Genomic DNA, 135,018 nt, shown 5'->3' with positions numbered 1-135,018 from the left:
ACACTGTGCTTGGAATCAGGAAAACTTATCTACAGGAGTGCAAATCCAGCCTCAAGCATTTAATAGGTATATGACCATAGGCAAGTCACTTAACCGTTTGCTTCAGTTCCTTATCTGAAAAAATGAGCTACAGAAGGAAATGGTAAACCATTCTAGTACCTTTGCCTCCCCCCCGAAAAAAAGTGCCAAATAGGTTCACAAAGAGTTAAACACAACTGAAATGACAAAAACAAAAAATAAATGAAGAATAAATTAGAAGAGAAATTGTAGAGTGCAGAATATATCAACTATTGCCTGGAAAGTGATCAAAAAAAGTCATTTATATCCAAGATATAGAGAGAACCAACATCCATGTGTACCAGGAGCCATTGTCAATAGATGAGAATAAAAAGGATAGGAAGTTTTCCAAAACCATGACAACCATAAATGACAACTGAAAACATATTCCAAAGCATTGATAAAAAGAGAAAGTCATATTAAGAGAATTTTGCCATCTTGTCATGCCTTCACAATTGGTGAAAAAGGAAACCATCAATATTTACATTTTTATTTTGAAATTCACAAACATAAAATAAAGTGAACATTTTATATACACCATAAAACAGATAAAGAGGATTGCACATAAAACAAGTTCTAATATGCATAATAGCTTGATTTTCCTTTTCGGTAATAAAAAAAATTTAACATGGCACTTTCAAAGCTATTCTTATTCTTTCTGAACTTCTTTCTGTTCTATTACATATATTATTAAAATCCATCAATTCCCTTTATTATTTTTTGGTGGATGGAGACTGTGGGGAGAAAAATCTTCTTCCTAGTTCCTCTCACATTACTATTCTCTCCTACCCAAAACTGGAAAAAAAAAAAAAAGGTAATGAAAGCACAGTCAAGCAAAATCAATTTCCACACTGTCCATTTCCCAAAATGTGCTTTTTAATGTACATCACATCCATCAGCTCTGGATCACAAAGTAGGCTGCACAGATCTTTGTAACTCCCCTGCTATAGTGGTTGATCATTACAGTAATCTGAGGTGTGACATCTTCCAAAGCTGTTAGCTTTCACAATATTGTGATTATCATCAATGTTGTGATATCCTGCAGTCTGCAGGAGTTCATCTAATTTTTCCAAGGTTTCACTGAAGTTTCCATGTGTCTTTTCATGGCATATTCATGTTTTATCACTCACATGCCAAAATTTGTTCAACCATTCATTACATAGCTGTATGTAATCAGAATTTCTTCTTTATATACGTTGGACACGAGGCCTTTATGATGGAAGTTTGCTTCTAATCTTTTCTCAGTTAATTGCTTCCCTTTAAATTTTAGATACATTGGGTTTTTTGTGTCACTTTCTTTTCTGTGATCCTTTTCGTCCCTTGTTTGGTGATGAATTCATCCACCATTCAGAAATGTCTCTTCTTCTTGGCTCCTTTAATTTACTTGAGGTAACCTTTTATATCTAAGTAATGAATTCATTAGGAGCTAATCTTGGTCTACAGAGTAAGATGATGGTCTATACCTATTTTTTGCCAGACTACTTTTCAGTATTTCTAGCACTTTGTAGTGATTAGTAAGTCCTGGCTCCATAGTGGAGGTCTTTGGATTGACTGAACATTTAGTTACTGTATGCATTTTCTTTTGTATATTACACACCTGATCCCTTCAACATCTCAAGATCTTTATTTTTAAGTAGGACAAAACAGTTTGGATGACTACTGATTTCTAGTGTGGTTTCAAGATTTGGTCTTGCTACGCCTCTTTCCTAGAATATTGGAAGAGGCTGTGAAAAGAAATAAATGAAAGTACTTGTGAGGAGAACATATCTTTAGATTTGGAAGGATCTATAGAAGCTGGAGCCAATTTCATTTTAGGTGAGTAAAGTAAGACACAGAAGGGTTGTTCCTTGTCCAGAATTACAGAGCTAGAGAGTAACTTAGTCAGGATTTGAACCCCCAAATCCCTGATTCCAAATCCAGAGCTCTTTGCTTTGCAAGTATTATCTTTATCTACACTGTTCTGAATATCAATTTGAGTTAAAAGTGTCTAAATTGTCCAGATGTTTAAGACTACTGACTTCACTACAACACTTATGACCCAAGGACTAATAAGCATTTTAAAAAATCTGGCATTTCCATAGTGATTTAAGTCTAGGAGAGTGTTTTAGAAATATGGTCTCATTTGATGCTCACATCAACCTTGGGAGGTAGGTACTCTTATTATCCTGATTCTAAAGATGTGAAACTAAGGCAGTAATAGGTGTAGTGGACGGCCTGCATCCCCACACGGCTCGGTGATGTGGTGAAGAAGAAAGACACGGGAGACAGGAGAAGATAGACCAACTCCGTTTATTGGTCCAAGGGTCAGGGTATTTATAGACAGAAACTGCAAACCTACATGACATTCTGGTCGTTTCCTGTCCTAGAGATTTGGCCAGTCCTATTGTCTTTAAAGACTGTTAGCCTAGAGGGCATCTATTTTACATATCCCTTGTATTCTGTAGTTCTCTAGTTTGTCCCACAGAGACAGCAACATCCGGGGGGCGTGGAGAGCCATTCTGGATGATAATGAGCACAGTCTTAAAGAAGTGTCCCTGAAGGTCTATCCTGAACTTGTCAACTGCACTCCATCCTGGCCCTCAACAAATAGGATAGATGATTTGCCTAGGATAATACATATGTATGTATGTATATATGTATGTATGTATATAGTAAGTTTCAGATGCCAAATCTGAACTCAGGTCTCATGGTTCCAAGTACAGCACTCAATCCACTGAGTCACCTAACTGCTTACAGAAAGCATGGCAGAAATAGATGTCCAACAGATAACAAAGTATTTATATGAGGACTTTTTGTGCCAACAAACAAGAAACAAAGTGAGTACCAATTAATTGGGGGATGACTGAAGAAGATACAAGATATTAAATAATAAGGAGTAATGACAAACACCAGGATTTAAGAGAAAAAATTCATTACATTTATAGGACTTTATACACAGTATGAAATCTGGGATGTCTAATAAAATCTCTCATATTGGGTGGTCTAATGATATTTGTCCTGCAGCAAAAGACATTCTCTTATTAATTAGATCCAAGAGTTTTATCTCTAGTATGATTTTTTCCAAACTATAGTCAAGTATGAGCTGTAGCCTTTCCCCAACCCTTATTTCTATAAGCATAATATAGGAATATTGTTGTCTATTGATCTCCCTCTTCCAGAGAAAAGTATGTCCCCTTTGAGAATATCCATAAGTCTTCTCTCCATCTTGAATCCTCTGATGTAAAGAGATGATCTCAGGCTAAAGGCCTTCTGACATAGAGTCCATATAGAGTTTCTCCTCAGAATGATTTTTCTGATGTTGAACAAGCTCTGTACTTCATTTCAATGTCTTTCCTCATTCATTATAGTGATAAGATTTCTATCTGGCATGAATTCTCTGATGGTCAAAAAGGGATGAATGTTGCCTGAAAGTTTTACCACATTGATTATATTTGGCAGGTTTCTTTCCAGTGAGGATTCTATCATATTTAATAAACTTAGAGTGGTAACTAAAAGCTCCACCACATGCATGACACCCACGAAGCTTTCCTGGACTGTGGATAATCAGATATTCACCAAGACTAGAGCCTTCCCATGCTGATTACATTCAAAAGGTTTCTTAGCAGTATGAATTCTCTGATGTTCAGCTAGATTGTAATTAAATCACAAAAACCTTTCAACATTGATTACGTTCATAAGGGTCCTCTCCAGTGTGAATTCTCTGACTGATGTGAATTCTCTGATTGGAGTTCCACAGGAGAGTCTTTCCACATTGATTATGTTCATAAGGATTCTCTTTTGTATGGATTCTCTGATGTACAGAAAGATTGGAGCTTTGAGTGAAAGCCTTACCACACTGATTACATTCAAAGGGTTTCTCTCCAGTGTGAATTCTCTGATGTGCAGCAAGACTGGACCTCCTTGTAAAAGCCTTTCCACATTGATTACATTCATAAGGTTTCTTTTCATTGTAGACCCTCTGATAAGCAGCAATATTGAAGTCCCATTGGAAAGTCTTTTGACACTGATCATGCTCATAAGGATTCTCTTTTGTATGGATTCTCTGATGTACAGAAAGATTGGAGCGCTGAGTGAAAGCCTTTCCACATTGACTACATTCATAAGGTTTCTCTCCAGTGTGTGTTCTCTGATGTGTAATGAGACTAGAATTCCTGGTAAAAGCCTTTCCACATTGATTACATTCATAAGGTTTCTCTCCAGTGTGGATTGTCTGATGGGCAGCAAGATGGGACTTCTTTCGGAAAGTCTTTCCACATTCGTTACATTTATAAGGCTTCTTTCCAGTGTGGGTTCTCTGATGTGCAATAAGATTGGAGCTCTGTCGGAAAGTCTTTCCACATTGATTACATTCATAAGGCTTCTCTGCAGTATGAGTTCTCTGATGTGTAGAAAGACTTGAGTGGTTTGTGAAAGCCATTTCACATTGATTACATTCATAAAGTTTCTCTCCAGTATGAATTCTCTTATGTTTAGCAAGACTGGAGAGGTATCTGAAAGCCTTTCCACATTGATTACATTCATAAGGTTTCTCTCCAGTGTGAATTCTCTGATGTGCAGCAAGGTCAGAGTTACGCTGGAAAGCTTTCCCACATTGTTTACATTCATAAGGTTTCTCTCCAGTGTGAATTTTCTGATGGTGTAAAAAGCTTGATCTAGAGCAAAAGGCCTTCCCACATTGATTGCATTTGTAAGGTTTCTCTCCAGTGTGAATTCTCAGGTGGGCAGTAAGACTGCAGTTTTGTTGGAAAGTCTTTCCACACTGATTACATTCATAAGGTTTCTCACCAGTGTGAATTCTCTGATGGTGCAAAAAGCTTGATCTGGAGCAGAAGGCCTTCCCACATTGATTACATTCGTAAGGTTTCTTTCCAGTATGAATTCTCTGATGTACAGCAAGATTACAGTTCTGGTGGAAAGTCTTTCCACATTGATTACACTCATAAGGTTTCTCTCCAGTGTGAATTCTCTCATGTATAGCAAGACTGATGCTCCATCGGAAAGTATTTCCACATTTTTTACATTCATAAGGTTTCTCTCCACTGTGAATTCTCTGATGGCCAATAAGGACTGATTTGTAGCAGAAGGCTTTCCCACATTCATTACATTTATAAGGTTTTTCTCCAGTGTGAATTCTTTGATGGCCAATAAGACGTGATTTATAGCCAAAGGCCTTCCCACATTCATTACATTTATAAGGCTTCTCTCCAGTATGAATCTTCTGATGTCTAACAAGATCTGAGTTCAAATGAAAGGCCTTCCCACACTGATTACATTCATATGTTTTCATTCCAGTATGAAATGTAGGATGGTAAGGAAGAGCTGAGTGATGTGGTAAAGCTGCTTCACATTCATTATATTCATAAGGCTCCTTTGTAATATGGATTTTCTGATGAGTAATAAGCTTAGAGTTCTGGCTGAAGACCTTTTTTCCTTCATTACATATGGAAAGCTTTTTGCCAGTATAACTTTTCTGATGTCCAGTGAGGTCTGAACTCAAGCTGAAGGCCATTTTCTCTTGATTACCTTGATACATTTGCATTTCAGGAGGCTTCTCATGGGACTGAATAAGCTCTGCCTTTTCAGTAAAGCATTTGTACTGAAAACAGTCATTCCTTGGGGTCATTGTCTTACAGTGATTTAGGACTGAATGATGTATTAAGTTCTTTCCAACTTCATCAGATTCATAAGGATTTTGTGGATTTTTATCTACCTTGATATCAGAATCTGAGATTTCTCTCACATTAAAGTCACTGCTCATGAATCTTAGCTGGCCAGCTCCTTCCACAGAAATGTTCAGATTGGTAGTAGTCTCATTCACTTTAAACCTGGTCACTGAATCTGAAAAAGCAAACACACATATGTGTAAATATATAATTTTCCCTTCGATGTCAGAAAGGAAACTAAATTTTATCCTATTTCCCCAGGCAAAAAGAAGATTGCTGATCAGGTTAAAAAATTGAAAGAATTTTTGGCACCTTGTCAGAAGGGCACAGTTTGATATAATCATTGCATGAACACCAAAATCATTATAGGTCTGATTATGACATTTTTGATCAATGAAGATAATTTTAGAAAATCTGTGGATAATGGCTGTCCTAAAGAGGTGATGGGCTGAAACAGAATGTATTATATCTTGGGGAAATTTTTAAAAAATGTTTGGTAGTCGTGTTGTGGTCTGAGACATGAAAATAGAAAAAAAGATTTAAAAGGGTACACCAGGGAAATTATTATACTTAGTGATTTAATAAATAATGAAATCATGTGAATGTTTAATATATGCTCAGCAAATAGCAAAATACCTATTAGTCTTAATAGAATATTAAAAAGGTGGATATAACACTGATTATTACATGACAGTGAAAAAGAAGAAATCTATTTCTTAACAGTATATGAAATTGAGAAACAATGACTATGCGGTAGTACATTAAATCTTATCAGTACAAAAACCCAGGAAGATTACTCAAGACTGACAGAATAAAAAGTAAAAATTTTTAAAAGGGATTTGAAATGGAGAAAGACCATCTAGTGCTGTGGAAGGAGTATAAATAATCACAATCCTTGAGTTTGATTCTCAGTTTCAGGGACTGCAGGATATAAGCTAATGGCATGTTTAAATGATACATTCTGTCTGTTCAGGTTTGAAAATTCTTCAACTAGCCATTTATTTTGTGGACTATTTGGAGCCAAAAACAAAATATGAATTTCCATCTCTCAACAAGAGAACTTATAAAACTCTTTCCCATTTTCTACCTCATCCATGTGTGAGGGAGAATTTTCACTGTATTCTGCTTATAATCAAAAGACAGCAGGGAGCACATTGGATAGAGCCTTGGATTTAACATTCAGGAAGACCTGAGTTCAAGTTCCAACGCAGACACTTGATAACATGGTGACCCTGAGTGAGTCATAACCTGTGTCTTTTTTTTTTCAGTTGTAAAATTGAGAAATATTAGTATCTACCTTTAAGCACCACTGTGAAGATCAAATTAGATAATGTTTATAAACTTAATAACAGAGACATGGTTTTGTTATTGTTAAATCAACTTGAAAAAAGTCCAACTTTGAAATGAATTTCATACATTATATTTTGTTGCACATATTCCAAATTATAACTGCTTTGATTAAAAATGTTATTCCTACTCAACAAAATCTATAAAAATAAGTTTACATTGAAGTATTGCAGGTAAACATGAGTTCTTATTGGATTTAAAAAAATATTCTAGAAAGCGCCATATTAATTATTTGTTATTTAGTGAGTTCTTCTCCCAAATTCTGGGGACTGTGGGCAAACACTAGATGACTATGGTCATTTACTACTGTCTTGTGTAACTAATCTATTACACTGATCCACCAATCTATTCTTGGCCAGGACCAGATTGCTTTGATGATTACTGATTTAAATTACAGTTTGGCTAGACTACCTTCCTTCACTTTTGTTTTCATTAGCTCCTTTGATATTCTTGACTTTTTGTTCCTCCAGAGGAATTTTGTTAGGATTTTTTTAGTCCTATAAGTTTTTGTTAGTTTGTTATGGCACCGAATAAATTAATAAATTTAGGTGGAATTGACTTTTTAATATGTTAGTCCAGCCTACCCATGAGCAATTGATATTTTTCCAATTGTTTAGATCTGACTTTATTTGTACTTAAAGAGTTTTGTAATTATGTTTATATAGTTCCTGGTTTTCTCTTGGCAGGTAGTCTCCCAAGTATTTTCATACTGTTTATAGTTATTTAAAAGGAATTTTATTTTCTATCTCTTGCTGATGGACTCTATTCATATATAAATATATATATTATATTTATGAATATATAAATATATTCATATATAAATATTATATATAAATATATAAAAATACTGATGACTCATGTGGGTTTATTTTATATTCTGCAACTCTGCTAAAATTGTTCACTGTTTCAACTAGATTTTTAGTTGATTCTTTAAGATTCTCTCAGTATACCACCATATCTTCTGCAAAGAGTAATAATTTTATTTCCTCTGCCTATTATAATTACTTCAATATATTTTTCTCCTCTTATTGCTCTTATACATTTCTAGTATAATATTGAGTAATAGTGGTGATAATGGGCATCTTTCCTTCACCTCTAACCTTATTGCTTGCTGATAGTTTTAGATAGATAGATAGATATTTTTAGATAGACAGATAGTTTTAGATAGATGTTACTTATTTTAAAGAAAGCTCCATTTATTCCTATGCTCACTAAGGTTTTTAATAAGAATTGGGTGCTGTATTTTGTCAAAAGCTTTTTCTGCATCTACTGAGATAATTATATAATTTCTGTCAGTTTTCTTATTGCTATGGTCAATTATGCTGATAGTTGTCCTAATATTGAACTAGCCCTGCATTCCTGCTATAATTCCCACCTGCTTATATTATATGATCCTTATAATACATTGCTATAATCTTTTCAATTTTCTCCAGAGGTCTATCATATATAACATTTCTAGCAAGCTACTTCCTTAATTTCTTTCTTGTTTATTTTGTGATTAGATTTATCTAGTTTTTAGAGGGGAAAGTTGAAGTCCCCCATTAGTATCATTTTGCTCTTTATTTCCTCCTGTACCTCCTATAATTCATCTAACTTTTCCTTTAAAAATTTGGATGCTATGCAATTTGGTACATATAGGTAGATAGATAGATGGACAGAAGGATAGATGGATAGATAGATAGATAGATAGATAGATAGATAGATAGATAGATAGATAGATAGACAGACAGACAGACAGACAGATAGATACAGAGACATATAGTACTGAAATTACTTCATTGTCTGTGGTACCTTTTAGCAAGATGTAGTTTCTTTTCTTATCTCTTTCAATTAGATCTATTTTTGCTTTTACTTTGTCCAAGAGAAAAAAATTACTATCCCTGCTTTTTTCCCTTTTTTAAAAAAACTGTAACTGAAGCATAACAGATTCCGCTACAGCTTTTTATCTTTATGTTTTATGTGTCTCTCTGCTTCAAATGTGTTTCTTGTAAACAACATATTGTTGGGTTCTGGTTTTTAATCCATCTGCCATCTGTTTCCATTTTATGGGTGAGTTTATCCCATGCACATTCACAGTTATGATTACTGTGTTTTTTCCTTTATCCTATTTTCCCCTATTTATACTTCTCTCTCTCCTTTTACCCTGTCCCTCCTCAGCAGTGTTTTCCTTCTGACCACTATCTCTCTCAATCTGCCCACTCCTCCTACTTCCCTATAGGGTAAGATAGATTTCTATGCCTAACTGGATGTGTATATTATTCCCTCTTTGAGTCAATTCCAATAAGAGTAAGGTTTAAGAAATTCCCTCATCTTTCCCTCCACTGTAATGTCTTTTGAACTTCTTCATGTGAGAAAATTTACCCCATTCTACCTCCTCCTTCCTTCTTCTCTCAATGCAATCTTCTTTCTCATTCCTTAATTCTATTTTGTTTCTTTTAATATCATCCAATCAGCCAATTTATATATCTATATTGTATATATATATATTATTTATATAGATATATATGTCTATATATACTCTTTTTAACTACCCTAATAGTGATACAGTTCTTTAGAGTTATAAATATCACCTTCCTGTGTAGGGATATAAACAATTTAATTTTACTGAATCCTTTAGTAATAGTAATTTAGTGTTTGATAAACAAAAAAGATCAAAACTTTGGGGACAAAAACTCACAATTTGACAAAAACTGCTGGGAAAACTGGAATACAGTATGGCAAAAACTAGGTATAGATCAACATCTTACACTGTATTCAAAGACAAGATCAAAATGAGTACATGATTGAGATATAAAGAGTAATACCATAAGCAAATAAAGAGAGCATTTATTAGTTTACCTGTCAGTTGTATGAAGAAGGGAAGAATTTATGACCAAGCAATAGATAGAGTCTTATGAGATGTAAAATGGATAAATTTTGATCATATTAAATTTAAAAGGTTTTGCACAAACAATATCAATGAAACCAAGATTAGAAGGAAAGCCAAGAGTTGTGAAACAATTTTTATAGCAAATATCTCTGATGAGAGCCTCATTTCTCAACCACATAGATAATTGTGTCAAATTTATAAGAATACAAGTCATTCCCCAATTGGTAAATGGTCAAAAAATATAAAGAGGCAGTTTTCAAAAGAAGAAATCAAAACTTTTTATACTCATATGAAAAAATGCTTTAAATCATTAATGATTAGAGAAATACAAATTAAAACAACCACTTCACATCTATCAGCTTAGCTAAAATGACAGAAAAGGAAAATGATTAATGTTGGAGGGGATATGGGAAAATTTGGGCACTAATACACTGTGAACAGAGTTGTGAACTGATTCAACCATTCTGGCAAACAATTTGTAACTATGCTCAAAGGGCTATAAAATTGTGCATACCCTTTGATCCAGCAATATCACCACCATATCTATATCTTAAAGATATTTTAAAAAGAAAGGGGGAAAAGAACCTAATTGTACAAAAATATCTTTGCCAAAAAATTCAAAATTGAGAAGATATCCATTAAATGGGGAATGGCTGAATAATTTGTATTATGATTGTAATAGAATACCATTGTGCTATAGGAAATGATGGTCACACTGCATTCAGAAAAATTTGGAAAGACTTACACAAATGGATAGAAACTGAACTGAGCAGAACCAGGAGAATATAGTACATAGTAACAGCAATATTGTATGATGATCAACTGTGAATGACTTAGCTATTTTCAGAAATACAATGATCCAAGACAATTCCAAAGGATTCAGGAAAAACACAATCCATATCCAGAGAAAGAACTAATGGAGTCTAAATGCAGATTGAAGGATACTATTTTCACTTTCTTGATTTTTGTGTGGTTTTGTTTTTATCTTTTCATCTGTCTTTTTTCATAACATGACTAATATGGAAATATGTTTTCAACGATTATACATGTATAACCTATATCAAATTGCTTACTGTCTCAGAGAAAGGGAGTTGAAGGAGAGAAGTAGAAAATTAAGAACTCAATTTTTTTAAAAAGAATGTTAAAAATTATCTTTACATGCAACTGGGAAAAATGTTTTTAAAATTAATTTTAGAATTTCAATTTGAAGTTGAATAAAATTTTATATTTTATAATTATACAGTGAAATAAAGTATTAATTTAGAATTTTGGATGTAAAAGTTTTCTAGATCATTCTCATTAAGTAACAAATGCATAAAATAAAAATGCATAAATATAAAGGAATATTAAAAGTAGTAGATTAAATTACTAGGGAGTTTCACAACACAGTTTACATTTGTTCCTGAAAGAAGTTCTAAAAACCAAAGATTCGAGGAACTACAACTCTGGAGTTATAGCTTTTCATTGCATTGATCAGTAATGCTACAGAATAAACTTTCCTAGGTCTGCTCTCTTCTCTCTGCATCAGTTCAGACAATTTTTTGCAGGTTTCTCTGACATTGTGCCTTCCATCATTTCTTATGGCTCAATAAACTTTCATTATATTCTTAGACCATCATTTCTTCAGTTATTTCCCAGTACATGGGTATTGTCTTTGTATTCAGAGCTTTGCAACAGCAAAAACCAGCCAATGTAATTTTGTGTTGAAATGGATCTTTTTCACCTTTCTCTGATTCTTTTAGTGTATAGGACTAGTGGTTCTTATGGTGTCAAAGAGCACATAGTGGGGTGAGTTTAGATGCATAGTTGGAAAAAGTATTACAGAATGTTTTCCTTTCATTTTAAGACTTTGTGAATGTTTGTGTCAAAGGTATTTGTTATACACAACATGCCGTCTGGTTCTGCTTTCTAATGCATTCTGCTACTTTCAGTTTTTTTAAAGGTGGATCCATCTCATGCACATGCACATTGTATTATGAGAATTAATAAGGTTTTCTCCATAATACCCTCTGATCTTTCCCCTTTACCTGTTTCAATCCTTACAAAGAAAAACTACATGGGAAGATGGGAAAGGGATATTTGTAAATTGTTTGGAATATAGTAGGCACTGTACGAATATTAGCTATTATTATTATTAAGATTTTCTTCACCAACTGTACTCTCTTTAAACTATTCTCCTCTCTCCTAGTTACTTATTTTTTTCTTGAACTCAATATATTTCAATAATAAAACACTCTTTTGTCTGGCTCAGCTAAGAGTGAGGCTCATGATCTGTTGCTTCTTTCTAAAACATCTCCATGTCTGTATACTAGATGGTGAGCTCTGGACAGCACAATCTTTTACCTTCCCTTGTATCTCCAGGCTTCTACAGTGCCTAGAACATACTAGGCATTTATCAGTTCTATTGACTGCCTGACTGAGCTCAGGGCTACACCAGGCCCCAGCCTCTATCTCAGTCCCTGGATTCTAGTCTCTCTCCTAATTTTAAAAGGCAGATTCTGGCCTCAGTCTGTTTCTGTCGCTTTCTTATACCTTATCAACTACAAGGAGTTACCTTTGCCCAGTTCCAAACCCAATGAGGTCTGACCAAACTAAAGATTGGAGATTACAAAGGCTTCTAGGCTTCTAAATGGTCTGGTTCTATGGAATGCCCAGGAGTCTTTACCTCCCAATTCCCTAAGCTTAGGGTGGTCACCTATAGGAATATGGCCAGCAATTTTCTGCGAGAGAAAGATTGAGCCAGAGAAATCAGGAGAGGGTCCTTGGGCTGATGACTTGTGAAAGTCTCAGCCTTGCATTACTGCTTCAAAGTAAGGCAGTAACCTTCATTCCTACCTACATGGTGCTGAATGGATGCAGAGAAAGTCATGAAATTGAGTTGTCTGGGCCCATTACAAATTTAGATTATATGATCTCCTCTGGGACCTCTCTGTAAGAACAAAATCCTTTAACATCTCCTCGACTCCCTATCCCACTCACCCAGAGCAGCTTTTCCAGATCTTTTCATTCCTTCTCAATTCTCATATTTGATTTGCTTTATCCCAGTCACTCAGCTGAATATTTGGACTCATATTGTTCTAAGACTAATTGGACATTTACCAAGAGTTCTCTCATCTCATATAAAGCAGATGCCTTCTTTTCCTCCTTTGCTCTGATCACATACGAACATGTGGCCTTTCTGATTGCCAAGACAAAACCCTTTACATGCAGAAGTGATCCCAATCCATCCCATCTTCTCCTCCAGATTCTTCCTCCTGTCACCCCCATTTTTCTCTGATTTTCAATCTCTCCCTGTTTATTGGCTCCTTCTCTACTGCTATAAAAAAATAATGTCTCTGTGATCCTGATAAAAGGTTCATGTAGTCTTTTCAAACCCACTAGATAAAGTCTTCTATCTTTCCTTCCATTCATGGCTAAAGACCTAGGGCTATCTATAAGTGGTGTTTCCAAGTCTCCCCCAAACTCTGTATTCCAGCTTCCAGTTTCATTGTTCAGCTTAAACTGCTCTCTGCAAAGTTACCAATAATTTCCCAATTGCTACATGTAGTGTTTTTTTCTCTGTCTTCATCCTTTTTGACCTGTCTGCAGCCTATAACACAATCACCCTTTTTTCCTTGATGTTCTCTCCTATCTAGGTTTTTGTGGTACTATTTCTCCTGGTTCTCCTAGGATGTCCAAAATTAAATGCATTATCCATTCCCCCACTTTCCCCTCTTTTTATTTTTCTATTGCTACCCAGGGCACCACCCTCCCAATTGTCTGGCCTCATAACCTAAATCATCTCTTACTCACTCATACCCCATACCCCCAATTAAATCTTCTGAAAAGCCGTGTTGATTCTATCTTGTAACATCTCTCACATACATCCCCTTATCTCTCAATTTTGCCACTTTCTTGGTTCAGTCCCCAGTCACCTCACACCTGAGATATTGCTGCAAGTCTTTTGGTTGGCTTAACTGTATCAATTTTCTCCCCTTTCCACTCAATCCTCCACCCAGGTGTTAAATTCATCTTCCCAAAATGCTTTTCTCTTCCTGTCACTTCCTACTCCATAAACTTCCTTGGTTCTCTATCCCTAGGATCAAATACAGAATCCTCTGCTTGGCTGTTAAAGTCCTCCATCTTCTGCCCTTCTCCCACCTCCCCAGTCTGCTTTCACCTTACCCCCCTCCACATGTGCAATAACCAGTGGTTTAGACCTCCTCCTTGTTCTTTGACCAGGACACTCCATCTCCCAACTCCATGTTTTCTCTGGCTGCCCCTCATGCTTGCTCTGGCTTCCCCAAAGTCCCACCTAAAACCTCTCATTCTACAGTAAGTCTTCTCCAATCCTCTTTAGTCTTAGTGTCTTCCTTCTCTGGATTAGCTCCAGTTTATCCTGGATGTAGTGGGTCTGTATGTAGTTGTTTGCATGTTGTCTTTCTCACGAGACTGGGAAGTCCTTAAGAGCAGGGCTTGTCTCCTGCCTTTATTTGTATCCCTGGTGCTTAGCACAGGGTCTGGAATGTAAGTAGGTGTTTAATAAATGCTTGCTGACTGGAAATAAATCTAGGAAAGTGTTCATATTGGACAGCCTCAGCCTTTTTTGGATGCTTTCAAGAGAGTTCTATGCTTCAAAGCTCCAAACAGTGACTTCCATTTGGATCATAGATTTGTCACTGAAAGCAAACTGAAAAGCCATGGAGTTCAACCACATAACAGATGGGGAAACTGAGGTTCAGAGGTTCATTCACTTGCCCAGGATCATTTTGTTAAAAAGTATCTAAAAAGGAATTCCGAGTCAGGTCTTCCTGTCCCCAAGGCTAGCACTCCCTTCGTTACAATACATAAATGCATCATGATAATAGCCCTCATTCATCTGCTTTCATCTCACTCACCTGGATAAAGGTTCCTTAGGCCTTTTGGTTCCAGAATCCATGGTGCTTCCCCTTTCTGAAAATAGGAGATCAAATCTTCTCTGGCAACTGGAAGCCCTGGGAAATACAGAAGAGATGAGGATGGAGATTTATAATTTGGTCCTTTTTAGAGAAAGAAGATATGTAATCAAGGACCACAGAATGATTTTCAGGACTCTTCAAGGATGGTTTCCATGGTATTGATTGTTGGGACTTTGGAGAAGAGATTATGGGATGATGCAACCAATTGGGAATCAGAAAATGTCATCTTTGTTCACCCCTTTCACAGAAGGATGGTGTAATGTTAAGGAAATTTGAAGATCTTCCCTGCCCCTTAATAGGCCCATGTGACCTGCTTTGAGCTCTGGCCCAGCCCACAGTTTGAGTCACATGAAGCCCATGTGGGAGGAGTTTGCTGAATGGGTGGAGCAGGAAGTGAGAGTGAGGTGCAGCTGGGAGAGAGAGGAGGCAGAGAGAGCAAAGCTGGACTTTGAGAGTAAGAGGAGTGATTTTCCCTAGAGGAGCTTGTTTGTGGGAAGGCCTAACTGAGGGAAGGCTTGGGGATGGCTGTGCTCTCTTTATTGGTAATGTGTGCAAACTGTGTTGTTACCATGGTAGAACTGACTTTCTGGTTTCTGAATAAATATTTTGGTTTTGTCTTTGAGGAAGAGAGTTTATATTTTGTGAATTTACCCTGGAAATACACTTGCATATCCATAGTGGCTGTTGTGGATATTGCATTGGCACTACAGATGGGCACACTCCATAACTTCAATTATTTAGAAATTGGAGGCAGTTGGTAGTGCAGTGGTAAGAGCCCTGAGACTCGAGTCAGAAAGGCCTGATTGAAAATCGAGCCTCAGACACTTAGTAGCTGTGTGCTCCTGGGCAAATGACTTCACTTGTGTGTACCTCAGTTTCCTCAACCATAAAATAAGGACAATGACAGTACTAAACTCACAGAGGTGTTGTGAGGATCAAATGAGAAAATATTTCTATATTACTTAGTACAGTGCCTGACATATAGTAGGTACATACAAAAGTTTATTGCCTTCCCTTTTTTTGCTAACACCTGCGCTGGAATTCGAGGGAACTGAAAAGGAACTGTTGGGCCTTACCCAGGAACAGCAGGTTCTGGACATTCTCCAATATGACCTCTTTGTACAGCTTCTTCTGAGAATGATCCAAGAGGCCCCACTCTTCCAGGGTGAAATCCACAGCCACATCCTGGAATGTCACCAATGCCTATAGCATCAAAAGTCACAAGATTTAGAGCTGAAACTCCAGAATTCATCTAGCCCAACTCTCATCAATTTAGAGGAAAATATTGAAGCATAGAAGGGATGTACCCAAAACTCATAACTTTTATGAGTATCAGAGCCAAAACTTGAAAGTGTAGTCATTGAGAGACCAATGGAATGTTGAGAAAAGCATTTTATATTTGAAGTGAGAATCATGTTGGATCAACAAAAGCTGAAGAAATATCATATAAAATGCTTCTTCTATGGAAGCAGGGAGAAGTCATGTGCTCTACTGGTGAGATATGAGAATCTACAGAGGAGAAAGAGAAGAATATATTATGAAATTCCTCCTCATCAGAAGCGTCATAAGTGAAATGTTAAGAAACTTCTATGAAGAGTCTGAGAGAAGCTGGCAAGTTAGGTATATTATAGGGAGAAAATCTTATCTGTGATCACTGAAGAGAAAGCAAAGGAAAAGCAATTATCTGGTTAATTTCCTAAAAAGTGGAAATAAAGTCTCAATGAGATGAAAGTATGAAGAGGGCTCAAAAAAGATAATACTCACAATCTGGGCTGAATTAAGTGGCATGGAACTGTTTCCAGTCCAAAGTGAAGAAGTTATCTATTGTTTTAGTGAAGGCTTGAAGTGACACTAGGTATGATGAGTCATTGCCAAACTAGCTTCTGTCTTTGCTTTATGATTGCTTTTACTTGTTAATAGCATCTATTTCTTAGTTTTCATTATTAGTTACAAAGAAATGGGTAACTATGATGGGCTAACTATGATGAGCTATTTCCAAATAAGACATTGACAAAATATTTATGAGAAATAAATTATTTAAGTAGACCCCTAGAATTACAGAATGTTGGGGATCAAGGGTCAAGAGAATGAGTTAAGAAGCAGACTGATGGACACAAGAGGGAAGCACATCTACAAATCCTGTGATACTTGGGAGGGGTCATCGAATTTTCCAACCTGCTACATGTAGATTATGTATTTGGCCATTGTACTTGGTCTCTGATGCTCTTCCATTTAATTTTCTTCCATTTTTAGTAGAATTATATGACTCACTTTTTGAGAGGTTCGATTATTTTGGAATCCCTCCAACTTATATGGTAAGTATCATCTTTGACTCCTGTATATCCCCCTCCCTTTATGCAATAATTCTGTTATTTGGTTCTATTATTAATATTCTCTGTCATGTGGATAAAACTGTTTTTTTCATTTTTTCATCATTTGGGTTTCGTCTTTAAGGTATCTGATTTATACTTCTATTGTAATCCTTATTTTACCTTTAACTTCCTTTATTACTATTATTAAATTTTGAAAAATCAAAGAATTTATTGGGTTTTTCTTCTACTTCTTGAGATTCCTGAGAATTTACAAACCTTTCGTTTTCTTTAGGTTTTTGTAAGTCATGATTCTTCATTGTATAGCATTTACTGTTTGGTGTGAGCAACCATTATAGGAAGGCAGTCCTTTTATTAATAAATAACTGATAGCTCATTGATGCTCTAACTTAGTCCCTCTAGAAGCTCTTTCAAACTTCTTTCCTTCTCCATCCTCCCACACCCATTCTTCACCACCATGGGGTGATACCATGAACTCTCAACCTCCATTTAAGCAAAGAGCTCAGCTCACACATCTGCTTATTTCTCACCTGGCTCTACTATCTTGGAACTTCTCTGTCAGATTTCTCCATCATTCCCCAAGAAGCTTATGACCAGGATGAGCTTATAACCTCATCATTTTGTAACATCTCATCAGTCTTGGTATTCTATCTATGCCATGCAGGGTTACCCAAGATGGACAGGTCATAGTGGAGAGTTCTTTCAAAAGGTGACCCGTGAGGGAAGGAAATGATGAACCACTTCAGGATCTTTGCTCAGAAAACCCAAGGACAATATTAAAATGTTAAAAGAGTTGACACTGGAAGATGAGCCTCTCAAGCCAGAAGGTGCCCACCATGCTACTGGAGAAAAGCAAAGGACAAGGACAAGCAGCTCCAGAAAGAATGAAGCAGTTAGACCAAAACCAAAGGGAAGCTCAGCTATGGATGTGTTGGGTAATGAAAGCAAAGTCCCATGCTGTAAAATTCAGTATTGCACAGGAGCCTGGAATGTGAGATCTAGGCAAGCTGGATGAGGTCAGGTAGGAGATAGAGAGGTTAAAGGTCAACATCTGAGATGTCAGTTACTTAAATGGGTGGGAATGGGTGAATTTAATTCAGATCATTAGAGTAGGCCTCATAGTCAATACATGGGAGAGAAAAGCAATACTGGGGTAGAATCTCTAAAATGACAGAATGCTATCTGCTCCAGCCCAAGGCACACTGTCCAAACATCAGAGCCATACAAGATTATGCTCCAACCACTAATGTTGAAGAGGACACAGCTGATCAGTTTTATGAAGACCTACACCATCTTCTAGAAATAACACCAGGAGGGCCCCAGACAGGGCATGAGGTCACAGCACAGGCATTCTGGGAAATAGCTGCCTCCCTTCCCAGTCTCCTTTCAGTCTGGGATTAGAGCACTAAATGGGGACTTATGATGGAATTCTCCACCAGGCCTCAAGTTCTAGGGTATTCTCCTCACCCCCTTTTCAGCTTCCTTTTCTGTGCTATGTCCCTCATTTGGAGTGCAAGTTACTGGAGGGCAGGGACTGTCTTTTGTATTTGGCTCCCCAGTGTTCAGGAGAACCCTTGGTACACAGTAGGCACTTAATAAGTGTTGACTGACCATTGACTACCTAAACACTCTCCTCTAAGTGTCTTGCCTCTTATTTTTCTTTGAAAATTGAGGCCATTCAAAGTGAGCTACCTCTCCTCCCAATTGCCATTCAGACATTTTGAACAGGTATCTTCAACTCAAGATATCCAGAATGGAACTCATTATCTTTCCCCTGAATCCTCCCAAGCCTCCACCTTCCTTATTACTGTCAAGGGCAACACCATCCTCTCAGTCCCTCAAACCCATAACAGAGGTGACCTGCTTGACTCCCATTTCTCATCCCCCTTTATCCAACCTCTTGTCAATACTGTCAGTGTCACTTTCACAATATCTCTCCAATACATCCCCTTCTCTGCTGATACTGCAGGCCCTTATCTCCTCACCCCTGGACTTTTGCAGCCTGCTCTGTTGCAAGATACTCTCTACTCCAATGAAACTTCCACTTAGCTAACAGAGTGAAGTGCCCAAATCACTGGGCCTACCATGTTACTACCCTCCACTACAAACTCCTGTGGCTCCCTATCACCTCCAGGAGCAAATACTTTTAAAACCTTCCTGATTCAACACCCATCATGACCTGCACATCTGCTTTTTCAGTCTTCTTACACCTTATTTCTCACCACTGAGTCTCTTTGATTCAATAACACTGACTTCTTGGTTATGCCAACAAAGATACTACTCATGACATTTTCTCTGGAAAAGACCTACATGTTAAAGGCCTTTGAACAGGGGAAATGTCATTTTTCTTAAGCAAGATATATGTGTGTGTGTGTGCATGTGTATACATACACATAAATACATACATACATAATATTTGATCTCTGGGATTGAAGGAACCAAGTGTCCATCAGTCTTGAGTGGAGAAAAAAACTGCCAAGTACCGTTCTGGCTTCATGCTGCACTCCTTTATTTTGGCCCTACCTAGCAAGGACCCTGACAATTCTCCCAACAGAATCAAATTATTTAATATTTCTAAAGCTCATGGCACACAGCAGATACCGTATGACCAGTCCCAACCCCCTTTTCGGTCTTCTCACACCTTCTTCCCCTTCCCCTCCTCTCTGACCCAGGCACACTGGCCTTCTGGCTGATGCTTGACTAAGACCCTCCATCCCCTGCCCCTTGATAGCCTCCCCCAAATCTGGGCCTCCTGGTTTCCTTCACATCTCAGCTAAAATCTCACCTACTGAAAACAAGCTTTTCCTGGTCCCCAAATAGCCAGAGCCTTCCCTCTCAGGTTGCCCACCCACCCACACTGTACAGAGTTTGTTTGGACCCAGCTGGTGGCATGTTCTCTCTCCATTGGGCTGTGAACTCATGGAGGGCAGGCACTATCATGTCTTCAACCTTCCTTTGCATTCCCAGGTGGCACAATGCTTGGCACAGAGGAGCCACTTTCTAAATGCTTGTTGATTTGACCTAAGAAAAATGGGCAATGGGAGGGATTCAGAAAGACCTGGGGAGGTTCCTGTGGCCTCAGGCAGGAGGACATGAGCAGAACCAGGAGGACAGTTTCTGCTCTGCTGACAGCACTGCCAAGGATAACCTACGTCTAACAGGATAAAACTTCCTTGGTTCTCTTGGATTCCACCTTTGCTGATGCTGCTCAGGTCTGTGGAAGGACTGTACTCACCTGGGATGAGGGTCTCTGGGTGCCAGGGGCCATTCCCTCTGCCTCCAGGCTTTGGTCCTCTGCAAGCTGACCTGGGGAGGGACAAGGATGACAGAGCGGGGAGACTTTGCCTTCTCTTCTGAGGTAGGATGCTGACCTACATGGAATTAGAGGGTGAGCTCTCAAAGGAGTTACCTAGCCCTGTCCTCAGGGGAGACAGTCCACCACCAGAGGAGGGAACTGGGAGGGTGAGGCTTGGAAATGAAATTGATCTGGACAGGATCTCTCTCTAACTCCTCCTCTATGGCCTCATGCCCTTCCCCCATCCTCCTGCAGAGACTCCACAGACAGAAGCGGCTTAGGACCCCAGACAGGAGGACACCGGGCAGAGCCTCAGTGACTCCTGAGGGAGCGCTCTCCCTCCCACTGACACTATGAGTGCCACATTAAAGTGGGGCAGCTGCCCGATGATGAAGCTGGGGATGGCACTCCAAAACCTTTGGGATATGAAGGGAATCTCAACTTGGAGCAGGGGCAGGAAGCACCTCCGGGAACTAGGCTTGTGAGAGAGAGCTGCTGGACGCTGTCCAAGAGGTCAGATGGGGACAATGTGGCCCAAGGGAATGGGGCAGCCAGCAGAAGCAAGGTGCAGGGAGAGGTCCTTGCTCAGACCTACCTGGGACCTGCACGTGCAGAGATGGTTTTCAGAAGGCAGAGAGATCTCTGCTCCGAGAGGGGAAAGCAGAGAGATCTCGGTTCTGAAAGAAGGCAGGGAGATCTCAGCCCCAAAGGACGAAGTCAGGGCAGAAAACAGAAAGCTTTCAGCTCAAAGGGGAAGGCAGAGGGATCTCAGTTTCAAGTTCCTGTTTTCAGGCGGCCACTCTGGGAGGGTCCTCCTAGTGCCCAAAGCCCCACCCTGCCCAGCCCCTGAGGCCCCCCAGGATGGGCCCTTTCCTCCAATCACACCCAGGCTCAGGAGCTCAGGCCCCTGCCTGCATCTCCTCCCCCAGCCCTGCCCTCAGTCACGTGGAATGCTTTGGCCACTGGAACGGCCCCCTTCTTCCCTTCTCGCCTCCTCCCGGGCCCCCAGACTCCACCCCGGGACTCGGATTCCACCTGGGCGCCTCCCACCGGCCTGGTCATGTCTGACAGCTCGGCCCTCTCCCTCCCTCCCCCTGCTCTGGGACTCAGACCCTCCTCCTCCTCAGCAGACTCGCCTGGCCTTCCTCCAGCTCTGCCCCTGCTACACCCATCTTCTTCCTCACAAAGATATGCCCACCTTCCATCCCTCCTGCGGCTCCCGGACAATCCCCTCCCCCAATGCCCTCACCCCCCAGCCCTCCCTGCAGCTTGGAGCCCCGACTTACCCAACCCAACCTAACTCCCCCCCGATCTGGATACATTTACCACCTTGACCCGTCTCAATTCTTGACCTGCCATACCCCTAACCCCACACTAAGGGGTCCTTTCCCTTTATCTCATTATTCTTCACTAAGGGACATTCTCTCAACGGAAGACAGCTGGATCTTACAGGGGAGCTGAGGCAGGAAGTCAGGACACCTGGGTCCCAGGGCACATGTTATCAATCTTCTCTCATTTCCTATTCATTGACACAGATCTCTACATCTCCCTCTAAGAGCAGGGTCTTGGCTGCTACCAGATGGAGCAATTGAAGTCCTTCCCCTGGGAGGTGCCACGATTTCCCTCTTCACCCCTCAGTACCTGCCTCCTACTGGGAAGGGGAGAAGTGTAGCTGGGTATCTTGGTCCTGGGGCACAAAGATGGCAGGAAGTCAGAACAGAGGCCAGAGAAGGACTGAATGTGGGGCTGCTGTTGGGGGTGGTGGCAGCTCAGCACCTGTGGGCAGGATCTGAAAGATCCTTCTTGTCTTTTTTTTTTTTTGACAAAAGGTTCACCCTCCTGGATCTTATGTTGGGAAGGGGAGTCATTGACAGGGACTTGCCATTTGGATGAAAAAGTTACTGGGCTGGCAAGTGGGGCCTTAGAGCATAGACTGACACATATCATCTAGGAATCTGGACAGAGTGGGATTTCATCGTGGTTCTTGTTACCTGAACTGGACAGGACAGAGAAAGTGTGGGGAAGAAAATGAAGCCAGAATAATGGGTAGACACACATGTTTATAAGCATATATATAGACATGTACATACACATGTATGTATCGAAATGGTTTCTGTATCTTGGTCACCGAACCCTTTTCAGAGGAATTTTGTTACAAAGTGCCACTTCCCCTTTTCTCTTAGATCCCTCAGTGTTGTCTGTTCAGGACCTTTCCAGTGTCAACTAATAAGCTACCCTTTAGTCTTTAGTCCTGGCCTCTGTCTCTTGCTTGGGTAAAATCACATCTTGTCCTATGGCTGGGAGAACTTTATCATCTGTTTCTCTTATGTTCTTATAGTACAACCTTGAATATTAAGGTTGCATGTACATTTTGAATGTATTATAGAGTGTGGTCAAAAGTGTTGGTCTAAGCCTACTTTGGAACAGACTGTTTTCCTGCTTTCCCAGCAGATTGTAGCAAATCAGAAGATTTTCCCAAGGAAATTTGTGTTTCCCACCTTATCATACACTGAATCTTCCTTGTCTAATCTTTTCCATTTATCTGGCTCTGTTTTTTAACTAATTCCAGAAGTTTCTCATGACTGCTCCTTCACAATAGAGTTTAGGGTCTGAAAGTATTCCCTCACCACCCTTCTTTTCATTTATTTAGGAATATCTAGGTGGCACTGTGAATATAGAGTGCTGGGCCAGGAGTCAGGAAGACCTGAGTTCAAATTTGATCTCACACACTTAGTAGTTGTGTTATCCTGGACAAGTCACTTCACCTGTTTGCCTCAGTTTCCTCATCTGTATAATGGGGATAATATTAGCACCCACCTCCGAGGGTTGTTTTGAGGATCAATGAGATAGTAGATACTATATAAATGTAAGTTATTATTATCATTTTGGGAATTTTAAAATGTCTTTTTATTGTTCTGGCAACTTTTGGTTAATATTGACCTCATCTGACTAAAATTTGTCCCATGGAATGGGAATATTCACTGAGAACATTAAAATTCCTTGAAAAGAAATCAGAAGAAGAATCTCAGCTGTTCCTGACCTGTTGACTACAATGTAAATCCTCCATCTCAACACAGCTTATTAACTGTAGTAAAATCTGTAACCTGACTTAGTTTACCCTCAGTTTGTTTGCGCAGGATTGTTTCCTTAGGGAATATATGAGATTATGATCTGTTTAACTAAGTTTGTTCAACTTTTATGACATTGAAGGAAGTATGGGACGATGGTGCTATCTTCTCAACATTTGTGCATTCCCCGTAGGCCATATGAACAAGATTGCAATATTGAAACGAAGGATTTCTGTGTCACTCTGATGGCATTTTGCCTCTAAAAAGCCTTGTCAGGATCCTCAGCATGGTTCATGGTTTCTCTGAGGCCTGAACTTGTGCTTGAACATATTCATAAAACTGAGGTTTTTTACCCTTTTAACTTTTAAATTACTTTAGGTAATTTGGTAGCAGGGACCCCCCAACTCCTGGCCCCAGTTCCCAGTCCAATCCAGTCCTCTAGCTCTTCTCAAGAAAAGCAGGGGGAGTCATAAGTTGTAGCAGGTTTAGGGAGCTTAGAATATTGGATTCTCATTCAGGATTAGCCTCTTCTACAGTGCAGGCATCATAACAGACAGTAATTTTTTAAATTAAAATTTTGCCTGAGTTTAATTAAAATATTAGACCTGAAAGAGCTGTCCAGAACTGCAGTTCTGAAGCTAAGTTCTTCTTCCCAAGAAACAGAGACTTCCTTCCACTGACACTTTGATCAGACTCAGAGGAGAGGCTGACATGTTGGCTTACCATGACTTCTGTCCTGTGCCTTTCAAGAGCCTCCTTTTCACTCAACTCCCTGGGATGGGATCATTAAGGCAAAAATCCAAAAACTATCAGAAAATGAGCTTTCTGGTTTCTGTCTCTGTCTTCCTAATACCCAGCACAGGTTTCAGCATTCTAGGGCATTCTGAACAAGTCACTGAAGATGGAATTCATCATCCTGGATGACCCCCTCCAACCGTGGTGCAATGCAGATGCCTTTGCTCTGAGCAAGAGGTTTGTCCCTATAGGGCTATATGAGGTTTGTCCCTATAGGGCTGGACAGCCCCGAGTTTCAAGCAAAGCCACTCCTTAAATACTCATCTAAGAGACCTGGTGATGCTGGCAGGGCACCACCAGGAACAAAGGCACAGACTCTAGAAGCATCATTTCCTCATAGCTGCTTCAGTTTAGAAAGAGCATGGCCAGTCCTGGGATTGGTGTGATCCTCCCTTGGGATATCTCACCCTCTCTAGTAGTGTTTCTTTTTGAAGTCCCTTCAGCAGCCATAAGTGGAACTTCACCTGACAGGTATCCCAGGTAGGAAGCCTGAGCAAAGCAGTGACATCAGGCCCTGTCAGGCTTTCTTTCTGAATTTCATCCTTCTAGTCACAGCTTCCCAAGTCAGAAGTCATCCTCTCCTTCTCTCCCCTCCAGGCTCTCCTAACTCCACTGACTTCTCTCTCCACCATATGCTAGCTAGACTTCTTGATCCCCTGCCTTTGCATGAGCTGTCAGTCCTGACTAAATGCATTCCTTCCTCACCTCCCCTGCTTAGAACCCCGAAGGCCATCAAAGCCCATTTCAGCTGTCATTTCCAGATTTTTCCCAATTGTTAGTGTTACCATCAGGACTGTAATTACTGATCTTGTATACATGTTATATTTAGGTGGGTAAGGGGTAGATAATTGAACTCCCCCTTCCCTCTCCAGCTAGGCTGATAGAGTCATAGGATATAATCAGGTATGACCAGGTGTTAGTTAATGTGTTACTAAGACCTGGTGATGACCCTTTTACAAAGTAGGAACACTTCGCTCTATTGGAATTAAAATGAGGCTGACCACTGGTTGAACTAAAAATGGGACACAGCCTTGGAGGCTTTGCAGTGGTCAAAGCTGTGGACAACTGGAGAGAATGCACAGAAATCCAGCTGCTGGGATCAGAAATCCAGAAAGATGTAGATCCCTGAAAACAAAGAGTTCTTGCCAGGAAAGGTAAGGTTCCCTGTTGTCTTCTAGTCTGAGCCATATCGATTTGGTTATTTGAAACACAGCAGGAGACACCCCAGTCAGGGAAAAGCTCCATACATACACTCCATCCAGAGTCAGAGCAAGACCCAGAAAGGCTTTCAAGCAGCTTCAAGGAGAAGGACCTCTGGCAGCAAAGGAGTCAATTGTGGATTCCAGGGGGGTTGGGGGGTGGGAGAAAGGGCACCCTTAGCATGTGTTTTACAAAAATACCCAGCCAGGCTGGATTGGACAGAGTTTGGAGGTGAGCAGGGGAGACACTAGAGGCAGGGAGACCCCACAGGAGGCTGCTGCCATATCACCAGTGAGGAGAGTTTGCCTAGGGGCTGCCTGAAGGGGAGGGGAGGAGAGTGTGTGCCATGGGCCGTATGGAGGGCTGCAGACAAGGGCTGGACAAGGGAGCTGCACAAGTCCTTCCAACTGTAAAATCCTGATCAGTTCCAGTTGTAGCGCGGCCACGTGACAGTGACAGTTGGCATCTATGTGGCAGAAGGGGCTTTGGACCACCCTCCTTGCTGTGCTTGGTGCTCTTTTAAAGGAAGGACGGAGCTCAAAGAACCTGACCCCCTCCCGAGCCTTGCGGCTCTGCACGTGGCTGCCAGGTCCAGGCAGGAGCACCCCATGTACAGACTCCATTTCCCAGAATACTGGTGCAGTGACGGCACCCACGCCTCAGCGCCCCCTCCCGGAGCCCCAGGGCATGCAGAGAATCTCAGACTGCCCAGGTGTAGATTGCCTAAGGGATGTGTTCTTGGGCTTCCTGGGCGACTGCAGGGTTAAAGGAGGTGCTGAGCTTGGTCAGTGGGCAGGCGGGCCCAGCTTCCATCCGGATGAGAGATCCCCTCTTCCACTTCACCCCTGTCCCTGCTGGGGCGCCATACTACCCCTGGACTCTGTGTTAGTGAGGATGAATGATTAAATATGGTGCCCACCCCCGATAAGAAAGGAAGAATTCGGAGAGCACTAGGTGTGGGCAACAGCAGGAATGGTGTGGGCTCTGTCTTCCCTCCTGGGTTTGAGGTGGAGGAGGGGAGGCACGTGACATAGGCCTCACTTTTTTTGATGCACCATTGAGAGTTCAAATCCTACCTGTGTGACCCTGAACAAATCACTTAATTCTGTTTGCCTCAGTTTCCTCATCTGTAAAATGAGCTGGAGAAGGAAATGGCAAACCACGCCAGGATCTCTGCCAAGAAAACTCCAAATGGGTCTGAGAGTGAACAGTAAAACCAAAAAAATAAACAAATATTGAATTACAAGAGGAATTATAGAGTGGAGAATATATCAAATATTACCTGGAAAATCATCAAGAAGAGCCATTTATATGCAAAATATGGAGAGAACCAACACTTTGGTGTGCCAGGTGCCAATAGATGACAACTAAAAGGATAGGAAGTTAATGCAAAGACCTGAAGCCTGAAAACATGTTCCAAATAGTGTTACAAAGAGAAAGTAATATAAAGATAACTTTGCCATTGTAAAGCCAAATGAGATATTCACAGTGCCCACAGCAGCCATGAATATCATGGTGCAACTCAAAATCCAAAATACTACACTCTCCACATGGAAAGCAGAACCAAAACATTTATTCAGACCCAAATCCATCACAGCAACAAAAATCTATACACAATAACAATGCAGAGGACAACACCATCCCCAAGCCTTCCCCCTGCTAGGCTTCCCACAAACCAGGCCCATTACACTCATCACAAGCAGGCTGTCTTAAACAAAATCACAATCATTTTCATTCACACTAGCCAGGAGCCTGCATCCTTCCTAGTTCTGACTGCTCTCAAGACTAACTTCCTCTCAGCTCTGCTCTAGTTCTGCCTCTTCCTGTTCCACCCATTCAACAAACTCCTTCTACCACAGGCTCCATATGACTTAATGGGCCTATTAATGAATATGAAAGATTTTCCATTTAAATTACCATTACAGCCATTTCTTGGCACATCTTCAAAACTGGTGGAAAAAGGAAACCATCAATATTTTTTTAATTTTGAAAATGACAAACATGAAAAAAGGGACACTTTATAGACACCATAAATAGAAAAAGTATTGCACATGAAATAAGTTCTAATATGCATGGTGTGATTTTCTTTTCAGTAATTAAAAAAATTCAACATGGCACTTTCAAAGCTATCTTCATTTCTTTTGGACCTCCCTCCTGTTTTACTGCATATATTATTAAAATCCATCAACTTCCTTAATTATTTTTTGGTGGATGGAGATAGGGGAGAGAAAAATTCTATCACTAGTCCTCCTCAAACTATTATTCTTTCCTACCCAAAATTGAAAAAAAAAATGGTAATGAAAGCACAATTAAGTAAAACCACACTCTCCACTTTCCAAAATGTACTTTTCAATGTACATTTTGTATCCATCACCTGTGGATCATGAGATAGTCTCCACAAATCTTTGTAATTCCCCTGATATAGTGGTTGATCATTACAATAATCAGATGTGTGACATCATTCAAAGGTGTTGGCTGTCCCAATGTTGTAATTATCATCAATGTTGTAACATCCTGCAGTCAGGAGTTCATAAAACTCTTCCAAGGTGTCACTGTAGCTTCCATGTGTCTTTTCACAGCATATTTGTCTTCCACCATCCACATGCCAAAATTTGTTCAGCCATTCATAGCTGCATGTAATCAGGATTTCCTTTATATACCTTGGGCATGAGGTCTTTATGAGGAAAACTTGCTGCATATCTTTTCCCAGTTAAGAGTTTCCCTTTAAACTTTAGAAGCTTTGGGTATTTTTCTGATAAAAATTGACCTCTGTCTTTGCTTGGCGATGAACTCTCCCACTCTCAGAAATGTCTTTTCATGGTTCCTTTAATTTATGTGAGGTGATCTTTCATATCTAACTCATGAATTCATTAGGAACTACTCTTGGTCTATAGTGTGAGATGTTAGTCTATGCAGTAACTTACTTTTTACAATCACCTCTCGTCCTGTGGTATGGTACCTCTGGTCTCAGATCATCCTTCAGTTCTCCCTTCTGGCCTGGAACTGGAACCAAGTCATTCAGCCTCCTGCAAATGCCCACAACCAGCAGTCTTCCCAACCCATTGCTTCTGCACTCACCTGGTGGGTCCTGGTTACTTCTCACTCTTGCCTCATTTCAACTACATGTATTGTTAATGTATTTTTAATGTATTAACGTATTTTTAATGGAATGAGAAGATCTGTCCCATCCATTAATAGGCCTGTGACCTGCTTAAGTCTCATGGAAGCCTAAGTCATATGAGTTTGAGTCACATGAAACCTGTGGTGGGGGGAGCTTGTGAATGTGTAGAACAGGAAGAGGGGCAGCTGTAGCAAAGCTGAGAGGAAGTTCGTCAGACTAGTCAGATCTGGGAAAGAGAGAGGAAGCAAGCAGCTAGCTGTGAGTGAGAGAAGGGCATTCTGCTTAGGGTGTTCATTTGTGGGAAGGCGTGATGGTGGGAAAGCTTGGGGATGGTAGTGCTCCCTGCAGTGATAATGTGTATAGACTTCTTGGTTATTATGATGGATTTGGCTTTCTGGTGTTTGAATGTTTTGGTTCTGTCTTCCATGTGGACAGTCTGTTATATTTTGCGATTCAGAATTATGTTGGCATATTCATAGCCACTGTAGGTGCTGTGAATATCACATTGGCACTACACTGTAACACAGCTGGGTCTAGTGTTCCTTGTTAGCAGAGGTTCCCTCTATCTTCCCCAGTTCAGCTGCCCAACAACCCTGAACTGTCCTAGGGGTAAAAGTTCCTGCAGCTGGGGCTGAGGCAGCCTCCCAACTAAGCTAACCCCAGGACTTGCCTCTTGTTGTTTAAGCAGACCTAGGACCTAGCCTGGAGGTGCTTACTCTTCACAGGGACCTAACCTCATCCTGGGAGTTTTCTTCAGATCTTTTCTGATTGTTCCAGGAGGACCCCCTGTTCTAGCCCTACTGTTATTTTTACTGCTCAATATTTGCCTTGAGGTGCTATTTCATATCTTTTATGGGGAAAAATCTTGAGAGCTTGAAATTTTCTGACCTACTCTGCCATCTTCCCAGAATTCTCAATGGGTAAGTATTTTCATACTGATTATGTCCATAAGGATGCTTTTTGTGTGTGGATTCTCTGATGTACAGAAAGATTGGAGCTCCAAGTGAACCACACTGATTACATTTATAAGGTTTCTCTCCAGTGTGGATTCTCTGATGAGCAGCAAGACTGAAGTTCCACTGGAAAATCTTTCTGCATTGATTACATTCATAAGGTTTCTCTCCAGGGTGGATTGTCTGATGGGCAGTAAGATAGTTGTTATTTTGGAAAGTCTTTCCGCATTGATTACCTTCATAAGGTTTCTCTCCAGTATGAATTCTCTTGTGCATAGTAAGACTGATGCTCCATCAGAAAGCTGTCCCACATTTTTGGAATTGATAAGGTTTCTCTCCACTGTGAATTCTCTGATTATCAATAAGGACTGGTTTGTAGCAGAAGGCCTTTCCACATTCATTACATTCATAAGGTTTCTCTCCAGTATGAATCTTCTGATGTATAACAAGATGCGAATTCAAATGAAAGGCCTTCTCACACTGATTACATGCATGTGTTTTCATTCTAGTATCAAATCCAAGATGGTAAGGAAGAGAGGAGTGATGGGTTAAGGTTGCTCCACCTTCATTACATTCATAAGGTTTTTTTCAAGTGCAAATTTTATGATAGCTAATGATTTTAAGAGTTTTAGCTGAAGGCCTTTCTTCTTTCATTAAATATATAGTGGTTTTTGGCAGTGTAACTTTTCTGATATCCAGGGAGGTCTGATTACCTTGATGTATTTGTATTTCAGGAGGCTCATCATGAGACTGAAAAAGCACTGCCTGTAGTTTTCTGAGGAAGAAATTAAAGCTATCTATAATCATATGAAAAAATGTTCTAACTCACTATTGATTAGAGATGCAAATCAAAACAACTCTAAGGTACCACATCACACCTATCAGATTGGCTAACATGACAAAACAGGAAGATGATAAATTTTGGAGAAGATGATGGACAGCTGGAACACTAATTCATTGTTGGTGGAGCTGTGAGATGATCCAACCATTCTGGAGAGCAATTTGGAACTATGCCCAAAGGGCTACAAAAATGTGCATACCCTTTGACTCATCAATGCTGCTTCTAGGACTGTATCCCCAAGAGATCATAAAAATGGGTAAGGGTCCCACATGTACTAAAATATTTATAGCAGCACTCTTTGTGCTGGTCAAATACTGGAAATCAAGGGGATGCCCATCAATTGGGGAATGACTGAATAAATTGTGGCATATGAATGTAATAGAATACTACTGTGCTATAAGAAATGATGAACAGGAAGACTTCACAGAGGCCTGGAAAGACATATTTGATCTGATGCTGAGCGAATGGAGCAGAACCAGAACTTTGTACACAGTAACAACCACACTGTAAGAGGATTTTTTCTGGTAGACTTAGAACTTCATTGCAATGCAAAGACTTAAAAAATTCCCAATGGACTCGAGGCAAAATACCATCCACATCCAGAGAAAGAACTATGGAATTGAATCGCAGAATGTAGCAGATCATTTTCTTTTGTATTACATTTTGATTTGTTTTATGATTTCTCCCATTCATTTTAATTCTTCTATGCAACATAACTAAGGTGAGGGTGCATTTAGTGGGAATGTATGTGTAGTACCTATATAGAATTGTATGCTGTCTTGGGGAGGGAGGGTGAGAGGGGGGAAAAAATCTAGGTTATATGAAAGTGATTGTGGAGCACTGAAAATAAATAAAATTTTTTTAAAAAGCACTGCCTGTTCAGTAGAGCATTCCCTATATCTATTTTATTGAAAACATTCATTCCTTGGGTTCATTTTCTTGCAGTGATTTCAGACTAAATGCTGTGGGAAGCTTATTTCAAGTTTATTAAATTCACAGGGATTCTTTGGATTTTTATCTACCCTGATATCAGAGTCACGGATGTCTTTCAAATTAAAGTCACAGGGACCATCACTCATGGATTGTAGCTGGCCAGATTCTTCCATAGAAAAGCTTGAGTTTGTAGTTGTCTTCTTTACTCCAAACCTGGTCACTGCAGCTGCACAAACATATTACCCAAACACATAAACTGATAAATATATCATCTTCCCTATAATGGCAGAAAAGAAATTGATTTATATTCTATTTTCCCAGTCAAAAAGAACAGACGGATTCAATCATTTGAAAATGCCATTACCTCATATCCACCATATGATTTAATTTACAAAGAGCTTCACCTACAATAACATTGGATGTTCATGACAGACCTGGGACACAGTCAGGGTAAAACTATCATTACACTTCACAACTCAGGCCATGAACTTTGGATAGCTGAGTGAAAGACCTCTAATCATTCAAACAAAGAAAATAGGAGGAAATGCCTTATTTTCCTTGCAACATTCACCAGATCCCTCAAAAAGTCTCTGAGGTCATCATGACCTACATGTCCTGCTTTCACAACTCAGGCCACAACTCAGACTCACAACTCAGGTGAGAATGGCTAAGTGACCTAATCTATTTCCTTGTACCTGGAATTCAAACACTATGACTATTTATACTCCTTCCACAGTACTAGATGGCTTTTCTTCATTGCACTTTCAATATTTTCTCCAAACACTTTTTCTTTTATGTATTTTTTTCAATTTAAGGTGGTCTCCTTGCATTTTGTACTAATCACTTTTGATGTACTATCACATTGTCATCCTTTATAAATTTCATACACTGTTGAGAAATAGGTTTTTCTTTTTTACTGTCATGTAATAATATTCAATGTTACATGTAACATTTATTATATTCTATTAAAAACAAGAAATATTTTGCTATTTGCTGCAATATAATAAACATCCATAATATTTAATTATCTATTAAATTACTAAGCATAGTGATTTTCCTAGTGAATCCTTCAAAGTAATTTTTTTCTCTTTCCTTGAATAGGATTACAACATGACTTCCAAACATTTTTTAAAAAATTTTTAATTCTCTTGAATTATAATACATTCTGTTTTGGCACATCACTTCTTTAGGATAGTCATCATCCATGTATTTTCTAAAATTTGTCTTCATTGATTTCAAAACATCATGATCAGGCCTACAATGGTTTTGGTGTTCCTGCAGTTATTTTGTCAAGCTGTGCTCTTCTGACAAAGTACAAAACATTCTTTCAGTTTCTCAACCTGACATCAAATTGTTTCTGAACTACCAGGAAATTTTGACATGCAGTTGCCTCATTCCAAGGTTACCTTGTAATCTTATCTCATTAGTGCTGTAATTACTACATTCAGATGTTATCAAATGTTTGTGTTCTTCCAGTGCAGATGGCAGGCTCTTTGAAAATATCTTAGAACCATCATGGACTACCACATTCTTTCTACAAAACAGACATTACAGTGCTTCTCATTGCAATGTTAAGGTTACTTTCTGATTTGAGTTTGTTTTCTGTTTATGTTACTATTCTTCTATTGCTTGGATTTTCAAGAAAACTGCTAGGCAGCACATGTCAGTCATTCCAGAGATTTTGAGAGAGTGTAGCTAGTGTGCCAGTGGTAGAAAGAAGAAAGTTAGGTCTGAAAAAGTCTTTCTTTATAAAGGTTGTTTTCTATTCACTTCATATACTACTTGTCATTAGCCAATGGAAAAATACATCTTTTATACAGCTACTAGCTATTCATTTTTTTGACTGGTTTGGGGGCTAAAAACAAAACATGAATTTCCATCTCTCAACAACACAGCTCGTAAAACTCTCCCCCTCATTTTCTACCTTGTCCATGTATGATGGAGCGTTTTCTCTGTAATCTTGTTAAAAATCAAAAGACAGGTAGTAGTGAATTGAATAGAAAACTGAACTTAATGGTCAGGAAGACCTGAGTTCAAGTGCCAGGTACAACACTTGCTAGCCCCGAAACCTTGGGCAAGTCACAACTTCTGCCTGATTCTGTTTCCTCAGTTGTAAAATGGAGATAACCCTATCTACCCGTAAGCATTTTCCTGAGGATCAAATGAGATTATATCTATAAAGAACTTGGCCCAATAACTGGCACATAGCGAGCATTGTATAAATGCATTATTATTATGAAATCAAGTGGATGCAGATCCAAATTTAAGATAGAGTTTCTGAGTTATGAGCCAAATACTGCAACTTTTGTTCAGAGAATGAAGTTCAACTTTGAAATGAATTTCATGTGTTACATTATGTTGAACATCTTCCAAGTGGTAATTTATCTGATTAAAAATTTCATTCCTATGGAATCTTTAAAATAAATAAATTCACATTGAAGTCTTGGAGGTATTTTTAAAAATCTTCAGAAAACCTCATATTAAAATTTTATAATAGAAAGTAGAATAAAATTATATATAATTACACAGTGAAATGAAAATATTAATCTGTAACTTTGGGGCAAAAGGTTTCTAGGCCATTCTCATTAAATAAATTCCAAATCCGTAAAATCAAACTGTATAAATTTAAAAGAATATTATGAGTAATGTATTAAATCACTAGGGAGCATCACAACATAATTTATATTTGTTCCTGTAAGGAATTCTAAAAACAAAGTGGATCAATGTTGCTAAAGAATAAACTCTTTTTTGCTTCTACTCACTCCTCCCTGTATCAGTTCAGAGAGTTCTTCATGGGTTTCTCTGACACTGACTTTCACCATTCTTATGGCTCAATAATTTTCCATTATATTCTTAGACCATCACTTCTTCAGTCATTTCCCAATCATGGGTATCATCTTTGCAACAAAAAACAGCAGCTGTAATTTTGTGTTATGTAAATACAAATTTACATAATTTTTTCCTCTTTCTATGATCCCTTTAATACATACGTCTAGCATTTGGTGGGATCAAAGGATACAGAGTTGAATGAGTTTAGGGGCATGGTTTCAAAAGATATTACAGAATATCATTCTTTCATTTTTAATACTTTGTGAATCTCTGCATCAAGGTTCTTTTATATATACCACATGTTGTCTGCTCCTGCTTTTTAATGCATTCAGCTACCCTCCTCTCATTCATTCATCCTTGCATTAATCTCATGCACATTTTTTACAAGAATTAATTAGGTTTTCTCCATGATATCCTCTGATCTTTCCTCTTTGCTCCTTCCTCAGTCCTTAGAAAAAAAATCTAAGTGGGGGAAGGGAATGGAACCTACACTAGAGATGGATCATTGAAATACTGTGATCTCATTTCTCACCCCACCTTGTCTTCTATCTATCTCAGTCCCAGATGATTGGCTAGGATACTATCTTAAAAGTCTCTTATCTATTTTTCTCCCTATCTGAAGCTTTCACCCTAAGTCAGCCCAGTGGCACAAGGGACAGAGCATCAAGTCTGGGATCAGGAATACTTGACCTGAAATCCAACTCCAACACTTTCTACCTGGATGACATGGGACAAGTCACAGTACCTGTGTTCAAGACTTCTGTTAAGTCTCAGCCCAGGCTTACTACTTTCAATAAGGCAGTGGAGTTCATTCCTAACCACATGGCATTAAATAGAGATACAGAAAATTATGAAACAAGGCTGTCTGGTTCCCTACAAATTTAGGTTACATGATCTCAGCTGGGTGTTCACTGTGCCAAGGAATCTTTCTCTACATTTCCCTAACTGGCTCCCTATCCCAGTCATGGTGGCAGCTTTTACCAGTCTTTCCATTCCTTCCTTTATTTGATTTGCTTCCCCAACAGTCTTAACTGACTTGGCCTCACATTTTTCTAAAAATGTTGGACAGTTCCCAAGAATTTTCTCATCTCTTCCTCATCTTGCATAAATCAGATGCCTTCTTTTCCTCTTTGCCCTGGTCTCACATGAAGAAGTAGCCTCTCTGGTTGCAAAAGCAAATGCCTCTACATGCAGAAATGGGTCCAGTCCACCCCATCGTCTCTTCCAGCTTATTCCCTTCAATGTCATCCCCAGTTTTTCTCTAATTTTCAATCTCTGCTTGTTTACTGGTTCCTTCCATGCAGCCACAAATAAAACAATGAAAAAAGCCTCATGTGGTCCATTCATATCCACTAGATAGAGTCTTCTGTCTTTCCTTCCATTCATCACTAAATGGATGATCACTAAATCATCTATAAGTGGTGTTGCCAATCTTTTTCCTCTTATCCTCTTCCAGACGCTGTACTCCAACTTCCCATGTCATTATTCAGCTAAAACTGCTCTCTGCAGAGCTACCAATAATCTCCTAATTGCTGCTGCACTAGTGTTTTCTCAATGCTCATCCTTCTTGACCTCTGTGCAGCCTATGACGCAACATCCCCTTTTCTTTGATATTTTCTTCCCTTTAGGTTTTGGTGACAATACTTTCCTCCTCCCCCCTCCTACCCAAGCAATCAAGAGTGAGTTGCCCAGGGTCACACAGCTAGTGTCTTAGGCTAGATTTGAACTCAGATCCTCCAGACTCCGGGAGTGCTTTACCCTTTGTGTCACCAAGCTGCCCTGGTGACAACAGTTTTTCTGGTTCTCCCAGGATGTCCAAAACTAAATTCATTATCTTTCCCCCAACCTTCCCCTCTTCTCACTTTCCTACTACTAGCAAAGGCATCACCTTCCCAATTGTCTGGCCTCACAATCTAGAAATCATCAGTTCCTCATCATCTCTCACACACTCACACCCCACACTCCCAATTCACCCTTACAAGAAGTTCTATCCATTCTGCCTTTGTAACATCTCTCACATACATCCCCTTGTCTCCCAACTTTGCCACTTTCTTGTTGCAGACCACAATCACCTCACACCTGGAGTATTACTGCAATAGTCTTCTGGTTGGCCCCACTCTTCCCTACCTACCTGTCAGATTCATCATCTTAAAATACACTTCTCTTTACTTCACTGTCTATTTGATAAACTCCATAGGCTAACCATCACCAGGATCAAATATAAACTCTTTATCACAAGGATCAAATTTAAAACGATCTGCTTGGCTAGAAGGGAACTGAAAAGCCAGGGAGTCCAATTACCTCATTTTACAGATGGGGAAACTGAAGCTCAGAGGTTGAGTGACTTGCCAGGATCACACTGCTAAGAGTATATAAAAAGGAATTCCAAGTCAGGTCTTCCTGTCCCCAAGGCTACCACCTCCTTCATTGTAACAAATAAATCCCTTGTAAACAGCCCTCACACACACTTGCTTTCATCTCACTCACCTGAACAAAAGTCCCTTGGGCCTTTTGGTTCCAGAATCCATGGTGCTTCCCCTTCCTCAAAATAGGAGATCAAATCTTCTCTGGCAACTGGAAGCCCTAGGCATGGGGTACATGGAAAGGATGAGGATGGAGAGAAATTTACAATTTGATCCTCATTAGGGAAAAAGGACAACAAGCAATGACCACAGGATGTTCCCAGGATTCTTCAAGGATGGTTTCCATGGTATTGATTATTGAGATCTTTGGAGCAGGGATCATGGGATCATGCAACCAGCTGGGAATTAGAAAATACCATCTCTGTTCATCTCTGTCATAGAAAGATGGGCACATTTCATATCTTGCATTATTTAGAAATTAGTGGCACCTGTTAGTACAGTATAAGAGCCCTGGGGCTGGAGTTAAGAAGATGTGATTCCAGATTCAGTCTCAGACACTTAGGAGCTATGTGCTCCAAAGCAAATGACTTCACTTATGTGTGCCTCAGTTTCCTCAATTATAAAATAGGGATAATGATAGTATTAAACTCATAGAGATGTTGTGAGGATCAAGTGAGAAAATATTTATAAATCATTTAGTACAGTGCCTGACATATAGTAGGTATATAGAAATGCTTATTGCTTTTCCTTTTTGTCTCATCACCTATGCTAGCATTTCAAAGAACAATAAAGGAGAATAAAGATATGCTTGCTATACTGCTGAGATGACTAAGTTGATTCAGTGTCATTTATTTATTGATCCCATCTACCATTAATTGATTTTGGCCTGTAATTGCTTAGGTCATGGTTCTTTCTCTCCGAACTTAGTTCAGAATTCAGCTAATGGATTAGCTTTAAAAATCCAGCTCTCCAGCTAATCAGTGAACCATCTTACCTCCAGGAATTTAGCTGTCCATGAGGGATGCATGTGAATACCAGGGTTTGGGGCCTAATATCTTGAGGACACCAAGCCATTCTTCAAGACTGTCCAAAATGTCAGACCTACAAAAGGGGAGCTGCTCAGGAACTCTGACCAGTGGCAGAAACATGGACCCTTTTATTGGCACACACAACATGGGGCAGGATTAGGAACAATAAACTACCTATTGATGCTGGTTAACAAGAACACCTTTCTAAGTTCTAGGCCCTATAAATATCTAGACCCTGGATATAACCTCTAAGATTAGCTCTGAATCTGACATTCTCTAATAATGGATTGATTTGACCTGAAGCTACAGAAAATGAAAAAGAGACAACTTCAGGAGCAACAACAGAAAGTACCAGCTTCCCATCACAGGGGAACCAGGCGGGTGGAGGACTTTGTGGAGAGATGAGAATTTTTGACTTTTAACTCTGCACAGCAGGGAATGAAGACATTACTTTGAGGGCAGATTAGTAGTTACCAGGGGACATTGTGCTTCCCCAGGGACAGCAGGGTCTGGACATTCTCCAGCATGACCTCCTTGTATAGCTCTTTCTGAGAAAGGACCAACAGGCCCCTCTCCTCCTGAGTGAAGTCCACAGCCACATCCTTCAATTTCACTGACTTCTAAACATCAAAAGTCAAATGATTTAGAGCTGAAAGAGACTTCGGAATATATCTTGTCTAACCCTCATCAACTTACAGGAGGAAACTCAAGCACAGAAGTGCTCAAAACTCATAATCTTTATGAGGGTCAGAGCCAAAACATCCAACCATAATTATTAAGAGCCCAATGGAATGTTGAGAAAAATGTTGTATATTTGAAGTGAGAAGCATGTTGGAATAATAAAAGTTGGAGAAATGTCATACTATGAAATGCTTCTCCTATGGAATCAAGGACAAGGTATGTGCTCTACCAGTGAGGTATGAGAATCTGTGGAGGAGAAACAGAGGTGATGTGAAATTCCTCCTCATTAGAAGTGTCATAAGAGGTACTTTAAGAAAATTCGATGAAGAGTTTGTGAGAAGCTGACAAGTACTGTGTATTCTGGGGAAAGAACATACCCATCATCTCTGAGAAGAGAGCAAAGAGAAGCAAGGTTTCAGTTAATTTCCTGAAGATGAAGCCATGAAGACTCACAGAGAATTGAAATACTGCTAATGCATCCTTCTGAGCTCCTTATCACAACATTCCCACCAAAGGGGGTATTGACCACATCAAACAGTGTGGTGAAAAAAATAACAACCTCTGCCTCCACTTAAGTTAAGCTAGTTTTTCCTTTAAAGCTGTTGCAACCATTCTCAAGATTCAATTGGCTCACTGTACATAGCTTGTTTGCATCATGAGACTATGGGCTTGTTAATAGGGACAGGGCGGTCTTTTGCTTTCTCTGAATCTGTAGTGCTCAGTACTTAATAAATGTATATTGATTGGTTGATCGACTGGCAGGGGAAAGCAAAAGGCAATAGTCCTCACAATCTGGGCCGAACTGAGTTGTATGGGACTGTTTCCAGCCAAGTGAAGAAGAGTTATCTATTGTTTTACCGAAACCTTGAGGTGATACTATGTGGGATGTGTCACAGCCAAACAGCTTCTGTCTTTGCTTTTTGATCGCTTTCACTTGTTAATGGAACCTATTCCTCAATTTTCATGTTTAGCTATATAAAAATGAGTAACTATGATGGGGATATGTCTTACTTTTATAGTTGGGGCTAGAGATAGAGCTAACTTGCAAGAATGACATTGACAGAATATTCATGAGGAATAAATTATCTCAATAGACCCCTAAAACTCTACATCACTGGCAATCAACAGTTAAGTGAATGAGTTGAGACAAACTAATGGATAACATACAAGAGAATGACCACATCTATAAATCCTTTGGGACTTCAAAAGACTCATCTACTGCTCCAGTCTGCTACATGGAGAACCCAAGTTTGGCCAAGACACTAGGCATTTAACGCTCTTCTATTTCTAGCACAATGATATGATTCATTTTTCCAGAAGTCCTGTTACTTTCCAGCAACTTTTTCTCATAGACAAAACTCTCTTCACTTTTTCATCATTTTGATTTCTTCTTTAAACCATGATTCCTGTTCTATTTGTAATCTACATTTCACTTGTAGCTTCCTTTATTTCTATTATTGAACTTTTGAACAACCAAAGAATATGTTAGTTGTTTCCTGATTTTTTAGATTCCCAAGAATTTATACAACTTTGCTTTTCCCTGGGGTCTCTGAAAGCACATTTCTTCATTGCATTATATTTATTCATAGTGTGAACAATCACTATAGGAAGGGTGTACTTTTAATAGGTAATAATCAATAACTGAAATCTCCGACTTGCTCCCACCGAAGCTCTTCCCAACCTTCTTCCTTCTCCATCGTCCCTCATTGATCCTTCACCAATATGGGGTGGGGCCATGAACTCCAGACCTCCACGTAAGGGGGGAGCTCAGCTCAAGTGTTTTCCATCACATTGGGACTTCTCCACCATGGTCCAGGAAGCTCATAACTGGGATAATCTCATCATCCAGCAACATCATACTACATGTCATCACTGTCCTTTTTTTCTGGTTCAACTGTGGGGCCAAAAGCTGCAAGGCCCAGCTCACGCACATCTCCCTATTTCTCCCCTGGCTGAGCTACTTTGTGATTTCTAGCTGACTTTTCCACCACATCCCAGTGTCTGGTGTCTTCTGCCCACCTCCCTTTTGTGTGTCATCTTTCCGTTGAAAATGTAAACTCCCGAGGACAGTGTTACTTTTTTTACATTTGAGTCCTCAGACCTTAGCACAGGCATTCAGTAGGTACTTAAATGATTACTGAATAACTGCTTGAGTTCTCTTCATCTCAAACTCTTACATACTGTCACAGTGGATTCTTTACCTCCTACTTGTCTGATCACACTTTTCAGTCTCCTTCAAGGGCCCAGCAACCATATCACAACCCAGACTTGCACATATTCCCCAAGGTTCTGTTCTGGGCCCTCTGCTCTTCTCCATCTTACATTGATTATCAAATCTGGACTATTATACTGGTACTGTATCAATTTTGAGGAGTACTTGCAGTCTCCTTTATTACAATGGAAGCAAGGATTATTCCATTATCTGTAGTGATCTCCCTCACTAGTCCAGTGCCTGGAACAGAGGAGTCAGATACACTGGATGACAGAATGGGCCATGTTACCAGACCTCTTCCTCATTTTTTATTCTTAATTATTCTCCAAAGTTGACCCTGGGCTCAGGGCCTAGATCTATACGTGGCCACTCTCTCTGCCCATCCTTACCATGTGCCCATTCCCCCTTTTGTTTCTACTAGTGGGCTATCAGTCCCCTTCTCTTCACTTTTTCCATGCTTTGCCTCTCATTTCCTCTTGTCCAGACCACAAGGGATTGGCAGCTTTCCTGATGCCCTCACACAAGAGAAGAAGAGGGTCTGTTGAGATCCCACACCAACACAAGGTCAATTTCCCTAAAGTAGGAGGGAGCCAGGCAGTGCTGTGCTAGTAAAGGCTGAACACCTGGCTTTCTAAGAAACAACTGTAAACACAACACATGGCTAAGGTTTGCGTTCATCATGGCTGTCACTTTCTTGTGAAATCAAGAAAACCAAACTTTGTTCAACTTGTAGCACTGGTCAATTTTCAGGCCCTAGAACAGGGCCAGGCACAGAGGAGCCACTTTCTGATGCTTGTTGACTTGACCTAAGAAATGGTAAATAGAGAGATTTAGAGATTCCTGGGGAGACTTGTGTGAGCCTGAAGCAAAGTCAGTGCCCAGGATCAAGAGGACAGTTTCTGCTCTGAACAGTCAAGGACAAGAGCTGGGGAAGCCTTCAGGCCTCTGCTCCAGGCCTGTCCAGACAAGACTCAGTGAAGGGGCTTTCCTTGACCTTCAGTCGCTACAGGGAAGAGCTTGGTCACAAGAAACAGAGGAGGGAGGACTTGTGCATAGGGAGAGGTGGGCTAAGCAGGCAAAAAGAGAGAAAGGCCATTATGCCTACAGAGAGGGCCTAATGACTGTCAGTCAGTTGTAATGAGGGGGAACCTAAAAAACACACAGAGAGGGCAGCAATTGTGGGGGCTGGGGGTGGTTAGTGCCACTGATACACTTTGAAACAGAGAAGAGAGCAAGGCAATTTTACAATTTTACACCAATTCTTGTAAAGAAACAATCCATAGGTAAAGAGATAGCCAGCCTCAAAGACAATCCTCCATATTGATGGAATTGGCCATGTTAGCTGATGCTGGTCAGGTCTGGAGATGGGCTGCACTCACCTGGGCTGGGGAGCTCCCCCTCCCTCATTCCTCCACTACCCCCCCTCCATCCTTCCCCCATCTTTGCCTCCATGTTCTCATCATCCAGTGACACTAGTCTCCTTGCTGTTTCTTAAAGGTGACTTCATCTCCAGCCAGCATTCTCACTGGCTTCTCCACCTCCTCCCCTTGTCTCTGCCTCCTGGTTTCACTGGTTTCCTTCAAGTCTCCACTAAAATCTGATTTTCTGCAAGAAGCCCTTCTTGGTCCACCTTCTGTGTTTGATTTCCTGCACTTCACCTTGTACATATTTTGTATGTAGGAAAAAGGCAAACAAATCTGCATTAAGTGCCTATGTGTCCCCTTCCTGGGTCACTGCCTTGTTGTGGCAGAGGGACCTAGTGTGTAGCTCAGTGAAACTAGGAGCCATGGCCATGCAGAGTTACCTGGTCATGATGGAGAATTCTGACAAAAGGTGACCCAGGAGGGAAGGAAATGATGAACCACTTCAGTATCTCTGCTCAGAAAACCCAAGGACAATATTAAAATGTTAAAAGAGTTGATTGACACTGGAAGATGAGCCTCTTGGGCCAGAAAGTGCCCAGCATGCAACTGGGGAGGAGCAGAGAACAAGGACAAGGAGCTCCAGAAAGAATGAAGCAGCTGGACCAAAACCAAAGAGAAGCTCAGCTGCAAATGTATCAGGTAATGAAAGGAAAGTCCCACACTATAGAGATCAATACTGTACAGGAGCCTGGAATGTGAGATCTAGGAACCAAGGCAAGATGGATGTGGTTAGACAGCAGATGGAGAGGTTAAAGGTCAACATCTGGGGTGTCAGTGACTTAAATGGGTGAGATGAGTGAATTTAATTCAGGAGGTCTTTACATGTACTTCTGTGGGTTGGAATCCCTTAGGAGAAATGGGAATGGCTGAGAATGGCAGTCCTGGGATAGAATCTCCAAAATAACAGGACGACATCTGTTCCAACCCAAGGCAAACTGTCCAACATCACAACTATACAAGACCACCCCCCAACCACCTACACCCAAGAATTCTGAAGATTCCCCCCACGCCCACACAGGGCAGCCAAGTGACCAAGTGAGAAGCCTACCCACACCCGGGCCCTGCGTGACTGCCCTCGGGCCCCATCGGCCCCTCCCCCAACACTGCGGACCCACACACCACTGGGACGTTGGCTTATATGCACAACCCCCAGCTCTGCCACACAGGCGGGGACTCCCCCCAGAGCCCCCCGGGGCTTCCTCCTCACGCGCCCACCTGCACAACCCCCAGCTCTGCCACACAGGCGGGGACCCCCCCCCCCTCCTCAGCTCTGCCACACAGGCGGGGACCCCCCCCCACCCTCCTCAGCTCTGCCACACAGGCGGGGACCCCCCCCACCTTCCTCAGCTCTGCCACACAGGCGGGGACCCCCCCCCCTCCTCAGCTCTGCCACACAGGCGGGGACCCCCCCCCACCCTCCTCAGCTCTGCCACACAGGCGGGGACCCCCCCCCCCCTCAGCTCTGCCACACAGGCGGGGACCCCCCTCACCCTCCTCAGCTCTGCCACACAGGCGGGGACCCCCCCCCCTCCTCAGCTCTGCCACACAGGCGGGGACCCCCCCCCCCTCAGCTCTGCCACACAGGCGGGGACCCCCCTCACCCTCCTCAGCTCTGCCACACAGGCGGGGACTCCCCCCAGAGCCCCCCGGGACTTCCTCCTCACGCGCCCACCTGCACAACCCCCAGCTCTGTCACGCACACCTGCACCCGCACCTGCCCCTGCCCGCGCACACACACACGAACACGCACCCGGCCCTGGGTCCCGCCCTCTTTTGAAGACGCGCAAGCGTGCGGCGTCCGCGCACCAGCGCGCTCCTTGCAGGGCCACGCCCACGTCCGCGCGGCTCTGCGGGGGGTTAGGGGCGGGGCCGGGGTTGCGCCTGCGCGCTGAACTCTCCGCACCGGGATCCGCCCCCACGACGGAAGAGCAGAACCGCCCAGCCGGTTCTAGGGAAGGGCTTTGCGGCGCTCCTCCAGATTCCCAGCATGCCCTGGAGCTCGGCGCCGCGGGGGGGAGAAAGACGGAAAGTGACGTCACGGCGCAGGGATGGCGGGGCTTGGACGGCTGCCCGCCCAGAGCCCTCCAGTCCGCCATCAGAAGGGGGGCTTGACGTCATCCTCCGCCCGGCCCGGGGCCTTCCCCGACCCCGCCTCCTCCTCTGCGGCCGGGGGTGGGCGGTGCTCCTTCAGTGTCAGCGCCTGGGGGGCTGGGCAGGGCCGGCCCGCGCACAGGAGGCGTCCGATGTGTGCTTGCTGCCCCAGGGATCCCAGAGGCCCCCGAGAGGGGCCGCTCTTATCATCCTGTTCTTACAGCGAGGGAGACTGAGGCGGAGCCTGGTGGAAGGCGGAGGACCAGTTCTGGGCCCGCAGAAAAGGCTTCTTGGCGGGGAGCAGGTGACCCCCTCCCCCAAGGAGGGCAAACCTTGGGGGAGAAAAAGGCAGGATCGGGGCCTGGCACCGGGAGGGTCCGAGTTCCCACCTGGCCTCAGGCGCTCGGCGCTCGGGGGGCCCTGGGCAAGTCCCTTCCCCTCCCTTGGCCTCAGTTTCCTCAGCAGTGAAGGAGCCGGAGAAGGAAACGGCAGACGGCCCCGAGGTCTCTGCCAAGGAAGCCCAAGTGGGTGAAAGGGTGAGGGCAGCGCCTGCCTGCCAGGGGCCTCGGAACAGAGAAACTGCCCCTGTTCTCCCCCTCGGCCGGCCTGGGGCAGCACCCCGAAGTCCTCTGCGCTCTCTGTGGGTCGGGGAGCACAGGAGGAAAGACTCAGACGCAAGGACATCTGTAGGTGCCCTGGCGCCCAAGTGTGGATCCCCTCCTGAGGATGGGGGTCACAGCCGGGCCCTGGACCTGTCAGGCTGCATCTTGTGAGGCCTGGCTCTGGCCAACCCCAGCAAGGACTGGAGCAATGCGGGCTAGTGAGGCAATACCTGTACGGTTCCTGGCACACGGCAGGCCCCTTGTAATCAGCCCCTTGACCCTTTCCAGTCTTCTCACGCCTTTCTCCCCTCCTCCTGCTCACTGGCCTCCTGGCTGATCCTTGACCAACACCTTCCATTCCCTGACCCTGTGCCTTCCCAATGACTCTCTCATGCTGGGAGTGTGTGTCGTCCCCCCCAACCTGGGCCTCCTGTCCTTATCTTAGGCAACATCTCATTTTCTGACGACTTCAGAAATGGGCAATGAGAGGGATTCAGAGAGGCCTGGGAAGACTTGTGTGACCTGAGGCAGGAGGATAATTTCTGCAAGGACAACCTCCATCTAGCAGGATAAAGCTTCCTTGGCTCTCGGGGATTCCAGGTTTGCCGATGCTGGTCAGATTTGTGGGTGGACTGCACTCACCTGGGATGAGGGTGTCTGGGTGCCAGGGGCCATTCCCTCTGCCTCCAGGCTTTGGTCCTCTGCAAGCTGACCTGGGGATGGACAAGGATGGCAGAGGGGGGAGACTCTGTCTAAGCCTTCTCTTCCTAGACTGGACACCGGCCTAGTAGGAATTATAGAGGGTGAGGTCTCAAAGGAATTGCAGAGGAGGGCAAGTTTAGGAAAAGGAGATCTGAAAAAGAAGACTATTTGCCATGCTTTCTAACTCCTTCCCTTTGGTCTCATGCCCCTTCCCCATTCTACAGAGACCTACAAGGCAGAATCAGCTTGGGATCCTAGATGGGATGAGACCAGGCAGAGCCTCAATGACCCCAGACCCAGATCTCTGCCTTCACCTGAGACTGTGGGTGAGATGTGAAGGTCATGTCACTGTGACCCAATGGTAAAAGTGAGGATGGCATCCCAGGACCTTTAGATGTGATGGAGAGCCTGGACAAATAGCAAGGGTAGGGAGCAGCCCTAGAGTCAGTACTGGGAGGGAGGCCTACTCCTGGTATATGTCTGACACCAGGAGGGTCAAACAGGGAAGATAGTCAATGGAAAGGGCAGCCAGCACAAGTGGGCTGTAGTGTGGGCCCCTCGGTCAGACCTAACCTGGAACCTACATATGCAGAGTTAGCTTCCAGCAGGAAGAGAGATCTCAGCTCCAAGGGAAGGAGCCAGTCCAATCTCAGCTCCAATTTCCTGTTTTCAGCCAGCCCACTTTGGGTGGATCCTCCTCCTCCCCCAAGGTGGACCTTTTTCTCCAATCACACCCAGAGCCAGGAGCTCAGGCCCCTCTCTGACTCTCCTCCCCAAGCCTTGCCCTCCATCTAGGGGAATGCCTCAGTTGCTCTAAGGACCCCTCTCTTTCACTCTGGCCTCCACTCAGGCTTCCACACTCCACCCAGGAATAGAATCCCAATTGGGCCTCACCCACCAGGGTGTTCACCCCAGAGAGTTCCTCCTCCCTCAGTCCCTTACCAAGCTCTGGGATGCAGACCCTCCTTCTTCTGGGTACAGTCACCTGATATTCTCTCAGCTCTCCCCCAGCTACACTTATCTTCTTTTGAACAAGGATATGCCCACCCTCCAGCCCTCCTGGTTCTCCCAGCCTTTCCCCTCCCTGCCACACCCCCTCAGGCAGATGTCTCTGTCCTCCCTGCAACCTGGACCCCAGACTTGCTCACCCCAACCTAACTGTCCTCCAGCCTGGAAACATTTACCACCTTGGCCTGTCCATTCTTGACAGGCCTTTGTTTACTGATTGACACTCCTCATCCAAGTACTGGAGCGGAATAGGATTTGACCTTGGTTTGGTTAGCTGAATTGGAGAGGAGAGGGAAAGTTTGGGGATGAAAATGAAGCCAAAATAATGTGTGTATGTGTATGTGTCTATATGTATGCATATGCATACATATATACACATATGTGTTTGTGTGTATATGTTGCAGATAGGGAACCATAATGATGTTTGGGGTGCTCAGGACCCCAAAATACTGACACACTGGGTCCTGCCTTTCAGCCAAAGTAAAACAAAGTTTATTAAAAAACAAAGTCAACCACACTGGGTTCTCTTAAAGAGTCTAACCATTTGTGATGCTTGTGTTGACAAGCAGGCCAGATAGAATCTCAGCTAGACAGAATCAGAACTGAATTGAATCTGAGCTCCTTCATGAAGGGGAGATGGAACTTAAATACAGGAAGGCTGTGGGAGAGATCTGTGGGTGGTGTATGTCGATGGAACTGGGCTAACTAGTGATGTAAGCAAGGGTGGGAAACAGCTGGAGGCAATCAGGAGGTATCAGACAAGGGAAGGCTTGGGTGGGAAGTGATCAACGATGAGCCAGGCTAGGTTAACGGTAACAGATTTGAGTATGAAAGGCCAGATTAAGTGGGCAGATTCAAGGGGAGTTCAAGGAGGTTCATTCATACATAGTTACATACACACATATAGTTGTTTGTCCGTCATTTTCACAGAGGACCAATGACTAGTGATGTCTGTGAACAGGACTTAATTGAGGCTGAGAAGCACAAAACAGCCAGCCTCACTCTCTCTTCCAGAGTCATCAAAGTCCAGTGTAAGACAGAAGTCAAGTCAGTCTGGGGAAGTCCTGGATGCAGTGGACAATCTTGGTATCTTCAATGCCTGACCCAAGTTCTAAGAGCTCCACAGAGCCTGCTTCAGCTGCCTTCATGGCCACAAGTTCAACTTGTTTCCGTCTGCCCATTCCTTCAGGGGAAGTCTTCACATGCTTGGGGTAGACATTTCCCTAAATCACTGACGTTACTCTCAACCTGATTTAGCCCAGCAGCTTACTGGGGTGTGGGTACTGGGCCTACTAAACTTCTGTAAGCCACAGATGAGAGGACAGTGAATCAGGTGGACACCAAAGGTGGAGGAGCAGCCCAGAGACCCTAGTTCTGAACATCTCATCCACTTCATTTATAGAGTGTTTATTTGTCTTGGATACTAAACCCTTTTCAAAGAAATTTGATACACCTTTTTTTTGACCATTTGGCCACTTCCCTTTTTCTCTTAGATCCATTAATGTTTCCTGTTCAGAAACTTTGCTGCTGATGGAGGCCAGGGCTGGGGCAGAGACAGTCTGACATCTTGGCCCTGAGCTTACTGGAAGAAAAGGATGATCCCAGGGCCTCAGGGGCAGATAGAGAGGGCCTTTTGGCACTGGGAGGACCCTCCCAGAGGGAGCCAGTCCAGCCAAGCCCTTACTTCTTCCTCAGTTTCCCATGTATCCCACCTGTCTAGGTAGCTCTGCCATGGACTCATCCTCCTGGCAGCCCTGGCAGCTGGAAACAGAAGCTTTCAGCTCACATCATTTTCTCCTAAGAACATTCCACTGGGCAGGTCCCAGGTAGGTCAGAGCTAGGTTAGGTAATGACTATCCTTCTAGGAGCAAGAAGTGGTCTTTGATGCCACCGTCATGCCCAGCCTCTTGGCTCAGAATCAGCTCTCTAGTTCCCACCCACAGGTTCTGCTCTTCTGATGGTGAAGAGGTCTTCACCACTGGCCCAACCAAGATCCCCAACTGCTGCTCTGGCCACTTTGATGCCATGCCCCTCTCAATCTCTTTCCTCCCTTAACTCTGAGAAGCATAATCACATCTTGTGCATAGATATTCCCAACACTTAACACTGGGACTCTCAAAGCAAAAAGGAAAATTTTATGTTTTGGCCTTAGCCCTGATTAGAGAGACAAAACTCAGGAAGAGACAAGTTAAAAAGAAGTTTATTAACACTCCAAGGAGATAGATTTCGGTGGGCTGACAGCTGGGTCCACCAAGATTCAAAGAGAACACTGCTTTCATAGACAGCAGTAAGCATCTTCCAAATAAGGCAATCACAAAGAGGTGGTGAAGTGCCACCTCAGACCCTCCCTATGTATTTTGATTGGCTCTCGTTTCAAATGAGCTGGGGAAGCTGAGCATGCATGGCCATGAGTACCACACACTCATTAGGAGGAGATGTCATCACTGTAGCTCACTGCCCTCTCCTGCAGGACCACCCCCACCGTCCCACAAGGTTAGAACATGCAGTCACTTCAGAACAACTCTGTATTAGTCACTGATTGACCCAATAGTAAGGCAGTAACAGGTGCAGAAAGTCCATTTTAGAAAACATGCCTGACTTTTTTTGCTGAGATGTTTGCTGTTATATGAACATACCAATGTCTCCCTGCTCCCCCGGCCATTCATCTCTCCAAGCATTCTCTATGGAGGAGTTCTCAATCTACCACCATGCTGCCTGGCTGTGGTTCTCCAGTGTTTATGCATCCCCTGGCAGAGGCTGAGCATCATCTCCATGATGATGAAGGAGGGAGGCAGTGCTCACCAATGGAGATTTGCCATCCATGGGAACACTGAAGGAAATCACTTCCAAGTGTTTTATATTCTTTTCACCTCAAAGCGTCCAGTCTGTTCATGTGTTTGCACAACAAATCAATTTTGTTTTGGGGGTGGGGAGTGGGGGGAAGGACTGGTCAGATTAGGGATCCTGGCAGATGGAAGAAAAGGAACGAGGATGCATGAGATCAGTGAGACCAATAGGAAATGATCCTAGGAACAGTGTCTTTCAAGGGAGGGTGTGGGGGAATTGCTTCACAAGGGGAAGCTTTACAAATGAGAAAGTACAAGAGTTTCTCAGAGACAGAGGGAAGTATAATGGAAAAAAGCCAGGCAAGTTACTGATTTGGGCAAAGAGTAAGTCACTCAATATGGTGGTGACCATCCACCATCCGTACATGGAACCATTGATTACAACAAATGGAGAAGTTTTGAATGCTGTGGATAAGTTCACTTACCTTGGTAGTGTACTTTCCAGGGATGTACACATTGACAATGAGGTTGATGCATGCATTGCCAGAGCTAGCTCAGTGTTTGGGTCTCTCTCAAGAACTTTGGATTTGACTGTGCAACATGGGAGAACCTGGCACAGCACCACTCAGCATGGCATGTCCATGCCAGAAAGGGTGCTGTGATCTTTGAGCAAAGCAAAATTGAGACAACATAAAGTAAAGACAGGATGCACAAATTTGGGATATGCACCCCAAATATTCACATTGACTATCTGTGCCCAACTTGTGGTAGAGCATTCCGAGCTCAATTAGTCTGATTAGACACAGTTGGACGCACTGAAATTTCACTTTATCATGGTGATGTCATTTTGGTCCTCTTCAAAGGCGAAGGACAACAACCAAGTCACTCAATAAAACGTTGATTAAGCACCTGCTATGGTCCAACACTGTGCTGGAGTTACAAAGAAAGGCAAAGGAAACATCCGATGGAGGATCCAACATGTAAACAACGGGATCCATGCAAGCTACAGACAGGATAAGTTGTAAATAACCACCAGAGGGAGGGCACCAGAATCAGAAGACAATGGTTTGTGAAAAGGCTTATGTCACAGCCTCAGACCTTCTTGGTCTGGCTGGGGTCCTTTAAAACACAGGGGTGAACACACAGTACTTCAGAAAAGCTACTAGACTGAAGAAGAGGTCTTTTAAATTTTAAATTAAATTTATCTTTTCAAAGGAAGATCCTCCTCTCCTTCCCATCTTCCTTTCCATCCCCTTCTCCCCCACCCACCACACCCACACATTGAAAAAGTAAGAAAAATAATACCTCTGTTACAAAACCCATGTATAGCTAAATAAAAGAAATCTAACATTGGAAATGCATACACACACAGAGTGTATTATATTTAAATAAAACATTTGCATATATTTTATCTATGTGTACTATATATATGTGATTTAATATAAATATATGTATATTTAATACCTATATGTATAAATATTCTTGATGAGGGAATTTATTTTGCGTATAACATACACATATACACACATATTTTGTGTATATATATATATGTGTAAACATATATATAAAATATTCCCAATGTGAGAATACACATACCACACAATCTAATTCTGCACTATGTGTTTGAGAAAAGGTTTTAGAGATCTCAGGCCCACTCACCCTGTGACCTGTTGCTTGCATTGGCTCCCACCTACCTCAGATTTATCCCGTCACCTAGGAAAATGTTTCCTGCTGCTTCTCTCTCCGACACTTTGCTCTAATTGGAAGATCACATTTGGTTTTGGAAACAGGATGTCCTGCTCATGAGGAAGAAGTAGGAAAATTCTGGGAACAGAGAACCTTCTCCAAAGAGAATTCTCTCTTCCTCCTCCAGGGAAGGTAGACTTGGCAACAATGATACAAAGGGACTCTGGATGACACTCTGGGGCAAAAAAAGGAGGGGCCCCAGGGCTGAGATGGGATCACAATCAGGGCCTGGCAGGAGAGAACCTTTTCCTAAGGATTCTGCTCTGAGCTGCCTTCCCCCAATCCCTTAAGTAATTTCATTCCTTCTCAAGGCATCAGTGGTCACCTCTCTTCACATCTCCACATGCTCTTTCCAAAGTCCTCTCCATGTCCCAAGCTCCAAACCCTGCAAGATCTCTACCCAATGTGATGCTACTTCAAACACATCATGTCCAAAGCCAGCACTTAGGACAGTGCCTGAACATACTTAATAAGTGCTTAGTGATGCACTAAATGATGGTCCCTCTCCCACAGTTGTTTGTCTGTCTGACTTTATTTCAATCAATAGTCCTGTAGTTTACTCAGTGTCTCACATTTGAAACTCTGATATTACTTTTGGCTTTTCCCTCTTCTACATCTTAGCTACCATGTCCTCTTAGTCCCAAACTGCCATCTTTCCCATTCATTCCTTTCTCTCCATTTGCACGGCCACCTTCTTCATAAAGGCCTTCATTGAAGCCCACCTTGGCTACTGTAATAAGGTCCTGGCAGGTTGTCCTGCCTATCATTTTCTCACTCCTCCAGTTTAGACTCTGCACCAATGTCAGACTCTTTCCTTACGCACAGGACCAGACATATAATTTCTTTACTGAAAATCTTGGACAGCTCCATATTTGCTATTGAGCATAATTCAAATTCCCCAGCCTGACATTCAGGGTCCTCTAGATTTTGGCACCAACCTATCTTCTTGACATTATTTCAATTTCCCCTTCATGCACTCTGAACTTCAGGCTCCACAGTTTGGTTCCTTCATGTCTTTACGGATTCAACCTGCCCAATATCTACTAATCTTTTGATGCTCAACTCAACTACTACTGCTCCCAGAAGGGTTTACCAGTCATCTGATGGTAGTAACCTTCTATCCATCAGACAACAGAAAGCACTGTGCACCTCTCCAAGACACCTTTTTTGTGTAATATTTTATGAGCAGTTAATGAATTCTAATCAAAGAACATCATCATCTTAGAAGAACCAAAATAATAAGAAATTGGGGTCAGTGTTGTATCACAGATATACTGAGTCCAAAGGTAGAACCCATACTTGTCTCTCCCCCTTTGTCTAGCATAGTATTCTGCACCCTGATGCTTGATATCACCTGAGAAACTGACTGGAAGACTCATCTTCAGGCACCTGCACTGAGATACTGGGATAGGATGAATGATATGGGGGAACAAAGGATGGAGAATGTAAAGCCTTGGGGATGGCCCTACAAGGGCCAAGTTGTGACAAGTACTAGTTGTACAATGTCAAGACCTTTCATCTGTAAGTCATGGACAACAATGACTTGTCTCATACTCTTGAAGCATCACCATTATCTGGTCTTTGCTTGCCACCCCATAGCTGGTCTTCAGACACCCCACGGAAGACAATACAATTCTAAGGGGGCAGAGTCTAAGTCAGAAAACAAAGCTGTCCTGGGCATGCCTAAACCAGCAGTGGTATGTGAATATATAAGAAAAAGCAATTATTATGAACGCAAAGAAGCATGGAAAGATTTCCATGAACTGATGCAGAGGCAAGAAAACATCACGACAACAATGTAATTGGAAAAGACCAAGACAAAACAAATGATGCAAAATGTTGCAAAATATAACAAACAAACTTGGCCTCAAAGAAGAGGCATGAGAAGGCATATCCCCTCTCTAAGTCTTTGTAGGGGTTGAGATCCACAGATAAGGGAAACTGCATATAAAATCCTATTCTTTTGAAGATGTCAGTCAATTTTGCCAATTTTTTCCCTCTTTTTAAAAATTCTTTATTATAAGAGATGGTTATCTAGAAAGAGGGAAATCTAGATAATATAAAAACAAAGGATATTGATAAAAATCTGTTTTTTAAAGGAAGAAGTTGTCTTTATCCAGGGAGACCAAGTTCCTATAGTCCTCCAGCATCACATCTCTGTACAGGGCGTTCTGACCAAGGTTCAGCAGCCCCTAATTCTCCCAGGTTAAGCCAATAGTCACATCCTGGAATATCACCAATTCCTGAAAGACCAGACAGATTCCTGTTCCAGTTAATCTCAAAAAACTTTCATATTCATTCATCTTCATCCCTTTTTATCCTATCTTTATTTAAATCTGCATCGAGGTGCCACAGTGGATAGAATGCGAAGCCTGAAGTCAGGAAACCTCTTCTTCCCAAGTTCAAATCTGGCCACCCTTCACTTCACTCTGCCTCAGTTTCCTCATCTGTAAAGTGAACTGGAGAAGGAAATGGCAAACCACTCCAGTATCTCTGCCAAGGAAACCCCAAATGGGGTCACAACTGAACAATAACAACAAATCTAAATCTGATTCCAATCATCCCTTCCCCTCCCTCCCCAGGATATTATGATCATCTTAACATAATGAGAGGATGTTGTGGTACCCATCTCCTATAAACTAAATACACTGTCAGTCATAAGGCCTCAATCTCTATCATGTATAATTCAAACAACAATTTTAAATGATTCCTCCTTACAATAGTACTATACTAGTATGTATTATTCGGTCAAAAGTCAGTGAGGTTTTTCTCCTATTTTTTTTTAAACACAATCAGGGTTAAGTGACTTGCCCAGAGTCACACAGCCAATGTCTGGGGCTCCTATGTTTATTATACTGGATAAATGAGGCATCATTGTTTACTTATCCTATCAATGGAATTTGCTAGGTGAGGAAAACAGGTGGAACACAGCAGCATCAGTACTTTTCTTCAGTTCTGTTTGATTTCAGGTGTGACTTAGGGTGAGCAGCCAATCATACAGAAAGGCTCACCATGAACCCCAGGATATCACAGCTAGGCAGATATACCTGTGGGGAAAATGTCTCGTTTACCAAAATAGGGAAACAAAGTCAAGAGTCTCCTTTCTTCACCTTGGAAAGATCATTTCCTCAACTTTCCCAGAGATAGACATCCACTTATAGCAGTCCTCGGACTGCAGAAGCACATAGTATTTCCCTTGAATGATGGACTAGTGGTGGTATGAGAGGTATCAGACAAATATCTGAAATTAAAACTCAGACTAGAGGCAGACCATAGTCACAAGAAACTTCCCCTCAAAACAGCAACATTTCACTAATTACAGCTCAGAGCTAGGAGGTTATTGCTACTAAGTATCAAAAATGTAACTTTACTACATACTGATTATTAACAGATACAAGTTCATGATTTTCTAAATGATCCTCTATAAAGCTTGCTTTTCTTTCAAGGGGGATTGTAAATTTCTTCACTTTCTCTGGGAGGGGTTCTAGTTCCTCAAACTTCACAACATGAGGTTAGAAGGATTGTCGAGATCTTATGACTCAGTCTGCGTAGAAAGTCCCAAGGAACCTCACAGAGGAGGATCCCTTCAGAGGATTTGCTATTCCTTTATCCCAAGAAACTCATTTTTATTTTCTAATTTAAAGCGATATACCCCATTAAATATTTAACAGTTTTCAAAATATAGTAATATTGTATAACAGATACATTTGTAATCTAAAAGCATTTAGATTAAAAGGAAGGACAGAGGCACCTACCTGAGGGAGTGAAGCATCAGGGAAGGATAATGCCTGGGAGCGCCCACAGAGATGGAGGCTGGGCATATCCTTGTGAGGAAAAAGATAAGTGTAGCAGGGGAGGGCTAGAAGCTGGCCAGAAAATTTTGGTGAGAAAGAGTAGGGTCCGAGTCCCCGAGCAGGATAGTGGAAGGAGGGGGAGAGGTGGTAGAAGACTGGGGGAGGGGAAGCTTTCACAAACCACCAGCCTGGAGGCCCAAGAAGAATTCCATCCCTGGGGTGGAGTTTTGAGGCCTGGGAGGAGGGGAGAAGGGAAGAAGGAAGGCCATTTCAGTGGCCAAGACATTCCATGTGATGGAGGGCTGGGTTTGGGAGGGAGAGGAAAGGAGGGGCCTCAGCTTCTGATCCCGGGTGTGATTGGAAGAAAAGGCCCTTCCTGGGGGCCTCAGGGTTTGAGCAGGGTGAGGTTCTTGGCAAGAGGAGGACCCTAAGAGAGTATGTGGCTGAAAACTGCAACTTGGAGTTCACATTGCTTCGTGTTCCTCCCTGGATCCAAGATCATTCTGCTTTCCCTTGGCCCTGAGATTTCTCTGCCTTCCTACCCTGGAGCTGAGATCTCTCTGCCTTTTGGAAACCAGCTTTGCATGTGCAGGTCCGAGCGAGGACTCCTTGCTGCACCCGACTTGTGCTGGATGCCTTTTCCTTTGGACCTCTTCTTCCCCATCTGTCCTCTTCTAGAGTGTCCTCCAGGTATGTCAGGAACAGGCTTCCCCCCCCAGGCCTGGACTCTGGGGCTGCTCCCTGCCTGTTACATGGCCAGTATCTCTGAAACATCCCATAGGTCCTGGGGTGCCATCCCCACCTTTACCTTTGAGTTACAGGTGCCCAAGCTTCATATGGCACCCACAGTATCACTGGGAGGGAGGTCTCTGAGTCATTGAGACTCTGCCTAGTCTCATCCCATCTGGGATCCCAAGCCCTCGCTACCTCCTAGGTCTCTGTATGAGGATGGGGGAGGGGTACAGGGCCAAAGGGAAGGCGTTAAAGAGGGTAGCAAGTCTTTTTCCTGTTTAGACCAAGTTCATTTCCAAACCTGGCCTCCCTGCTGCCCCCCTGTGGTGGAGTCGCTCCCCTGACTGCAGAACCAAGTAACTCCTTTGGGACCTCCTCACTCTAATTCCGGACAGCTCAGCATCCAGCCTAGGAAGAGAAGACAAAGACAAAGTCTTCCTCCTCTGCTATCCTTGTCCCTCCCCAGCTCAGTCTGCAGAGGACCAAAGCCTGGAACCAGAGGGAATGGTCCCTGGCACCCAGAGACCCTCATTCCAGGTGAGTGCTGTGCATCCACAGACCTGACCAGCATCAGCAAATCTAGAATCCAGGAGAGCCAAGGAAGCTTTATCTTGTTAGATGGAGGTTGTCTTTGGCAGTGCTGTCAGCAGAGCAGAAATTGTCCTCCTGGTTCTGCTCATTTCCTACTAATTCAGGCCATACAAGTGTTCCCTTGGTCTCTGAGTCCCTTCCATTTACCATTTCTTAAGTCATCAATAAGCATTTAGAAAGTGGCTCCTCCGTGTCAGGCCTTGTTCTTCTGTGGCCTCAAAGTGTCCACCTGGGAAATAAAATTAACTCAACTCTTTCACAAAAGAAAAGACAAAATAGTCCTGCTCTCAAGAGACAACATGTATACAGCTGTGTCCAAACAAGCTCTCTATAGTATGAATGGGAGGCATCCTGAGAGGGAAGGTTTAGTAGTGCTGGGGACCAGGCAAAGCTTATTTTCAGAAAGTTAGATTTTAGCAGAGTTTTGAAGGAGGCCAGGAGGCCCAGATGAAGAGGGAAAACATTTCATGCATCAGAGAAAGCCATTGGAAAGGCACAGGGTCAGAGGATGGAGGGTCTTGGTCAAAGATCAATCAGAAGGCCAGAGTCCCTAGTCAGAGAGGAGGGGGAGGGGAGGAAGGTGTAAAAAAACTGAAAAGGGGGTTGTGTTTGGTCATGAGGTGTCTGCTGTGTGCCATGAGTCTTGGAAATATTGTTCCATTTGATCCTGTTATGAAAATTTTCAGGGTCCTTCGCTAGGGACAGCCAGGATGAGGGAGCACAGGTTACAGACAGACAAGTACATCGCAGTTTTTTTTATCCACTCAAGAGTGGGAAGCATATCATCAGTACATGATGGACACGGGTCCTTCAGTTTCAGAGACTTTATATTATGTATGTATGTATGTATGTATATGTGTGTGTTTATGCATGTATATACACATGTATTTACATGTGTATATACATGTTGTACCTACACGTTGAGTCTTTTTTAAGTCATGTCTGATTCTCTGTAATCCCATTTGGGTCCTCCTGGCAAAGATGCTGGAGTGGTTTGCCATTTCCTTGTCTACCTCATTTTACAGAGAAGAAACTGAGGCAAACAGGGCTAAGTGACCTGCCCAGGATCACATAGCTAGTAAGGTCAGATTTTAACTCATGTAGATGAATCCAAGTCCAGTGCTCTATCCAGTGCGCCACTTTAGCTGCCCATATGAATATGTATGTTGTACACGTGTGTACATATATGGATATATGCTGTACATATATGGACATATGTGGGCAAATGTGTGTACATGTATCTGTCTTTTTCTTTCTTCTAGACTGTATAGAGGAGTTCTGGTAACTGCAGGTAGGGTCCTTAGACCAGGAAAAGGATAAAAAGGAGACATTTTTAAAAAGGAAGGAAGATGCTTCCACTGTTCAGAGGCCTTTAGCAGGTAGGTGACACACTGGATAGCGCCAGGTCCGGTCAGAAAAACCTGAGTTCAGAGTCTGCCTCAGACACTTACTAGCTGTGAGACCTGAGCAAGTCACTTAACCCTATTTGCCTCAGTTTGCTCAGCTGTAAACTGGGCTGCAGAAGGAAATGGCAAACCATTCCAGTATCTTTTTTGCTCCCCCCCCCCAAATAAATAGGGTCAGGCAGTAAAAGTCAATCAGGCAGGAAAAGATTGAGCAGAAAAGAAAGTAGGCTCTTTATCCATTCTTTGGTGGGGTGAAGGGAAGGGGGTGAGGTCCTGGAACCCTTCCAAGGCCTCCTTTGTCATGTGGGGCTGGGGGAGGTTCTGGAGGACACGTTCAGAGCCCCTCCAAGAGGCACCCGCCATTAGGGACAGCCTTGACAACCTTGGGGGAGGAGCGCTTATTACTTTTATTTTACATTGGAGGAAACTGAGGCCAACAGAGGAGAAATGACTTGGCCAGGGTCTCCAGAGCACTGAGTGTCTGAGGCCACATTTGAACTCGGACCTTCCTGGTTCCAGACCCCAACTCTGTCCCTGAGCCCCCAGACTCCTTTGGGGGGTCCTCTGCTCCCCCAAAAGAAAACAGTCGTTGGAGTCTTGTCCAAGGGCCCAGAAGGAAAGAACTGGGCCTCTGCCTTCCACCAGTCCAGCGTTGGCCTCTGCCTCAGTTTCCTTCTCTGTAAGAAGGGGTCCCTTGGGGATCATTGGGGCCGCAAGCACACATTAGGCGCCTTCTGTGAGCAGAAGGATGGGCCCCACCCTCCAAGCGCCCACACTCTAAAGAAGGATCACGCAGAACCGGAAGCAGAAAAGGGGGGGAGAAGGCCCACAACCAGAGCTCTGATCCCCGAACGCGCCGTGACGTCACACTCATCCGGGCCCCTCCTCCTGAGGCAGCCACGGCCCAGCCCCAGGGCATGCTGGGAATCTCCTGGTGCACCGGAGCCGCTTCCCCAAAGGACGGGGGAGGGGAGAACAGGAGGGAGTCAGTGCGCAGGCGCGGCCCCGCCTCCCCGCCCCCCCCGGGGGCCCCTCCTTCCCCTCTGCCTCCTCCCACACACTCCGGACCCAGTTCGGGTTAGTTTGGCTGCGTCTGCCGGAGAGTATGCGTGTGCGTGTGCGTGTGCGTGTTGAGGGGGGGAGGTGACGGGGGAAGGGCCTGGTGAGTGGGTCCGAATTGGGAGTGATAGTGCCCCGATGTGGGAGGGGGAGGGGGACCGCTGGGGGAGCCCCCCCACTGGGCCTGGGGGGAGGGGCGAGGATGCCGTGGGGCCCCTTCCTTGGAGCAGCTGCTTCTCCGGGGGACCCCAGGGGGGCAGGGGGAGGGGCAGGGCTGGCCTTTGGGGTGACCCCCCCTTCCAGCCCCTCCCCCAATCCCCCTAGACCCAGCTTTCTTTATTGTAAGAGGAGGGGAGCAGCTCCCACCCTCCGAAACCCCGCCCCGTGTCATCCTGGGGTGTTCCAGGGCCCCCCAAAGTCCTGCTGCAGTCTGAAGACCTTGGGCCAGGGGCCTCAGGCTTGTCCCGTGTGGCCCCTGAGGATGGAGAGGCCAGCGGGGGAGGGGTCCCCAGAGCCCCCCCTTCAGCCTGGGATCGGGCCCGAGGGCTCAGGATGACGTCATCAGGACTCCTTTTCTGAGGACCCTGGGGGAGGGGCTTTGACCTGGTAGAGAAATACAGTGACTTTTCCATTGCTGCCAGCTTCCCGAGGGAGTGACGCTGACCTCAGTCTGAGCATTTATTAAGCGCTTACTGTGTGCCAGGCGCTGTGCTAGGAACTAGGGATGCTATGCCAGCAAAAAGAAATACACTCCCCTCACTTTTTTTTTACTTGTTCTTCAGTCCTGTCTGCCTCTCTGTGACCCCATCTGGGGTTTCTTGGTAAAGATCCCGCAGTGATTTGCCATTTCCTTTTCTAGCTCATTTTACAGATGAGGAAGTGGAGGCAAAGAGGGTAAAGTGAGTTGCCCAGGGTCACACAGCTAGGAAGGGTCTGAGGCCAGACTTGAACTCAGGAAGAGGAGTCTTCCTCACTCCAGGCTGGTACTTTATCCACTGTGTCACCTCAATGGCCCCTCAGTCCTCAGGGAACATCCCTTCTAAAGTGGGGGAGGGGAAGAGACCACCTGGAAGGACATGAGAAGGGACAGACAAGGAGGAGCCCTCATAATGCCTGGTGGCTCTGAGGAATGAGGGATGGCTGAGCTGGGCCCTTCCCCAAATCAGAGAATAGCCCAGCAGGCCTGGGGTCAGGAGGCAGCAGAGGCATGCAGATGTAGTCAGAGCATGGCTGGGCCAGGCCCTTCCCCAGAGTGGATGCTCAGGTCAGAAGCCACCAATGGGAGAAGCAGCCACCATGAGAAATCAGGAGGCAGCTGTGGGATGTGAACACATACCTTGTCACTAGCTCTGATCTTGGGCACAAAAGAAGCAGCATCACAGCACCAGCTTGATGCCCATCTCCACCTCCAGATATTCCTTCTATCCCCATTATCAGTAGCCTCTCCTCCTGAGAATTTCATTCAGTCCGCATTTTTCTCCCAATCCCTTTTCTGGTAGCTGTTATCTGCTAACCTCTTAGTATTCTCCTTTCTTTCTCAATTACATCAGTGCTGGGCCCAGAGACTTTCTCTGCACCTCAACATACCTGGAGATGGTCCCTCCAGCAGCTCCACATTCTCCTCACTTCCCATGACCTGCTCCACTTCACCAGAGCTACTCAGAAGCATGTTTATACCCTTGATCTTGCTACCACCCTCTCAAAAAAATGGAAACCATTGACCATGGACTGCCCCTTCTCTCTTCATACCCATCTCGTCACTCAGAACTGTTCTGCAAATTACTCCTCCTGTAGCCCTGTCTCATGGGAAGAAGTTACTCTCCCTCTTACCAAGGCAAACTTCTCTATATGTCATCTCCTCTTCTCCAGCAAACGGCCCCATTTTTAACCCCTTCTTGGCACTAATCTTCAGTCTCTCCCTCTTCTGGCTCCTTCCAGTAGATAGCTTTGTTGTTGTTGGAGTTGTTGGAGTTCTAAGTGATTCTTCATGACCTCATGTGAGGTGTTCTTGGCAGAGATACTAGAGTGGTTTGCCATTTCCTTCTCCAGCTCATTTTATTGATGTTGAAATTGTGACTGACTGGCTCACGTAGCTAGCAAGTGTTTGAGGTCGGATGTGAGCTCAGGCCTTCCTGACTCCAGGCCTAGCACTCAATCCACTGGGCCACCATGCTGCCCCAATAACTTTATACTGCATAGAAGAGCTAGAGAAAAGAGAGTGTCTAGGAAAACAAAGTGATAGCGTCACAGCCAGCCTAAAGTTCAAGAAGGAAGATGTTTGAGAAAAGGTCATTATACTAATTTTTACTTTTGTATATTTTTGGTTCTGAATTTTATCCCTCCCTTCCTACACCTTACAAGAGAAGGCCAACATCTGACATAGATTTATAATACTATATATACTATAACAAATAAATGTAGTATAAATCTATGTCACAATTTATAATGCTATATATAATGCATATTATACATACTTCTATGTATCAATTCTTTCTCTGGAAATGGGTGGCATCTTCCTTAATAGGTTCTTTGTAGCTGATTTGAGTATTTATAATACTCAGAATCACTTGGTTGTTCACCACTGTTCTTCTTATGCAGTGTTCTCTTGGTTCTCATTTCACTTGTCACTATTGCCACAAATCTTTCCATGTTTTTCCAAACTCAGCTCATCTTTTCTTACAGCACAGTAATACTCCATCACAATTATATAATACAGCTTGTTTAGCCAACCCCAACTGATGGACATCCTCTCAATTTCCATTTCTTTGCCACCACAAAGATTGCTGCTATAAATATTTTAGAACATACAGGTTCTTTTCCTTTTCCCCAATCACCTTGGGAAAGAGACATAATAGTGGTATTGCTGGGTCAAAGGGTGTTTACAGTTTTAGAACTTTTGGGGCATAATTCTAGATTGCTCTCCAAAATGATTGGATCAGTTCACAGTTCCACCAGCAGTGAATTTAGTGTCCCAATTTTTCCAGATGCCATCCAATATTATCATTTTCCTCTTCTATTATCTTAGCCAATCTGATAGGTGTCAGATGATATCTCAAAATTGTTTTACTTTGCATTTCTCTAATCAATAGTGATTTAGAGCATTTTTTCATACAACTATATATAGTTTTGATTTCTTCATCAAAAACTGCCTGTTCATATCCCTTCACCATTTATCAATTGGGGAGTGACTCATATTCTTAGAAATGTAATAGTTCTATATATGTATATACATTTAAGATATGAAATATCTAAGAAACTATTGATAAATTTTTTTTGTTTTCCTCATAATCTTAGCTACATTAGTTTTATTTGTAAAGAAACTTCTTTAATTTAATCAAAATTATCCATTTTACACCTTACAACGCTCTCTATTGTTTATTCATAAATTCTTCTATCCATAAGTCTAATGGGTTCTGTGTTCTCCTGATTGTCTTAATATACCTCCCTTTATATCTAAATCATACATCCATTTTGATCTTATCTTAGTAAATGGTATAAGATACTGGTCTGTATTCAGTTTCTGCCAGACTGCATTCCAATTTTCCCAACAACTTTTTCCTAATCTGTTCTTATCTCCGAAGCTTAAATCTTTATGTTTCTTAAACACAGGGTTACTATAACCATTTACTTCTGTGTATTGTATATCTACTCTGTTCCACTGATGTACCTTTCTGTTTCTTAGGCGGTACCTGCATAGTTTTGATAGTCACTGCTTTTGTAGTATAGTTTAAAATCTGGTACTGCTAAGCCTCCTTATGTTATTTTTTTCATTAATTCGTAATTCTTGACCTTTTATTCTTCCAAATGAATTTTGTTATTATTTTTTCTAGCTCAATAAAATATTTTTTGTTAATTTAATGGGAATGGCATTGAATATGTAGATTAGGTAAAATTACTGTTTTGTATTATATTGGCTCTACTCATCCATGAACAATTGATTTTTCCCCAGTTATTTCAATCTGACTTTATTGGTATAAAAAATGTTTTATAAATAAGTTCACGTAGTTCTTGGATTTGTCTTGGCCAGTGGTGGGGAATCTGCAGCCTCAAGGCCACATGAGGCCCTCTAGGCCCTCAACTTTAGTTCTTTGACTAAATCCTAACTTCACAGAACAAATCCCCTTAAAACCATTTGTGCTCTAAAGCCTGAACTCAGTCAAAAGGCTCCACCCAAGGACCTAGAAGGCCACATGTGGCCTCCAGACCACAGGTCCTCCATGCCTGGTCTTGGCAGTTATACTCCCAGATAATTTATACTGTCTACAGTTATTTTAAGTGAGATATATCTTACTCTCTCTCCTTGCATGGCTTTGTGGGTGATATATAAAAATGCTAATAATTTGTATAGGTTTATTTTACATCCTGTTACTTTGCTAAAATTATTCATTGTTTCAACTAGCTTTATATTTGAATTTCTAGGATTTTCCAAGTATATCACCTTCAGGAAGAGAGTTCTATGACCTCATTGCCCATTCTCATTCCTTCAGTTTCTTTCTTCTTAGTGCTACTGCTAGCATTTCTAATACAATACTGAATGATATGGGTGATAATGGGCATCCTTGTTTCACTCTGGATCTTGGGGAGACTTCTAACTTATCTCCATTACAAATAATGTTTACGATAGATTTAGGTATATACTTCTTTTCATTTATACATATGCTTTCTAGTGTTTTTAATAAGAATGAGTGTTGTATTTTGTCAAAAAGCTTTTTTCTACCTCTATTGATTTACTATAATTTTTGTAACATTTGTTATTGATGTAATCAATTATGTTAATAGTTTTCCTCATGTTAAACCATCCCTGCATTCTTGGCATAAATTGCCAAGTCTCCTGGCTAGTATTTTATTTACGATTTTTGCATTCACATTCTGTTTTTTTCTCTGTTTTTTCTTTCTCCGTTTTTACATTTCCTGGCTTAAATATTAGTGCCATATTTGTTTCATAGAAGGAATTTGGTAGGATTCCTTCTTTGCCTATTATTCCAAATAATTTATTCAATATTGGAATGAATTAATCTTTGAATGTTTGGTAGAATTCACTTGTAAATCCGTCTGGTCCTGACACTTTTTTTCTTAGGAAGCTCATTCATGACCTCTTCAATTTCTTTTTCTAAAATTGGCTTATTTAGACATTTTATTTCCTCTTCTGTTAACCTAGGAAGTTTATATTTTTGCAAGTATTCTTCCATTTCATTTAAATTGTTAAATTTATTCATATATAATTGGGCAAAAATAACTCTTGATGATTGCTTTGAATTCATCTTTATTATAGTCACTCTTTGAATTTTTGATGCTAGTAATTTGATTTTCTTTTCTTTTTTTAAAAATCATATTAATGAAAGGTTTATCTATTTAATAGTTTTTTTCATAAAACCAACTTCTAGTTTTATTTATTAATTTTATGGTTTTCTTATATTTAATTTTGTTGATTTCATCTTTAATTTTCAGGATTTTTAATTTGTTTAATTTTTTTAGTTCTTTTTCTAGTTTTTAAAAACTACATTCATTGAACTTCTCTTTCTCTATTTATTGGTGTATGCATTTTTCTCTGATTACTGCAGTTGCTGCATACCATAGATTTGGGTATGTTGTCTCCTTATGATTCGTGTCTTTAATAAAATTATTTATTGTTTCTATGACTTGTTCTTTGTCCCAGTCATTCTTTAAGATTAGGTTCTTTAGTCTCCACGTAATTTTTAATCTGTGTTTCCATGGCCCCTTATTAAATATTAGGATCTGAAAATGATGCATTTAATATTTTTGCTTTTGTACATTTAGCAATAAAGTTTTTATGTCTAATATATGGAAAGTTTTTTTAAAGATACCATCATTGAAGGAAAGGCATATTCCTTTCTGTTTCCATACGTTTCCAGATATCTATAATATCTAGCTCATCTAAGCTTCTGTTCATCTCCTTGACTTATTTATTTTTTGGTTAGACAATTAAAAAAATTTTATGTTCATTCATTTTCATTCATCTTTATTTGTCTTTATTTGAATCTGTAGCTAGACGGTACAGTGGATAGACTGAGTGCTGGGTCTAGAGTCAGGAAAAGCCGAGTTCAGATATAGCCTCAAACACTTTCTAGAGAGTTGGTCTCAGTTTTCTTTACTGTAAAGTGGTGGTAATACATAATGGAGGGGTTTTTTTAAAAAAAAAATCAGAGGAGATAATATTTATAAAGCACTTATGCCTAACACATGGTAGGTATTTAATATGTGTTTGTTTCCTTGTTTCCTACATACAGAATATGTCTAAGTCATAGTCATCAGGAAATCAAACAGAGAAGGTGGACCAAGAAAGGCTCCTTGTAGAAGATGGGATTTTAGTTGAGACATGAAAGAAACTGGTGTGAAACCCAAAGGCTGAGACAAAGGAGGACAACCAGGGAGACATTGGGGAGGGGCGGAGGAGCCAGTAAAAATGCTGTCAGGATATGGAGGTCACCTGTGAGGAACAGCAAGGAGGCCAGTGTCACTAGATGCTGAAAACATGGAGGAGAATGCTGGGGGATGGGGAGCTCTCAGGGGTGAGAAACCTGGTAGGTGATAGCCCAAGAGGAATTCAAGCCCTGGGGTGGAGTTTGGGCAGAAGAAGGATCATTCCACTGATAGTTGTATTCCATATGGTAGAAAGCTGGGCTTGGGACTTAGAGGGAGGCAGACAAGCTCCTGAGGCCCTGGCCCTGGGTGCCACTGGAGGAAAGTTCTGATTTGGGGGCCTCTGAGGTAAGACAGGGCTGGACCCACCTAAAGCAGGCTGGCTTAAAACCAGCACTCTTGCAGCTGAGATTGCCCTGCCTTCTTTCCTTAATGCTGAGATCTCTGTCTTCTGGAAGGTATCTTTGCATGTTCAGATCCCTGGTAGGTCTGAGTGAGGGTCCCTCACTGCCCCCTGCTTTTGCTGGCTGCCCTTTCCATTGGGCCTCATCTTCCCCATATGTCCTTTTGGAAAATGCCCTCCAGTTATACCAGGAGCAAGCCTCCTTCTCAGGTCTGGCTCCCAGGGCTGGCTGCTACTTGTCCAGGTCTCTCATTGCATTCCAGAGGTCCTAGGGTACCATCCCCATCTTTACCATTGGGTCACAGTTGCCTGATCTTCAAATCTCACTCATAGTATTACTTGGTGGGAGAGGTCTTAGGGGTAAGTGAGGTTCTAGCTGTTCTCATCCCATCTGGGATCCCAAGGCCTTTTCATTTGTGAGTCTCTACTGGAGGATAGGCAAGGAAAGTGGGACTGAAGAAAAGAAATAAATAAGGTTGGGAAGTAGTCTCTATTTTCAGACCTTTTTCTACCCTGACCTTCCCTCTTCTTTTGGTTGGAATTTATCCCTTGAGGGTAGGGCCACTGACTTTGTAACTCCTCTGGGACCTCATGCTCTATAAGTGAATCCTACTGTATCCTGGGCCATCTCCAATCATCTTGATTGATATCTGGCCAATGGCCACAGATGGCTGCGGAGGAGAAAGTGAGGGTGGTGACCTTGCACAGCCTTCTCTTACTCAAATCAAAGTAAACTGCAAGTCATGTCATCATCTCCCTGATGTCATGGTCCTCTTTGAGAATGAAGGACAAACCACACAATGCTCTGTAAATCCATGTAGACTACTGTCCAGCCCAGGAGGAGAAGGGAAAGACTTCTCCCTCTCTCTATTTTCCTTGTTCCTCTTCAGCTCAGCCTTCAGAGGACCAAGGCCCGGCACAAGCAGGGAGCCTGGAAGCAGAAGGAATGGCCCCTGGAACCCAAAAACACCTAGCCCAGGTGAGTGCAGCCCATCCCCAGAACTGATCAGCATCAGCCAATGTGGCCAATTCCATCAACATGGAGGCTGGCCATCTCTTTTACCTATGGATCATTTCTTTTAGGTTCTCCCTCATTGCTATTGATAAGAAAAACCACTTTACTCATTAGTCCCTATCCATAGGCATCATGTCTTTGCTTTCTTTTTGCTTGCCTGAGTCACCTCCCCCTACATACAAGTTCTCCTTCCTCCTCTGTTTCTTTTGGCTAAGCCTGAAGCAGAGTAAGTGACTTGCCCAGGGTCACACATCTAGTACTTTTCTGAGGTTAGAGATGAACTTGGGTGTTTCTGATTCTAGCCCCAGCTTGGTTTAATCTTCTGTTACCTAGCTGCCACTATTTTAACTTCTGAGACAAGAAGTTGGATGTTTTCCCTTTAACAGGTACTGAGATTCTCTTCCAGGCTTAGTTGTGTCAAGGGACTAAAGGCTCATGCTGTTGATTTTACTTCCTGGTCTCCTGATTTCCCACATCCACAATGAAGTCTAGATATGCCCAGATGCTTGGCTGATGTGATCAACTCCAATGGGAGCTTCGCTGAGTTGAGGCTGGTTAGAGGGATCTGGCAGTAGCCTGCAGAGATGATAATTCAGTCGAATCCAAGATGGGAAAGAACAGAGGAAAAGGATATTGGGGAATATGAAAAAGTCTGGGTTGTGATATAGTTGCTGGGCCATGGAAGGAGACTGAAAAAGTGGTCAGACAGGTAAGAGGAAAAGCAGAAAAGAGAACTCCCAAAGGAGCAAGGATCCTGGAGAAGAGGGTGGGCAGCAGTGTTGTCTGAAGAAGAGAGCTCAGTTAGAATAAGGACTGAGAAAAGACCATGAGATTTGGCAATTAAGAGTTCAGTCATCTTTGGAGAGAGCACCTTCAGGAGAGTGAGGAGGAAAGCCAATTTGGAAGGAGTGAGAGAGGAAAATAGAGAGATCAGACATATTTTTCAAGGACTTTGGCTAAGAAAAGATGAGATAGAGGAGCTTGAGTGATGGGGAGTGTTTAGTGAAGATTTCCTTAGGAATGAGGGAGGAAGATATGTTCAAAGTCAGCAGGAAAGGAACCATCTGATAGAAAAGGTTAAATATTTGAGAGAACTGGGGGGATGGTGAAAGATGCAAACTGTTGGAGAGGATAAGACAGAATAGGACCACATGTCCTGTAGGTGGTTAGCCTTTGCAAAGACAAGTCTCCCACTTTCTTAGAGAATGGAAGAAAGAAGGCACTGTAAGATCATGTGAAGAGGTTCTGAGAAGGAGAGAATGCAAACAGTTATTCACCTTACACTTATTAAGTGGGTGTGCAAATGCAAAAAACAGTGTGTGCCCTAGAGCTCACAGTTCAGTGGGGGAGACAACAAGCACACAAGGATGTGCAAATAAGCTAGAGACAGGTCCATGCTGTTTGTCCTTCCTTCTTGAGGAGGAAGGTGATGCTATAATATGCAAGTGAATTGGATTTAAGTCAGGGAGGGCTGTGCAAAATGGGATATAATGAAAAGGAGAAAGGTGCTAGAATAAAGAAGGTGGGGGAAAATGTTTTTGCAGAAGTTGAGATTTTAGTTGTGACTTGAAAGGATCCAGGAGGCCAATTAGAATTACTAGGCATTTTGGAAAGCCAGAGAAAGTGCCCAGAGCCTACAGAGGGTATGTCTTCTTCCTGGCATAACAAGACCAGTGTTGTTGGATCCGGGAGTTGGTATGGGGATGTAACGTGTGAAAAGACTGAAAAAATCAATGCTGTCTAGGTCATGTGAGCTGTCAAAGCAAAATAACAAGAAAGAACCACAGATGAGACTATTTGGGTAGTCAAGACTCAGTTGGTTGGTTGTTGTCGTTCGTTCTCAAAGAGGACCAAAATGACATCACCATGATAAAGTGAAATTTCAGTGTGTCTAACTGTGGCTGATCAGACCAATATGAGCTCAGAATGCTCTGCCACAGGTTGGGTACAAATAGCCCGTATGAATATTTGGAGTGGATATTCCAAATTTGCGTGTCCTACATTTACTTTGTGCTGTCTCCATTCTGCTTTGCTCATAGAGCACAGAACCCTTTCTGATGTGGGCATGCCATTCTGAGCAGTCCTGTGCCAGTGTCTCCCATATTGCACAGTCAAATCCAAAGTTCTTGAGAGAGACCTTGACAGTGTCCTTGTATCACTTCTTCTGGCCACCATATCCTGGACACCTGTCCCATGTGAGTTCTCCATAAAATAGTCTTTTTGGCAAGTGTACATTTTGCATTCAAACAACATGGCCAGCCCATCAGAGTTGTGCTCTCTGAGGCATAGTTTGAATTCTTTGCAGTTCAGCTGGAGCAAGGACTTCAGTGTCTGGTACCTTATCCTGACAGGTGATCCTTAGAATCTTCCTAAGACAGTTCAAATGGAAGTAATTCAGTTTCCTAGCGTGGAGCTGGTACACTGTCCATGTTTCACAAGCATATAACAATGAGGTCAGCACAACAGCTCTGTAGACCTTCAGTTTGGGGGTCAGTCTTCTCTCCTAAACTTTTTTTTGGAACCTCCCAAACACTAAGCTAACTCTGGCAATATATGCATCAACCTCATTGTCAATGTGTACATCCCTGGAAAGTACACTACCAAGATAACCGAACTTATCCACAGCATTCAAAACCTCTCCATTTGTTGTAACCAATGATTCCATGTATGGATAGTGTGGTGGTGGCTGATGGAGCTCCTGTGTTTTCTTGGTGTTAATTATTAGGCCAGAATTAGCACAAGCAGCAGAGAATTGATCCATACTTTGTTGCATCTCAGCTTCAGAGGCTACATTGAGTGCACAATCATCTGCAAACAGAAAATCATGCACCAATACTCCCTGCACTTTGGTCTCAGCTTGTAGCCTTTTCAAATTGAAGAACTTACCATCAGTATGATAGTTGACCTTGATGTCATGTTCATCCTTATTGAAAGCATTTGACAACATGGCTGAAAACATCATGTTAAAAGAAAGCATGGGAGAAAGCACACAACCCTGTTTCACTCCATTGGTGATTGGGAAGGCGTGAGAGCATTGTCCACTATCCAGAACCTGGGCAAGTATGCCATCATGAAATTGATATGCAATATTGATGAACTTCTCATGACAATCAAATTTTGGCATAATTTTCCAAAAGCCCTCATAACTAACAGTGTCAAAGACCTTGGTCAGATCTACAAATGTTGTGTACAGACCCTCTGTTCTGCTCCTAGCACTTCTTCTGTAGTTGTTGGACAGCAAACACATCGACTGTTCCTCATCCCTTTCTGAAGCCACGCTGGCTCTCAGGTATATGACCATCTTCCAGGTGAAGGATCAGCCTGTTAAGGAGGATTCTAGCAAGAATTTTGTAAGCAATAACTAAGAGACAGACCCCAATACTCAGTAAGCACTTACTAAACCCCTGTTATGTGCCAGCACTGTGCTAAGGCCTGGGGATTCAGTTAGCAAAAAGTAAAAAAAAGAAACTGTCCTCTTTCTCAAGTTTACACTTTCAAGGGGAAGACAACACACAAAAGGAAGAGTATTGGGTCTGAAGATATCAAATGCTGCAACATGGTAGAGAAGTAAGTAATGCAGCCAGGTGAGCAATGGGGAGATGTATGAGCTGACCCTCTCCTTAAAAGAAAGTTTTGAGTACATGACTTCACCCCATTCTGGTGAAGAAAGCATTTGGGATGATGGAGAAGGAAAGAGATTTGGAAGAGCTTCATTTGAGAACAAGTCAGGAACTCTGTTATAGATGAATTCTCAATAAAATATCAGCCTTCCTATAGTTGTTGCTCACACTGAGTAAATATAATGCAGTAAAGAATCATGACTGGGGACACTCTTGTGAAAAGGAAAGTTTTGTAAGTTCTTGGCAATCTCAAAAAGTAGGAAAAAAGTAATACTTTAATTATTCAGATGTTCAATAATAGGAGTAAAGGAAGCTAGAAGTGAAATTTGAATTTGAATTGAAGTTGAAATTTGAACATAAAATGGTTTTTTAATTAATTTTTCATTTTCAACATTCATTTCCATAAGATTTTGAGTTCCAAATTTTCTCCCCATCTCTCCCCTACCCCTCCAACCCAAAATGGCATGCATCCTGATTACCCCTTGCCCCAGTCTGCCATGCCTTCTGTCACCACCACCCCCATCCCTTTCCCCCTTACTTCCTTGTAGGGCAAGATAGATTTTTATACCCCATTGCCTGTATATCTTATTTCCCAGTTGCACGTAAAAACAATTTTTTTCTAGCATTTGTTTTTAGAACTTTGAGTTCCAAATTATCTCCCTTCTACCCTCCCCACCCACCCTCATTGAGAAGGCAAGCAATTCAACATATGTTATACATGTGTAGTTTTGCAAAATAATTCCATAATAGTCATGTTGTAAAAGACTAACTATATTTCCTTCCATCCTATCCCAACCCCCATTTATTCTATTTTTTCCTTTGCCCCTATCCCTTTTCAAAAGTATCTGTTTCTGAATATGCCATCCCCTAATCTACCTTCCCTTCTATCATCCCTCCCTTCTCTTCCCCTCTTACTTTCCTGTAGGGTAAGATACCCAATTGAGTGTGTGTGTTATTCCCTCAAACCAAATCCAATGAGAGTAAGGTTCTTTCATTCCTTCTCACTTTTCCCTCTTCCCTTCCATTGTGAAACCTTTTTATTACCTCTTTTATATGAGATAATTTACCCCATTCCACCTTTCCCTTTCTTCTCCCAATATATTCCTCTTTTACCCCTAAATTTTATTTTTTAGATGTCATCCCTTCGTATTCAACTCACACTGTGTCATCTGTCTATCTGCCTATCTATCTATCTGTCTATCTACATATATCTACGTTTCCTCCAACTACCCTAATACTGAGGAAAAGCTCATGAGTTACAAATATCATCTTCCCATATAAGAATGTAAACAGTTTAACTTTAATAAGTCTCATGATTTCTCTTTCCTGTTTACCTTTTCATGCTTCTCTTGATTCTGGTATTTGAAAGTCACATTTTCTATTTAGCTCTGATCTTTTCATCAAGAATGCTTTAAAGTCCTCTATTTCATTGAATATCCATTTTTTCCCCTGAAATATTATACTCACTTTTGCTGGGTAAGTGATTCTTGGTTTTAATCCTAGCTCCTCTGATCTCTGGAATATCATTCCAAGCCCTTTGACCTTTTAATGTAGAAGCTGCAAGATTTTGTATTATCCTGTATTTCCACAATACTCAAATTGTTTCTTTCTGGCTGCTTGCAATATTTTCCCCTTGATCTGGGAGCCAGAATTTGGCTACAGTATTCCTAAGATTTTTCCTTTTGTCTTTCAAGAGGCAATCTGTGGATTCTTTCAATTTCTATTTTGCCCTCTGGTTCTAGAATATCAGAGCAATTTTCCTTGATAATTTCTTGGAAGATGATGTCTAGGGTCTTTTTTTTTTTATCATGACTTTCAGGTAATTCAATAATTTTTATATTATCTCCTGGATCAATTTTCCAAGTCATGGTTTTTCCAGTGAAATATTTCACATTCTCTTCTTTTTTTTTTTTATTCTTTTGGTTCTGTTTAATAATTTCTTAATTTCTCATAAAGCCATTAGCTTCCATTTGCTCCATTCTAATTTAAAGCATTCTTCTCCTTGTTGGCTTTTTGAACCTCTTTCGCCATTTGGGTTAGTCTATTTTTTAAGGTCTTATTTTCTTCAGTATTTTTTTGGGTCTCCAAAGCGAGTAAGCTGTGTACTTGTTTTTCATGATTTCCTTGCATCACTCTCATTTCTTTTCCCAATTTTTCCTTTACTTCTCTTACTTGATTTTCAAAATACTTTTTGAGCTCTTTCATGGCCTGAGGCCAATTCGTATTTTTCTTGGAGTCTTTTGATATAGGAGTTCTGACTTTGTTATCTTTTCCAGTTTGTATGTTTTCATCTTCTTTGTCACCAAAGTAAGATTCTATAGTCTGAATGTTTTTTGACACTCTTTGATCATCTTTCCAGCTAAATACTTGACTTTTTAACTCTTTGTCAAGGTAGGTCTCTGCTTCCAATGGGGGTGGGGGTGGATGTACTGTCTCAGGCTTCAGGGCTTTTCTGTCAGCCTCTCAATCCTACACTGTCTGTGGGCCCAGATGGAAGCTGCCACTGTCACTGTAGCTGCTACCTCCCCCACTCCAGGGCTGGGGCCGGACCCCTGCCAGGCAATGTTTCACTCAGGTCCCACAGAGTTTTCCCATTGACCTTCCATGTTGTCCCCAGTGTTTGTGGTTGAGAAGTCTAGAAATCTCCACAGCTGCCAGCAACTCAGTCACTTGAGGCCTGCTCCCCCCTCCCCACCATAAATAAAATATTTTAAGGAAGAAATTAAAATGATTATAAAGTGAAGATTTTTATCCACATGAAAGAGGATTGCTCCAAAACAATAGGACAGCTGGAAAAACTGAATTGTGACTCTACTAGAAATATAAGAAAATAAAATGGAACAGTCTAACATACTAAATGCATTAGTCAAAAACAAGTTCTACATGTAGCAAATTGGAGAATAAATGACCCCTTCTCAAGTATCGAGATATTTGCTGATTTGGCCACTCTTATGTATGTTATCCATCAATCTGCCTCTTAATTCATCTTTGTTAACTCTTGGTCCAAATGTTTTAGAGTTCTAGGGGCATATTTTGATATTTTATTTTTCATAAACTGTCAGTCTCTAATGCCAGTTAATAAAATATTGGTTGTTGTCCTTAGTTCTTGAAGAGGACCAAGTCTATGATAAAGTCAAGTTTCTATGGGTCCAACTGTGACTGATCAGACCAGTATGAGTTTGGAATGCTCTACCACAAATAGGGCACAAATAGTCCATGTGAACATTTGGGGTGGATACTCTAAATTTGCACATCCTATTTTTCCTTTGAGCTGTTTCAATTCTGCTTTGCTCATAGAGCACAGCACTTTCTCTGATGTAAGCACACCTTGCTGAGTGGTCCTGTGCCAGTATCTACCATGTCACACAGTCAATTACAAAGTTCTTAAGAGAGACCTTGGGAGTGTCCTTGTATCATTTGTTCTGACCACCATATGATCTGCCTGCCGTGTGTGAGTTCTCCATAAAACAGTCTTTTTGGCAAGTGTACCTTTTGCATTTGAACAACGTGGCCAGCCCATCAGAGGTGTGCTCTCTGAAGCATAGTTTGAATGCATGGCAGTTCAATGCAAGCAAGGACTTCAGTATCTGATACCTTATTCTGCCAGGTCATCTTCAGAATCTTCCTAAGACAATTCAAATGGAAGTAATTCCGTTTCCTGGCATGGCACTGGTAGATTGTCCAGGTTTTACAGGCATTCAACAATGAAATCAGCACAATGGCTCTGTAGACCTTCAGTCTGGTAGTCAATCAAATACCTCTTCTCTCCTGTACATTCCTTTGGAGCCTCCCAAACACTGAGCTAGCTCTGGCAGTGCATGTGTCAACTTCATTATCAATGTGTACATCCCTGGAAAGTACACTACGAAAGTAAGTGAACTTGTCCACAGCATTCAAAACTTCTCCACTTGCTGTAACTGGTAGTTCCACTTATGGATGGTGTGGTGGTTGCTGATGGGTGTTAGGTGTGTTCAAGGAAGACTAGTACCTCTGGTGTGATGACTACCTAGCCTTTTTCAGGGTTGTTTTCTGCCTGTGGTGTCCTCATAAAATATTACATTTTTAATAAATGAAGAACCCACCTTTCTCCATCATAGTTATTATTATTTCTATATGATTAAATATTAAAATGAATAAATATATTCGATTACTAAGTGAAAGGAATCATAAAGCAAAGACATAAGATTTTTTTTTGACTGTGACACATCATACCCACTCTTACCTCAAACTGTCAATATTACACTAGATAACTCTTCAACTTGACTGGAAATAAAGTCTCATACCACCCAGGCCAGGCCAGATTGTGAGTAACACCACTTAAGAATTCTTTCTTGTTTTCATCTGGATAAGACTTTATTTCAGCTTTTTAAGAAATTAAGTAGATAATTCCTTTTTCTTTACCCTATTATCAATGGTCACTGGTAATATTTTCCCCCAGAATACACAATACTTGGCGGCTTCTTACAAACTACTCATTGAATTTTCTTAACATCACTTAAGACACTTCTGGTGAAGAAGAATTTCACACCACCTTCTTTCTTCTCCACAGATTCTTATAGCTCACTGATAGAGCACCATACTTTCTCCCTGCTTCCACAGGGAGAAACATTTCATATTAAGACATCTCCACCTTTTATTATTGCAACATGATTCTCATTTCAAATATAAATTGCTTTTTTCCAACATTCCACTGGGCTGTTATTGACTATGGTTTCAAGTGTTAGCTCTGTCACTCATGAAGATGATAGGAGTTTTGGGAATCCCTTCTGTGCTTCAGTTTCCTCTAAGTTGATGAGGGTTGGGCTAGATGAATTCTGGTGTCTCTCAGCACCAAATCATGTGACTTTTGATGGTTTAGGAGTTGGTGACATTCCAAGATGTGGCTGTGGACTTCACCCAGGAAGAGTGGGGCCTGTTGGACCATTCTCAGAAGGAGCTGTACAAGGAGGTCATGCTGGAGAATGTGCAGAACCTGCTGTCCATAGGTGAGGACCTTTTTCTCTGGTAATTCTGAGATGCTCAATTGGTAGCTCATTGCTCCTAATCCTGCCTACTAGAGCAAGTTTATCCTTATCCCTTCCTTCTTCCCTCAATTCCAGCCTAGACAGTGGGAAGGGAATTAGCACTTTGATATACCTGCTCTGAGTTTGAAACTCAGCAAAGTATTTTATAATCATTATCATTTGATCCTCACAACAGCCCAGTGAATTTTGCGTTATCTCCATTTCACAATTGAGATTACTAAGGCAAATATTACTTGCCCAGGAGCACACAGCTATCAAGTGTCTGAGGCTGATTTGAACTAATCTTTCTGACTCCAGGTTCAGACCTCTTACCACTACACTACCAAGTGCCTCTAATTTCTATATAACAGAAACAATGCAATGTGCCCATCCTTTTCTGAAAGAGGTGAATAAAGGTGGAATTTTCTTATTTCAAATGAGCTGCATGATCTCCACCCCGCTTCAAAGATCTCCAAAACTAGTACGATGGAAACCATCTTTGAGTAGTCCTGGGAACCATTCTGTGGTCTGCATGACTATTCTCCTTTCCTAAAGAAGAGTAAATTGTATATTTCTCTCTGTTCTCATCCTTTCCTTATTCCATGTGCACAGGGCTTCTAGTTCCTAGGGAAGATTTGATCTGTCCTTTGCAGCAAGGGGATGCACCAGGGATGCTAGAGCAAAAAGACCTAAGAAATTCCTGTCCAGGTGAGTGAGATGAGAGCAGGTATATGCGGGCTGTTATCATAAGAGGCCTCTGTGTGTTTAGTGAAGGGAGTTCTAGACTTGGGGGCAGGAACAACTGACTTGGAATTTGTTTTTAGATACATTCCAGCAGTGGGATCCTTCACAAGTAATTGAACCCCTGAGTCTCTGTTTCCTCATCTATGATAAGGAAGAGGGGTTGGACTTCATGGCCTTCCAGTTCCCTTCCAGTGATAAAGCTATGATCCTATAATTATCCTAACGAATGTGTGTGATATGAATCAACCCATAAAAACAGGAAGGTAACAATACATTAGAAAGAGAACCAAACAATATGTTGCATATATCTAAAGGAATCACAAACAGAGGAAAAAAACATTTACACAACAAAATTATAGCTGCTATTTTTTATCGTTGCAAAGATTTGGAAACAAAATGGTGCCCATGTATTGGGAAATGACTGAAGAAGTGAGAGTCTAAAAATATAGTGGAAGATGATGGAGCCATAAGAAATGATGAAAGGCTCAGTGTCAGAGAAACCTGGGGAAGAACTGTCTGAACTAATGGAGGAAGGGGTGAGCAGAATCAGAAGAAGAGTTTATACTATAACAGCATTTATCGATGCAATGAACAACCATGACTCCAAAGCAGTAATTTCCCAAATCTTTCGTTCTTAGTATTCCTTTCCAGAACAAAAAGAAAATGTGTTGTAATGCTCCACCTACCCCTGGTCATTTATTGTATTCCTCATAATATTTTAAATTTATAGATCAATTACTTACTATATATATTACCTTACTATAATGATAACTTACCCCACAGAGTTCCAAATTAATACTCTCATTCACTCTGTAATTAAATGAAATTTACTTTTAATTACGAAAATTTACTGTGGGGTTTTCTGTAAGAATTTTTTTAATCCAGTAAGACTTCATGCTTACTGTTGCCTACAAGACTTCAATCCAGATTTATTTTACAGATGTTTGTGAAATGTATAATAGTTTTAATCAAATAAGTTACAACTTTGAAAAGAACATAATATATGAAGTTAATTTCAAAGTTGTGCTTTTTTCTCTGAACAGAGGTTTGCAGTATTTGTTTCAACACCTGACAAATTCAGTCTCCAGTCTGGATCTGCATCAATTTGATTTAATAATAATACTGATAGCAATCAAAATGGCAATTATAATTAGTATTTCTGTAGTGCCTGCTATGTGACCCTTACTGGGCTGAGTGCTTTAAAGAGATTATCTCATTTGGTGTTCACAGCAATGCTGAGAGATAAATACTGTTTTTTATCGCCATTTTACAATTGAAGAAAACAAAGCAGTCAGGGTTTAAATGACTTGCCCAAGCTTATGGTGCTAGTAAATTTCTGTTGAGCAATTTGAACTCCCATCTTTCTGACTGCTGGTCCCAGCTCTGTATCCACTTTACTCCCTGACAGTTCTCTCTTTACATAAATTTTCATTATGTAAATTAATCCCCCCAGGGCCTATAGTACATCAGGGTGATAGCATTAGGGTCCTCTGCTGCAGGCCCTGAAGCTCCTGTGGCTGCAGGACCACAGAGAAAGGGAGTCCAGCAAAGAGAAGGGAAGATCTGTGGAAGGATCCACTTATGTTAAGCAAGAATTGGTTGTATTTTGATTTGTAATGAAAATAAAGCATAGGTAGTCCCTTACACACGGATGAGATGGAAAATGGTTGGTTGGTTGTCCTTCATGTCAAAATGACATCACTAGGTTGAAGTCAAGTTCCAATGTGTCTGACTGTGACTGATCAGAACAATCTGAGCTCAGTGCTTGGGCACAAATAGTCTACATAAACATTTGGGGTAGAGACATCTCTAAATTTGCACATCTCACATTTCTTTTAAGCTACTACAATTCTTCTTTGTTCATGGAACACAATGCCTTCTTTGATGTGAGCATGCTGTGCTGGGCAAACCTTTGCCACTGTCTCCCATGTCACGCAATCAGTTCCAATATTCTTCAGAGAGACCTTGAGAGTGTCTTTATGTCTCCTTCTGACCAACATTTGAGCTCTTGCCTTAGGCAACCGTACATTTGGCATTCTACCAATGTGACCAGCCCATTAGAGTTTTTCTCTGAAGTAGAGTTTGAATGCTTAGCAGTTTAGCTCAAGAAAGGGCCTCAGTGTCTGGTTCCTTATCCTGACAGGTGATCTTCAGAATCTTTCTAAAACAGTTCAAATAGAAGTGATTCAGTTTCCTGGCATGGTGCTGATAGACTGTCCAGGTTTCACAGGCATTGAACAGTGAGGTCTTCACAATGCTCTGTAGATCTTCAGTTTGCTAGTCAGTCTGATACCTCTTCTCTCCCACACTTTTCTTTGGAGCCACCCAAATACTGAGCTAGCTCTGGAAATGCTTGCATCAACCTAATTATCAATGTGTACATCCCTGGAAAGTATGCTGCCAAGGTAAATGAATTTACCCACAGTATTCAGAACTTTTCATGGTTCCATATATGGATGCTGTGGTGCTAGCTAGTGGACAACCTGTGTTTTCTTGGTGTTAATTGTTAGGCCAAAATTAGCACATGCAGCAGAGAATCGATCCATACTTTGTTGCATCTCAGCTTCAGTGATTATGCATGGAGTGCATAATCATCTGTAAACCAAAAAAGTCATCTACCAACTCTCCCTCTACTTTAGTCTTGGCATGTAGCTTTTTAAAATCAAATAATTTATCATCAGTGTGGTAGCTGACCTTGATGCCCTGCTTGTTGTCCTCATTGAAGTCACCTAACAACATTGCTGAAAATATTTTACCAAAAACCATGGGAGCATGGAAGCACACAGCCCTGCTTCACTCCATTGGTGATTGGGAAAGTACAAGAGCATCATGCATTATCCAAAGTCTGTGCAGGCATACCATCATGAAACTGACATACAATACTGATGAACTTCTCTGGGTAACCAAATTTTGACATAATCATCCTTAAACCCTCACAAATGATAATATTGAAGACCTTGATCAGATCAATGAAAATTGTTTACAGACCTCTTTTCTGCTCTTGATATTTCTCCTGGAGTTGTCAGGCAGCAAACACCATATCAATAGTTCCTTAATCCTTTCTGAAGCCATAGTAGCTCTCAGATAGATGACCATCTTTCAGGTGAAGGATCAGCCTATTAAGGAGGACTCTAGCAAGAATCTTGCAAGCCATGACTAAGAGAGAGACCCCAATGTGATTTTCGGGGATAATCAGTTTCCTTTATGTTTATGGAGATGGACAATGGAGGCACCCTTGAACTCCTTGGAGTTAACCTCTTGTTGAGAGATGGAAAGTTGTTTTTAAGCCTCCAAACCACCAACAAATAAATGAGTAGTTACTATATAAAATATTTATTTCTCTTGGCTAATGATACATAGTATATTAAAGATAAATGTACTTGAAGTTGAACTGCATATTTTCTTTTTTAAAACCATTTAAATATAGGTATGTATGTATATATGTATGTGTGTGTATAATGTGTGTATGTATGTGTGTATGTGTGTGTGTGTGTGTGTGTGTGTGTGTGTGCATATATATATATATATATATATATATACATACATATATGAAAGGACCTTTGTAAGGAAAGAACTCTTCGGACATAACTTTCTTCTTTCCACCACTGGCACGCTGGCCACACTCTCACAGAAACTCCATGGAATGACTGACCTGGCTGCCAACTAATTCCTTTGAAAATCTGTTAGATAAAAGAATAGTAGCATCAGCAGAAGAGAAGTTCAAAACGTAGCCTGAACCCTGAGAGGCAATGGAAGGAATGATTCTGTAGAATGTGAATGATGGTCCATGAAGATTTCAAGATGGATTGTCATGCTAATACATAGTGATTATGTTTTTCAAAAATGCTACCCTCTGCACTGGAAGAATGCAAACATTTGTAACTTCCCGATGTGGTGATTACAACACTGATTAGAGAAGATTGTAAGGTGGTCTTGGAATGAGGCATCTACTCTAAGAAAGTCAATGAAGATATGTCTCTACCTCTGACTATCCACTGAGAGTAGATTTGTACATGCATGTCAGAATATTATGGCAGTCTGAAAACAATTTGAGCACAGGTTGAGAAACCCAAACAACATGTTACACTTAGAAGTGCTCAGTGATTGATGGGATAACTAGCTGATAACCAAAATCATTTTGTGCTTAATCATGATGGTTTGGAATCACTGTACAAATCTATTATGCCTCAAATATGCCCATGCTTGTTGTCCAGGGGGAAAATAGGTTGGTCAGAAAACCAGGCAATTCTTTACTGCATTGGGTGCTGATGGGCCATGAATCATGCTGTTTACTTCCTGACAGAAGGATCATGGATTCAAGATGTAGAATAGGACATATGATAGATAACAAATGAATATTTAGTATATGTGAAGTAAGTGGCATGATATCTTTGGACTGGATCCGAACAGAGTATAAGAAAAGTTGGATATAACACTTAATGTTATTACATGGGAGTTAAAAAGAGTAAACTGTTTCCGAGCTTAGCATATGAGATTGATCGGGAATGACCAAGTGATAGGGCATCCAAACTGGTCAGTACAGAAGGGCAGAAGTTGACCTGAGACTGACAAAAATTGTAAGTGTAATCAACAAGAGGCATTTGAAGAAGGAAAGTGTGATTAAAAAAAAGCACACTTAGGCACAGGATTTGAGGTCTAGTCTCAGCTACAGCTCAGCCATTCAGAGCCTGTGACCTGAGTTGTGAAGGTTAATGAAAATCCTCACATTTTTTGTGAGGAGCCAATATTATTGTATATGAAACTCTTTCTAAAATAAACCCTCTTAGGGTTGTGACCAAATGGCATTTTCAAAGATTGATTCTGTCTGTTAAGTATGAAAAGTTTTCTGTGTAGGTGGTGAAACAACAGAAATCAGTTTACTTTTTGCTCTGTGAAGAAAGAACACATACTTAAGTGTGTTTGTCGTCCTGTGTATGTATGATGGTTTGTTTTCTTCATTTGCAGAGACCAGGTTTGGAGTAAATGGGATGACTACAAAGCTGAGGATTGTTGTGGAAGAATCTGGCCAGCAAAGATTTGTGAGGGATGGTGCCTTCAACTTCAATTTGAGAGAAATCCATGATTCTAATATGAAAATGGATAAAAATCCAAAGAGTCAATGTGAATTTGAAAAAACTGAGAAGAGATTCAGACAGTCTTTAGTCCTAAGTCACAGTAAGAAAATGGCCTCAGGAAATTACTGTTTTCAGAATCGTGAATATAGCAAATACTTTCCTGAACAGGTAGAGGTTTTTCAATCCCAGGAAAAGCTTAGTGAAATGCAAATATATCCAGGTAATCCATGGGAAATGGCCATCAGCTGGAGTTCAGACCTCATTAGACATCAGAAAAGTGACACTGGAGAAATGCTTTATTTAAGTAAAGGTGGGAAGGCTTTCAGTCAGAACTCTAAACTTATTACTCATCAGAAAATTCACATTAGAAAGGAGCCTATTGAATATAATGAATATGAACCAACCATATCCCATCACTCACCTCTTCCTAGATTTCAGACTGTACTGAAGCCATATTCATATAATCAGTGTGAGAAGACCTTTGATTGGAACTCAGATCTTACTAGACATCAAAAGATTGATAATGGAGTAACCTTTTATAAATGCAGTCAACGTGGAAAAGGTTTCTGCTACAGATCTCTCTTTGTTGGTCATCAGAAAATTCACACAGGAGAGAAATCTTTTGATTGTAATCAATTTGGAAAGGCTTTCAGACAGGTGCTGCATCTTTCTTTACATCAGAAAACCCACAGTGGAGAAAAACCTTATGAATGTCATCAGTGTGGAAAGGCTTTCCAATTTAACTCCCATCTTGCTGTACATCAGAGAATTCACACTGGAGAGAAACCTTATGAATGTAATCTATGTGTAAAAACTTTCACATATGGCTCCAGTCTTATTAAACATCAGAGAATTCACACTGGAGAGAAACCTTATGTATGTAAACAATGTGGGAAGGCTTTTAGATTCCGCTCCAGCCTTACGGATCATGAGAAAATCCACACTGGAGAGAAACCTCATGAATGTAATCAGTGTGGAAAGGCTTTCAGACAGAGCTCTAATCTTGTTGCACATCAGAGAATCCACACTGGGGAGAAACTTTATGAATGTAGTCAATGTGGAAAGGCTTTCACACAAAGCTCCAGTCTTGCGGCACATCAGAGAATCCACACTGGAGAGAAACCTTTTGAATGTAAACAATGTGGAAGGGCTTTCACAAAGAGCTGCAGTCTTGCTGATCATGAGAAAATACACAGTGGAGTAAAACCTTATAAATGTAATCATTGTGGAAAAGCTTTCACAGTGAAGGGCAATCTTGCTAGACATCAGAGAATCCACACTGGAGAGAAACCTTTTGAATGTAAACAGTGTGGAAAGGCTTTCACACAGAGCTCCAGTCTTGCTGCACATCAGAGAATCCACACTGGAGAGAAACCTTTTGAATGTAAACAGTGCGGAAAGGCTTTCATAAAGAGCTACAGCCTTGCTGATCATGAGAAAATCCACAGTGGAGCAAAACCTTATGAATGCAATCACTGTGGAAAGGCTTTCACAGTGAAGGGCAATCTTGCTAGACATAAAAAAATCCACACTGGGTAGAGAAATCTTTTGAATGTAGTCAGTGTGGAATGGCTTTCAAAGAGAGCTCCAGTCTTGCTAAACAGAGAATCTGTATTGTTTTGAGAAAACATGGGAATGTAAACAATGTGGAAAGACTTTCACAGAGAGTTCCAGTCTTGCTGCACAGCAGAGAATTCACACTGGAAACTTCATGAGTGTTATAAATGTGGCCAAGCTTTTAGTTACCATTCTTAACTTATTTAACAAGAGAATCCACACTACAGAGAATCATCTCTTATTTCCAACTCTGAGAATTCATATTACATAGAAGTGTTATCACTGTCATTAATAAAGGAAAGCATTTAAATGGAGTTCAGAGCCTGTTCAATATTATAAAATTAATTCAATGATCAGTTCCATATTAACTCTGTGTGGGAGGACTTTCAACCAGAGACCATCTCTTACTTTGTTTCAGAGGGTTTCTAGTGGAGAGAAGCCTTAAAGATGTGCTAAAGGGAAATATGCTTTTCTCTGAAGGAAGGTGATCAGTAGACAATATTCATGCTATAATGGTTGTAGGAAGGGCTTCCCCTAGATTTCATAGTTGACTACATTGGAGGATCATGCTAGAGATAAAACTTATGTAGCCAATTAACAAGGGAAGGCTTCTTGCTGAAGTACAGATTCCATTGGACCTCTCAACAGAAGAGACATCTTGAATTTCACACTGTTCATAAAACCCTATAAACATAATGAATTTTTTTCTGAAATTTTGATGTTTGTCATCACTCCTAAATATTTCATGGTAGTCATGTGCTATAATTTTTTTCGGTCATTCCTCAGTTGATTGGTACTCACTTTGTTTCCTATTGTTTGCTGACATAAAAAGTCCTCATATAAATGTTTTGGTAACTGTTGAACATTTATTTCTGTCATTCCTTCTTTAAGCAGCTAGGTGGTACAGTGGATGAAGTGATGTGCTTTGAGCCACAAGAACTGAATTCCAATTCAATGTCTGGCACTAGCTGTATGACTCTGGACAAGTCATGTAACCTGTTCCTGCCTCAGTTTCCCCATTTGTAGGATGGGGATAATCAGAGCACCTAACTCCCAGTGTTGATGTGAGCAACTAATGAGACGCTATTTGTAAAATGCTTTTCAAGATTTCAATCACTATGGAAATGCTAATGTTTTCAATAATTATTATTTCTTGGATTGTAAGTCTCAGTAAATTCAATAGGATGAAACATACTGACAGTATAGTTGCTTCTCTTTTCATTCAGATTGATATTCGGAACAGAGTAGAAGAAGGTATTAATTGTAATGGGTAGGGTAGTGATTTAGAATCAGGGAAAACTTGAGTTCAAATTATGACTCAGATGTTCCTTAGCTCTGTAACTCTGGACAAGGAACAACCTTTCTGTGCCTCACTTTGCTCATCTCCAAAATGAGAGAGTTGGCCTCAGTGGCTTCTGTTGTCCCTTCCAACTCCATATATTCTTATCAAAAGTATGTTCATGTCTTTCCCACAGCCTCTTCCAGTATTTCAGGAAGGAGTCCTAGCAAGACCACATCTGAAGTCATATAAGAAAGCAGTAGTCATCCAAACTATTTTGTCATACTTAAAAAAAAAAATAAAGAAATCAGGTGTGTAATATACAAAAGAAAATTAGTTTAATCAATCCAAAGACCTCAACTATGGGGGCCTTGCTTGCTAACCATTATAAGATGCCGGAAACATTGGAAAGTAGTCTGGCAGAAAATAGATATGAATCAGCATCTCACACTGTTGACTAATGAATATGTGACTTAGACATAAAAGATCTTCTCAAAGATACGAGAGGAACCAGGAAGGAGATTCAGTTATGGATAGTAGAAGAATTCATCTCCAAACAAGCTACGGAGGGACACAGAAAATAAAATTGGGAGTTTTTATCACATAAAAAAGAACAGTACGTCTAAAATATTAAAAGAAACAATTAACTGGGAACACAGGTTTGCAGCAAGTTTCCTTCATAAATACTTCATGTTGAAGGCATATAAAGAACCGATCACTGCTTGTATACAGATATATAAAGAATGGAAACAATAGACATATGATCAAAGGTGATAAATACGCAACTTTTAAAGGAAGAAATGCAAATTGCCAAGTACTCTTTGAAAAAGTATTCTACATCTGTAATCACTAATAATTAGGAAGATTTGCAGATTGATAAAGGTGATAAAATGAGAAGCACAAATGTAGGGAATTTATTTCCTCAATTGCGTATGTGTTATGGGAGTTTTTATTTTTTCACCTGGGAGAGGCTCGATCAGTTGGGGGAGAAAATAAATGCAATTGAAAAGAAGTTTAAGCCTAAATGCTGCAAATCAATAATTAGATAAATGCAAATTACATCATCTCTCTGATTCCACCTCTGCACAATACAATTGACAAAGATGACCACAGAGAGTGTTGGGAGGGCTGAGGGAAAATTAATTTACTGTTGATGAACGCGTGAAGTCACGAAATTGGGTACGTTCTGACTCAGTGGTACCAGTAGAGGGCACATTCACTTAAGGAAAAGGATCCAAGTGCACAAAAATATTGATAGCAGCTCCTTTGGTCAAAGAACTTGAAATAAGATGTCATGTCATACAGTAGGGCAACTGCTGACCAAACTTTGGTATGGGAATGTTGTTTATAAAGGTACAATACAGGCAAAGCACAGGAAGAATTGTATGAACTAATGCAGACTATGAGGGATAACTGATCATGACAACATTGTGAAAACCGACAACTTGGCAAGATATTCAGCTCATAGCGTGATCATTCTAGCAGGACCGTCTGTGCAGCTTGCCTTCTGACTAAGAGATGGATACAAGATGCAGAATAAAATATAAATTTTGGGAAATCAACGGTGTGAAAATTTTTTCCTCTGGATTACGTGCTTTCATTACAAATATTTTATTTGTTCATTTTTTTCAATTTTTGATGGGCAGGATTAGCAATAAGAGGGGGACTAGGGATATGATTGAACTCACTCTTTCACCTCCCTCCCAATCCCAAAATAATAGAGGGAAATTGATGGGTTTTAATATCAGGACAACCAGGTGCCATGGTGTTTAGCATGTGTGTTCTGGATTCAGAAAGACTCTTTTTCATGAGTTCAAATCTGACTTCAGACACTTACTAACTGTGTGACCTTGGGCAAAATCACTTAACAGTGTTTGCCTCAGTTCCTCATATGTAAAGTGAGATGGAGAAATGAATGGCAAACCACTCCAGAAAACCCCAAATGAGTCCACAAAGAGTTAGACACAACTTAATAACAATAATGCATTTAAGAAGGTCAGAAGGAATGAGAACAATTTTCAAAGTGCCAAGCTGAACGTTTTATTATTCAAAAAGAAAGTAAAGTTATGCATGTGAGAACTTGTTTCATGTTTATTTCTCCTGTTTTATGGCATATATAAATTGTTCATTTCATTTCACGTTTGTGAATTTCAATTAAAAAAAATCAAATATTAATGGTTTCCTTTTTGCCATTTCACCAATTTTGAAGGCATGCCAAGAAAAGGCAAAATTATTTTCATATGACTTTCTTGTTATCAGTCCTTTGGAGCATGTTTTCATGTGTCATTTATGGTTGTCAGGACTTTGAAAAGCTTCCTGTCCTTTCAGCACTTGCCTATCAGCAACGTATCCAGGTACACTTGGTGGTCAGTTCTCTCCATATCTTGGATATAAATTACTTTTATTGGTGGTCATGTAGTTTTTAACATATTCTTGACTCTAATTTCTCTTCTAACTTGATCTTCATTTATGTTATTCAAACATTTAAATTTTATGTAGATAGAATTATCTATTTTTTAAAAGTCTATCCTGGATCAAGAATTTTCCTAGCCACAGTCGTGAAAAGTGCCTGAGTGTTTTTTTCCTTTTTTTGAAAAATATTTTTTAATCAAGAACAATTCCATGTGACTCTTCACCCACCTCACACTGAGAAAGGAAAACAAAATCTCCATTACAAATATGTATAATCAAAGACAACATTCCTTCAGTGTCTGGTTCCAAAAAGTATATTTACAAAAGTTCTGTGTGGTGTGAAGAAATATGTTATTCTTGAGCAATTCTTATTTAGAAGGCGCCTTAAGTCTTTTAGCTCTAGTCTCTCTGGCATAAAGTTTGCACCTATTTTTCTTTTCATCTGCCTTTTTGTGAGACTTAATCAAAATTGAAATAGTGACATTAAAATTTTGTCACTTTTGTGTTACTGAGTCTTCTTATAGCTCGGTTAATGTTTCCTTTGTAAATTTAACCTTTAAGTCACTTGGAACATAGAATTTTAGTAGTGGTATTGGTTGGCTATCTGTGGTTCCTTTCAATATAATGTCATTTTCTTGGCTATTTCTTTCTATTGTTTTTGCTTAGTCTGATAGCATGTTTGTAGTCCCTGTTTTGTGAATTCACCTAACAAGTAGTACAGCATGATATGGAAAATCTGAGGTCAACAAAGGATTTCTCCTCTTCACACCAGGGGTTTTTATCATGATTGGGAGTGGGGGGGGAGGAGCGGGGGTGGAGAATCAGGTTGATAGCAAGAGAGGAAAGTTATCTTGAGCTGGTCTAAATGGAAGTACTGCTGCAGGTCCCAGCAGCCTTTTCCTTAGGGGACAAACACAGGAGATGAACTAAAACATTGCTGTGGCATGAGAAATTACAGTATTCCACATTGTTACTTTCCCCATCTCAGTTTTAGTTTTGATATATTGCAGGTTGGCATAAGAAATCAAATGGGAATTTTGGAATTGTGAAAGCTGGGAAGGCCAGCTGACAACACAGAAAGCATTTACAAACTCAGAAATGCATAAAATATATGTGCAGTATTGTATACTATTAACCCAAATTTTACAATGAGGTATTGTAAACATCCCATAAAAGAAAAGGAAAAAATTCAGATTTCTTTGAATTTTACAAGAAGAGGGCCATAAGATTTTAGGTGGATTTTCCAGATTATGAGGGTGCTGCCCCAATAACCCCCATGATGTGGAAGGGATAACATAAGTAAGTATGATAAGACCTTCATTAATGGATGCAGAATGAAATAAGCTGAGCAGAGAAAGCAGTACACACCATTACAGAGACATAAACTGGAAAAACAGCCACATGCGCCAAAATGAAAAGTGAAATGGTGTGATGAAACTCTTCAGCAAAGTGGCAATTTTAAAGATAAATCTACACAAATTACTGGCATTTCTGTATATTACCAATACAATTCTATAGGAATAGAAATAGAAATTTCTTTTAAAATAACTATACATGGTAGAAAATGCTTGGAAGTTGACCTACCCAGACAAAATTGCAAAACACTCTGCACAAAAACTGACCTAAATAATGGAAGATGTCATTTGCTTGGGAATAAACCAAGCCAATATTATCACCATCATGAAAGATGCATGTATTAAGCACCAATTATGTGCCAGGCATTGTGATTTACAGAAGTCTCATTTGATTCTCACATCAGTCCTGTGAGTTAGTGCTATTATTATTTCTGTTTTTACCATTTGGGAAAGTGAGCAAAAGTCACATGACCTGCTCAAGACACATACACATAGTAAGTGTTTGAAAGCAAAAGTCACATGATTTCAACTAAGGTCTTGCTGAGTCCAGGACTTAATATTCTATCCACCTAGCTGTAAATAATTGCAGTGCTACATAAATTTGCTTAATATTAGCAACAGTGTCTTATTCATTTAGTTGTGAATAGGAGAAATGTGACGATGTACTTATTCACCATCAAACTAATCAAACTACCAAAGGATTATTTTATAGAGCAAGAAGAAATAGTAACAATTCATTGGGAGGAAAACAAGATGGAAAATATCAAGAGGGCTAATGAAATTCTTTCTTGAATTGAACTGCCAAGGATTTAAACTCTACTTTGGAAAGTGAATTCCAGTGGGCTGGCCACATTATTTGAATGCCAAGTGTACATTTGTCTAAAAGACTATTTTATGAGGAGCTCACACAAGGCAAGCACTCACACAGAGGTCAGAAGAAGTGACATAAGGACATTATCAAGGTCTCTCTGAGGAACTCTGGAATTGATTGTGTGACATGAGAGACATTTGCAAAGGTCTGCCCAACATGGTATGTCCACATCAAGGAGGGTGCCGGGCTCTATGCAGAGTTGAAGTAGTTCAAAAGACACATGAAATGCACAAATTTAGAACCATCTCTACTTCAAACGTTCATGTGGATGGTGGACCAGTGTTACAGAATCTCAGACTTGAAGCTAATCTCAGCAGTTTATATCTAATCTAACCTCTAACTGGATGTGAATTTTACCTACAAAATCTCTGAAAACTGCTCATCTTCCTTTCCCTTGAAGATAGGTAGTGAAGGGAACCCTCTACTTCCCAAGGCAACCTGTTATTTTGGGGGATGGGTGTAGACTTCGGAAAGTTCTTGTTAACAAGAATAAATTGATAGCTCATGTCCTAATGCTGCCTAGTATAGCAAGTTTGTCCTTATTCCCCCTTCACTGTTCCCTCAAATTCCAGCGCAGTTGGTGAGAAAAGGGAATGGAGTAAGCAATTATACATACCTACAATGTTTCAGGCACTGTACTAAGTAATTTGTGAATGTTTTCTCATTTGATCCTGACAACATCTCTGTGAGTTTGGCACTATCATTATCCCTATTTTATATTTGAGGAAACTGAGACAAAGAGGTTAAAATAATTTTCTCAGGGGCGCGTAGCTACTAAGTGTTTGAGATTAGATTTAAAGTCAAGACTTGCTGACTTCTGACCCAGGGGTCTTGCTACTGCATTACCAGCTGCTTCTAATTTCTAAATAACAGAAGCTATACAAGTTCATCTTTCCATGAAAGAGGTAAACAAAGATGGAATTTTCTGATTCCCAACTGGCTGCATGATCCCATAATCCCCTTTTCCAAAGATCTCAACTATGGAAACCATCCTTGAAGGATCCTGGGAATCATCCCATGGTCCTCAGCTGCATATCCCTTTTCCTTAAAGAGGACCAAAGTAAAAATTTCTCTCCATCCTCATCTCTTCCATATTCCCCATGCCTAGGGCTTCCAGTAGCCAGAGAAGATCTGACCTCTTTACTTTCAGGAAGGGGAAGCATCATGGATTTTGGAGCAAAACAACCAAAGGAACTTGTGCCCAGGTGACTGAGGTGAAAGCAGATGTATGAGGTCTTTTATCATGAGACATTTATGTGTCATAGTGAAGGGAATGCTATACATGGGGACAGGAAGACTTGACTTGGAATTTCTTTTTAGATACTTTTTAGCAATATGATCCTGGATAAGTCATGAATCTGAGCCTCAGTTTCCTCACATGAAATCTGAAATAAATAAGGAAACAAAGGTTTTTTCTGAGCACATCAGTATATTAAACAGTGCTTGTCAATTCCATAACAAATTGGGACCGGGCCTCTTCAGCTTGGCACTGAACCCTGATGACAGAATAGATGGGTTTTTTATGCATTAAAAATTTAACCTAATAAGATAAATTAATTAAAAGAAAACAATTAATGAACATACATAATTAGATAATCTGATTTTTAATTAAAGGAAAAATTAGAGACTAAGTTGGGAAGGAGAGAGCAAGCAGGTGCTATTTCCTGAAATCAGAAAGAGATGTTTCATTTCTCCTAAGTGTCTTTATACAATCAAAGGAACATGGAAACAATAACTGATTGACCACAATGGGACCAGTTTTTAGATAAGTTATATGGGTTGTTTGAGATGTATAATTGTGAGGAAACTCCTTGCATCAATCTTTTAATCTTACAGGGTTTTTGATCAGACTTCTTGTTGTTGTGGTATGGTTTTAGTGATGTCTGACTCTCTGTGATTCCATTTAGGATTTTTGTGGCAACAATACTGGACTAGTTTGCCATTTTCTTCTCTAGCTCATTTTTATAGATGAGAAAACTGAGGCAAATAGGATTAAGTGACTTGCCTGGGGTCACATAGCTAGTAAATGTCTGAGGCCAGATTTGAACTCAGGTACTCCTGACTCTAGAGCTGCCACTCTATCCACTGTACCAGCTAGGTGCCATTTGCATAGTTTAGGTCCTTAGTAAAAGGTCTCTTAGCAGCAGGTTGAGGTGGTCCATCTTCCTAGCCACATAGGACTAGGTTCAAATAATGCAATAAGGTTTTCTCACAGTTGAAAAAAGTTTTTTCACAAGACAGCAGTTGGACTAGACACATAATTGAATCAAAAAGGAACCCAGCTAGATCCAGAATTGACTCACAAGATGAATTCAGTGTGGTTCACTCAATTTCCACTACCATTTGTTGTTCTAATACCCTCAATTCTTTCACTCACCTGTAAAATGGGATCGTTGGACTCCATGGCCTTGTGGATCTCTTCCAGTGATAAATCTATGATCCTATAAGAAACCTTTATTTGAAACTTTGGGGCATGGAACTTTCTGGAGATAATTTTAAAAAGGACTGAGGCTGTCCAATATGAACACTTTCCTAGATTTTCTTCAAGTCAACAAGCATTTATTAAGTGCCTAGTAGGTGCCAGACCCAATGCTAAGCCCCAGTGATACACAGAAAAGCAAAGGACAAGTTCTGCTCTCAAGGAGTTCACACTGGGGAAGACAACATTCAAACAAACTATAGAAAAATCCATTATATCAATTAAAAATTGGACCTAATCAAGAGAGGAAAGCCCTAAAGTTAAGGAGGACCAGAGAAGATTTATTGTAGAATGTGAGGTTTTAGGTGGGACTTTAAAAAGCCAGAATGAGCATCTGAGGCATGAAGGGCAGCCAGAAAAAAAAATACAAGAAGTAAGTAGATTGATTGTCTTGTTCAAGGAAGAAAACAAAAAGACCTGTATCACTGGATTATAGCACATGTGGAGGATGAATAAGATGAAAGGAGGCTGGAAAAGTAGGGTTGGGGCAGATGATGAAGAGTTCTAACAGTGAAACAAATGATTTTATATTTGATCCTGATGGTAGCCACTGTAGCTTATTGATTAGACAATGACATGAAAAGAAGTGCATTTTGGAAAGATGAATTTACTACTCGGTGGAGGACTGAATGGATGGGGAAGAAAACTGATGTAGAGGAAGTCAACCAGAAGATTAATGAAATAGCTCAGATGTGAATGATTGGAGAACCTGAACCAAGAAAGTGGCAGTATTGGGACACAAGGGGATATATGTGAATGATTTTATAAAGGCAGAATCAACAGGGCTTTCCAAAAGGTTGCATATAAGATGAGGGAATGTGAGTGTGTGAGAGATGAGGAGGAGGTGACTTCTGGTTATGAGCCTGGACAATGGGGAAGGTGGTGCCCAGGATAGTAATAGGAAAGTAAAAAGATGGGAAGTTTGGGGAAAGATAATGAGTTAGTTTTGGACATCCTAGGAGAAGAACCAGGAGAACGTATTGTCACCAAAACCTAGAGAGTAAAAGGAGATGACTGATTGTGTAAAAGGCTGCAGAAAGGTCAAGAAGAGTGAGGACTGATTACTGTTTTCTTGTTGTTGCAAAGATGTGGAAGCAAAGATGGTGTCCATGTATGGGGAAAGATTGAACAGATGATGGTCTGAAAATATAATGCAAGATGTTGGAGCCATAAGAAATTATAAAAGGTATAGTGTCAGAGAAACCTGGGAAGAATTGTCTGAACTGATGTAGAGAGAAATGAGCAGAACCAGGAGAAGAATTTATATTATAGCAACACTGATCAATACAATGGATCACCAAGACTTCAGAGCAGTAATTACCTAAATCTTTTGTTCTTGGAACTTGTTTCATGAACAAATATGAAGTGTGTTGTGAAGCCCCCTAGTCATTTAATCTTCTCATAATATTCTTTTAAATTTATGCATTACATACTTTCAAGAATGACCTAGATATTTTTTGTGCCCAGAGTTTCAAATTAGTACTTTCATTCCACTGTATAATTATAAAATATAAATATATAAAATATATAAATACATAAAATGATAAAATATATAAATATATTAAATATATTCTAATTATAATATATTATAAAATCTATAAATATATAAAAATATAATATATAAATATATAAAATTATAAAATATAAATGTAAAAATAAAATTTTATTCTATATTAAATTTACAAATTTAATATGGGGCTTTCTGGAAGAATTTTTTTAAAAATCCAATAAAACTTCATGCTTACAATTATATGCAAGACTTCAATGTTACTTTTTTTCCTTCTTAGTTTCTTTTCCCTCCTCCCCAGATTTTGTTGATTAGGAATAGTATTTTTTAATCAAAGAAGTTACAACTTGGAAGATGATGAACAGAGCATAATATATGAAATTAATTCAAAGTTGGACTTTTTTCTCTGAACAAAAGTTTGTGGTATTTGGCTCAATACTTGACAAACCCTATCTTTGATTTGCTTCTGTACAAGTTGATTTAATAATAACAATGATAAATTACTATTAATTAGCATTAGTATTCCTACAGTGTCTGCTATGTACCAGTTACTAGCATAAGTGCTTCATAGACATGATCTCATTTGATTCTCTCAACAATGCCTAAAGATACTGTTTTAATCTCCAATTTATAGTTGAGGAAACAGAGGCAGGTTTAAGTTGTATCTGCCTCAGAGTCATAGTGCTAGCAAGTGTCTTGGTGGCTCTTTGGAACTTAAATCACACTGTGAATGTGAGCTAATGTCATTTTCAAATGATTCATTCTACCTAATTTGGAAAACTCTTCTTTTTAACTGGGGAAATAAAAGAAAAATCAGTTTCTTTTCTGCCATCTGAGGGAAGAGGATATATTTATGTGTATGTGTATGTGTGTGAATGTATATGCTTGTTTCTTTAGATGCAGTGACCAGGTTTGAAGAAAATGAGACTACTGCAAACCTGAACATTCCGGTGGAAGAGTCTTGCCACCTTAGATTGACGAATGATGGCCCTAATGACTTCATTTTGAGAAAAACTTGTGACTGATATCAAGACAGATAATTTTTTTAAAAATCACTTTGAATTTGACAAAGTGGGAAAGAGCTTAACACAATATTCAGCTCTAAATCATGGTAAGACCGTGACCCCAAGGAATGACTGTGTTCAGTACAATAAATTTACTGAATAAGTAGAGGTTATTCAGTTGGTTGGTGTTTTTCATTATTGAAGAGGACCAAAATGACATCACTATGTTGGAGTCAAGGTATAGTATGTCTAACTGTGGCTGATCAGACCAATACAAGCTCAGAATGCTCCACCACAGATCGAGCACGAATAGTCCATGTGAACATTTGAAGTGGTGATGTCTCTAAATTTGTGTATCTCATATTTCTTTTGAACTACTACAATTCTGCTTTGCTCATAGAGTACAGTGCCCTCTCTGATGTAGGCACACCATGCTGGGCAGTCCTTTGTCAGTCGCTCATGTCATGCAATTAATTCCAAAGTTCTTAAGAGAGACCTTGAGAGTGTCCCTGTATCACTTCTTCTGACCACTATGTGAAGTCTTGCTCTGTGTGAGTTCTCCATAAAACAATCTTTTAGGAAAATGTACACTGGGTTGTCCATGTTGTTCAAATGCCAGTGGTGTTTGAATCCTTGGCAATTCAGTTTGAGAAAGCATTTCAGTGTTTAGTACCTTATCCTGCCAGGTGATCTTCAAACTCTTCCTAAGACAATTCAAATGAAAGGGATTCAGTTTCCTGGCATGGTGCTAATATGCTGTCCAGGTTTCACAGGCATACAACAATGAGGTAAACACAGTGACTCTGTAGACCTACATTTTGGTAGGCAGTCTAATACCTCTTCTCCCCCACACTTTCATTCAGAGTCTCCCAAACACTAATCTAGATCTGTCAATGCACTCATCAACTTCATTATCTATGTGTACATCCTTGGAAAGTATACTGTCAAGGTAAGTGAACTTATCCACAGTATTCAAAATTTCTCCATTTACTAGAACTGAGGGCTGTACATATGGATGATTCAGTGCTCACTGGTGGAGAATCTATTTTTTCTTGGTGTTAATTGTTAAGCCAAAATTAGCACAAGTAGTAAAGAATTGATCAATACTTTGTTGCATCTCAGCTTCAGAGGCTGCATTGAATGCACATTCATCTGCAAACAAAAAAATCATGCACCAACTCTCCCTCCAATTTAGTCTTGGCTTGTAGCCTTATTAAGTTAAGTAATTTACCATTAGTGTGGTAGCTGACCTTGATGTTGTTTTCATCCTCATTGTAGGCATCTGACAACATTGTTGAAAACATCATGCTAAAAAGCATGGGGGCAAGTACACAACCTTGCTTTCTACTTCATTGGTAATTGGAAAAGTACAAGAGCATCATCCATTATCCAGAACCTGGGCAACCATGCCATCATGAAATTGACATACAATACTGATAAACTTCTCTGGGCAACCAAATTTTGCCATAGTTTCCCACAAACCCTCACTACTGAGAGTATTCAAAGCCTCAGTCAAAATGATGGATGTTGTATACAGACCTTTGTTCTGCTCTTGGCACTTCTCCTGGAGTTGTTGGGCAGCAAACACCATATCAACTGTTTCTTGGTCCTTTCTAAAGCCACAGTGGCTCTCAGGTAGATGACCATCTTCCAGGTGAAGGATTACCCTATTAATGAGGACTCTGGCAATAATCCTGCCAGCAATGACTAAGAGAGATGACCCACCCCCACTTGCTGTAATTGTCACAGGATAATCTATTTCTTTTACCCTTATAAAATGGACAATGGAGGCATACGTGAAGTCTTGGGTGATAACTTCCCTTGCCATATAACCCAGAAGATTTCAGTGAACTTTTGTATGAGCAGTGGGTCCCCTTGTTTTGTAAATCTCAATTGGAATAGAATCAGCATCGGGTGCTTTGCCACACAAAATGAACCTAACGGCATTTAAAACCTCTTCTTCAGTTGGAAATTCAGCTAGAGAGGGATTGACTTCCACTTGAGGAATACAATTAATGGCTTCAGCATTGATTAAGGATGATCTGTTGAGACCACTATGGAAGTGTTCAGCCTCTCTCTCTAGTATCATGTCTTTATCAATAATCAATGGGGCTCCACCAGCACTGAGTAGCTGAGATACACCACATGTCTTCAGCTCACAAATAACTTTCAGGGCATCATAAAAGCACTTTGGATTGTTACTTTCGGTGTAAAACTGAACTTCATCCACCTTACTGAGCCAAGAATCCTGCATCTCTCTAAGTTTTGCTTACACTTCACTTTTGATAGAATTAAATGCTGCCTTCTTAGAGGTAGATGAACTATCCTGCTGTTGTATGCTATGGACTTCTCATTTTTCATTTATTGGCTTCCAAATTTCCCCATCATTTTTATCAGACCAATTTTGATATCTATGAGTGCTTTGACCCAGATGAGTAATGACAGTGCTGTACACCTAATTTTTGAAAGTTGCTCACTCCGTTTCTGCTCCACTGTTGCCAAAGATGTGTTGGTTCAGCTTTCCCTCCAAGTTAGGAAGAACGGTTCCCGATCAGAGAAGCACTCTAATCTGTTGACATTAAGTCTTCTGGTAGTCATCTTGGTTTGGGGCAACCACTTTTGTAGACTGCAAATAAATATTTAGCTTGGAGGAGTTCTAAATCTATGATCAGTTCAGCACTCTGAGTCACACATCACCTTCATCACTGTTAGGTTCTGTCTTTTTTCCTTGCAATGACATAATCTATTAAATGCCAGCGTTTGCTTTGGGGGTCCATTCATGAAGTTGCATTGTGTTTAGGTAAACAGAAGATAGCATTAGTGATGAGGTCATGAGATGCACAAATCTTCAGTAATAAGTGACCATTGCTGTTGCTTTTCTGACTCTACTTCTCCCATGAAGAAGAGACATTTCTGAATAGCGAAAGAGCTCATCACCAAACAGGGGACAGAGAGGATCACAGAAAAGAAAGTGACACAAAAAAGCATCTAAAATTTAAGGGGAAGCAATTAACTGAGAAAATGATTTGCAATAAGTTTGCTCATAAAGGCCTCATATTCAAGGTATAGAAAAAGTAGAACTTGATTATATGCATCCATGTAAAGAATAGCTGTGGTGGGACATTAATGCCACAAAAAGGCACAGACAGCTTTAGTGAAACCTTGAAAGAGTTGGATGAACTCCTGCAGGCTGCAGGGAGTCATTGATGATGATCACAACCTTGCGAAGGCCAATGGCTTTGGAAGATGTCACACCTGATTACTGTAATGATCAGGAACAGCAAGGGAGTTACAAAGATCTGCCTCATGATCCACAGCGGATGGATACAAAATGTACATTGGAAAGGACACTTTGGGAAGTGGAGAGTGTGGAAATTTATTTTTCTTGACTAAATACACTTGTTACAATTTTTTTTTTTATTTTTGGGTAGGAGAGAATAGAAGTGTGTGTGGGACAAAGATTAGAATTGTTCCCCTTCTCATTCCTCATCCCACCCCCCAAATAATGAAGGTGAGTGATGGATTTTAATAATGCTTTCATTGAGATAAGATTTTATTTTCACCTTTTAGGAAATTGATAGATGACTGCTGTCTCTTTGTTCTCTCTTCAGTGATCACACTAATACTTTCCTTCAGAATACAGAGTTCTTGCTGGCTTCTCACACACTCATCATAGAATTTTCTTAACATATCACTTATGACATTTCTGACAAAGAGGAATTTCATATCACATTCTCTCTTACTCACCACAGATTTTCATACCTCAGTGATGAAGCACAGAACTCCTCCATGCTTTCATATGGAGGCATTTCTGCAATTTATTTCAATATGATTTTAACTTCAAATATAAAGTGCTTTTCTCAATATTCCATTGAGTTCTTAATGACTATAGTTTCAAGTATTGGCTCTGAACTCTTTAAAAAAAATTTTTTAAACTAATACAGAGGAATCAGGTAGGGGTAGAGTACTGGTAACCCTGGAACCTTATTCTCATATGGGTTGAGGAGGACACAACATACATACATACATACCTAATATATATTATAGGGAATTTTAGATGAGTGGATAAAATAAGGAATGAGAGGGTAAAGGATAGGGATAGGGTGAAAAGAGAGACTGGGAGGAAAATAGTGAAATCTCAGTCCAGGACAACCATAGAGGGTAGTTTTGATGCTGGCAGCCAGCATCTTGGTCAGAGCCTCTGCCACCTGCAGTGCTGTCCTCACAAAATGGGGATTTTCCGGGGAAACCCATTCAGCATTTTAGTGGGACAATGCCTCGGAAAGGCTACAGATGAATCTTTACAGAGTGAGGACTGGATATTGAATATGGAGATCTGTGATACCACTGATGAGACAGAAGAGGGTCCCAGGATGCCCTGTGGGCCCTAAAGAGGAGGCTCAATGGAAATGGAAACTACAGAGAAGTGATGTTGGCATTGATAGTTCTGGAGACTTCTGTCAAGAACAGTGGCCATCAATTTCACATCCTTGTGGCAAATTACAATTTCATTGATGGTGTCTTTGTAAAAATCATCCCCCCTAAGAACAATCCTCCTACTATTGTCCAAGACAAAGTACTGGCTTTGATTCAGCCTTGGAGTAGTTTTTGGAGTAGTTCTGATCTCACTGCTGTGGTGCATATTTATGAAGAACTGAAAAGAAAGGAGATTAAATTTCCCATGGCAGTCTTAGACTCCCTTTCTCCAATACATACACCACAGTGGAGCATCCCTGAAATGGATCCAGCAGCAACTATGCATAGGTCACAATCCCAGCAAAGAATGAGCTCCATATCCTCTTCTGAACCTTCTCCTATGCCATACGCAGCTCCTCAGGCCCCATTTTTTAATGTGATGGGGCCAGTCACTGTGAACTCAGAACAAATTGCCAGCCTGCACAGTGAACTTGGTGATGTTAGAAGAATCTCAAAAGTCTCATCTAAGATGTTAATAGAGATGGTTCCTGGGCAAAAAGACTCCTCCAGTCTTGAGCTGCTACATGCCTAAGGGAAGAGGACTAGAGACTGTCTGTGGCAATGGAAAATCAAAAATCAAAGTCATGGTGAGGAGTACCTCCTATCTCTTGGTAAAGAGGTGATTGATTGGAAGAGCAGAATGGGATGTATTTTCAGACATATCCAATGTGTCAATGTTTTCTTTGACTATACTTTTCTGTTATAGGGGATAACTTGGAAGGGATATATTAGGTAGTGATAGAGATGGGAGGAAAAAGTAAAGAAAATATAACAATACATTTTTAAATACAGAGATTTACAAAAATTAACTCTGTATTGGGCGTAAAAATCTCACACATTCCTCAAAGCAGAAATATTAAACACATCATAGAACTGATAGGTCAAAGATCATAGAAATCATAGAAAACATAGAATCATAGAAACAATAGAAAATTTCATCAAAGATATAACAACATTAAAACAACAAAACAGAATTTTTAGGATGCAGCTCATGTGGCCCTTAAAGAAAATTTTATCTCTCCAAACACTTTGACCAGCAGCAGAGAGGCAGAACAGACCGATGAATTGTGCATGCAACTTTTAAAAAATAGAAAAGCAACACATCAAAAACTCTAATTAAGCACCAGATTGGATATTCTGAAATTCAAAGAAAAAATTAACAAAAATGAAAGCAAAAAAATTAATAACTACAACCGGGAGCCTTAAAAAAACTAATGAAATCAATAAACAGTCTGATTAAAAAAGAGAAAGAAAAATCAAATAAAAAGAATTTACAACAATTGAAGAGGAAATAAAGGAAATTATCAGAAATGGTATTGCCTAATTGTATGCTAATAAACTGAAAACTCAGAGGAAATGTGTGTATACTTAGAAAAATAAAAAATACTCAGATTAACAAAAGAAGTAGAGTATTTAAATAACCCAGTATCAGAGAGGAAAAAACTGATCTGAGCAATTCATAAAGGAAAAATCCCCAGGACCAGATGAATTTACAGATGAATTTGATCAAACATTCCAAAACAAAATCCATTATTATATAAACTGTTGGTAAAAATAGGAAAAGGGATGCTTTCAATCCTTTCAGATGACCAAAGTCTTTTCCTTGGAGAGTCTAGAACCAGAGAGAATGGCCCCTGGCAACCAGAGACCCTCATTCCAGGTGAGTGTGGTTCATCCACAGACCTGACCAGCATCAGCAATCCTGGAATTCTAAATAAAATACTAGATTGGAGGTTACAAAAATATATTACAAAGATTCTACAGTGTGACCAATTAGCATTTCTACCACCTTTTTACCAGAAGTGGTTTAACATAAGGAAAATTATTCATATGGTTTATTATATCAATAATACAAATAACAAAATTATTTCATACATTAATAGTGGAAGAATAAGCTTATGATAAAATATAATGGATTTTTCCTTAAATTGATGAGAAGCATTTACCTAAAACTGTCAACAAGCATTGCTTGTAATGGAGATAAGCCAGCAGCCTTTGCAGTAAGATCTTCTGTTCAACAAGGATGGCCACTGTCACCAATATTATTCAACATTATATTGGAAATCCTGCAGTAGCAATAACACAAGAAAAAGAAACAGAAGGAATCAGACTAGGGAATGAGGTAGTATCCTTTTGTGTGGATGATATTATTATATCCATGGAAAATCCAAAAGACCCAATTAAAAAGTTAGTTGAGACAAAAATTATAGGAAAGAAGCAGCATATAAGGTAGGCTGACACGAATCATCAACATTTCTACGGCTGTGGTCCTTCATTCTCAAAGAGGACCAAAATGACATCACTATGATAAAGTGAAGTTTCAACGTGTACAACTGTGGCTGATCAGACCAATATGAGCCCAGAATGCTCTACCACAGATAGGGCAAATTTAGTCTGTGTGAACAGTTGGGGTGGTTACTCCAAATTTGCGCATCATATGTTTCCTTTGTGCTGTTTCAATTCTGCTTTGCTTGTAGAGCACAGCACCTTTCTGTTGTGGGCACACCATGCTCAGTAGTCTTGTGTCCGTGTCTCCCACGTCACACAATCAAATCCAAAGTTCTTGAGAGAAATTTTGAGAGTATCTTTGTATCACTTCTTCTAACCACATGATCGCCTGCCCCATGTGAGTTCTCCACAAAATAGTCTTTTTGGGAAGCATAGATTTTGCATTTGAACACCATGGCCAGCCCATTAGAATTGTGCTCTCTTGTTGGGACTGGAAGCTCAATTCCGTGTGGACAGTCTCGGGCAGGTAAAAGTGGGACTTCTAAATCTTAGAGTCTTACGAGGCCCTCCATGAACAGCGGGGGTTCGAGAAGGTCAGACCGAGCTAGCTCGGCTAGCTCGGGTATTTCCGCCTCTCCCCCGGAGATACCTGATGGGTGGAGTCTCCCTGCCCTCGAGGTCGTCCCGGATTGGAGCACACCTAGTTACCTAACAGCACGGTATTGAGATGCAAACTGTGTGGCTGAAGATTAAGTAGGATTGAGGAAGCCTAAAAGCTCTTAGCACGTGTGGAGCCAAAGAGAAAAGTAGGGCTCCGCTTCTTTTCTTTCCTCTCTCCCCTCCCCTCTCTCCGCTTCCACTCTTATTCCAATCCCGCCCTGGCCTCTCCGGCCCTTCCTTACAAAATTCTCGGAGGTCGTTTAACTCTATTGTGACCCCCGCCTCCCTGCATTCCCTGTGAAGTTTCTCAGCCCAGACCTCCTGTTCCTCTGGCTTTATTACTGGCAATTGATTCCTCATCCCTGCCCTTTTCCCAGGGGTTTGGGAAGCTTCTCTCCCCTTTCTCTCCTTCCGAATCTAGGATTCGGGACTCGCTTCTTTCACAGCCCCTTCCGGGTGTACCCCAAAAGCACCCAGGATTATCTACGCTCCCAATCCCTGTTGGGACGCCAACTGCCAAGCCTAGAGGCCTGTATTGGGCTACCCGAGTCTTTCTTACCTGTCCAGGTCTTCGGCTGGCCACGCCGGATGCACGTATGAGAGAAAGGACGTTCCAGAGTCAAACAGGGGTTGAGCTTTATTACAGGGTTTCGGTTACAAGTGCAGGGGGTCTTCTTTAGGAGGAAATTTCCTAAGAAGGCTAAGCTTAAGGGAATGGAAGTAGAAGTACAAGCGGGGGAGAGAGGGGGAGGGGAGAGAGGAAAGAAAAGAAGCGGAGCCCTACTTTTCTCTTTGGCTCCACACGTGCTAAGAGCTTTTAGGCTTCCTCAATCCTACTTAATCTTCAGCCACACAGTTTGCATCTCAATACCGTGCTGTTAGGTAACTAGGTGTGCTCCAATCCGGGACGACCTCGAGGGCAGGGAGACTCCACCCATCAGGTATCTCCGGGGGAGAGGCGGAAATACCCGAGCTAGCCGAGCTAGCTCGGTCTGACCTTCTCGAACCCCCGCTGTTCATGGAGGGCCTCGTAAGACTCTAAGATTTAGAAGTCCCACTTTTACCTGCCCGAGACTGTCCACACGGAATTGAGCTTCCAGTCCCAACACTCTCTGAAGCATAGTTTGAATGCTTCTGAGTTCAGCTCAAGCAAGGACCTCAGTGTCTGGTACCTTATCCTGTCAGATGATCTTTAGGATCTTCCTGAGACAGTTCAAATGGAAGTGATTCAGTTTCCTGGCATAGTGCTGGTAGACTGTCCATCTTTCACAAGCATGTAAGAATGAGGTCAGCGCAATGGCTCTGTAGACCTTCAGTTTGGCAGTCAGTCTAATATCTCTTCTCTCCCAAATTTTTCTTCAGAGCCTCCCAAACACTGAGCTAGCTCTGGAAATGCATGCATCATCCTCAATGTCAATGTGTACATCCCTGGAAAGTACCCTACCAAGGTAAGTGAACTTATCCACAGCATTCAAAACTTCTCCATTTGTTGTAACCAATGATTCCATGTATGGATAGTGTGGTGGTGGCTGATGGAGCAACTGTGTTTTCTTGGTGTTAATTACTAGGCCAAAATTAGCACAGGCAGCAGAGAATTGATCCATACTTTGTTGCATCTCAGCTTCAGAGGCTGCACTGAGTGCACAATCATCTGCAAACAGAAAACCATGCGCCAACACTCCCTCCACTTTGGTCTTGGCTTGTAGCCCTTTCAAATTGAAGAACTTACCATCAGTATGGTAGTTGACCTTGATGCCATGTTTATCCTCATTGAAAGCATTTGGAAACATGGCTGAAAAGATAATGCTAAAAAGCATGGGAGCAAGCACACAGCCCTGTTTCACTCCATTGGTGACTGGGAAGGCATGACAGCATTGTCCACTATCCAGAACTGGGGCAAATTTTTTTTTTTTATTTTTAGTATTCTAGTGTATTCATTCATTTATTTATTTTTTATTTTTATTTTTAACACAGTTTATAACAGATAAAGCAATTCAAACTTTTGGTCAGGTGATACATCTTTTTAAAACATTTACAATATGGACCAAAAAAGAATTTTTTTTTAAACATAAACCAAGACACAGATAATATTTATGTTGCTAACTTCACAAGCTCTTGACCTAATTGTCTCCACAGTATTACTAAGAATAAAAGGACCCTAACTTAATGTTGTTGGTCTAAAGTCCTATGCCTAATAGCTTAATTTTAGACAGCCTCAAATGTTCCTCTACCCATAATCTATAATTGAATAGATCTGGTATTAAGCTTACAAACCTTTGGGCAACCAAATTTTGACATAATTTTCCATAAGCCTCATGACTAACAGTGTCAAAGGCCTTGGTCAGATCTACAAACGTTGTGTACCCACCTCTGTCCTGCTCCTGGCATTTCTCCTGGAGTTGTAGGGTGGGGAATGCATTAGAGACCTGAGCACAGTGACAATGAAAAGCCCATGGGCCTCCAGAAACTGCCAGATCAAATGGGAAGATTCAAGGAGAATTCAAGGAGGTTCAAGAGTCTGTACCCCATCACTAGGGTGCCATCCCCAGTTTTACCACTGGGTCATAATGACCTAACCTACATATCTCACCCAAACTATTGGGTGGAGGCAGAGCTCTGGGTCAAGGGTCACTGAGGCTCTGCCTGGTCTCATCCCATTTGGGATCCCAAGTCCTTTCTACCTTCTGGTCTCTGCAGGAGAATGGGGGAGGGTCATGAGGTCAAAGGGAAGGAGTTAGAGAGGGTGGCAAGTCCTCTTCCTACTCAGACCAAGGCCATTTCCAAGCCTGATCTTCCCTGCTCCCCTCCTACTGAGGTGGAGTCTCTCCCATGAGGTCAGAGCAGGGCCTTTGTAACTGTTCTGGGAGCTTACCCTCTGTTATCCCTGGCAGACCAGCATCCATCCTAGTAAGAGAAGGCAAAGACACTGTCTATCCTCCTCTGACATCCTTCTCTTTCCCCAGGTTAGCTTGCAGAGACCAAAGCCTTCTACAAGGAGAGAGCCTAGAACCACAGGGGATGGCCCTTGGCACCCAGAGACCCTCATCTCAGGTGAGTGCAGTCCATCCACAGACCTGACCAGCATCAGCAATCCTGGAATCCAAGAGAGCCAAGGAAGCTTTATCCTGTTAGATGTAGGTTATCCTTGGCAGTGCTGTCAGCAGAGCAGAAGTTGTCCTGCTTCTGCTCATGTCTTCCTGCCTCAGGACACACACACCTTCCCAGGTCTCTCTGAATCCCTCCCATTTGCCATTTCTTAGGTCAACAAGCAGTTAGAAAGTGGCTCCTCTGTGCCAAACACTGTGCCAACATCCTGGGGATACAAAGAAAGGTTGAAGCCATGACAGTTTCTGTCCTCAAGGAGTTTATTCTAATGGGGAGAGAACATGCCACCAGCTGGGTCCAAACAATCTCTGCACCCTGAGAAGGAAAGCTCAGGCAGTGTCAGGGACCAGACAAAGCTTGTATTCAGAAGGGGAGACTTTAGCTGAGACATGAAGAAAGCCAGGGGGCCCACGTTGGGGGAAGGCCATCCACAGGGTCAGGGGATGGAGGGTCGTGGTCAAGCATCACCCAGGTCAGTGTGCCTGGGTCAGAGAGGAGGGGGAGGGGAGGAGGTGTGAGAAGACTGGGAGGGGATGGGGCTGGTTACATTGTATCTGCTGTGCGCAGGGAGACACAGCTTTCTGATCCCGTCCTGAGGGACCAGAACAAGAGGGCTCGAGTGTGTCTGAAGCCACATCTGGCCCGATTCTGTCCCCTGGGTCACCAGACTTCCTTAAGGAGTGAGAGGTTTCCCCTCCTGGGGGCCCCCCTGCTCCCCCAAAGAGCCGGTGTCGTATTCTCCCAGGGGCCCATGAGGAAAGAACTGAGCCCCGGCCTTCCACCGGTCAGCTGCTGGCCTCTGCCTCAGTTTCCTTCTCTGTAAGAATGGGATGACGACACAGCAGCACCTCCAAGGCCTTTGGAGGAGAAATGGGGCAAGAGGCACTTATTAGGCGCCCACGGTGTGCCAGGCACCGGCCTGGGGGGGCAAATCCAGAGGGAGGGGCCCTGCCCTCCAGGGGCTTACACTCTAAATACGGACCGTACGGAACCGGAAGCAGAGTAGGGGGTTTGGGGGGAGAACGCCCGGACCGGGCCTAGAGAATGACGTCGCCCCTCCCCGACCCCATCTCAGTCTCGGCCCCTCCTCCTGTGGCAGAACCCCAGGGCATGCTGGGAATCCCGGGGTGCGCAGGCGCAGCTTCTCCGGAGGTTCCCGGTTGTCGGTTCGGCTCCTGGTTCGGCTCTTTGTTCTGTGGCCGCCGCCGGGTGAGTGGGGGGAAGGAGGTTGGCGCAGAGGGAGGGAGTGCGCAGGCGCGGCCCCTGCTCCCAGCCCCGTGGGGAGGTGCGGGGGGAGTGCGCAGGCGCGGCCTGGGGTCCCCGCGCCGCAGGGCAGCCCCTCCTCCTCCTCCCTCCCGGCGTAGCCCGAAGACCCCGGCGGACCCGGCTCGGGTTAGTGAGCGTGGGAGCGGCCGGACTGGCCTGGGCCCGGCCTATGGTGTGGGAGTGCGTGTGCAGGAGAGGGCGGGGCCGCGGGGGTGTGTGTGGTGGAGGAGGTGTCTGGGGGGTAAGTGCCGGTGAGCTCGAGCTGGTACCGGGGTGGGATTGCACGTGCGTGGGGGCGTGGGCTCCGGTGGGGGAGGGGCCGGGGCACACTTGTGTGACGTGGGGGAGGGGAGGCCCCTTACGGGGGGGCCCCCCATTGGGCCTCCGCTTCTCCCTCGGGCCCCGTGCGTTTGGGGGGAGGGGCAGGGCTGGCCTTTGGGGTGACCCCCCACTTCCCGCCCCTCACCCAGTCCCCTCCAGCCTCAGCTTTATTGTAAGAGGAGGGGGAGCAGCCCCCCACCCCGCGTCGTCCTGGGGTGTCCCGGGGCCCGAAGTCCTGCTGAACCTTGGGCCAGGGGCCTCAGGCTTGTCCCGTGTGACTCTGAGGATGGAGAGGCCAGTGGGGGAGGGGTCCCCAGAGCCCCCCCCTTCAGCCTGGGAGCAGGAGGGAGGGCTCAGGATGACGTCATCAGGACTCCTTTTCTGAGGACACTGGGAGAGACACTTTGTCCTGGTAGAGAAATACAGTGACTTTTCCATTGCTGCCAGCTTCCCGAGGGAGTGACGCTGACCTCAGTCTGAGCATTTATTAAGCGCTTACTGTGTGCCAGGCGCTGTGCTAGGAACTAGGGATGCTATGCCAGCAAAAAGAAATACACTCATTTTTTTTTTTTCTCTTTGAGTTGTTTTTCAGTCCTGCCCAACTCTCTGTGACCCCATCTCGGGGTTTCTTGGCAAAGATCCTGCAGTGATTTGCCATTTCCTTTTCCAGCTCATTTTACAGATGAGGAAATGGAGGCAAAGTGAGTTGCCCAGCGTAACACAGCTAGGAAGGATCTGAGGCCAGACTTGAACTCAGGAAGAGGAGTCTTCCTCACTCCAGGCTGGCACTTTATCCGCTGTGTCACCTGGCTAACCCGTCTGTCCCCAAGGAACATCCCTTCTAAAGTGGGGGAGGGGAAGAGAACACCTGGAAGAACAGGTGAGACAGGAAACACAAGGAAGAGCATAGAGGACAATGACAAGGGGGAGGGAGATGGTGGAGGAATGAGGGAGGGAAAAGTGAGGCAAAAGAGGGACTTAGAGAATGGAAAGTAGTCTTGATTTTGAGACCTAACCCAGACCTGCACAACTTGGCAGTAGGTAGTGGCCAAAATTAAAATAGGCTAACGGTCTTTGTCCTGTAGATAGGTTAGACTAGAGATAGACTTGAGAATGGTTGGTTGCCTTGGGTCACATGACAAAGAGGAGAGGGCTCATTTTTCCTCGGCTGCCAGAAACCCTTTGATTATGGATTCATTGTGCAGGTCTGTCCTAGCCTGACCCTACCTGCTGTCTCCTTTTTTTTTCTGTTGGAGTCTATCCCCTGAGTGCAAAACCAGGGGCTTGATCATTCCTCTGAGACCTCACTCCTCTGTAAATCCATGTAGGCCAACCTCCTGCCTCGGAAGAAAAAGGAAAGACATCTCACCTTCTAGGATCCTTGTCCTTCCTCAACCCAGCCTACCAAGCATCAAGAAGATATGGCCTCTGGGACCCAGAGCCCCCCAGCCCAGGTGAGTGCAGCACATCTCCAGACTTGACCAGTATCACCCAACATGACCGGTTCCATCTTCATGGAGGATTGTCTTTGAGGCTGGCCATCTTTTTACCTATGGATCATTTCTTTACAAGAATTGATATAAAATTGAAATAAAAGTAGGAACCACACTGCCCTACTCTCTTCTTCTGTTTTGAAGTGTTTCGGTGACACTAACCACTCCCAGCCCCCCAAATTGCTGCACTCTCTGTGTGTTTTTTAGGTTTCCCTCCATTACAACTGAGTGACAAGGGGAATCACTTCACTCAGTCCTTATCTGTAGGTAGGCTTCATGGCTTTGCTCTTGGCCAGGGCTACAAGTCAAGGCTTGATTTTCTGGACACAAGAAAGTGACATCCATGATGAACACAAACCTTAGCCGTGTGTTGTGTTTGCAGTTGTTTCTTCTCAGAAAGCCGGGTGTTCAGCCTTTACTGGCACACTGCTGCCTGGCTCCCTCCTACTTTAGGGGAACGGACCTTAGGTTGGTGTGCTCTAGGGATCCCAACAGACCCTCTTCCTCCCTCGTGTGAGGGCGTCAGGAAAGCTGCCAATCCCTTGTGGTCTGGACAAGAGGAAATGGGAGGCAAAGCATGGAAAAAGTGGAGAGAAGGGAACTGGCAGCTCACCAGTGGGAACAAAAAGGGACGGGGCAAATGGCAGGGATGGGGAGAGAGAGTGGCTCTAGGCCCCCAGCCCAGGGACAACTTTGGAGAATGATTAAGAATGAAAAGTGAAGAAGAGGTCTGGTAGTATGGCCCAGTCAGTCATCCAGTGAATCTGATGGGACTCCTCTGTGCCAGGCACTGGACGAGTTGTGAGGGGCAAAGCTATAGATAATGGAATAATCTCTGCTTCCATTCTAATAGAGGAGTACCCCTAACAATAGAGGGAATACCTTCCAGAGAAAGAGGAAGAAAGCCAGTTTGTAAGGGGTTGTTAAGGAGTGAGTGCCAAAGGGCAGTAGAGAGTTCAGACAGATTTTTCAGGGAGTTTGGCCAAGAAAAGGAAGTGAGATTAGATGATGGCTGAAGGGGTGGTGAAGGTTTAGGGGAGGTTTCCTTAAGAATCAGGGGATGGGTACGTTTGAAGTCAGTAGGAAGAGGACCAGCTGATAGAGAAAAGGTGAAAATTTGAGACAAGGGGAGGGGAGGTAGGCATGATTGAGGGTGCAGATTGCTGGAGAAGACAGCAAGGGGTGGGGGACATCAGATGCCTTTGTAGATGGTCGCCCTTTCTGAAGACCAGGCTCCCATTTTCTTACAAAATGGAGGAAAGAAGCCAATGTAAGGTCACATGGAGAGAATCTGAAAAGGAGAGAATGCAAGCTGTTACACTCAATAAACACTTCTGAAGTGCCTACTGTATGCTGGACATTGTACTTAGACAAACAGCAGCATCTGCCCTCAAGGGGCTCACAGCCTAAGGGGGAGACAAGCACCAACATGTGCTGACAATCTGTAGACATGGGATATATTTATATAGAGATATAGACAATGGGGTATAATTAATAGAAAAAAGGCACTAGAGTGAAGAGGAGCTGAGAAAGGCTTCCTGTAGAAGGTGAGAGTTTAGTTGAGACTTGAAGAACCCCAGGAGGCTGAAATGAGGAGGCAGAGAATTCCAGCCATTCTGGAGAGCCAGAGAAAATGCCCCAAACCAAGAGATGGAGGCCCATGTCATTGGATCTAAGAAGTAAGGGGTTAGAAGAATGAAAAAATAGATGATGTCTAGTTCACAGAGGGCTCTTAAAGTAAAATTAGTCAGCAAACATTATATGTAATGAGAACAAAGTAGATGCATTTCCAGTAAGATCAGGGATGAAATAAGGATGTCCATTGTCACCACTGTTATTCAATATGGTACCGGAAATGGCTACTTCCCTAAAGGAGCTTAAACTTTATTGAGGAAAGTAAATACACAAAAGGAAGTTAACAAGAGGAGGGAGGCAGATGACATCAGATACTGGGTCATGGTGAAGTTAGAAGGCCCAAAGTAGTCAGCCAGGTGAGAAATGGGGAGATCTGTGAGCTGGACCTCCTTAAATGGAGGTTTGTACTTCTCAGCCCCACCCTCTAATTAGAGACACAGAGGAGAGTGATGAGATTTAGTACCAAGGCTGATGTGATCCCAGTGAGTGATGAAGACTGATGGACAAGTCCCAAGGTAGTGGAACTGGGTGAAAAATCTGTCCTTAAATGAAAGCTTGGAGTTCATGACCTCACCCCACAGTGGTGAGGGATGGATATGAGAGAATGGAGAAAGAAAGAAGGTTGCTTCTGTTGGGAACAAGTTAGAGATTCATTCAGATATTAATTTTCAGTCAGTCAAAGGACAGTCTTCCTATAGTGATTGCTCACACGAGTAAATTCAGTGCAGTGAAGGATTGTAACCTCAGGAGACAGCCCAGTGAAAAGTAATGCTTTTTAAATTCTTAGCAGTCTCAGAAAGTGAAAAGACTCAGGAGCTCAAAAATAGTAGTAAAGGAACCTAAAAATGAAATCTCAATTATAAATAGAACAGAAATCAATGTTTTAAATAGGAAATCAAAATGGTGAAAAAGTACAAGATTTTTATCCACGTGAAAGAAAATCGCTCCAAAACAATAGAGCCTCCAAAAAAGAGAATCATATTCTAGAAATGGAAGAGCATCAGATACCAAGTGCATTGACCAAACATGGGAAGACATAAGATGTTTTGGCTATGAAACATCACACCCATCCTAAGCCACTAATATAACTATAGGTATTTCTTCTGCACTTGACTGGAAACAATCCCAATACCACTTATTTCACTCCAAATTGTGAGTAATGTGTCTCAAGAATCTTCTTCGTGCTTCTCTGTAGATAGGATTTTACTTCAGCCTTTTAAGAAATTAAGTGGATAATTCCTTTTCCTTTACTTTCTCATGATAACTGGTCAATCTTTTTTTCCCCAGAATACATAGTACTTGCCAGCTTCTCACAAATCCTTCATAGAATTTTCTTAACTTATTGCTTATGACACTTCTGACATATCATCTTCTCTCCTCCCCCACAGACTCTTGTACCTCACTGATAGAGCACATACCTTCTCTCTGACTTCATAGGGAGAAGCATTTCATAGTAAGACATTTTTCCAACTTTTATTATTCCAACATGATTCTCACTTCAAATAGAAAATGGTTTTTTAAACACTCCATTGGGCTGTTATTGATTATGGCTTCAGCAGTTGGCTCTGACATTTATAAAGGTGATAGGAGTTTTGGGCAAATCCCTTCCGTGCTTCAGTTTCCTCCTGTAAATTGATGAGGATTGGACTAGATGAATTCTGGAGTCCCTCAAGAACAAACCTTGTGACTTTTGATGATTTAGGAGTTGGTGACATTCCGGGATGTGACCGTGGACTTCACCCAGGAGGAGTGGTGCCTCTTGGACGATTCTCAGAAAGAGCTATACAGGGAGGTCATGGTGGAGAATGTCCAGAACCTGCTGTCCCTGAGTAAGGAGCATTTCCTCTGGTAACTGAATGTGCCATCAAAGGAATGTCTTCATTCCCTCCCCAGTGTGTAGGGTTTCAGCATTCATCAGTTAATGAAAAGGCAAAAGTGCTGGTCATTCACCAGGGTCCTCCTGGTGCCTGGTTTTCCTATCGAATATATTTGAATCACATCATTGGAAGCTGGGACTTTCCTATGTTGCTTCTGAAATTGTCTTTTTCCTATTTTTGGGAGTTTGAGGTCAAGATTCAAACCAGTGTTACAGAATCTCAGACTTGGAACATGGAACTAATCTCAGAGGTTATCTTCTAATTGGATATGAATTTTGTCTTTGAAGATTGCTCATGCAGCCTTTCCTTGACACTGGGTGGTAAAGGGAACTCTCTACCTTTCAAGGCAATCTCTTTCTCTTTGGCATGGGTCTAGACTTTAGAACAGTCTTTTCATTAATAGGTATCAAGCTGTAGCTCCTTGCTCCTAATCCTGCCTGGATATTGTCATTTGATCCTCACAACAGCCCTGTGAGTTTGGTACTATTATGATCCCGTTTCATAATTTATAGAACTGATGCCAGCAGAGGTTACGTAATCTTCCAGGGGCACACAGCTACCATGTCGTGCAGGCTGGTTTGGACTCTTCTTTTTGACTCCAGGTTCAGACCTCTTACCACTGCCTCTGATTTCTAAATAATGAAAGCTATGGAATACGCCCATCCTTCTGTGAAAGAGGAGAATAAAGGTGGAATTTTCTAATTCCCAACTGGCTGCATGGTCTCTGCTCCCTCCCAGGATCCCAGTGATCAATACCAAGTGAACCATCCTTGAAGTGTGCTTAACCATCTTGTGGTCCTTGCTTGCATGTCTTATTTCCCAGAAGAGGATGAAATCGCATATTTCTCTCTGTCCTTATGTCTTATTTATTCTATATTCCCAGGACTTCCAGTTCTTAGAGAAGATCTGATCTCCCCTTTTCATCAAGGGGAAGCACCAGGGTTGCTAGAGCCAAATGACCCAAGGTACTCCTGGCCAGGTGAGTGAGATGAAAGCAGGTATATGAGGGCTGTTGTCGTAAGAGCCATGATTGTGTTGTAATGAAGAGAGGGCTAGACTTGGAGGCAGGTCAAATTGAGTTGGAATTTGTTTTTAGACACATTTCAGCATTGGGATCCTAGGCAAATAATTGAACCTCTGAGCCCTTGTTTCCTCTTCTATTATGAAGGAGAAGGGCTCAGACTCCTTGGCCTTCTCATACCCATCTAGTGATAAGTCTTTGGTCCCCAAGAAGTCACTGTTTGGAGCTTTTCGTTAAAGCTTCCAAGAAGGCCTGAGGGTGTCCGGTCCCAAGTTTGCTAGATAGAAGAAAGTTCAAAGTAGAATGTAGTCTTCACAGTGAGATGAGGGGCAATGGGAGTGTTTCTGTAGAGTGTCTGTGATGGCCCAGGATGGTTCAAGATGACTTGTAATGTATTACGTGTATGATGATCGTGTTTTTCAAAAACCCTTCCATCTGTATTGGAAGAATGCACACATTTCTGACTTCTTGATGTGATAAGATTGCAAGGTAACCTTGGCCTGAGGCAGCCATTCTGGTGCAGTGTAAAGAGGGCAGTTGAGGATACATGCATACCTGTGATCATCCACTGGAAACTGTTTTGCGCTTGTATGTCAAACTTTTATGGTAACGTGGACACAATTTGAGGGCAGACTAAGAAACCAAAACAATACGTTTCACTTAGCTGTGGTCAGAGTTTGAGGGAATCACTGCATGAACATCAATCATTTTCTGCCTCATTACTATGATTTAGAATCACCGCACAAAGAAAACTAATAGGCTTCAAACATGCACTTACTTCTTGTCCCAAGGAAAAAATATCTTGGTAAGACGACTGAGCAATTCTTTTCTGTATAAAGTACCATTAAAGAATTTTTACCTAAAATCCCTTGGACACCATCATGAGTCTCCAAAGGCTGTACAAACCACAAAATAGGCCATCTTGCTAGAGGACCAATAGTGAATCATGCTGTTCACTTCCTGACAGAAAGATAATGAGTTCACAATATTTTATAAAACATCATATTAACACTTAGTATCAGTGTAGCAAATGGCATATCTCTGCATATGAGTAGAAAAGAAGAAAAGTTGGGTGTAACACTGAAAATTATTACATAATAGTTAAGAAGAGTAAACCTGTTCCACAGCTTAACATGAAATTTACCACAAATGACCATGAGGTAGTGCATCCACACTAGTCAATACAGCAGGGAGATTACCTGAGACTGACAAAATTAGGAGTATAGACAACAACAGGCATTGGAAGAAAAGATAGAAAGTGAAATGGAGGAAAGCCATCAGGTACTGTGGAAAGAGCACAGTCAGTCACAAGGTTTGAATTTTAGTCTCAGATACAAGGACAGTGGCCAGGTAACTCAGTCATTATGACCTCTAAGCCTAAATTGTGAAGGGGAATGAGAATGCTGGGCCTGCCTATGTCGCAGGTTTGCTGTGAAGATGCAACATTATATGTGAAGCTCTTTCTAAAATAAACCATCTGAGGATGTGACTAGGTGGCATTTCCAAACATTGGTTTTGCTTGTTTAAATTTGAAAATAATTCTTTTTGACTGGGAAATAGAATATAGATCTTTTTATTTTTGCCACCAGAGGAAAGAGCATACATTTATGTACATCTTTCATTGTATGTGACTGTTTTCTTTAGATGCAGAGATCAAGTTTGAAGTAAATGAGACAGTTACAAAGCTGAGAATTTTTGTGGAAGAATCTGACCAGCAAAGATTCATGAGTGATGGTGCACGTGACTTCAGTTTGGGAGAAATTTACAACTCTAATATGAAAGTGGATAAAAATCCAAAGAGTTACTATGAAGTTGATGAAATTAGGAAGGAAGCCAGACAGTCTTCAGTCCTAAATTATTCTAAGAAAATTACTTCAGAGAATGACTGTATTCATGATAGCAAATATAGCAAATGCTTTCCTGAACAAATAGGGCTTTCTCATCTCCTGGAAAAGCCTCTCGAAGTGCAAATGTATCAAGGTAATCAGCAGGAAATGACCATTAGTGGAAGTTCTGATGTCATTAGACATCAGAAAACTACTGGAGAAATGCTTTATGTAAGTAGTAAAGGTGAGAAGGTCTTCAAGCAAAGCTCTAACCTTATGATTCATCAGAAAGTTCACAGTATAAAGAAGCCTGATGAATACAGTAAATGTGAAACAACCTTATCCCATCATTCATCTCTTCCTCATCATCCTAGATTTCATACTGGAATGAAAACATATGCATGTAATCAATGTGGGAGGGCTTTTGATTGGAACTCAGATCTTATTAAACATCAGAAGATTCATGTTGGAGAGAAGTTTTATGAATGTGGGAAGGGTTTCTGCTACAAAGTACTCCTTATTGGCTATCAGAAAATCCCCATCAGAGAGAAACCTTATGAATGCAATCAATGTGAAAAAGTTTTCAGAAAAAGCTCCAGTCTTACTGCACATCAGAGAATCCATACTGGAAAGAAACCTTTTGAATGTAATCAGTGTGAAAAGGCTTTCAGAAAAAGCTCTAGTCTTGCTGCCCATCAGAGAATCCATACTGGAGAGAAACCTTTTGAATGTAATCAATGTGGAAAGGCTTTTACACAGAGGGCCAATTTTGCTACACATCAGAGGATCCACACTGGAGAGAAACCTTTTGAATGTCATCATTGTGGAAAGATATTCAGACATAGTTCCAATCTTGGTAGGCATCAGAGAATCCACACTGGAGAGAAATCTTATGAATGTGAACAAAGTGGAAAGACTTTCACAAAGAATTATCTTGCTGTACATCAGCGAATCCACACTGGAGAGAAACCTTTTGAATGTAATCAATGTGGAAAGGATTGTACAGAGAGGGTCAGTTTTGTTACACATCAGAGAATCCACACTGGAGAGAAACCTTTTAAAGGTAATCAGTGTGGAAAGACTTTCACACAGAGTCCCAGTCTTGCTGGATATCAGAGAATTCACACTGGAGAGAAGCCTTATGAATGTAATCAATGTGGAAAAACTTTCTCATTGAAGGGCAACCTTGCTGCTCATCAGAGAATCCATGTTGCAGAGAAACCTTTTGAATGTAATCAATGTGGAAAGACTTTCCAAAGGAACTCCCAACTTGCTGCCCATCGGAGAATCCACGCTGGAGAGAAATCTTACGAATGTGAACAATGTGGAAAGGCTTTCACAAAGAGCTACCTTGCTATACATCAACGTATCCACACTGGAGAGAAACCTTTTGAATGTAATCATTGTGGAAAGGCTTTTACACAGAAGACTAATTTTGTTACACATCAGAGAATCCATACTGGAGAGAAACCTTTTGAATGTAGTCATTGTGGAAAAACTTTTACATGGAGGTCCACTCTTGCTGCACATCAGAGAATCCACACTGGAGAGAAGCCTTATGAGTGTAATCAGTGTGGAAAAGCTTTCTCGTTGAAGGTCAATCTTGCTTCACATCAGAGAATCCATTCTGCAGAAAAACCTTTTCAGTGTAATCAGTGTGGAAAGACTTTCACACAGAGCACCAGTCTTGCTGCACATCAGAGAATCCACACAGGAGAGAAGCCTTATGAATGTAATCAATGTGGAAAAGCCTTCTCATTGAAGGGCAATCTTGTTGTACATCAGAGAATCCATACTGCAGAGAAACCTTTTGAATGTAATCAATGTGGAAAGGCTTTCAGAGACAAGTTCCATCTTGCTGGCCATCAGAGAATCCACTCTAGAGAGAAATCTTATTAATGTGAACTATGTGGAAAGGCTTTCACAAAGAGCTGTTTTGCTGTACATCAGTGAATCCACGCTGCAGAGAAGCCTTTTGAATGTAATCGGTGTGGAAAGACTTTCACATAGTGTTCCAGTCTTAATGCACATCAGAGAATCCACAATGGAGAGCCCCAGTCTTGCTGGATATCAGAGAATTCACACTGGAGAGAAGCCTTATGAATGTAATCAATATGGAAAGAATTTCACAAAGAGCTCTTGACTTCCTTTTGATCAGAGAATCTACACTGGAGAGAAACTTGAGTGTCATATACATGACAGAGCTTTTAGTTACCACTCTTAGGTTATTTAACTTAGGAGAATTCCCGCTGGAGAGAAATCTTAGGGAAATAATGTGCTGAAGACTTCACTTATTTCTCATCAGACTATTCATATCATAGAAATGTTATCATTCACTAATGAGGAAAGATTCAAATGGAGTTCAGAGCTTGTTCAGTATTAGAAAATTAGTTCTCATGAGTAGATCTATAAGGACTCAGTGAGGAAGGCTTTCAGCCAGAGTTCCTCTTTTACTTTACATGAGAGAGTTCCGTGGAGAGAAGCCTTAACAATGTGCACAAGGAGGATGTGTTTTCCTCTGGGGGAGTCTTATAAGTAGGCAATGATATTCATATTGGAATGAAGGCATACAAAAGCAGTAGTTGGGAAGGGCTTTAACTAGAGCTCATGCTTGACTGTGCATTGGATAAATCATTCTGGAGATAAAACTGATGGATCTTTTCAACAAGGGAAGGTCTTTAGCTGTAACGTAGACTTCATTAGACCTCTCAACAAAAGAGACCTCATTAAATAGCCCAGATTTTCCACTGTGCCTAAAACACTACAATGAATGTTTCCCTGAAATCCTAGTGTTTGCTATTGCTCCTCAAAGTTCACATCATTTATATGCTATAATTTTTTCAGCTATTCCCCATTTAATTTATACTTTGTTTCCTGCCCACAGAAGGCCCTCATATAATTTTGGTAACTGTTGGATATTTGCTTCTGTAATGCTTTAAGTAGCTAGGTGGTTCAGTGGATGAAATGCTGTGGCTTGAGCTGCAGGATCTGGCACTGACTAGCTGGATGCATGTCCCTGGGGTGGGGAGTGGGGGCAGGAGAGGGAGGGGAGAGGCAAGTCATGTAACCTATTCCTGCCTGAGTTTTTCCATCTGTAGAATGGGGCCAGTAAGAGCACCTACCTCCCAGGTTTGAAATGAAAATTAAATGAGACTGTTTGTAAAATACTTTGCAAGTATTAAATCACTATGGAAATTCTAGTTGTGGTTTTGTGTGTGTATGATGATCATTTCTTGGATCCTAAGGCTCATAGTAAAGTCAGGAAACTAAAACATATAGGCAATTTATTCATTTCCTTCAAATTCAGTTTGATATTCAGAAAAAAGTAGAGGAGTGCAATAATTGTAATGGATAGGGCACTGGATTTAGAATCAGGGAAAACAAGCTCACATCCTGACTTAGACACTTCTTAGTTCTTGGGGAAGGAACCTTTCTTTGCCTCACTTTACTCATCTAAAATGAGGGTGACGTGGGATTCAGTGGCTTCTCTGGTCCCATTCTGACTCTTTATATATGTTCTCATCAAAAGTATATTCACATGTCTCTTTCCCATAGCCTCTTTCAATATTCCAGGGAAGCAGGTATCACAGGACCAAATCTGAAACTATACCAGAAAGTGGTAGTCATCTTAACTATTTTATTTTACTTAAAAATAAGGATCTTGAGAAACTGATCAGATATGTAATATACAAAATAAAATGGGAACCTAACCCTAACCTTATCTTTAATCAATTCAAAGTCCTCAAACCATAGGGCCAGTACTTACTATCACAAAATGCTGGCAACACTGGACATTAGTCTGGCAGAGAATAGATAGGGACCAGTCTCACACCATCAACCAAGATTATGTCCTAATGAGTACATGACTTAGATATAAAACATCATTTCAAACAAATGAGAACAATCTTGAAGAGATACTGTTCTTGATAGTGGAAGATTTAATCTCCATGGAATAGAGAGGAACACAGGAAATAAAATGGGCAATTTTCATCACATGAAAAACATCTGAAGTTTAAAGGAAAGCAGTTAATTGGCAAACATGCATAGCTGGTTTCTTTCACAAAGCCCTCGTGTAAGGTATGTAAAGAACAGATACTGGTTATATACAAGAATATAAAGAAAGGATGCAGTAGACATATGGCCAAAAGCTATGTGCAGGCAATTTTGAAAGGGAGAATTGCAAATTATCAATCACTTTTTTTTAAATTTTATTTTCAGTGTTCCACAATCACTACCATACAACTTAGATTTTTTCTTTCCCTTCCTCCCCACCTCCCCTCTCCCTCCCCGAGATGGCATACAGTTTTATACAGGTTCTACACATACATTCCTATTAGATACATTTTCACCATAGTCATGTTGTACAGAAGAATTAAAATGAATGGGAGAAATCATATAACAAACCAAAACATAATACAAAAGAAAATGATCTGCTACAATCTGCGATGGAATTCCATAGTTCTTTCTCTGGATGTGGAAGGTATCTTGACTTTAAAGACCATTGGGAATTTTTTTAAGTCCTTGCATTACAATGAAGTTCTAAGTCTGCCAGAAAAAGTCCTCCTACAATGTGGTTGTTGCTGTGCGCAAACTTCTCCTGGTTCTGCTCCTTTCACTCAGCATCAGATCATGTAAGTCTTTCCAGGCCTCTCTGAAGTCTTCTTGTTCATCATTTCTTATAGCACAATAGTATTCCATTACATTCATATACCACAATTTATTCATTTGGCCACTACAAAGAGTGCTGCTATAAATATTTTTGTACATGTGGGACCCTTTCCCATTTTTATGATCTCTTGGGGATACAGTCCTAGAAGCGATATTGCTGGGTCAAAAGGTATGCATATTTTTGTAGCCCTTTGAGCATAGTTCCAATTTGCTCTCGAGAATGGCTGGATCATCTCACAGCTCCACCAACAATGAATTAGTGTTCCAACTCTCCCACATCTCCAATATTTATCATCTTTCTGTTGTGTCATGTTAACCAATCTGATAGGTGTGATGTGGTATCTGAGAGCTGATTTGATTTGCATCTCTCTAATCAGTAGTGATTTAGAGCATTTTTTCATATGACTATAGATATCTTTAATTTCTTCCTCTGAAAAATGCCTGTTCATATCCTCTGACCATTTATCAATTGGGGAATGACTTATATTCTTTCAATCACTTTTTGTGAAAAAAATTCTAATTTCTAATGCAAATCACAAAATTAGATTTTTCAGAGTGATAAAGGTGGTAAAATGAGAATCAGATAGGAATTTTTTTTTGACTGTGTATTTGTTATGAGTTGTATTTTTTTTTTCACCTGAGAGAGGACAGATTAGTGGGGAGAACATGGATATAATTAGAACAAACATAAGCAAGAATTCTCCAATAATTAGTAAATGCAGTAAAATTAATTCTCAAGTTCCACCTCCCATGCATTTAACAAAGACAACAAGAAAAAAAGTTGATGAGTTTAAAGAGTTGTGGGGGGGAAAGTCATATTAATTATTTTGCTGTTAGTAAAACTGTGAAGTTTCCCCCTCCCCACATACACATAAAATCACTATAATACTCTGATTCAGTGATACCACTAGAGAGTATATTTCCATAAAGGAAAAGGAACCTAGTATACAAAAATATTGATACCAGCTCCTCTTGTTATGTCAAAGAACTGGAAAGTAAGATGTGATGTTCAGTAGTGAGAGAACAGCTGAACAAATTTTGGTATATGAATGTTATGAAGTAATAATATGCCATAAAACAGGGAATTTCAGTGAAAACTAGGAAGATTAGCATGGACTAATGCAGACTACAGGGAGTACTTGATAACAATAACAGCATTATGAAGGCTGACAACTTGGCAAGGTGTCACACCTCTTATTGTAATAGTCAACCACTATACCAGGAAATTATTGGAATTGGTACAACTTGCCTCCTAACCAAGAGGTAACAGATAACAAGATGTGCAATAAAAAGTATATTTTGGGGAATGGACAGTGTGGCAATTTCTTTTCCTTGACTATGTGCTTTCACTACAAATATTTTGTTGCTTTTTTTTTCAATTTGGGATAGGAGAGGATAGCAGTGAGAGGTCAACTATGAATTTTCCTCCTAAACCCAAAATGGTAATGAAGGAAATTAATGGATTGTAATATTACATAAAATAGAACAGAAACAATGAAAACACTTTTGATATTCTTGAACATCCTGAATTTTATTACCCAAAATGAAAGTCAAACTATACATATTAGAACTTGTTTCATGTACAATCCTCTTTTTCTGTTTCATGATGTCTATAAAATGTTCGTTTTGTATTCACGTTTGTGAATTTCAAAATAAAACAATCAAATATTAATGGTTTTCTTTTTCCCCATTTTTACCAATTGTTAAAGCAATTCCTCTTTCTTCCCTTTCAAATTATTTTAGTTTTTCATTTCATTTTCTGTGCATTTTCCTTGAAAGAATTTCCCCCTATTTCTCTTTATCTTTTTTTTTTTACCATCATTTTATTTTTGAATTTATGACACTGAATCTGTCCTTTGCTGTCTGTATTCCTTGTGGCATTAATGATTTTGAGGCATTTTGGCTTAACTCTTTTACACAGATTCTTCTATTGCCTTCAAGATATTTTCCTTGCCCCCCCCTTTTTTCTGTTATTCTTCATTTCTCAGAAATATGAATTCTTGCAGGTGATAGGATACCATCCCATTGTATGGATCTTTCTATGCCCTGATTATTCAGTTCATTATTAACTTTCCTCTTTGTGGTCATCTTACCCATGTTTTTTGACATCTCTTTCCTAGGTCCACACCTTTCTACTTTTCTGGATGTCACTTGCTAAACTCTGATTTCCTTTCCCCTCAGAAAGTATAAGTGACCTCTGTAAGCAGCAAGTCAGAAGAGAATAGCCATTTTGAGTTCCAAATCTCCCATTACAAGATAACTGCTTTATATCCATAGTTGCAGTTATCAGTGGTACCCCCTCCAAATATTAAAACACTCATTTCTATTAGAAACACTTGAAAGTGTAGGGGAAATGGATTTCTCCTTAAAATGATAAAAAGCACTAAAATTGTCAGCAAGAATCACTTGTAATGGGGATAAGCTGGCAACCTTCTGAGTAAGATACAATGGTTAACAAGGATGACCACTGTCATCAACATTATTCAATATTGCATTGGAAATCCTAGAATAGCAATAAGAGAAGAAAAATAAATAGATGCAGTCAGATGAGGGAATGAGGTAATAAAATATCTCTTTTTGTGGATATGATGATATCCTTGGAAAATCTCAAAGATTCAACTAACAAGTAAGTTGAAACAATAACTTTAGCAAAGTAGCTGGATATAATGTAAGATCATATAAATTATCAGCATTCCTATATATTACCAACAAAATCCTTCAAGAAGATACAGTAAGAGATATCCCATTTAAAATAACTCTAAAGAGTATAAAATACTGGGGATACACCTGCCAGAACAAATCCAGGAGATACATAAACATAAATAGAAGAAAAACATTCCATAAAAATGAAATCAGATTTAAGTAATTGGAGAGAAATTAATTGCTCATGGAGAGGCAGGGTCAATATAATGAGAATGACAATTTTACCTAAACTGATTTTTGCAGGCCATCACAATGAAATTACCAAAATCTTATTTTACTGAGTTAGAGAAAATGTAATAAAATCTTTTTGCAAGAACCAAAGGTCAAGAATATGAAAAGAATTAATGAAAAACAATGTAAAGGACGGAAGATTAACAGAATCTATCTTGAACTAAGTATTCTAAGGTAATCATCAAAACTGTCAGATACTGGCTAAGAAATGGAAAAGGGATACCAATGGAACAGAGTAGACGTACAATTTACAGCAGCATATAAGTAGAATAACTTTCTACTTGAAAAGTGTAAAGACTTAAGATTTTGGTATAAGAATTCATTATTTGGAAAACTGGAAAGAAGGATGGCAGAAATTGGGCATAGGCCAATATTTTAGTCAAAATGGATATATGGCCTAGAAGAGATTATACAAGAAACTTTGAAGAACATGGAAGCTGTTACTTATTAGACAGGTGAACAATTTGTAAATGAACAAGAGATAGAGAAGAGAAGTGTGAAATGAATAATTTTGTTTACATTAAAGTAAAAGTTTTTGGTACAAATAAGATCGATGTAATCAAAATCAAAAGGAAAGCAGAAAATTGGACAGGTGACAGGAATTTTACAGGTAGTTTCTCAAGTAAAGTTCTCTTATCTCAAATATATAAAATAGACAAAGATTTTTGTAAAATGTATAAGAATATGTGTCATTCCCTGATTGAGAAATGGTCAAAGGATATGAACAGGCAGTTTTCCAATGGAGAAATGCAAACAATTTATAGCCACATGAAAAAATACTCTAAATCATTATTAAGTAGAGAAATGCAAATTAAAACAACCTGGAAATATTTTACCTCAATCATGATTGTTTTCTTCAGATGGAGAGACCAAATTTGAAGTAAATGAGATCACTAGAAAGCTGGGAATTTTTGTGGACGAATATGACCTGCAAAGATTCTTGAGTCATGGTCCCTATGACTTCTATTTAAGAGAAATCCATGACTAATATCAAGGTAGATAAAAACCCAAAGAGTGACTGAAAATTTGATGAAATTGGAAAGAGATTCAGACAGTCTTCTCTCCTAAATCACAGTTAGAAAAGGATCTCAGGAATGATTGTCTTCAGGATACTGAATATAGGAAATGCTCTACTGAACTTGTAGAGCTTTTTCAGTCCCAGGGGAAGTCTCCTGAAATGCAAATGTCTCCAGATAATCAATGGGAAATGACCTTGAGCAGGAGTTTAGCCCTCGGTAGAGCAGAGAAGTGATACTGGACAAAAATTTTCTGTAAGTAATAAAGGTGGAAAGGCATTGAGTCAGAACTCTAAGCTCTTTACCCATCAGCAAATTCCCATTAGAAAGGAGCCTGATGAACATAATGAATGGGACAGAACTTCATCCATCACTCATCTCTTCCTTGCCAGCCTAGATTTCACCCTGGAATGAAAAGATGCATGTGTTCAGTGGGGGAAGGCCTTTGGTTAGCACTCAGATCTTGATAGACCTCAGAAGATACATACTGGGAAGTTTTATGAATGTCATGAATGTGGGAAGGTTTTCTGCTGCAGATCACTTGTTTTCCCCCACTTTATTTGTTTATTCATTCACTTCTTTTTAAATTTCAACATTAAATTTTATAAGATACAGATCACTTCTTATTGGTCATCAGAGAATCCACACTGGAAAAAGCTTTTGAAGGTAAAGCAGTGTGGAAAAACTTTCTTTTTTTAAAAGAAATTCAAATTTATTTATTTATTTTTAGTTTTCAACATTCATTTCCACAAGATTTTGAGTTCCAAATTTTCTCCCTATCTCTCCCCTCCACCCACCCCAAGATACCATGCATTCTGATTACCCCTTCACCAAGTTTGCCCTCCCTTCTATCATATACCTCACTTCTCTTATCCCCATCCCCTTTATATTCTTGGAGGACAAGATAGATTTCTATAACCCATTAAAGCTGTATTTCTTATTTCCCAGTTGCATGTAAAAACAATTTTTAACATTTGCTTTTAAAACTCTTGAGTTCCAACTTCTCTCCCTTCCTCCGTCCCCACTCATCCCCACTGAGAAGGCAAGCAATTCAATATATGTTATACATGTGTAGTTATGCGAAAGACTTCCATAAAAGTCATGTTGTGGAAGACTAATTATATTTCCCTCCATTCTATTCTGCTGCCCATTAATTCTATTCTCTTTTTTGACCCTATCCCTCCTCAAAAGTATTTACTTCTAATTATCTCCTCCTCCCATTTGCCCTCCCTTCTATCATCCCCACCTCTTGCTTCTCCCTTACTTTCCTGTAGTGTAAGATAGAGTTTCAAAGCAAATTGAGTATGCATGTTATTCCCTCTTTAAGGCAAATGTGATGAAAGTAAGCTTCACTTTTTCCCTCTCACTGCCCCTCTCTTCCCTTCCATTGAAGAAGTTTTTTCTTGCCTCTTTTATGTGAGAGAACGTTTGCCCCATTCTATTTTTCCCTTTCTCCTCCCAATATATTCCTCTCTCACCCCTTAATTTTATTTTTTTAGATATCATCCCTTCCTATTCAACTCACCCTGTGCCCTCTGTCTATATGTATGTAATGCCTCCAAGTACACCAATACTGAGAAACATCTCAAGAGTTACAAATATTATCTTTCCATGTGGGAATGTAAACAGGTCAACTTTAGTAAGTCCCTTATGATTTCTCTTTCCTGTTTACCTTTTCATGCTTCTCTTGATTCTTGTGTCTGAAAATCAGATTTTCTATTCAGCTCTGATCTTTTCATCAAAAATTCTTGAAAATCCTCTATTTCATTAAATGACCATTTTTTTCTCCTGGAGTATTATACTCAGTTTTGCTGAGTAGGTGATTCTTTGTTTTATTCCTAGTTCCTTTGACTTCTGAAATATCATATTTCAAGCCTTTCTGTCCCTTAATGTAGAAACTGCTAGATCTTGTGTTATCCTGATTGTATTTCCACAATACTGAAATTGTTTCATTCTGGCTGCTTACAATATTTTCTCCTTAACCTGGGAGCTCTAGAATTTGACTGCAATATTCCTAGGAGTTTTCATTTTGGGATCTCATTTCAGGAGGTGATTGGTGGATTCTTTCAATATTTATTTTACCTTCTAGTTCTAGAACATCAGGGCAGTTTTCCTTCATAGTTTCTTGAAAGATGACTTCTAGGCTCTTTTTTTGATCATAGCTTTCAGGTAGTCCCATAATTTTTAAATTGTCTCTTCTGGATCTATTTTCCAGGTCAGTTGTTTTTCCAATAAGATATTTCACATTGTCTGCTACTTTTTCATTCCTTTGGTTTTGTTTTAAAATTTCTTGATTTTTCATAAAGTTAACTTCCATCTGTGCCATTCTGATCTTTAAGGAATTATTTTCTTCAGTGAGCTTTTGGATCTCTTTTTTCATCTCACCAATTCTGCTTTTTAGTGCATTCTTCTCTTCATTGACTTTATGGATCTCTGTTGTCATTTGGGTTAGTCTATTTTTTACAGTGTTATTTTCTTCAGCATTTTTTTGGGTCTCCTTTAGCAAGCACTTGACTTGTTTTTCATAATTTTTTTGCATCACTCTCATTTCTCTTCCCAATTTTTGCTCTACTTCTCTTACTTGATTTTCAAAATCCTTTTTCAGCTCTTCCATGGCCTGAGACCAATTCATATTTTTCTTGGAGGCTTTGGATGGAGGAACTTGGACTTTGTTGTCTTCTGTTTGCATGTTTTAGTCTTCCTTGTGACCAAAGTAAAATTCTATCATCTGATTCTTTTTTTGGTTTTTAATCATTTCCTCAGCCATTTACGTGACTTTTGAGCTCTTTGTCAAGGTAGTTCTCTGCTTCCAGTGGGAGTGGGGCGTGTACTGTCAGCAGCTCCATTCCTCCCCAATCTGTGGGCCTAGAGCTCCAGAAACAGCGGCTGCAGCTGCCCCTGCTGCTGTTGTGGCTGCTGCAGGTTCCTCCACCCCCTTTCCCCTCTGCTGCCCTGGGGCTGGAGGCAGACTACTCCACTCTCTCACACTGGTCCCACAGGCCTTTCCCACTGACTTTCCAATTTGTCCTTGGCATTTTGGGATCCTGAAGTCTGGAAACTGCCACAGGTGCAAGAGATTCAGTCCCCCCAAGGACTGCTCATGTCCTGTCTGTGCTAGCATGGCCCATGCTATACTGCGCCCTGCCCCCAGCATGGCATAATAGACACTTCCTCATGACCTTCCAGGCTGTCTTGGGCTGGAGATCTGCTTCACTCCATCATTCTGTGGGTCCTGCAGCTCCAGAATTTGTTTAGAATCTTTTTTTTACAGGTATTTAGCTGGGTTTCAGGGCAGCACTCTAGAAAGACCATGCTGTTATTCAGTCATCTGGGCTCCGCAACCCCTGGAAAACCTTTCACAAAGAGTTCCAGTCTTGCTGAACATCAGAAAATCAACAGTGGAGAGAAGCCTTGTAGATGTAATCAATCTGAAAAAGCTTTCAGAGAGACTTCCCATCTTGCTGCACATGAAAGAATCCACACTGAAGAGAAACCTTACAAATGTAATCAGTGTGAAAAAACTTTGACACAGAGCTCCAGTCTTGCTAAACACAAGAAAATGCAGTTTAGAGAAAGTCATTTTGAATGTAGTCTTTGTGGAAAAATTTTCATAAGGAAATGTACTCTCACTTTTCATCAGACAATCACATTGGAGAGAGACCTTTTGAATGTAATTAGTGTTGAAAGGCTCTTAGAAGAAGCTCTCAGCTTGATGTACATCAGAGAATCCACACTGGACAGAAACCTTATCAACATAATCAGTGTGAGAAAACTTTCATAAGGAAACACACTCTTCCTTTCTGTCAGACAGTTAACATTGGAGACAAGCCTTTTGAATGTAATCAGTATGGAAAGGCTTTCAAACATAGGAGCAATTTTGTTATACATCAGAAAATCCACAGTCAAGAGAAACCTTATGGATGTAATCAATGTGGGAAGATTTTCAGATTCAGACTCTGCCTTGCTTTATATCAGAGAATTCACACTTGGAGAAACTCTAAGAATGTTGTTTTTTATATGTTAGGACAGGATATAATTATTGTGTTCATGTGACAGTAATCCTTGATAGTGTTGGTTTAAATTCATACATTAACCATTTCATACATTCAACATACTTGTCAGAAGGCAAATTTGACCACATGCATAGATGTTCCAAATTATAACTAAATGTAACTAAATAACTTGGTCTGGTTTGTAGGTGGGATAAAGGAAGGGGGAGTACATTTGGTGGGCTTCAGAGGACAGCTTACCAATAGGAGTTAAAAAGTTTTAATCCATTAAGTAGAAGGAAAAAACTATCCCAGGAAATATGGAGGGTCAAACTGGTTGAGTGATGGATAAAGAAGACAGCACAAATAGTATATTCTGGAATCTCACATGAATACAGTGAGCACTAGTTTACACCCAGTGGAATAGTTGGTTCCAAAAATTTTACTCTATGCTAATTTTTAGCAGACATGGTTTCATGAATATTTAAAATGTTGGCAGATGAAACTTACTTATTATTTAAAGTTTAACTCATAAGTTTCCTTATTTTGGCTGGGAGAGGTCCTAGTGCCTTAAACTGCAGCCTCATTGAGTCTCTGAGCACTGTGAGCAGGGCTGGGGAGATCTTGTCAAAGGTTAAGTAAGAAGGCCAAAGCAGCCTCACAGACAGAGAGCTCTTCAGAGGATTTGGCTGTGCTTCTCTCCTCACAGTCATTTATCATTATCATTACTTCATTAAAACAAAACATACGCCATTATTAATTTGTCAGACATTTTGTCACATTCTACAATAGATATATTTATGAACTAACCACATTCAGATCAAAAGTTACCTGCCTTAACAGCTTTTTTAAAAAGTTAGATAAGACAAGAAAAAAAACCAGTTCAATAGAATGCATTTTCGAAAGATGTTACAGTCAAAATCGGTCATCCTATCCCCCTTGATGTTTTTGTAATCACATCTAATGACATTGAAAACTCAATAGTTAGTGTGTTGTGTTGACCTGAAAACTTGGTTAAAGAAAGGCAGCAGGCTAAATGCATACATTTTATGATTTAATTAATTAATTAATCAATTCCCTATTAAAGACAACAGTAACATAATGCATTATGGAGCCAGAAATGTTCTGGCTACCCAGTGCAGAAGTCTTCTGGCTTATATACATTTTGCCATGAGAAAGGAACTCTCCTAGTTGAACAAATCATAAATTTAGTAAGACAAGACAATTAACAAAGCAATGTTGGTCAGGCCTTGGGATTCCAGCTGGGTAAACATATGTCTCGGTGATAGAGAAGGAAATCCCACCACTAGTAAGTGGCAGGCTTCCTGTCCTAAACAGATAACTGACATAGGAAAGGGTAAACAAAGTTCAATAGAAATTACGACCTAAGATGTCTGTGTTTTCTTTACCATAGTATATGTAAAGGAAAGTCCCATTATTCAAGATAGTGTCTTAGGTTAAAGGTCTCTTAAGGAATGTAGAGTCAGCCTTGGCTGCCTTTGTTGACATAGGAAGAGGCATTCTCTGAGTTTGCTTCAGAGAGAACAAAGAGATTATTCCAAAATTTTATATTAAACATTATCAGTTGTAACTTCACGCAATTAAAGAGGTAGCAATAGTTCATTTCTACAGTATTTAACACATGCCAGGCTTTCCCCCACTGGTTCTTAAACATTTAAAAAATCAACAGACCAGGAAAGGAGATCCAGAATCTTAAGAAAGAAAATGACTTCTTGAAAATTGCTATGTGGAAAGGGGAAGCCAGAGAAGTTGTAGGGGGCCAAGAAATAATAAAACAAAAATATAAAGAGTGAAAAAATAGGAAAGAATGTGAAACATCTCCTAAGAAAAACAACAGATCTGGAGAACAGATCAAGAAGAGACAACATATGGACTTCCTGAAAGCTGTGATCAAAAAAAGACTCTTGATACAATACTACAAGAAGCAATTAATGAAAATCATCCTGAAACGTTAGGACAAGTGAGAAAGTATAAATAGAAAAAATTCACCAATCACCATCTGAAAGTGATTGCACCAGGAAAACCTACAGAAATAGCTTAGTCAAATTCTGAAACCTCCAGATCTAGGAGGAAAATACTACAAGCCACAAGGAAAAAAAAGGCAATTCAAATGTGGAGGAGTCCCAATTAGAATCACAGAAGATCTCACAGTGGCGACACTGAAACATTGCAGGTCTTAGAATACTATATACTGAGCAGAAAAACTGAGGTGATGACCAGAAGTATGATACTCAACAAAATTAAGCATACTCCTAAATGGAAAAAAAATTGGACATTTAGTGAACTGCCAGACTTTCAGTATTTTGTTGCAATAAAAAAAACCTGAACTTAATAGAAGATGTGACATACAGCATCCAAAAGTAATATAAGGTTCACATCAAAGATTACAAGGGACTCAAAAAGAAGAAGTTATTTCCTCTTCATATAGGAAATGTAAAATGTAGGTCCAAGATTGCTATTAGTAACTGGGTAGACCTGAGTATGATGTGACTCTAAAGAAAGAACTGTTTATGAAAAGGTAAAAAAAGTAGTTATCTTATACAAGTGAGGTGTGAAAGGAAGACCTGACAAGGAGGAATTAGATGGGGGAGGAGGGCTGATAGCTCTGGAAACCATTTATGGAGAATGCTTTAAAAAGGGAACAGTAAATATATATATATGAGTATAGTAAATATATATATACAGTAAATATATATATGTGAGTCTTCTAAATTCAGGAAGAAATAAAATGTGATAGGGGACAGGGAGGGGAGAGAGGATAAGTGAGGAATTTTTACAGGGAACCCTATTCACATCAGATTTGGGTTAAGAAGAACAATATATTTAGAGGGGAATAAAAGTCTTCTAAATTTATAAAGAAATAAGAGGGTGAAGGAGTAAGAGGGAGGCATGTACAAGGGTATCTAGATGAAGAGGAATGGGATAAATAGGGAGTAACATAGATTTGGAAGGTTAAAAAAGTCTAAATTCAGAAAGAAAGAACAGAAGAAGGAGAAAGGGGGGAGAGCATAAGGGAGGGATCTTTGAAGGGTGATGGGTGTATATGTATATAATTACATATATATGTTTGTGTGTACATACATTTTATATATATGTATATGTGTATGTGTGTGTGTGTGTGTATGTATGTATGTATGTATAGTTTCATTGTAGACTTTTTGGGGGAGGGGAGCCAGGAAGGGGAAAAAAGGACAAAGTAAAAAAGTGCACAGCAGAGAAGAAATGAAAACTTAGAAAGAAGCAAAGAAAAGATAGATAGCTCAGAATACAATGTGTAGTATTTATTATATAGGCTTCCTTGAAATGGAACTGTATTGCTATGTATTTTGAATCCTCTCTTACATTGCGCTGTGCACAGGGCAATGCTTTTTTTTCCCTTTTCTTACTTTGTTTTAGTATTCTTATTTATATTTCTTTTTCATTTCTCAAAAAAAAAAAAACTAAGGGAAAGAATATCCAAGGAATTAATTTAAAAAATACAAAAGCCTTCCTGGCAAATTAAAACAACTCTGAGGTATCATCTCATGCCTATCAGTTTGGGTTAATATGACAGAAAAGGAAAATAATAAATGTTGAAGATGTGGAAAAGAGATACTAATGCATTGTTAGTGGAGTTGTGAACTGACTCAATCATTTTGGAGAGCAATTTGGACTGTGCCCTAAGGGCAATCAAACTGCATAGAAAAGGAAGGGAAGGGTTAGGGGAAGAGCCCAAGTGGATCCCCTACGACGGTTAGATGAGTAATGTAGGGCAAAGGAGAGACTCTCTGGGCATCAGATGGGAGGCGTAGACAGTCCAACAGACCAGAACTGTTGATGCATGCTGCACCTGCTGGGGATTTAAAGGGGTGTTTATAGTTTCTCTGGGGTGATGCTGTCATGATGTGGACAGAGAAGGCATTCTCACTCAGCCTGAAGGGAAAGTGGGAGATTCCCTCCTGCCTTCAAAGGGGCAGGGGCATTCCCTCCTGAGCATCTGAACTGAACCATGTCTTATCTTTTGATTCAGGCTGGGCGAAGCACTTTGCCCAGTGTTCCAACCTTAGACCAACTTGCCAGTGATATCCTTATGCCCAAGGTAAAGCAGATTACTTTATCCAAATGAACTGTCAGGGTTGGCCAAAACATGGAAGAATGCAGCAAGTCAGCTAGCAAAATGCCAGGACAAATTAAAGCTATCAGAAGTGAGTTGTAAGATGGCCCCGAAGTGCCACATTGGACTTGGAGAAACTGAGTCCACACGGCAAAATGTTTCTACAACATGGACTCAAACTGGTTTCAGTCTTTCTCACTAGTTGGAATACAAGCAGGTCCAGCAACTGTAATTCAAATAAGCAAACAACAAAGATAGAGCAAATGCTAGTTGAATTCTTGACCAACTGGGCACCAGGCAGTTCACTAGGACCTGGTGGTACAATGTTGTGAACCTGGTTAATAAGAACGCTGGTGGTACCTTTGCAGGCCACTAGGTGGCAGAGTGGACACAGCACTGACCCTGGAATAAGGAAAACTCATCTTACTGAGTTCAAATCTGGCCTCAGACACTCAGCTGTATGACCCTTGTCAGGTCACTTCTCCCTGTTTGCCTCAGTTCCTCATCTGTGAAATGAGCTAGAGAAGGAAATAGCAAACCACTCTGGTATCTGTGCCAAGAAAACCCCAAATGACCTCATGAAGAGTCAACTGAGCAACACAGAAAACCCTGATAGACCTAGCAAAGTTTGGAAGAAGAATCATTGAGGGAGGAAAGATAATATCTCCTGCTTTACAAAAGTTGAATTCAAGACAGCAGAGTTGCCTGGGCTCTAAGGTATCCTCTCCAGCTCCAAAATTTGTTCTGATTCTGTGGCAATAATAACCCATGTTGTGGTTGGGGCTTTCAGTGGTCCAACTCTTCCAGACCCCATGGACATAGTTCATGAGATTTTCTTGGCAGAGATACTGAAATGGTTTGCCATTTCCTTCTCCAGTGTGGTCCTATTTTATAGATATAGAACTGAGGCAAACAGGATGAAGTGACTTGTTCAGGGTCACACAACTAGGTGGTATCTGAGGTTGAACTTGAACTTAGCTCTTCCTGACTCCAGGGTCAGCACTCTATCCACTGCACCCCTTAGCTATCCCTGACAGCCAAACATTTTAAGGATACCCCAGATGGCAATCCTTAGATTTTTTGAAGCATTCCTCAGGTAACTCAGACTAGACCACAAGTACCCTCCCTGTGTTTTCTGGTGGGAGTTTCTCAAACTGTCATATGCCCAGTGGGAAGACTTACTCATCTCTATCAATAGAGAGGACCCTAATAAGCACTTGCTTTACAGTCTTCCCAGACTGCCACAAGGCCCAGGCACAGACTCTCCCTCTCTGTCTCTTCCTCTGTCTGTTTGTCTCACAGACACACAAACACACAGACACACACAGGTCTGCCTGTGAAGGCCTGCCCCCCACAACCTAGAAACTCCCACTCTATTTCCATCTGGCTTTAGGGAGGCAGATGAGATGGCTTGCCTTCTCTGGAGATCAAACTTTCTTGTCCAGCCCCTTTCCCCACTTCCCAGGAGCTAAAATAAGGGATGAGACAGCAATGAGGCCTTGAAGACAGAAGGATGTCTTCCTGGGAACATCCTGGAATGGGCATGAATTCATTAGAACTCATGGCTTAAAACTCCTCCAACCTCATTTAAACCAGATACCCTATTGCACAGAATTCCCAGGAATATTTACCGGGTAGGAAGGGTGGTTGCTAAAAAAACTTCTGTGAACTAGTTTCATTTCCTTGCTCTGCAGAAGCTCCCAATTACAACTAATATAAGGAACTAGAAAGTCCTCTCCATGTTGGCCATTAAATCTCCAGAAATGGCCCCCTTCCTGCCTTTGTACTTCCGACAAGTCTCCCTAGTCATCCATCCAGCAAGGGCTGCTCCCTGTTCTGGGGAGAATGGAAACTTTTTGAAGGCAGGGACTTTTGGGCTTTTTGTGGAGAGAGAGAGAGAGAGAGAGAGAGAGAGAGAGTCTGTGTGTGTGTGTGTCTGTGTCTGTGTCTGTGTCTGTGTCTGTGTATGTGTGTGTGCGTGTGTGTCTGTGAGACAAACAGACAGAGAAACAGACAGAGAGGAAGAGTCTCTGCCTGGGCCTTGTGGCAGTCTGGGGAAGACTGTAAAGCAAGTGCTTATACATCCTGGCTGTGTGACTCCGAACAAGTCACTACACCTTGTCTCACTTTCCTCAAATATAAAGTGGGGAAAATAATGGCACCTCCCCCCAAAGGCTGCTCTGAGGATTCTACTACCCAAGTGCTTGGCAGTGTGTATCAGGAAGTACCCCAACATACAGAGGGGGTCTGCTATCATAGGTTCTTAGATCTGCATTCATGAAAGAAAAGGCAACTTTTGAAGGGTTAACAATCATTTTAATCCAACATATGTATCATTCTGAATGGAATGCCTCAACAGTGAAGGCCCTTCAGTAGCAGACAAGATAAGACCTCACCTCTCCTGCTACCTACCCCCATCCTGTATCCCTCCTATATTTCTCAGGAACCTCTTGCTAACAGGGAACCCCGTCACCCCTCCACTGGATGGGGGAGATCTTCCCATTAAGAAGCAAAATTATAATAATAATAAGCAAAAATGAATTCTCAATACAAGTTTTTCCTTTGCTCCCCAGTGCAGTGCCCGGAACCTACACAAGAGGAAAGTGAGGCTAAGAGATCAAGTGACCTGACACAGCTGATGGGTGTCTGAGGTAGAGTTTGAACTCAGGTCTAGCTGACTGAGGTCCAGCACTACCCACTGCACCACCTAACTACTTCCTTTCATGCAGATGATTGAGAGTAAGCTACAAAAAGCAAGTCCAGGACCGAGGGAGAGTTAACCCATGGGGAAGGAGAACCCATGGGCAGGGAGAAAAAAGAGACGAGGTCAGATCAGAGGAAGGACTTTCTAAGACTTATGGATCCCTTGGTTATGAGTCCCACAGGCAGGAGGAGTCCCAGGAAAAGAGATCTCCCAGAACAAGTATTTATCTAGAAGGTAGTGGTGGCTGACCATAACAATGGGTACAGAGAAGCCAGGAAAAGCCAGTGAAGGGACTATGCCTCTCCATTCATAACAAGTAAAGAATTCCTTAGATCAAACCTGTAGAGGAGGAGAAACATGGAAGGTAACCTCTGAGAGGAAGGCACTAGTAGCTGGGGATGGAAGGAGAAAACCAGGGGAGCTCTGCAGAAGGGAGGATTTGAGCTCCATCTAGTAGGATGCTAATGCCGAGGGGAAGAAGGCAGAGCCTTCCAGGCTGGAGGGAGCAGAGCTTGGGGATAGTTTTCTATTTGTCTGAGGGTGGGGAAGGGGCAGAAAGGCCAGTGAGTGGAGCCTGTGCCTGCAATGTGGATACAAATAGTGCCCTAAGAGTTAAATATAATATTAAGGATTGACTTTGTGAAGCCCCCATTTATTTTCTAAACTGAAGGTGCCCTAAAGTCTCCCCTTACCACAAAACTTCCCCTTATCCTGGATCATAAACTTCCTTGTCCGCACTAGCACCTGGGGAACGCGATTTCCTTATCTCCCTTATCTTATGTCATAGATTGTCCTCATCCAGTGTCTTTATCTTACAGAACTTACCTCAGACCTCCAACCCCCATGAGGAGACCCTAAAATCACCCTATATAAGTTTGGTCCCTTTCCTATATCACTGGCTTTATTTAGCTCCTTGCTAAATCTCAGGCCTGCTGCTTTTGCATCAGTAAAGCTCCCAGTGGCTACAGAGAAGGTCTAAGTGAATTCATTCACATTTTGAACCAGCTCTCCCATCTCTCTCTTCAACACCTGAAAGGGGAAATGCTAAAGAAGGATTGAGAGGTGTGAAACACTCATATATTTAATCTTGTGGTCTCATTTTCCAATCAGTGGAATTAGGGGGATGGATTAGATGACATACTATCTCATTTATATGGAGTATAGGGTTTTTTAAAGCATTGGTTTCTGTAATGAAGGCCATATTATTATGGAGGAATGTCAAGTCACCTGCTCAGAATGAGCATAACAATATCTTGGTGGAATCTGAACTCAGGTCTTTTATTCAGCTGAGCAAATTGATGAAGAAATGAATGGAGTCCCTGGTGTGAAAGACAAATCTAATGGCAGACTACTTTCTGATTGTGTGACCCTGGGCAAGTCACTTAACCCTGTTTATCTCAGTTTCATTATCTGTAAAATGAGCTGGAGAAGGAAATGCTAAACCACTCTAGGGTCTCTGTCTAGAAAACTCAAAATGGTGGTTTTCAGCCCTCAGTTCACCGAAGAGCTAACTCAAAATATGAAATGCTCACATTTCCCCATCTGTAAGAACACTTCCCTTAGTTCATTCATCCCTAAGTTTATCCTCTTTCCTCCATTTCACAGGTAAATTCTTAACTGTGACCTTCAGCCAGTCACTTAACTGTTGTTTGCCTCAAAAAAAAAAGTAAAAGAATAAGTCCCAGTACTGGACTGCCTTACCTTTCCCCATTCCCTTCTCCACCTCTGGCAATTTAGGTCTCATTCAGTCAGCTGAAAACAATGGTCTCCTTACTGCTAAAAACCTTAGTCCCTTCACTGGCTTTTCCTGGCTTCTCTGCACCCATTGTTATGGTCATTCTACAGCCTTCCTTCTTTTAATTGTATCCTGTTTATCAGCCTAGACCTTGTGTGTACATGTTTGTGTGCTTGTTGTCACCCCTATTAGATTGTGAGCTTCCTGAGGGCAGACACTGCTTTCTGCTTGTTTTCTATAGTGCCATAGAAGACACCTAATAACTATTTACTGGAAAACTGCATTCTCTCCTTCTCAAAATCTCTTCATGTAATCTTACAGTGGCTTCCTTCCTCCATTTTCACTTGTGTGTCACCCTTTTAGACCCCATTGGGATTTTCTTGGCAAAGGTATTTGCCACTTCCTTCTCCAGCTTATTGTACAGATGAGGAAACAGAGGCTAACAAAGTCAAATTGAAGAGGTTTAGAGGTGATAGGGGACCCCAAAATACCGACAGTCCGGGTTGTGCTTGAATGAATTCTAGCCTTCTTAAAACCAAAGAAAACAAAGTTTATTAAAGATTCGCCCAATTGGGGTGTCTCTTATTTGTGACACTTGTATTCACAAGCGGGCCAGATAGAAATCTCAGCTAGACAGAGTCTGAGCTGGATTGAATCTGAGCGCCTTCATGGAGGCAAGGTGGGACTTAAATACAGAAAAGAGTATAGGAGGGATCTGGGGGGAGGGGGGTGGTCTATTAGTCCAGGGTGATGGGAGGAGGGGCTTAGGAAGGGTCTTGAG

At 41.2% G+C, this 135,018-nt stretch overlaps 3 protein-coding genes, 2 long non-coding RNA genes and 1 pseudogene across 25 annotated transcripts; 4 read left to right on the top strand and 2 right to left on the bottom strand.

The window, feature by feature from the left end:
* Positions 1-2,327: 2,327 nt before the first annotated feature.
* LOC140508355 (uncharacterized) lies at positions 2,328-21,333 on the bottom strand. Of its 2 annotated transcripts, none has more exons than XM_072616203.1 (5): positions 21,094-21,333; positions 20,439-20,509; positions 15,950-16,076; positions 14,814-14,909; positions 2,328-5,895 (listed from the first exon to the last, which is right to left on the bottom strand). In XM_072616203.1, exons 2-5 carry the CDS (start codon positions 20,469-20,471, stop codon positions 3,713-3,715), a joined length of 2,439 nt encoding a protein of 812 aa, XP_072472304.1. In that variant the 5' UTR covers positions 20,472-20,509; positions 21,094-21,333; the 3' UTR covers positions 2,328-3,712. The 2 variants fall into 2 exon arrangements, with proteins under 2 accessions (XP_072472304.1, XP_072472305.1); XM_072616204.1 differs by having other exon boundaries at positions 20,439-20,574; positions 21,094-21,243.
* A 10,024-nt stretch (positions 21,334-31,357) lies between these two features.
* On the bottom strand, positions 31,358-54,922 carry LOC140508377 (uncharacterized). Of its 19 annotated transcripts, none has more exons than XR_011968401.1 (5): positions 54,637-54,921; positions 43,619-53,928; positions 37,596-37,702; positions 36,726-36,821; positions 31,445-31,635 (listed from the first exon to the last, which is right to left on the bottom strand). XR_011968401.1 is itself a non-coding variant. In XM_072616221.1 (3 exons), the coding sequence occupies exons 1-3, from the start codon at positions 44,040-44,042 to the stop codon at positions 31,427-31,429; spliced, it is 729 nt and encodes a 242-aa protein (XP_072472322.1). In that variant the 5' UTR covers positions 44,043-54,909; the 3' UTR covers positions 31,358-31,426. The 19 variants fall into 19 exon arrangements, 4 of the variants coding, with proteins under 4 accessions (XP_072472322.1, XP_072472323.1, XP_072472324.1 ...); XR_011968403.1 differs by having other exon boundaries at positions 43,619-53,124; XR_011968400.1 differs by having other exon boundaries at positions 43,619-54,921.
* A 12-nt stretch (positions 54,923-54,934) lies between these two features.
* Positions 54,935-56,274, top strand: LOC140508385 (uncharacterized). Its single transcript, XR_011968417.1, has 2 exons — positions 54,935-55,365; positions 55,690-56,274. It is a non-coding gene; the product is annotated as an uncharacterized lncRNA (long non-coding RNA).
* A 1,111-nt stretch (positions 56,275-57,385) lies between these two features.
* LOC140508383 (uncharacterized) lies at positions 57,386-116,277 on the top strand. Its single transcript, XM_072616227.1, is given in 8 exon segments — positions 57,386-58,481; positions 66,138-66,226; positions 74,741-74,867; positions 80,595-82,240; positions 82,243-82,303; positions 82,306-82,421; positions 113,609-115,122; positions 115,124-116,277. Coding segments are annotated over 8 exon segments (3,891 nt in total). The 5' UTR covers positions 57,386-58,321; the 3' UTR covers positions 115,302-116,277.
* LOC140503159 (TOM1-like protein 2 pseudogene) lies at positions 97,268-98,176 on the top strand (annotated as a pseudogene).
* Positions 102,441-106,833, top strand: LOC140508384 (uncharacterized). Of its 2 annotated transcripts, none has more exons than XR_011968416.1 (3): positions 102,441-104,847; positions 105,896-106,105; positions 106,554-106,833. It is a non-coding gene; the product is annotated as an uncharacterized lncRNA (long non-coding RNA). The 2 variants fall into 2 exon arrangements; XR_011968415.1 differs by lacking the exon at positions 102,441-104,847 and adding an exon at positions 104,854-105,030.
* Positions 116,278-135,018: the final 18,741 nt, after the last annotated feature.

The sequence above is a fragment of the Notamacropus eugenii genome, chromosome 5, assembly GCF_028372415.1.
Source record: "Notamacropus eugenii isolate mMacEug1 chromosome 5, mMacEug1.pri_v2, whole genome shotgun sequence".
In the NCBI taxonomy this organism is placed as follows: Eukaryota; Metazoa; Chordata; class Mammalia; order Diprotodontia; family Macropodidae; genus Notamacropus; species Notamacropus eugenii.
Note: the sequence above shows the minus strand (reverse complement) of the source record. Positions and strands in the feature narration are given on the sequence as shown.

Excerpts from the sequence above, each read along its gene's own strand:
- LOC140508377 (XM_072616221.1), bottom strand. The coding sequence starts at position 44,042 with ATGGCGGACTGGAGGGCTCTGGGCGGGCAGCCGTCCAAGCCCCGCCAT. Across the intron at positions 36,822-43,618 it reads CAGAGCTGGGGGTTGTGCAG|GGCTTCCAGTTGCCAGAGAA; the intron begins GTGGGCGCGTGA and ends CCCCATGCCTAG. Across the intron at positions 31,636-36,725 it reads CCCAAGGGACTTTTGTTCAG|CTGCAGTGACCAGGTTTGGA; the intron begins GTGAGTGAGATG and ends ATGTTTGTGCAG.
- LOC140508355 (XM_072616203.1), bottom strand. The coding sequence starts at position 20,471 with ATGGCCCCTGGCACCCAGAGACCCTCATCCCAG. Across the intron at positions 16,077-20,438 it reads CCCAGAGACCCTCATCCCAG|GCATTGGTGACATTCCAGGA; the intron begins GTGAGTACAGTC and ends TTGATGCTATAG. Across the intron at positions 14,910-15,949 it reads CCAGAACCTGCTGTTCCTGG|GGCTTCCAGTTGCCAGAGAA; the intron begins GTAAGGCCCAAC and ends TGTATTTCCCAG.